This window comes from Ascaphus truei, chromosome 6 (genome assembly GCF_040206685.1).
Source record: "Ascaphus truei isolate aAscTru1 chromosome 6, aAscTru1.hap1, whole genome shotgun sequence".
Lineage (NCBI taxonomy): Eukaryota > Metazoa > Chordata > Amphibia > Anura > Ascaphidae > Ascaphus > Ascaphus truei.
In genome coordinates this window covers 25,866,904-26,005,516 of record NC_134488.1, presented here as the reverse complement: position 1 = coordinate 26,005,516, position 138,613 = coordinate 25,866,904, and the positions used below count along the sequence as shown (strand labels likewise).

Genomic DNA, 138,613 nt, shown 5'->3' with positions numbered 1-138,613 from the left:
TGAGACCTAGCATAGGGGAGTGACTGGCCATAACGCAGTCCTCACATCACTCTTAGGGAACGCCCATAAGGGAGTGCCCCAAAGGGAAGGATGGACAACGAAGGCTACATCCGCCCCCATCCCGCCTCCACGCGCATGCTAAGGATAATAAAGGGCAGAAAAATTAGAGCATGATATCTCAGATACATAACCACAAGGAAATTTTTAATTATTAACCCTACCGCAGCACATGTGTCCCCGCATGATATGGGGGGTTAACCATCCATATGTCAGCTCACTCATCATCCTTAATGGAAGCCCCACAGGAGAGAATTGAAAACCGAGACATGGTGCATATCCCTCATTCATGCGGTACACATGTATGCTGAAAAATAAAATATATGAACAAACAATAATAGACAGTTATATAAGTCTAATAGACAGTTATATAGAAGCTTTTCTCTCCTGTGGGGCTTCCATTAAGGATGATGAGTGAGCTGACATATGGGTGGTTAACCCCCCATATCATGCGGGGGACACATGTGCTGCGGTAGGGTTAATAATTAAAAATTTCTTGTGGTTATGTATCTGAGATATCATGCTCTAATTTTTCTGCCCTTTATTATCCTTAGCATGCGCGTGGAGGCGGGATGGGGGCGGATGTAGCCTTCGTTGTCCATCCTTCCCTTTGGGGCACTCCCTTATGGGCGTTCCCTAAGAGTGATGTGAGGACTGCGTTATGGCTGGTCACTCCCTATGCTAGGTCTCAGGGCGCATGCACCAGATGGGTATTTCTCATTGGCCACGGTTGAGCTGTGACGTCACAGATATCGCGAGATTTGGCAGCCATTGCTATTTAAATGTTCTGTATACCGTGTGGAAGCACTTCTTGATAAAGTGCTAGACACGAAACGCGTAGAAGGGCTGCATCCCTTGCTTTTATGATTCTTCATTAAAGATTACTTATTTTGGCCAGACCTGTTCTTCTTTTGGATCGCGGTGCGCTGCATTCTTCTCTACATTGCTGGTTCTTACCCATTTTAAACTGGAGCCCTATGCATATATATATACATACACACACACACACACACACACACACACACACACACACACACACACACACACACACACACACGACTGATTTTCCCTAAAAGACAGTATCGCACTTGATCACTTAGAGAAAGAATAAGAAGTTCTCTATTAGGCGGCTTTTCTGACATGCCCATCACATTGAGACAGAAGATAACATAGTGTCGATGAAAGGCTGGGATTTGCCCAAACACAATGTGCACTATCCCCCCCTCTCCCCGATCTGGCGGTACCTGCCATTGGCTTGAATAGTTTATTTATTTATATTATTTATTTATAAAAATGTTTTACCAAGAAGTAATACATTGAGAGGTACCTCTCGTTTTCACGTATGTCCTGGGCACAGAGTTATACAGGCGGTCCTCGGTTATCCGACACAATGCGTTACTCAAAATGGCGTTGGATAGCGAAACGTTGTAAAGCGAAACACGTTTTCCCATAGGAACACTGTTTAAATGAAAGGTTCCGTTCCTGAAGGCATTTTTAACACTAAAATACACCAAATATTTTATGCAGACAATAAGATATGCAGCACACACATAAATTATATAGTGTATATACTGTATTATATATATATAATATAACATAATAAATAATATATTATATAGTATAATATAATATTATATAGTATAATATTATATATATATATATACGCTCTTGCAACGCTTTGCAACGTTGTTTATGTGAATGTGTATATATATATACACACATACACAACGTTGCAAAGCGTCGTAAGAGCGTTGGATAAGCCATTTTGGCGTTGTAAAAATGAACATAGGTATGCATTGCATAGCGTTGGATAAGCCATTCGTTGTAAAGCGAAGCGTTGTAAAACGAGGACTGCCTGTAACAATACATGGTTACATTAAAGGAACAGGGTTACACAGTCAATTCACAGACATTTCATGGACAGATTGAGTTGGAAAATTGGGTACAGAGGATAAAAGGGGCTGGTGAGTTTCAGATTGAAATTGAGAAGCTTTAACCTCACCAAAACGGCAGCAAACGGCTCATACCCTTTGGCTGCCCTTCTGCTGTGCCAAAGGCTGCCAGCCTTGGGGTGACGCAGGTGTACACTGAAAGGGTTCAGATTGAATGCAGCTGCAAATACACAGTTCTTTTCTTCTTGGCTCATTAATATTCCAGTGGGTGGGGTTGACGTTCCACATTGTACAAGCAAATGTTAACCCTTACCACGCTGGTCCTGTGCAGAGGGGAGCAGCTCTTGGGGAGTTACCATACCCCACATCATCACAGCTTAGCGATTCCCTGCCAAAGAGAGCTTCAGTGTTCTTTACTGAAAAAAGAGCAGAAGAGATTTACATGGAAATTCAATTTTGACCCATAAAAGGGCTGAAGTAATAGCTCAACGGTAATGCTCGTTTATTATGATTATTATCTTTTATTTGTATGGCGCCAGCATATTGCATAGCGCAGTACAATGTGGGAGGGAAGATAATAACACGGTATGACAAAAGAGTACATGTATGTTAAGACAAACTGACAATAGAAAGGAGGCATCGCGCCCCAGGGAGCTTACAATCATTTCCATGTGACTCTGAGCCAGTCATTTTATCTCCGGCACCAAACTTAGAAGGTATCTTAGCAGGTTAGCTGCTTGGGGCAGTGACTCTGTGCCCGCAGCAGTATGTAGAATATGACTATATACACCAGGGGGGGGTGTAACAGGGACTTATCCCTGATTAAATAAAGCAGCCTCAGAGCTCTGAGAATCCAGCAGAGAGATTGATAATTGCAGCCACCCAATTAACTAGTCTCCACCTGGACCAATGAGAGCTCTGTAAAAAGCCCCATGTGAGACACAGGAGAGAGATGCCTTAGCTCACATTTGGGCTGACAGAAGGAGAGCAGAGAAGCCTGCACACAGAGGACCTATATTTCCTGCACACAGAGGACCCAGGAACCTGCCAGAGACTGGCATGGAGGGGCCTCTGTAACCCGCGATGGAATTCTTGGGGAGTGCAAATGCTCCCGTAACCCCCCCCCCCCCCATGGTTGTGCTACTAATATACAGAACAGTATTACTATTATTAAATACATTCAATATCCCATAACAGTAAATCTTCTTGCGGACGATAACATTTTGGGTCAGTCTCACGGATTTTTAGCAAAAGGGATCTTTAATCAAAATAATAATTTTATTTCATATAGCACTTTTCTCCGAATGGGACTCAAAGCGCTTCATAATGACAGCGCATGGCACACAGCACATGGGATTGTTACCGAGACGCCTTGAATGGAGTCTCAAGGATAAAAATCGGCAATTTTACATTCAAATGTCTTTCTTTTTTTCCCCCAGAATCCCCATATCCCACAGATTTCAGACCTTGGAGGTTGACATCTCTGCATTTACTCTAATATATCAGGCTTTAGGCTTGAGCTTAGGGACTTTCCAACTACTTCTATTAGATTTCTGTTCTATTTCCCTGTAAAAGTAAATATGCTGAAATGCAGGTTCGAGGGGTGTGGGGGGTGTGGTGTGAAAACCTGACCTGTTGGGGGGGTCTTGAGGGCTGGAGTTGAGAACCACCTGGATTAACACCTTCCAAGCAGCAAAGGCATCAACGAGCCTTAAAAAAAAAAAAAGTTGTGTTCCTAATTTGAAAGACATTCTAAACCGGATTTTAGAAAAGCTTATACAATATTTAAACACCTACAAAGGGATAGAATCTTATTTAAGTGTATGCTATTTTCTTTAAAAAGGAAGCGCAACTGTTCATTGGGAAATCAATAAAGCCATAGTCCTCTGGGTCTGTAAATTAAACAGTAGTGGTACTTGGCACCGATCTGCATCACATGTTCAAGGCGTGGTTAACTGGTTCTTTACATTCACCGCAGTTTAAGGGGAACACGGGAACAGTGCGTTACTGGACCCCTCGTGTAGCAAAAGGGTCAATTATGTACTTTTTAAGGGCTTTGTACGGCGAATTTCCCACTTGCCGTCACCTTACACATTGTGACTTAGTATCAGATGGTCACGTTAAGTGCTGAATAGTCACATAATAACAAGCTTCTTGTATAGCGCTGACAGTGTGCACAGAATTTTGCAGGAGCAAGGAGTCCCTGCCCCGTAGCACCAAAAACACTGAAATGTTGGTGCTTGAGTAACAGAGAGACATTGACGTGCCCAAGGTCACAAGGAGCAGGCACTGACATTCCAACTGGATTCACTAGCTTCAAAGACAGTGGCATTACCTCTGAGCTACTCCTACCTGCAGCACGACCACATGGCGGTTTGGCAAAATGATTAGGGCTAGGCTTATTGTACCTATGTGTATCCGAGTTGTAATCAACTCTCTGATAAACCTACCAACATGTATACAGCTTGTGTACCTTTCAACCTTTGTATTGTGGTTGACCCACACTGACCCTAATGAACAGGTCACTGACATTAGTTCCCTGTTGACCCTTTCCTACATGTTGCAAATGACTGATGTCGATGTCTTTTATTTCTTAACTAAATAGGACTTTGGAAAGAATCCAACCTTCCGGCCAATGAATCCAAGGATAGGAGCGAACAGTTCCCTCAATGACCTCTCAAATCTTGTGCATTTTACCCCAACATTGTCTGTTCGACCACGGGAACAGAACTTCAAGACACTTCCGGAACAATCGCAGAATCCTGGAGAAGCAGTTTACAAAACTCAATTCCAGCACCACCCTGGCACAAGGCAGGTGGATCCCACACTACACACCCCGTCCTCATACTGTCCTCAGGAGAAGGACGCAACCGCAAATAACAACAAGGGCACACCTGTCGTTTATGGGGTGTGTGAGAAAAGTACAGCCAGTGAAACTTCTTATCTGCCCAACCCCAACAGTAAAAAGATTTTGATGGGGAACGAAAGCAACCCATACCAAGCTCAAACGGGTGTTCCGTTAGGGATACGTAACCTAGTCGGGACTGTTTCGGATTACAATGGAGAACGTCCAGAGAAGATGGAAGAACTGAATGGTCCATTGATGTTGAATGTAAAGAGGCAGTATGGTCATCCTCGCCTGCTGTTCCCTTTCTGCAGTGAAGAACCAATGTGGATATCAGCCACAGGCATGAACTATGGGCTGCAGAGATTGTTATCAAGTGTCAAGGTGTGTGATGGAATGGGTTCAGGGGGGCAGATGGAGCGAGCTCAGGAACAGTCTGTAACCTTGCTGTCAGATTTGAGCGATCGTGATAGATTTCCTGATAACCAACCAGAAGAACAAGTGTTGGAAGATTCCTTATCGCGTTATGCAGGTAAACAGCACACCTTCCAGTGTCCTCTCAAAGACTTACCAGCGGACAGCTTGGAAAGGACTCAGAAATGCCAAGACTTTCCCCAAACGCAATATCTTCCTGCAGCTGTCGATGAGACTCCTAAAATGACAGTGTATCGGTAACAAGAATTAACAGAGGGACAGAAGTGACCGAATTCAGACTAGTCATTATTTTTTGTAAATAAGGAGACAAACATTTGGGATTCTTACTGTGTCCACTTTGTATGTTTTATTCAACCATTGTCATTGCCCCTGGCAGTAAAATGGGTAACAATGTTGTATTGCAGTACCAGTGAGATTTATATATACAATTTTATATAAGCAAAGTGTCTGTTTTTTTCTCAACACCCAACCTCTTGGCTAGAACGGATGGATTTCAACCACACATTAACGAAGTTATGTGGGTAAAAAAGTTACAAAAACCCTCCACCGTAGTGTACAACAAATAAAAATATCACTTGTGAGCACATTCACATGTCTCTGATGGGTCTGCAACCCTGCTTTTTCGAATAATGTCTTAGCATACAATGCTTCTACTGCAGCAAGGGATTCTGGGAAATTGTATGTCATTTCCCAGAATCCCTGGCTGCAGTAGAAGCATTATATGCAGAGATAATGGGGAAAGACAGGGTTGCAGACCCATCAGAGACATGTGAATGTGCTCACAAGTGATATTTTTGTTTGCTGGTTAGAAGGAAGAAACTATTACCTCCCTGGCAGGTTTGACACACAAAAGAATGAAGATTTGTGTGTTTAGATTTGGGTTTCCTTCTGCTCAAAATAACCACTGATTCCCTACTGCACAGAAAAGCATCTGGGGTGAGTTCAGAGCAAAATAAAAATTGCACCCAAACTATGCATATTGTAAGACAGTAACCCAATTATTATTATATAAGTATTTTTCAGAGCACTTTACAGATGGGCGGTGCTTTGTAAAAACTCTGTGTTTTATAGGAGCAGTTAGGGGAGGAGTTACAGGGAGCAGTTATAGGTAGCAATTAGGGGAGGAGTTAGGGGAGCAGTTACAGGGAGCAGTTAGGGGAGGCATTATAGGGAGCAGTTAGGGGAGGAGTTATAAGGAGAAGTTACAGGGAGCAGTTAGGGGAGGAGTTACAGGGAGCAGTTAGGGGAGGAGTTACAGGGAACAGTTAGGTGAGGAGTAATAGAGAGAAGTTAGGGGAGGAGTTATAGGGAGCAGTTAGGGGAGGAGTTATAGTGATGAGTAATAGGGAGAAGTTAGGGGAGGAGTTATAGGGAGCAGTTAGGGGAGGAGTTATAGGGAGCAGTTAGGGGAGGAGTTATAGGGAGCAGTTAGGGGAGGAGTTATAGGGAGCCATTAGAAGAGGAGTTCCAGGGCAGGGGTGTGCAAACTGGGGGTCGTGAAATTTATTTGGGGGGGGGGGGCGCAACGAGCAGTTGCAGAGGTCCCGCGCTTTTCCCCAAGGCATTTAAATTAAATGCTGGGGGACCACGCGAGGCCTCTGCAGCATCTACTTACCTAGCTTCAGCCGGCTTCAGGACGCTTGACCATGGCAACAGGCATCAAATGACAACGCGTGGTCATGGACGCCGCAGTTGCATGTTAACGTGACATCAAATGACGCTGCGGGTCACGTGACGTGTCATCACACGACCCCGCGGCGTCATTTGGGCGCCGCACCTAGGTAAAGGGTGGGGGGCGACAACGGAGGAGAGCAGGTAGCTGGGGGAGCAGCAAGAAAAGTGTGCGCACCGCTGTTCTAGGGAATTGTTATAGGGGTATTTAGGGGAGGAGTTATGTGGAGCAGTTGGAGAAGGATTTATACGGAGTAGTTAGGAAAGATGTTATAAGGTGCAGTTCCATAAGCTGTGGAAAGAGGTATTTTGGGAAATGGTTATTGGAGCAGTTATAGAGGAAATAATAGGGAGCAGTTATTGCAACAATTATAGGGAGCGGTTATTGGAAAACCTAGAAGAGGAGTTGTCTTTGTTATTAAAACGGCATTTTAATATGAGTAATGTCGGTATTTTAAGAGTGATAACACTTGGCATTGCTGAGCAGCAAGCCCCCCGCCCCTCCCCCGCCAGTTTTTTATGCTTTCCTAAACCAGGGGTCCCCCCCCCCAAGCTCAATCCTGGTCCCACCGTGTCCGGAGATCCCCTGGTTCAGGAGCGGCAATATTTATTTTATGTTTTCTTAAAAAAAATTTAAAAAAATGTAAAAAATTACAAACATGGCCGCCAGTATCACCACCAGAAAGCCATTCGCCGCCGCTGCAGCAAGTCCTGACCCTGCAGTGCCTGGGCGGGGGACGCACATATTTAGCGGGTGCCGGACCACAACCAGGGGGTCCCTGGATATCAGGGGACCACAGAGCAGCTCTGTAGTATTAGATAAAACCTACTGCATTTTTATTCAACTCAATGCCATTTTTAATGAGTTTTAATACACTGAGCATTCTTTGATTTCTATAGCAGGCTTTAGCCCACCTCCCCAGCAGTGCAAGATTTTTGTAACACTTTCCTGTTTGTGATAATATGTTGCCAATGTTCCCAGCAGTTTGAGCTGAAAACTGTAACAATAGATTATGTTACCTTAGTAATATAAGAACACATTGTAGCTGCTGAGTTACACTGACTGAAGGATTGATTGAAACTAAAAGGCCGCCATTTAGTGAACCCTGGGAAGCAGGATCTTTGCTGATCGATAACGGGAGAATGAATCAATTGGCATCTTAGGTAATTAGTTTTCAACAAAGGTAATCAAAGGTGATATATATATATATATATATTTTTTTTTTAAAGTGCCGCTTTGAATGCTTCTTTAATACCCCGGGTTAATGTTTGAGAGATGGGCAGTTGACTTAGTTTATTGATATTATAATAGGCGGCCTATCTCAGGACAATGCAGCATTGTCCTTCATTTTATTGCCTTACTATAAATTCTCATGATATGCTGGTTTAACATGATAGCAGCTAAGATAAATATTCTCCCAGACTGGACCTTTAATGTAGGTGCAGCCCAGTTAAAACGTGAACACTTGGCATAGACTTTAAATCAGGGGTGGCCAACTCCAGCCCTCAAAAGCTACCAACAGGCCAGGTTTTTTAGGATATCCCTGCTTCAGCACAGGTGAACTGAGCCACTGATAGAGCCACCTGTGCTGAAGCAGGGATATCCTGAAAACCTGACCTGTTGGTAACTCTTACGGACTGGAGTTGGCCACCCCTGCTTTAAATGATACAATTTAACCCTTTTGTTCCCAGAGAAAGCTGGGTATTTATTTGTTTTTAACCAGATTTACCTTTTTTTTTTGCTTTTTTTATCTTGCTTTCTGGGTTTTTTTCTCTGCTGTGCTTATTTTATTTAGGGTGAGGTTATTGCCAGAGACCGGTAGACATGGAAGGGGTGGATGGGAGACAGTTACGAGAGGAGACGGGCGAATGTGTCAGAATTGTGTTCGCAGTTATTTTTTATTTGTTTGTTTTTTTACATTTTCAGGGGGTGAACGACAATTCTTGAATATTTCAAATATTCTAATATTGTTCTGGAATATGCAAATATATAGTTTCATATTATTTGTTCCCCGAAACGTTGAATATACTCCCATTTTAAAACTCTCGTTTTTGTTTTTGTTTTTGGTGAATTTTCAAATATTCTCCTATTTCAAATTCTTGCCTATCCCAATGTAAAAAAAAAAAACAATGTCTTTTTATTAGCATGTTAAATACAGTATATGTAATATTTAATTACAGTTGACCTAAAGGTCAGGCTCGCCCTCTAGCACTTTAAAACATTGAATCACCCATTAACTGGTCTCTGTGCAAACCAGGGAGATACATGTTGGAACTCTGGAAGAAAAGCAGCTTGGCTCAAGGACTCTGCAGTGCCACCCAGGCGGGTGTTATCAGTGCTGTGCGGACCACAACAGATCACTTGGTCTGCTCTGTGCATGTTATGGAACAAGAGCCACATTTCTGACTCACCCCCCTCTCTCCTTTGCAGTTTCTGCCTGTCAGATTTTATTCCCAGCTGCATGGAGTCTGCAGACACATACTGTGCCTGCGTGGCTTGCAACAATGTTGCACTCCTTGCCTGCGAGCATGACATCAGTGAGCTGCTACAGCAGTCTCTGAGATCCTCACCAGAATGGGCTAGTCTGCCCCCCCTCCTGTTTGTTCAGACATGGTCTGCCCCTAGACTTTTCCTTTGCCCACACCGCACCTCACTTCCTTTTCAACCCTGGAGACAGTGAGTAAAGAACCTTTCTCTGTTTATAACCCTTGGTGAGGCCATCTCTTTTTACCGGTTTCTAACTAATAATCACCACTACACACCATCCACAAGTATCTGTATCCTCCTGCCTTTTCCCAATAAAGTGGAGGAAATATTACAGGACTTGGAGTGATTTAAAAGGGAACTGTGTTAATGCTATCGGGAGCCATTCATACCAACGTGCCCTGGCTTCAGAATAGTAAAAAGAGGACCGTGTGCCTTGGGAAATACACACAGAGGAGCTGCTACCCACAGCCTTTATGCTAAAGATACAAGCGAGCAGCTTACGTAGCAAATAAATAAACAGCAGTCTCTCACCACATTGCACAAGCACGTTGCTACACAGAGCCACAAGCCTCTACACAGCAAACTACCACAGCTTTATGCAAAGACAGTGAGCAGCCTTACTTTGCTAATACTACACAAAGGAATCACACAGCAGCTACTACTCAAAGACTTTATGCTATACAGAATAGTCTCTGCACCCCAGGACAAGCAGCAGCTTCACTCTGCCAGACAGGGCAGCAAGCTTTATACAGCAAACTGCACACAGCCTTGCAACTAACAGTGCTTCTCTCACAATACCTAATTGCCTTTCTCTCTGTCTGAGTCCACCCGCTGCTCAGCCCCACAGTGAGGAGCCAACGGACATCTGTAAGTACAGCTACCCCAACGCTGCACGCTGCAGGACACCGCTCGGCATCATCTGAGACAGACGCCCATCGCTGACAAGGTAAAAGACCGCACGCCACACGCACTGGCAAAGGCCTACACACACCTACAGCATGGCAGAACTCAGAGCCTCACCAGACATCACGCAGGAAAGCGATCTCTCAGACACAGAGACCGCTGCGCATCTGCAACAGGCGCAGGCAGGCGCAAGGCCCAAACGGACAGTCACACTGACACAAAAGGGCCGCGAAAAATATGAGAGCGACATTGAAGCGCACCGCGCTAAATTAGAGTTGGCCTGGGAAACAACCGCATTGGAGTTACGCAATGTCGTTAGTATTGGCGATAATGCACAACAGCTCGCGCAGGCAATTATTCAAATAAAGTCTGATCACTCGTGCTACCAAGGGCTGTCAGAAACATACATCACCTACTTGACCAGAACCAACACCGGCGAAAGCCTGCAAGAAAGAGACTTACAAAATAACATTGATCTTGCACGTGACAGCCGCGTGCGGGCCGCCATCACAGACGCTCAAAGCGTGAGAAAAGAGCTCCTCCTGGAGACTGCATCGCAGCGCTCAAGCATATCCAGGCACTCATCAAGGTCAGCAAGATCAGTGCAATCTAACGCGTCCAGCGCAAGCACAAACGCTACCAAGGCGCGAGCCGCCGCAGAGGCCGCACGTGCCAGGGCCGAATATAGTCGCAGAGAGGCAGCAGTAAGGGCAGAAAAAGCGCGTGTAGAAGAGGAGGAGCAGAATGCCACTGCTACCGCTGCCGCTGCAAATGCCGCCGCTGCTGCTACCGCCGCCGCCGCTGCCAATGCCGCCACTGCGCGTAGGAAAGCCGAATTTGATGCGGAACTAGAGGCGCTTAATCAAGAGAAGGAAGCCGCCGCCGCCATAGCCCAAGCTGAAGTCCTAGAAGCAGCCGCGCAACAGGATGGCGGGGAGCTACCGTACAGACGGATAGCCTCAGAGGATCCAGCCCAACGCACTGAAGACTACGTAAGGAGCCTCTTCAGTGTAAACACCAGCGCACCATCTCAACACGGAGGGAGCGACACCACAGACAACGAAAACTCGCTAGGACCACGAGGAGAAGACGCTGCTCCGTCAATGGCACACGCTGCCTGGGATAGCCACAGCCGCAACAGTGATCCACACGCCAGAGCGCACACGGATGCACCACAACAGGCTCGTAATCCAGGTACACCCACGCGGGAGAAAACAGCCCCTCACACTGGCCAGCAGCCATCACGCGTCCACGCCAAGGAAGAGGCGACCGCACAGACCGTCCCAGCAACTACCTCAGAACGGGGCAAACGCGCCGACGTCTCAGGTCTGACAGACATAGCCAAGTACATGATCCGGCGCGACTTGGTGCACGCAGGACTCATCAGCTTCGACGACCGCCCTGAGAACTACCGGACGTGGAAGTTCACGTTCAAAGACGCAATCGACAGCTTGGACTTCTCAGCAAGGGAAGAGCTCAACCTGTTAGTTAAGTTCTTGGGGAACGTATCCAGGGAGCAAGCGCAGAGACTTCGGACGGCAAACGCACATCAACCCCAAGTAGGTCTGGACCTAGTGTGGGAAAGGCTAGAAGAGACCTATGGCAGCCCTGAAGCAGTCGAGGATTCACTCTTCAAAAGAATCGAGAGCTTCCCCAAGATCACGAGTAAAGACTACTCGAAGTTACGAGATCTTGGAGACCTGCTGCAAGAACTGGAGTTCGCAAGGAAAGACCATTCCTTAATAGGTCTCAACGCCCTAGATTCAGCTCGTGGAGTGAGACCCATCCTGGAGAAGCTACCCTTCAACCTCCAAGAAAGGTGGCTTTCACAAGGTTCCAAATACAAAAGGGAGAAGCAGGTTGTCTTCCCCCCATTCTCATTCTTCGTGAGCTTCATCTGCGAAGCGGCAAAGACAAGAAACGACCCCAGCTTCGTCTTAGGGGCGCAAACCACATCCAGCGTTAGCCACCCGAGGAACGAAAGGTCAACAGCAAGGTGCAAGGACTCCAGAACACCCATCTCGGTCCACAGGACGGACGTGCCCCCTACGACCCACGCGAGTCCCAGCCAGACGGCCGACAGGGACAAAAAACCAAGGGACCTTAACAAAGAATGCCCTATCCACAAAAAGCCGCATCCACTTAACAAGTGCTTCGGATTCAGGATGAAACCCATAGAGGAGCGAAAGAACCTACTCAGGGAATGGGGAGCCTGTTTCAAATGTTGTGCTTCCACAACTCATTTATTCAAGGACTGCAAAGAAGCTATGAAATGCACAGAGTGCGATAGCGACAGGCACATAGCCGCTCTACACCCGGAAGCTATGAAGCCCAAAGCAAGCAAAGCCCCTAACCCTCCGACAAAGCAGGGCGGGGAGGAAGAAGTGGGAGACACACCCCCCCCGACGTCAGTAGCATCCAAATGCACAGAAGTATGCGGAGAAGGAGACGACGGTAGATCTTGCTCTAAAATATGTCTGGTAGCAGTGCACCCAGAGGGATAACCCCAAAGAGCCAAACTGATGTATGCAATCATCGACGACCAGAGCAACCGATCGCTGGTCAGGTCAGAATTCTTCGATATGTTCAGCATACAAGACAGTACTTCTCCTTACACTCTCAGAACGTGCGCAGGGCGAATGGAGACTACAGGGAGAAGAGTGAATGGCTACACCATATGCTCAATAGACGGCAAAGTGAGCATGCCCCTTCCCACACTCATCGAGTGCAATCACATGGCGGAAGATAGGACTGAGATCCCCACGCCAGACGTGGCGCGACACCATCCCCATCTAAAAACCATTGCCGATCATATCCCACCACTAGACGAAGATGCCCAGATCCTGCTGCTACTTGGCAGAGACATCATGAGAGCACACAAGATCCGCGAACAGCGAAATGGGGACCACAACGGCCTAAGCGCTCAAAGGCTCGATCTAGGATGGGTGGTAGTTGGAGAAGTATGCATAGACAGGATACGAGGACCCGACAACGTAGGCGCCCTACAGACAAACTTGTTGGAGAACGGTCGTATATCCCACTTCAAACCTTGTCCGAACCACTTTCAGGTCCACGAGAAGCTCGAGACCAAAAGGAACTACGGAGACGCGCCTGTGGCAAGAAAATACCCCAATGACCTAGGGAGTACAGTGTTCCAGACAACAAAGGACGACGACAAACAGGCGCCATCAATGGAAGACAAAGAATTCTTGAGGTTAATGGATAAGGAGCTCTTCAAGGACGAATTGGGCAGTTGGGTGGCCCCACTACCTTTCCGCTCGCCAAGAAGACGCCTCCCAAACAACAGAGACCACGCTATGTCTAGGCTCGCTTCGCTCCGCCGTAACCTACAAAGGAAACCGGAGACCAAGGAACACTTTGTGGCCTTCATGCAAAAAATCTTCCACAGTGGCCATGCAGAGTCGGCGCCCCCAATGAAAGAAGGCGAAGAATGCTGGTACCTCCCGTCGTTTGGCGTCTACCACCCCCAGAAACCTGGCCAAATCCGAGTGGTATTCGACTCCAGCGCTCAGCATCAGGGAGTCTCCCTAAACGATGTTCTCCTCACCGGGCCGGATCTGACGAACAGTCTTCTGGGAGTGCTGATCCGCTTCCGCAAGGAACCTATCGCCGTAACCGCAGACATTCAACAGATGTTCCACTGCTTCCTTGTGCGAGAAGACAACCGTAACTACCTAAGATTCCTGTGGTACCAAGATGACGACGTAGAAAAAGAAATCACGGAGTACCGCATGAAAGTACATGTCTTCGGGAACAGCCCATCACCTGCAGTGGCAGCCTACGGCCTCAGAAGAACGGCCCAAGACGGAGAAGCAGAGTTCGGGAAAGACGCCAGGAGCTTCGTCGAAAGAGACTTCTATGTGGACGACGGATTAAAATCAGTTCCCACCGAAGAAGAAGCCGTAGATCTACTCAAGAGGACACAAAAGATGTTAGCGAAGGCCAACCTAAGGTTGCACAAAATAGCTTCCAACAGTGCCACAGTGATGAAGGCGTTTCACGCAGATGATCAAGCACCAGATCTCAAGAATTTGGATCTGGGGACCGACACGCCTCCCATACAGCGGAGCCTGGGGATAAGCTGGAATCTTAAAACAGACACCTTTACGTTCCAGGTAGCCATCGAAGAAAAACCCTTCACACGTCGCGGAGTCCTGTCCACCGTTAACAGTCTCTACGACCCGCTAGGATTCGTGGCTCCTGTCACTATACAAGGGAAGTCCCTCCTCAGAGAAATGTCCTTCGAAAAACAGGAATGGGACACCCCACTACCTCCAGAAAAACGGAAAGAGTGGGAAACGTGGAAACACTCCCTGAAGGCCCTCGAGCAACTTCAAATCCCACGCCCCTATTCACCTATATCTCTCACCGCCGCACACAGCAAAGAGCTTTGCGTGTTCTCAGATGCCTCCACCAAAGCTATAGCAGCGGTGGCCTACCTAAAAACCACGGACGTGGATGGAAGTTGCCACATCAGGTTCATCCTTGGCAAAGCTTAGCTGGCGCCACAACCTGACCATACTATACCCAGACTCGAGCTGTGTGGTGCAGTGCTAGCAGTAGAACTGGCGGAGCTTATCGAGAATGAGATGGACAGCAAACCAGATGCCGTCAAACTCTACACAGATAGCAAGGTGGTACTGGGATACATCTACAATAAGAAAAGGAGATTCTACGTATACGTAGCTAACCGCGTAGAAAGAATCAGGAAGTCAACCCAACCAGAACAATGGCACCACGTGCCCACAGAGCAAAATCCCGCAGATCACGCCACCAGATCAGTACCCGCATCTCAACTGCAGAATACGTCGTGGCTCACAGGACCAATGTTTCTTGCGCAGCCTGCGGAAACTCTACCAACCCCAGTTGACGATTTTGAACTCGTGGATCCCGAAAAGGATACGGAGATAAGGCCCCTACAAGTATCCGTGGTACTCACCAATGTATCGCACAAAAACGCATTCGGATCACATCGATTCCAACGCTTCTCAAAGTGGACGGCCCTTCTGCGAACAGTAGCCCATCTTGGGCATATAGCCTCCTCCTTCCGCCAGACACCAGACGGTAAAACTACCGGTTGCCACGGCTGGCACATCTGCAAAGAGCTGCGCACCGTAGAGGAAATTACAAAGGCTAAGGAAACTGTTCTGAGTCATGTTCAAAGGGAAACATATGCGGAAGAGATCAATTGCATTCGCGGAAAGAAGAGTGTTAATAAAAACAGTCCACTTTGGAAGTTGAATCCCTTCATCGACAACGACGGCCTCATGAGAGTAGGAGGCCGCCTCAATAAGTCCCAACTGAGCAGGGAGGAAAGCAACCCTCTTATCATCCCTGGCCGGCATCACATCGCCACTTTGTTGGTGCGCCACTACCACGAACAAGTCATGCATCAGGGACGACACTTCACCGAAGGCGCCATTAGGGCGGCGGGCATTTGGGTCGTTGGCATGAAAAGGTGCGTGGCCAGTAATCTCCACAAATGTGTTAGGTGCCGAATGCTGCGAGGCAAAAGCCAAGACCAAAGGATGGCGGATCTACCTGTCGACAGACTTAACACAGAACCCCCCTTTACCTATGTAGGACTCGATGTATTTGGGCCCTGGATGGTCATCTCACGTAGAACTAGAGGCGGGCTAGCAAACAGCAAACGATGGGCGGTACTCTTCACCTGCATGAGTACACGAGCTATACACATCGAGGTTATAGAATCTATGGATGCTTCAAGCTTCATAAATGCCCTCAGAAGGTTCTTTGCAGTCAGAGGACCAGTTAAACAAATACGCTCCGATTGTGGTACCAATTTCGTTGGAGCATGCAAGGAATTACAAATAAACACTAAGGACAATAGAGACAATAGTATCCAAAGATACCTGCGCGACCAAGAGTGCACGTGGACATTCAACCCTCCTCACTCCTCTCACATGGGCGGAGCATGGGAGCGCATGATCGGAGTGGTTAGGCGTATCTTGGATTCTATAATGCTAAAAACCGACCTGACTCGACTCACTCACGAAGTGCTAACCACATTCATGGCCGAAATATCAGCAATAGTCAATGCTAGGCCCTTAATCCCAGTGTCAACAGATCCAGAATCGCCAAGCGTTTTGACACCAGCAATGCTGCTGACCCAGAAAGTAGGGAACGTCCCCACCCCAGTCGAAGGCTTCCACTCTAAGGATATGCACAAACGACAGTGGAGACAGGTGCAGTACTTGGCCAACACATTTTGGGATCGCTGGAGACGTGAGTATCTGGTGACACTCCAAGAACGCCACAAATGGCAAACAGTGAAACCAGATATCCAAGTGGGGGATGTGGTCTTGTTGAAAGATAAACAGGTGGCAAGAAATGAATGGCCCATGGGACTTATAATCAGAACTATCCCAAGCGAAGACGAAAAGGTTCGCAAAGTGGAAGTACGAGTGGCCCAGAATGGGATCGTTAAAACCTTCTTAAGACCCATTACAGAGACTATCCTTCTAATGCCCAAATCGGACTGTGATGGGGAAAAACTGGTTACCAGTGCCGTGGACTTTTAAGAGACATTGTGGTGCGTCAAGCTAACCAAGAGTTGCGCACCCACCTGGCTTCCCTTACTGGAAGGCCTGGTCAAAGGACTTTGATGCCAGTGGTACCAGCCGGTATCACATTGCTATGGAAATATGGACCTTTGCAGTATATTGTTATGTTGTATGTATTGCACATATGTTCCACATAGCTTGCCATATAGTGGTATCTACAGATACCAGACGGGGAGTGTTATGGAACAAGAGCCACATTTCTGACTCACCCCCCTCTCTCCTTTGCAGTTTCTGCCTGTCAGATTTTATTCCCAGCTGCATGGAGTCTGCAGACACATACTGTGCCTGCGTGGCTTGCAACAATGTTGCACTCCTTGCCTGCGAGCATGACATCAGTGAGCTGCTACAGCAGTCTCTGAGATCCTCACCAGAATGGGCTAGTCTGCCCCCCCTCCTGTTTGTTCAGACATGGTCTGCCCCTAGACTTTTCCTTTGCCCACACCGCACCTCACTTCCTTTTCAACCCTGGAGACAGTGAGTAAAGAACCTTTCTCTGTTTATAACCCTTGGTGAGGCCATCTCTTTTTACCGGTTTCTAACTAATAATCACCACTACACACCATCCACAAGTATCTGTACCCTGCTACCTTTTCCCAATAAAGTGGAGGAAATATTACAGGACTTGGAGTGATTTAAAAGGGAACTGTGTTAATGCTATCGGGAGCCATTCATACCAACGTGCCCTGGCTTCAGAATAGTGCACTTAAGCTACCAATCCCTGCACATCCCTACCAGCAATGTGTTCCTAAACCAGAGTGGAGGCAGAACCAGAGTCCCCCAGATCTGAACCACACTTTTCCTAGCTGTGCATCGCTTCTGAATTTATACCAGCAACTACATTGCCACAGTTTTGGATTCACAAATTGCATTTATTACACTGCAAGTAGGCACTGCATATGAGCCAAGACTCCTGCTGCACATAACTATGTGATTGCAACACCTTGTACACTTAGATGTTTTCTATTTTGCTGATTTATTTCCCATGCTCCCCCTGAAATTGGAAGAACATTGCGCCATTAACGGCAACAGGATTACTCTTTGGAAAGGGTAAAGTCCCACAGAGACCGCACAACACCTTCAGTTTTAAAGCCAAACATAAAGAGAAAGATCAGGCATTACCAAATAAGATTAGAAAGACATACTGCAGGACCTGGAGAAAATAGAAAAGTATTATTTACATTAATAACAAATATATATATATTTATTTATTTTTTAATAATAATCTTCTAAACACAAGAGATTACAACTAGTCGGCTCACAAAAGATTAGGTAAAGATTGTGAAATCCCGCCAAAGCATGTGATTACTATGGAGACACCTAAATGTTTTTTTTGTAAAATTTATGAAAATATTTGTTTTATTTTCATATTTCATGGTGCCAATCACGTACAGTACACTTAACCTATGAAACTATGCCTTTAGTTTACTTTGGTCCTAGAAGAGACCTGTTAAAAGTGAGGATTTACCTGCCTCTCCTGCTGAAATCCCTCTCCTGGCTTCCTGTTAAATCCTGAATCACTTACAAAATGACCCTCCTCACTTTTAAGGCTGTACCCTCCTCTGCTCCTCCTTACATCTCCGCTCTAATTTCTCGCTATATACCTGCCCGACTCTTGCATTCTTCACAAGGATGTCTTCTGTCTACCCCTTTTGTATCTATAGCCCTCTCCCACCTTAAACCTTTCCCACTCCTCTGGAATGCTCTTCCCCTCAATACCCGACTGGCACCCTCTCTCTCCACCTTTAAGACCCATCTTTAAAACACACCTCTTTAACGAAGCATATGAGTAGCTCCATGGCTGATACTATACATCTCATATGCATTTACCATGACCCCTTGAAAACCCACTTACCATGACTCCCCCTCCTACTGTCTATACGTTCTCCCTAACTACCACTTAGATTGTAAGCTCTTTGGGCAGGGACTTATTTTCCTAATGTTACTTTTATGTTGCTTTAAATGTCTCACTGTGTTAACCCTTTCACCGCCTAAGGAGTCTGCATCACAGGACACCGCAGTTGCCCCTGCCCCTGTATAAACATCAATTGGGGTTTTTCTGTTGCAATATGTGGCTTGTGAGTCACTAGGCAGGGATCTCAAGTAGTTCCAGCTGTCATTGTAATGAATAGGCTGGAATCACTGACCCAGGAGATGGCACAGATTGTGCGGTATGCTGGCACGCTGTGACAATCCCTTACACCTGCCACACTGCAGTGTCACCAGCCACTGTCTGTGCAACTGACAGCTCTTTGGCTGCGAATGGTCTGTGTTTACACAGAGGGTGGCACACCTTTTTCTATCTTGCAACATACCTGCCTCCTGCAGTCCCTCCTCGGACCAAGATGTGACATCATTTTTAACCCTTTGGGTGCCCAAGGAGGTAGCCACTACATCATGGAGTCTGGCACCCCGGGGACCCCAATAGCTACGTGGTAACCTCATTTTGGAGGGGAAATCGCGTTCTGCGCGCCTGTGGATGCAGGAACGCCACGCATCCGGGAGGTGGGACGGAGGACGCGAACTGCTCCCCTTTCCGTTCTGACACCAGTGACAGCGCGGCCACGTGACCGCGAGTGCCGGATAGGCTGTGGCACCCTCGTGCTGCATGTGGCACCCAATGGGTTAAGGGGTCACAACTGGGTAATTGGTGCCTTTTAACCCAAATCTGACACTTATACTGTAAGTATTTTTTCAATCATTTTTGCAATGTTTGTAAACACGCTGGGCTGACACTTGGGAGGGGGTTTGATTTCCTCGGGCTGCTCCCTTGGGTCTCATGTTCTACAAGAGTTTGCACCTCCCCTTATCTTTATTGGCTCCCTGATAAGGACAGTGTGGGACAAGGGGAAAGAAAACACTTGATTGACAGACACTCCCCCAAAAGGACCACTCCGAATATCCTCCAGAAACTACATTTGTAATTCATTTCCAAAAAATGAAAGCTGCCAAAATGTTTGCTATTAGCTCTGGTAGATTTGTTAAAGGGTAGCTAATCAGACGGCTCGTTTCTTTTCAAAAGGTTGTTTTCCGGTGGGCTACGTGGGATTGCACCTTTTTAAAATCCAGGTTACATCCTAAAAAATAAATCAAAGAACTCTCTTGTCATCTTAAAAAAAAATATATATATATAACATTTTGATAAAATAAATAGCGCTGAAGACACTGTATTGCCACTGACGATGTCGCACGTTACAGATGTCATAGACAGAAAATGTCAATTCACACATTGTCCAGCTCTCCACAAAGGACAGGGAAGCACAATGTAACTACTGGAGATGATCCAGCAGCATAGTTACCAACACTAGGAATACACCAGTGCTAAAGAAATTCAGTCTCCGATGAAAACGTTACAACACACACACACACACACACACACACACACACACACACACACACCATTCCTGCTGTCACCAAACGGTCCTTGTCCCAGGCGGAGCGGTAAATGACCTCACAGGAGGTGACAGCTGGACGGCGGAGAGACGCAGAACGCTCTGTTCCCAAGCACCCTAGTGTTCCAGAGATTCATTATATTATTTCTGGGCTTTTTATACTTCCCTGTCTGTCCTGAGTTTAATCCTTTGCTGAACCAGCTCCTCCCTGTGCCCTTTCCCAAATCCATCCTAATCTCCGGGATATTTATACGCCCGCGGTGGGCGCCACTGCCCAGTAAAACACCAGGAATGCTGTAGACGCCGAAGCCTTTGTTGAAATGGACCCAGGGATTGTCTCAGGTCCTGGATTCACGCGGCTCATCCACTTAACGAGAGGCTATTTTTACGACGCTGAGGCTCGCCCTCTCATTTTGGGACCCGTACGGATGTCAGCAGCTGCGGGGAGGCAGAGAGCCGATGCCCCTCTGAGCCGAAGGAAGCTTCTCGCTGACAGTCTCCTCCATTGTTGTGAGTACCTGTGTGAGCGTGTCACACGCGCGTGAGTGTTAACCCGTGTCCCGCATGCCGGTCGCACGCTCGCAGGGTGCCGTACGGGACAGAATGTAATTATGGTTGTTGATATTACAAGAGTGGCAGATCAAGATGGGTGAACATGTCCGACTTTGACGAAAAATGAGTCAAAGTCCAGCTGAAAACATTGGGACGAAGAGAGAGACCTAACGTAGAGAGATCTTTGTTGAGTATTCTTTGGTACTTAGAATATACCTAGGAAATGTAAATATGCCAGGGATCTCATTTGAATATGCATATAGCATTATTTCCCAGGTTCAGTATCTCAGGTGTGCTCACAGGTAGGAAGCTTGTGCCGTGGCAAACTCTTTGCAAACTGTTTAAAAAGTTCAAATTGTTTAAAGTTTGACAAAAATGGCAAAGTTTGTGGATTAGGCTAAGATTATAGTAGGCGCGCGTGATGGAGCGCCTGTCGCCCGAGCGATGGGTGCACTGCGATGGAGGCTTGCCGGAGGCATGGCGGATGCATCACCAGGCTGGTTCGTCCTCATTGGCTGAACCGCTCACGTGATGCGACGCCCGTGCGAAAAACCATATCAGCTGCTGCACTTTGTTCAAGCAGCCACGCGTAATCGCACGTGCCATTGCGCTCACTATAATCGCGGCCTTAGGCGAAGAGTTTCCAAATGTGTCATGGCACCTACAGGGGGAGTTACAGGGAGTGCTTATAGCAGCGGTTGGGGAGGGGGAAGAGTTATATAATGAGTGGTTATAGCAGTGGTTGGGGGGAGAGTTATATAATGAGTGGTTATAGCAGTGGTTGGGGGGAGAGTTATATAATGAGTGGTTATAGCAGTGGTTGGGGGGAGAGTTATATAATGAGTGGTTATAGCAGTGGTTGGGGGGAGAGTTATACAATGGTGGTTATAGCAGTGGTTGGGGGGAGAGTTATATAATGAGTGGTTATAGCAGTGGTTGGGGGGAGAGTTATACAATGGTGGTTATAGCAGTGGTTGGGGGGAGAGTTATATAATGAGTGGTTATAGCAGTGGTTGGGGGGAGAGTTATACAATGGTGGTTATAGCAGTGGTTGGGGGGAGAGTTATATAATGAGTGGTTATAGCAGTGGTTGAGGGGGAGAGTTATATAATGAGTGGACAGGTAAAAATTGTGTTTATAGGGTGCGGTTATTGAAGCCTATTTCATTGGCTGTCCCTGACCAATTAGACATCCCCTGACGAAGTTGCCTTTGTGTGACGTAACGCGTAGGATTGGTGACGTCATCGCGCTGTGGGTGTGTCTACACTGAGTCCTGGGCGTCCCTGCGATCTTACTAGCTGCATGTTCAAGCGCTGGCAACTATCCTATGCAGGAGCAGAGGACGTGGAGGCACTGACTGACTCAGTCTCCTTGCGCCAACTTGTGACAGGAGCTGGTGGTGGCTACAAGCTGTGCAGATATACCCTGCCCACCTGGTACCCTCTATCCAGCGCAGGTGACTACACACAGAGATTTCTCTCCCACGTATGGTTGCTTTTGTTAATCCTGTAAGTGCATTTCCTTTGGGCTGCAGTTTTTTAATAAATGTACTCTTTTGTTTAAACAGTTACGTGCTATGGAGCTTGCGCTTCTGTTTGTTTTTTGTTCTGAGATTCGTAGTGGTTGGCTATACCACTTTTATCTGAAGCTGCAAAGACGCTCCCTGGATCATCAATTGGGACCTTTATCTCTCTGGATTTTTTAAGTGGAACATTTATCTTGGACTTTGTTTTTTTCACTATCACTTTATGGTTTGAAGTTATATGTAGTTAAAAGTGTGTTGATTTTTATTAGGATTTTTATTGATTCATATAATTTGTTATCATTATTCTATATATATTGTCACTATTATCCACCTGAGCGCTACATAATTTTGTGTTGGTCTTTGATATATATATATATATATATATATAAAATGCAACAGCAAAAAATGGCGATCACCATGGAATTTAAAGTCAGAAGTAGCCACAAGGAGTGATGTTTGAATTTTTTTATTTTTAGACCCAGCATCCTTTGCTCACGATGGAAAAAAGGACGCAGGAAGAGGAGTCTGAGCAGGCGAAACGCCGACTTCAAATGACATCCACAACCCACAAGCGGAAATTTAAAACCAGGTCAGAGTTGTCATTTAACTCTTTGGGTGCCCTCTAGATCAGAGTGGCCAACTCCAGTCCTCAAGGGCCACCAACAGGTCAGGTTTTCAGGATATCCCTGCTTCAGCACAGGGGGCACAATCAATGGCTCAGTCACTTTATTTTTTATTTTTGTTACATGGGTGGGATGCAGGGGGTCCCTGGATCGGAACCATGGTAATTTCTGCCCTGGTTCCCGAGATACAAACCGGTGAAGCTGGCGCCGGTACTATCTGGTATGTACGTCCCCCCCCTTGTCACGAGGGCCAAAAGGAAGCCAAGACAGATCAGGTCAACCGCCATTTTGTTTCTCCTGGAGGGGGCTAGCCTTACATTAACCCCTTAACAGCCTGACGAGCACAAAACATGTGCCACTTGGGAGGCGAGAAGGGAGAGGGGGGATATGAATGAAACTTTCAAATATATATATAAATAAATATATTTTTTCAACAAGGTGCAGGAGGGAAGCGTATTTCTGGGACAGAGAACAAGAGGTCACGCTCTGAAACTGGAAGGTGGCAGACTTAGAAATACTTCATCACGGCAAGGGTGGTAGATCCATGGAACTGCTGCCCAACAGAGGTGGTAGGTGCTAATGCAGTACAGGAAATCAAAACTGTTTGGGACAGACATAAAGATATCCTAAATATAAAGGAAAGCTAAGAAGGAAACAGGGTCTGAGGCATCACAGCGGATAGGAAAGAGGGCAGGCACGGTGGTTCTTCAAAGTTTCAGTACCGTGCTCTGCTATGAAGGGTTAAAACTCCACGCCTGTATAGCCCCTGTCTGGCTCACTGGTTAGTTGTTGTTGTTTTTAAACTGCTTGTAGAATAGTCCAAGATGGCAGAAACGAGACATTCTGCCCTAACGTACTCACCGTGAACGCATTTACATTCTGCGCCTGAAAGATTCCTATTCCCACTCTCAGACCTGGAGAACGTGGAATCATTACCAGCTGGTGATGGATACCCTGTATTGGGCTGCATACTGCACGCACCATCCTGTTGGAAGATTACAAACGACGGACTCTAATTCGCACCTCAATCTCTACAGAGTAAAGAGCTTAATTTTAAAGGCTACAATCTATTGGCATTGAAGTTATAAAACCAGACCCAATATATGTAATAGACAAGCAACCACTTCTACACATATCTGCTACCTCTGCTCCCTTCTGTGCGCGTTTTCCAGCAGCTGTAATGTGAACAATTTAACAAGACTTCAATGTCATCTTTAAAAATACTTCTCAAATCACCCCATCTCTATGCCTGCAGAGAAAAACCTGTTTGCTTACCAAGATATTATTATACCGGCAGTTCCAAATAGCTAGCATGTCATCTCTCTCTGAGTGAAATGTGCATGTGCTGGCTACCTTTTGTTTGTATGTATGTATGTATGTATGTATGTATGTATGCATGTATGTATATATGATATATATATATATATATATATATATATATATATATATATATATATACCCAATGTTATATATATAATGTGTGTGTGTGTTTCTCTTTTCTTCTTTCTGTTTTGTTTCTACCATATCTGCTAATTATTGTTCTTTCCCTTTATCCTTTTGCGAATGATGGCAGCATAATTAGATAAACCCAAATAAGAAAGGGGTAAACACCTCCTCATCATTTATTTATGAAGTAAATACAGGCCTCCATTTAAGGGGGCATCGCAACACTTTCCAGTCCAGTTGAGAACAGCTACAATTAAATACAATTATTTTGTTAGACATGAGTCAGACAGGAAAAGCCAGAGTTATAATAACAAATGGTTGCATTAAATGAACAAAGGTTATGTGTTCAGTTTACAGACATTTCATGGGCAGTTAGAGAGATGATTATGGGCATAATTAACATGGATAGGCCTGCAATGTGCTGTGCTAGAAGAGGCCCGGCCTCACGGAGATTACAGTCTATAAGGCAGGGTCAGTTGAAACATTGGGTACAGGGGATAGGAGATTTGGTGAGTTTCAGATTGCAATAGAGCAGCTGTAACATTAACAAAGGCAGCAAACGGCGACACCCTTTGGCTGCCCTTCAGCTAATGCCTTTGGGGAGACTTAGGTGTTGTCTCCCAGTGGTTCTTTGGTAGAAATGTGCGTAGGCTCACCCTGCAAAAATGCCGGGGGGAAGGGGGGGATCGGGGAGGGTGGTTTGGAGAAGGTGACAAATTCCAGGTTTTTCAAGGTGGGTCCGTCCTTTCTTGGTGAATTTAACCCTGTCCATGCTGGTTTAGTGGACAGGAGCAGTGAAGGGGGAGTATGGCAGGGAGACCATCTTTGGGGAGACTCGTGGGGTCTCATATCAAAGAGATTATCTGCAAGATTGCAGATTAGTTTTTATCATGGAAGAGATTAGATAAAGATTTTAAAACTCTCCAATGCATTTGGTTACTATGGAGACATGAAAAATATTTTAAACTACTTATACTTGACTGATTACAAAAATGGTGCCAATCACTTATATTCAATTTGTTTAAAAAAATCAACTACTGTGAGGCAATTTTAGTCTATTCCAAATTGAGCTATCGTAAAAGTGTTCCGAGGATGTCTGAGGTCAAGTTCATTGTAAGGAACCCCAACCCTCTCTAATACCTCGTCTGAGATCAGATGCATTATAAGGAACCCCAACCCTCTCTAATACCGTGTCTGAGATCAGATGCAGTGTAAGGAACCCCAACCCTCTCTAATAGCGCGTCGGAGAGTAGATGCATTGCAAGGAACCCCAACCCTCTCTAATAGCGTGTCTGAGATCAGATGCATTGTAAGGAACCCCAACCCTCTCTAATACCTCGTCTGAGATCAGATGCATTATAAGGAACCCCAACCCTCTCTAATAGTGCGTTTGAGATCAGCTGTATTGTAAATTCTTCTGTATTTGGTAACTTTCTCAAATGAGCTGAAAATTAGCGATGTCTAGGGAACCCAAAGCTTCCTAGGAGCCCATGTTGCAAAACACTGGTGTATAGTATGGTGAAGAAATCTTTATAATATAAAAAATAAACATGCAATGGGGATGCGGGCAAATAGGAGATATGGTTCATATTTGGTGGAGTTGCCCAAAAATTCAGGTATTCTGGGTCATGATACAAACATTGATCAGAGAGTACTTGGGGGTGGAGGTTGAGGTGGAACCGCTGACCATGGTGCTGGCCAAACCAATAGATGAATTAGGAACGGCAGAAAGTAAGATGATCACTCATGTAATGACAGCTGCCCGCTGTGTTATTGCGGCTGCCTGGAAAAAGGTGAATGCGCCTTCTAGGCAGACTGTCTTACGGAGACTAAGGGAAAAAAAGATGATGGAGCTCCTCACAGCACAGTTGAATCAGAAAACTGACAAATTTCACAAAATTTGGGAAATATGGCCAGGAAACTAGGGACCCCATAGAAATAAATACAGAAAGACCAGACAAATGGGCTCGTCCTACCCCCCCCCCCCCCCCCCTTCCACCCCTCCCACCCTTCTTTTTCTTCTTTTCTACGTTCTTCTCTTTCCTTTGTTAAGCCCATGAGAGACGCTTACGGAAGCGGCTGCTTCCCTAACACAACCGGAAATAGGAAGACAGACCACACTTATTCAAAAACAGTGTTATAGCAGCTATTTTATTTCAGTAATGATGACGAACTGTTAATGCCCTTTGTTGTATGGACAAGTGACACTGTTAAAACATCACATGTATTCCAAGACTATATATGTGTTATGTCTCTCCAAAACAATAAAAAAAATTGAAACAAAAAAAAAAAAACATGCAATGGGAACTGCATCTTGAAAGGGCTAAATCCACATCGGGATTTAAGAGAATCTTATAGGTGGTATTAGGAACCAAGTCCTCTTGGTTCCAGCACCAGCCTCAGCAGACATTCCTTCCCCATACTGTATAATATTACATATAGATTATTCTCCGGTATTCATGCTGTATCTTGTTTTCTTTTATGTCTGCAGTGATGAAGAACTTGCCAGCATCGTGGTATCTCCCATAGATATAACTGTAGCGATGGCTGAACATGTTTTGAGGTCCACCTGGTAAGTCCATGGATAATATCTATCTACTCACACATAGGCCCCTATTCTGGGCGCTATGAGAAGAGTTCGGCCATTCAAAGAAATGGGAAAACACCCAACCCACTAGCACTATGTGTTGTATATATATATTGTACAGGTATCTGTTTTCTTTCTTGCTATTTGTTTCAATTAACCATATAAAGTACTTTGTAATGTAAACACTGTGCTTGTCCCTTTTAATAGCAATGGGGCAAGAAGGGATCCCGTTTGCCACCTGCAGTGCTAGCCAAAGGCAGAATGTCGGCACTGATCCCCTAGGTTCTGCGCACAGGATGCTGGGAGTTGTAGTTCAGCTCACGCTCACTCACACACTATTAGAGATGTGCGAATCTGCTGGGATTCGCGTCTCCGTAGTTTGGACGCGAACGTCACAAAAGTTCGCAAAACCAGCAAATAATTCGTTAGAGCTTTGAACCAAATCTTTGCCTTACATCTGGGTACATTTGGTTAAGGACCGTGTCAGCTCTAAGTTATTTTCAACATGCTATTTGGGGGGGGGGAGGGGCAGGCAAACGTATGGGGAATTGCACCTTAAACCCTTTCAGTGCCGGCGGACCGAGCCACCTCCGGGACCCTTCAACACTTCCGCACCATGTGACCGCTCTTCGGTACGTTCACGTGATAGAGTTTTCAGTTCCGTCCGTCGGGCTGGATGGGACAGGAAGATGGCCGTGCCCTCCGCCAGGTTACGCCATCGAACGCCGATCGTGTTCAGCCCCTACAAAATTAGCAGAGTGCAATTACGTACGTACGGTGTACGCCATTAGGACCCCTGAGATGCCACTTTTGTTGACGTGCACCATACATCATTAGGGCACTGAAGGGGTTAAGGGAGATTTGTTTGAGTTAATAATAGCAATCATTTTCTCATGTAGTGCTGACCATGTACACAGCACTGTACATACAATTTTGCACGAACTGCTCCAAAGAGCTTACAATCTAATTCTAGTTCCCGAGCACAGAGATATGGATTCGAACCGGCTCTCCCACATAAAGACCCATGGCATTACCAATGAGCAACGTCAGCCTTCACCTGGGGACGGACATCTCCTTGTGTTTATCCATGCTGTTGTAGGGTTACTGAAGTACCAGGCACAGAAGTTGGGGGACACTGTGTATACTGTATCTTACCGCAGGGAATCCAGGAAGAAATGGGAAGTCAGTGAGTTGGGCCTGGAGACCAGAGGGAAGAAGAGAGCTGCCTTTGGGAACGACATGGAGAAAATGGAGATAGAAGTGTTACACGCCTGCAGATCCCTGCGTGTGAGGGCCGATCGCAAGACCTTGCGTAGAAAAGTGAGACATTTTCACGCGTCCTTCGTCTTTGACGCTAAACTCAATGTGATGATCTTTATAGCGGATAACTAATATTTTTTTTTTATTTTCCTGTTTTTGATGGTTTTGTAATGTGGATTGAAGTAGGCCCGCAGCCTGCAGTAGAGTGTCCACATGGCAACTCACTCCAAGCTGTTTAATGTCACTGGCAGCTGGCAGCAGAGCTGTTTTCCATGGTGGCTTCAATGGGCCTTAGCCGAAACGCTGTCTACATTAAGGGTTTCAAACAAGGGGAAGGAGGGAAGCATATTTCAGAGAAAGGAATGGCTAAAACGAGGTCACGCTCTGAAGCTGGTACAGTAGGTGGTGGGCGTAGGGGATCTGTAAGGGAGTCCTTCTTCATGGTGGAGTCATGGAATAGCCTCCCAGCAGAAGTGGTACAAGCTAATACAGTATAATACAGTAAGGGAATTCAAAAGTACTCGGGATGAGCACATGGCCTCACATGTTAAGAAAAATAAGGATCCAATACGAAGTTTTGAAGTTTTACAACATAGGAGCAGATTAGGTTGGCCAATGGGGTTCTTACCTGCCATCAAATTCTATATCATAGTCTGAACTTCTTCAAAGTCCAATGATATCACTAATTGAGAGGGGCTTAACTAAGGTTTTGGGCTGATGTTTTAGGAAATGAAATGCACCATCTATAAACCCATAGTGAGCAGTAAACGAAACTGGAGAGGTCAAATCAGACACGATGTCGTACAGTAGGGCGAATAAAGGCCGATGGGAGTACAGCAGGTAATTACAATGAGGTTATTTGTTATACGCAGGCAGAGGAAAAATCCCGACAGATGAAGGAGTTCAGAGAACTTTGTGCTAACCGACCGCCCATGTTCTGGATCCCACTGAGAGCCCATTGCGTGTGGGAAAAGATGGCGGTCACATTAGCCTGCACTGTCTTGGGGTCGCCTCAGCCAGAAGTCCAGTGGTAAGAAACAATGTATTGAAGTCAATTCTACCAGCTACTCACAAGAGATCCGCTGTTTGGCAGGCTATAGAAGGGGACGCCAAGTAACAAATTACCAATGTGATTGGGTCCTTAAAAAATATTGAATCACCCATAAAGTAACATTGTGTATAAAAAGGTGTACGTTCCAGTTAATTAAAATCTCACCTAGTAATTAGTATTGTCCTTTTATTGTCTCTTTAAACGAATTAAATTCAGAAAAACATGGGAAATCATATATATACTTTTTAAAATTTTTTTTTAAAATAAATCAGTTCTGTAGTATTCGATAATACTTAATCTATTTAAAAAATATATGAATGCCAATTTTAATTTGTTTTAAAGCATCCTTTGATTTCTATAGCAGGTTTTAGCCCACCTCCCAAGCAGTGCAAGATCTTTGCAACACTTTCCTGTTTGTGATCATTTGTTGCCAATATTCCCAGCAGTTTAAGCTGCAAACTGTAACAATAGATAATGTTAACTTAGTATTATAAGGATACATTGTAGCTGCTGAGTTACACTGACTGAAGCAGCCATTATGTTAGGCACACAGTTGGGATTTGGACAGATTTATAACAGGAGCACCAAACGATTGCTAGCTTAGGTAAGCATGTAGAATGATACATTGTCACACGCTTTACATATTCAAATAATAAAAAATTAGAAAACAGAAGGGGGTGATGTAGTATTGCTGCTTTAAGCTAAAAGTAAAGATCTGGGTACAAATTGTATTTCTTAGGGGCCTCTGAATGGGGGAGTGTTTATCAATCAAGTGTTTTCTCTACCCTTCTCCCACCCTGAGCTTATCAGAGAGCCTATAAACATAAGGACGGGGAGAGAGGGAGGGTTGTGTTTGTACCCAACCTAGTGGTATACGGTTTAGCACAGACTAAGAAGGGCGGAAGTTCTAATATTTCAGGTGAATTACAACGGTGAATTCCAAGGAGCACTCGCATGAATACGGCTGTAAACGGCCACAGGTGCTCAGACCTCCATAATTAGCGGCACTCGGATGAAAAAAGGTTATATCCGGCACTCAAGAGGACTTGGCGTAAACGCAAGAGATTTATTCTTGTAGGATCAACGTTTCGGTCCCTATTGGGACCTTTTCCAAGAGAACAAAGGTCCAAACTGGGGCTGAAACATGGGCCCTACAATAAATCTCTTAGGTTTGTTACCCTTCCTGACCCAGCTCAAATGAAGGTGTATTATTTCTGTACCAGTGGTGCTCAGTGTCTCTGTTTATCTCTCTCCGGGTGCTGGCATCCGTGCTGGCTGGGCTGATGAGCAGTGATGGTAAAGGAGAGGCGCCAGGAACTTATCTCATCCAACAGCAGATTTATTGTTACATTTGATATCAGACACACTTTGTCTCTGGGTGTTCATGCGGCAGCCCAAGGAGGCACATTCTTGTCGCCATTTTATGTCTTGGGTATGGCAGTCCCTTGCCTAGCAGGTGGGGCTCAGGGAACCCCAACAGGTCAGGTCTTAAGGATATCCCTGCTCCAGCACAGGTGGCTCAGTTAAAATGACTGAGCCGCTGATTGAACCACCTGTGCTGGAGCAGTGATATCCTTAAGACCTGACCTGTTGGGGTTCCCTGAGGACTGGAGTTGGGAAACACTGGGTTAGATTATAGTTAGTATTCTGTGCCAGGTGACAGACTAAACACCTTCTAGAAGGTGTACGTGGATAGGTTTCTGTCCAGTCACCCTACACCATGTGATGGGAGAGTGGCGTTCCACTGCAGAAACCCATACAATTAACCCTCTAAAGCCACTCAATGCACACCTTGCCACATGTATGTGCACTTGGAGCAGCTGTTCCAAGGAGCATACCGCTGTGAGAGGTGTGAGCGGGTGGTCTCTTTAGAATCAGAGATTGCTGATTTGAAGAGGCAACTTGCAATATTGAGAGACATTGGCAATCTTGAAAGGGGTTTAGAGCTCACTGAGCAGGCCCTTGCTTCAACTAGTGGTGCAGATGGTGGCGCTGTTAGTGTGGAGCAGGTAGGTAGCTTGGTTGCTATTAGTGAGGAGCAGGTAGGTAGCTGGGTGACAGTTAGAAGGGGAAGCAGGGGCAATAGGGAGAGGCAGGTCATTTCTGAGCTGACACATCCCAATAGATTTGCCGTTTTGAGTGAAGATATTGGGAATGTCGGGGCAGAAATGGCAAGGCTGGGGAGACTAATTCCTCTAGCAGCCAGGGGAATAGTTCCTCCAGCACAGTGGGGACTCAGGATGCTCAAATGCAAAGAAAGATTGTGGTGGTAGGGGACTCCATTATTAGGAAGGTAGATAGGGCAATCTGTTGCCGGGACTGCATGAACCGAACAGTTTGTTGTCTCCCGGGTGACACGTTGGCACCAATGACAAAGTTAGAGAAAGATGGAGGGTCCTAAAAAAGGATTACAGGGATCTAGGCCAAATGCTTAAGGCAAGGACCTCCAAGGTAGTATTTTCTGAAATACTACCAGTGCCATGCGCTACCGCAGGGAGACAGTCAGAGATCAGGGAGGTTAATGCATGGCTAAGAAAGTGGTGCAGGAAGGAGGGGTTTGGATTTTTAGAGCACTGGGACTCCTTTTCTGAGAGGTGCCATCTATATTCTAGGGACGGATTGCACCTCAATGAAGAGGGATCTTCTGTGCTAGGGGGGAGAATGCTAAAAAGGTTGGAGGAGATTTTAAACTAGGATGGAGGGGGGAGGGGAATGAAACAGATAATGAACTAAATGGAATAGAGGATACAAGGTGGTATGGAGGTAGAATGGGGGCAAGTGCGAGTTTGACAAGCAGTGAGACACCCATAGTAAATACAGATAATACTAGAACACTTCTAAAGACTAAACCAAGTGGGCACAGAAAGGAAGAAGCAGATAAGATAATAGTACAGGCTGAAAAAAAACTTAGATGCATGCTTGCTAATGCAAGAAGCCTGACAGATAAAATGGGGGAGCTTGAATTAATAGCTGCAAGGGAGCAGTATGATATCATAGGCATTACTGAAACATGGTGGGATGAAACTCATGACTGGACAGTTAATGTAGAGGGTTATTCCCTTTTTCGGAAGGATCGAACAAATAGAAGGGGAGGTGGAGTATGTTTATATGTTAAACTGGATCTAAAACCTATTATAAGGGAAGATGTTTATGAAGGGAATGATGAAAATGTAGAGACTTTGTGGATAGAAATTAGCAGTGGAGGTAAAAGTTTAAGAAAATGTTTGTGGGAATATGCTATAAACCACCAAATATCTGTGAGATTAAGGAAGCTAAAATACTTTTGCAAATGGAGAAGGCATCAAAACTGGGTCATGTTTGCATAATGGGGGATTTTAATTATCCAGACATAGACTGGGACAATGAGATTAGCATTACGACAAAAGGAAACAGGTTTTTGGAGGTGCTTAAAGACAATTATTGAGGAACCAACCAGGAGAGGGGCAATACTGGATTTGGTCATATCAAACAATGTAGAAGTAATAACAAATATTCAAGTCCTGGAACATTTGGGTAACAGTGATCATAACATGGTCTCATTTCAAATAAATTATCAAAAAATAGATTTCTTGGGTTCAACAAAGACCTTAAACTTTAGAAAGACAGATTTTAATAAACTGAGGTATAATCTAGTAGTAATACAATGGGGTGATGTTTTTGCAGGGAAAATGTAGAAGATAAATGGGCAGTCTTTAAAACATTGTTAGAAAATTACACTTATCAGTGTATACCCTTTGGGTAATAAGTATAAAAGAAATAACTCAAAACCAATGTGGCTAAATAAACAGGTAGGGGAGGAAATGGACAAGAAGAGGAAGGCGTTTAGCGTCTTTAAATCAGAAGGGACGGAGACATCGTATCAGAATTATAAGGAATGTAACAAAAATTGCAAAAGGGCAATCAAATTAGCAAAAATGGATAATGAAAAAAGGATTGCAATAGAAAGTAAGGTCAACCCTAAAAAGTTCTTTAAGTACCTTAATAACAAAAAAATGAGAAAAGAAAATATAGGACCCTTTCAGTGTGAGATGGGTAGGCAGATTATTGGAGATAAGGAAAAATCTGAGGTATTAAACAAATTCTTTGCCTCTGTGTTTACCAGGGAAGAATCAAGTTCAATAGTAGTGCCGCAGGAGGAAGCTACAACCTCCATATTAATGAACAATTGGTTATCTGAGGAAGAAGTTCATAAGCGACTTGAAAAAATTAAAGTAAATAAGGCACCTGGCCCCGATGGCATACATCCAAGAGTTCTCAAGGAGTTAAGCTCAGTAATAGCAAAACCATTATATTTAATATTCAAGGACACCATTTCCACAGGCTCAGTACCACAAGATTGGCGTAAAGCAGATATGGTGCCTATATTTAAAAAGGGAGCTAGATCACAACCGGGAAATTACAGACCTGTAAGCCTGACTTCAATAGTGGGGAAACTACTTGAAGGTTTAATACGGGATAATATTCAGGAATACCTAATGGAAAACAAAATTATTAGTAATAGTCAGCATGGATTTATGAAGGATAGATCTTGCCAAACTAACCTTATTTGTTTCTTTGAGGAGGTAAGTAGGAATTTAGACCAGGGTAATGCAGTTGATGTGGTCTACTTAGATTTTGCAAAGGCTTTTGATACAGTTTCACACAAGAGGTTGGTGTACAAAATAAAGAAAATTGGACTCAGTAATAATATATGCACCTGGATTGAAAACTGGTTAAAGGACAGGCAACAGAGGGTTGTCATAAATTGAACTTTTTCAGGTTGGGCTAAAGTCGTGAGTGGAGTACCTCAGGGATCGGTACTGGGACCCCTGCTTTTTAACTTGTTTATTAATGACCTTGAGGTTGGGATCGAGAGCAAAGTCTCCATCTTTGCTGATGATACTAAATTGTGTAAAGTAATAGAATCAGAGCAGGATGTAATTTCTCTTCAGAAGGACTTTTAGAGACTGGAAACATGGGCAGGTAAATGGCAGATGAGGTTTAATACAGATAAATGTAAGGTTATGCATTTGGGATACAAGAATAAAAAGGCAACTTACAAATTAAATGGAGATATATTGGGGGAATCCTTGATGGAGAAGGATTTAGGAGTGCTTGTAGACAGCAGGCTTAGCAATAGTGCCCAATGTCATGCAGTAGCTGCAAAGGCAAACAAGATCTTATCTTGCATCAAATGGGCAATGGATGGAAGGGAAGTAAACACAATTATGCCCCTTTACAAAGCACTAGTAAGACCACACCTTGAATATGGAGTACAATTTTGGGCACCAATCCTAAGAAAAGACATTATGGAACTAGAGAGAGTGCAGAGAAGAGCCACCAAATTAATAAAGGGGATGGACAATCTAACTTATGAGGAGAGGCTAGCTAAATTAGATTTATTCACATTAGAAAAGAGGCATCTAAGAGGGGATATGATAACTAAATACAAATTTATTCAGGGCAAATACAAGGAGCTTTCAAAAGAACTATTCACCCCACTGGCAGTACTAAGGACTCAGGGCCACCCCTTAAGGTTGGAGGAAAGGAAATTTCACCAGCAACAAAGGAAAAGGTTCTTTACAGTAAGGGCAGTTAAAATGTGGAATTCATTACCCATGGAGACTGTGATGGTAGATTCAATAGATTTGTTCAAAAAAAAGGTTGGACATCTTTTTAGATGGGAAAGGTATACAGAGATATACCAAATAAGTATACATGGGAAGGATGTTGATCCAGGGATTAATCCGATTGCCAATTCTTGGAGTCAGGAAGGAATTAATTTTTCCCCTTAATGGTTTTTTTTAGTCTGGATCAATAAGTAAGTATAGATATAGGATATAAAGTATCTGTAGTCTAAATTTAGCATAGGTTGAACTTGATGGACCTACGGTTTTTTTCAACCTCATCTACTATGTAACTATGTAACATTATTCTTGCAGCAAACAGATTTTATCTTTCCTGGTACGCTCCCAATTGAACCAAGTATTTTTCTGTTCATATAAAAAGGTGTGCCCCCTTAATTAAAAGTGTTGCAATATTTTCCCAACCAGCCATAAGCTGTCTGTGAGTAATTTTGCTGGCCATGCACGCCATTAACCCCGGCTCTGCCTTACACGCGGTGTGAAACAGCAGGCATAAACTTACAGGGATCCATGTCCAAGTGGGTAAGAAGCAAAATCCAGCACACTGTGAGTGCTTATTTGCTTGTCATTACCCAGAATCCTTGGCTGCAGTGGAAGCATTGTCTGCTGTTTCAGTATGGGGTTAGTTAAGTTTTGGGCCGTGTATGTGCTCATAAGTGTTTATCGTTCCTGTACTCTATACGGTGGAGAGTTTGTGTCACTTTTTGTAGTCACTGTAACTTTACAAACAACCCTGATTTTTGTTACATTTATTTTACATGTTTTAAAACATTTTGATGTTATAAATATTTTTCTAAAAAGAAGGACAGATTGTGTTCTAATCAATGTATGGTGCATGTAAGAGGGGTCCCATTAAAAAGTATGGTGTGTGTTAAAGGGGAATCTCATTCAAATGTATGGTGTGTGTAATAGCGTGGCAGTATTGAAATGTAATGGTGTGTATGAGCCCCATTAAAATGCATAACATGTCTAAGTATGAGATCCCACTGAAGTGCATATAAGAGGTACCTTAACCAATATACCACACGCGTGTAGGGTTAAAGAGCTAAGAAAAGCCCCTGATCCGGCTCTCATAAAGAACCCCCAGTGAGGTAAAGATGTATGAGAATCAATGTTGGTAATAAATATCTCTTGTGATGTCAGCGGGGGTGCTGTATAAACTTCTACAAGATGTCCATATGATTGCGGTCACCGTGATCATAACAGTCCTAAAGTCGAGGTGAATGTAGGGTGCTCGAAGCCGCGCTGGAACACGACGGTGCACTCACTTCACCCGGCACCTTGAACTTAAATACACACAATGTCCAACTGGCTCAAACGTCAAAGCACTACCATGTTGATGGTGTTTGCTCACGGTACCGCTGGACGAAACTCCCGCTGTGCGTGCTCCCGAGCGCTGGTAACAGAGACTGAGAAGGATCCACAATGGGAAAAAATGCCGGTGCACAGCAGATTCAAAAGAGGGAACGTAGTGACCGAAAAAAGTATTTATTGATTAGTAAAAAAACATGAAGAGTAGAACCGGGGTAGTACCATTGTGGATCCTTCTCAGTCTCTTCTATACCGCACGCACCCCCTTACCAGCGTGAGAGCATCACAAAAAGTTGGACTAGATAATTGCCTTTGACCAGTGAGAACTCCTCTGGGGATTTAGGAGGGCGGGGTAGAGGTGTATGGTATAGCCCAGGGGGGGCGGGGCAACTCCAGTCCCCAAGGCCACCAACAGGCCAGGTATCAGAGAGATTCCTGCTTCAGTGGCTCTGCCGAAGATGGTTCTGAGGACTTAGAGATGACCTGCTTTGCTGGCCCCTAGTTACAAATGCTCAATATTATGAATAATGGTACGTAGATGTGAAGACACAGAATGTAAAGCTGTTATACACTATCGCATGATTGTATGATCTTTTCAATGTCAATTCATCATAACAGGTTTAATTAAGTGATGGGTGTAGAAAGGAGGGGGAGAGCAAAACGTAATGGTTAGCTAATATAAATGTGCATTGTAACTACTTTAATGATTTAGTGCTGTAATGTGTATGTATAGTATTGTGCTGATTTGGGGTTTACTTTTAGTTGCCTGAGGCACTGTGGGGGTTAAGGCTCAGGTTAACTAAACGGTGTTAACCCGGAATTCACCTTGTCGTTCAAAGTGCCTTACAGTTTAGCATTGTTTAGCAAATATTAGCCCAAGGGGACTTTGCCTCTGCTCACAACTATCAGATACTGCGATTTAATCCAGGTTGTTAGAAGCAGTGTTACTGCTCCTGCAGCATTGAGAAGCCAGTATTTCCCAATGTGTTGGGGCACTGGGGCACGCCCAGCTTTGCTCAGCAATCCTAAGGCTAGTGAAGCGGAATTCTTAGCAAAACAATGTCTAAACCTGTTCTACTTATGTTTGTTTTGTCCACGGTGTCTTGCCTTGCTATATATTTTTGAACTCTGATACTGCCCGTATTAAGAATGCTGTGACGTTGCATCCCAGCGCTGAAAAGATACATTTCCCTGGTGAAGGTCCTTTGAGGCCGAAACATTGGTCTTTTGATTACGTAAAACAAATGAAAATGTCACTTGTGAGCACGTTCAGACAGGTCTGCAACCCCTGCTTTCCCCCATTATCTCTTAGGATACAGTGCTTCCACTGCAGCCAGGGATTCTGGGAAATAACATGCAAATGAACATTCAGTGTCACCTTTTGCTTCATGTCCATTTTAACATGGACCCCTATAAACTTACCGTATAACTGCCGCATTACACTGCTTTGCTATATATTTTTGAACTCTGATACTGCCCGTATTAAGAATGCTGTGACGTTGCATCCCAGCGCTGAAAAGATACATTTCCCTGGTGAAGGTCCTTTGAGGCCGAAACATTGGTCTTTTGATTACGTAAAACAAATGAAAATGTCACTTGTGAGCACGTTCAGACAGGTCTGCAACCCCTGCTTTCCCCCATTATCTCTTAGGATACAGTGCTTCCACTGCAGCCAGGGATTCTGGGAAATAACATGCAAATGAACATTCAGTGTCACCTTTTGCTTCATGTCCATTTTAACATGGACCCCTATAAACTTACCGTATGACTGCCGCATTACACTGCTTTTCAGCACAGCCTGGGTTAAAGAAGTGCAGAGCCAGTAACCCTGCTCACAGACAGCTACTTCAACCGATTGGGTCTCTTCAGTGTGAGGCTGGTTATACCGGCTCTGCAATGTGAAGTGAACACTCAGTCACCTGGCGCTCTTTGTGCAAATATAAATGTATGAAATGGCACAGCACAATAACAACAACAACAATTGTGACGTGAAGGGACCAAAAAATATAAACTGACACAAATAAATATGTACTAAAAATACATAAATAATACATGAAAAAGAAAACCCGTCTGCAGCTCTGAAACCAGATCAACCGCCCTATTTAGTAATTTTTCGATGTTTTCTTATGAAGGTGAGGAGCGCTGATGTAACACGGAAATAAAAGACAGGATTATAGTGCCACATAGTTTGATCGGTTAGATATACATGGTGACCGACGACAATCTTCAAATTGCCCCCTCACATGGCCCCAGGGGGGGTTAACAGGAACTGTGATATATCCCCTGATGTATCTGATCTTCTCTGAGTCATCGATGGAGTCACTCGATGGGTTAATCTTTGTGTTTTCCTGTTGTGCCCCAAAACTGCAAAGATAGTGCAGAGTATCGCTAGAAAAAAAGTCATTTTGTCAGACATCCAATAGAACAAGACTCGCTCTCTAAAAACTCTTTAAAGCTGGGATAAAACAGAGGCAATGGAGACTCCGTCTCCCGGCTCGGGGACGACCTCTCACCGACCCGCCGCTAACCACACGATCCGACGCCGTCAGCTGACGTCCGTGTCTCATCAGGGGCACAACGGGAATACACAAAGATCAACCCCTCGAGTGACTCCGTCTATGGCACGGAGAAGATCAGATACATCAGGGGATATACAGTATCACAGTGCCTGTTAGCCCTCTGGGGCCATGTGAGGGGGCAATTTGAAGATTTTCGTCTGTCACCGTCTATATCTAACCAATCAAACAACTTGGCACTATAATTCTGTCTTTTATTTCCGGGTTACATCTGCGCTCCTCACCTTCGTAAGAAAGCTGCAATGTGAAGTTGAAATAGGTTTCAACCACACATTATATAACTTATGCTGAGGAAAAAAGTGACAAAAACCCTCCACCGTATCGCATACAGCAAATACAAATATCACTTGTGAGCACATTCACATGTCTCAGACAGGTCTGCAACCCCTGCCTGTCTCCATTATCTCCCAGCATGCAGTGCTTCCACTGCAGCCAGGGATTCTGGGTAATGACATGCAAATGAGGACACACAAATGATATTTGTATTTGTTGTACTCTATATGGTAGGGGTTTTTTTTGTCACTTTTGTACCCAGCATAACTTCTATAACGTGCGATTGTGTCAAATAAATTCTTCCATATTTGGAGTGCCTGGTCATTCTTCGAGTATCACCACTTTGGTGATGTCATTTGCCGTACAGGAGATGACAGTTATCATAGACATGTCATTTATCTACCACATGACAGGAAGATACAATGTAATGAAACAATCTAGCATCAGCACAGGCACTTATAACACTGGGGATACGTCACAGCCAAAGAAACTGAGTCGTCAATTAAAACTGCATGTTAAAATTAGACTCTTTTCATCCCCTCCCTCTCCTGTCACCACATGGCTGAGTCATAAATGACATCGATTAGATTGTAAGCTCTTCGGAGCAGGGACTCCTCTTCCTTAATGTCACTTTTATGTCTGAAGCACTTATTCCCATGACCTGATTTATATTATGTGTTATTTATATGATACGTAGTACTACTGTGAAGTGCTATGTACATTTATGGCGCTACATAAACAAAGACATACAATACAATACATCGCAGGAGGTGACGGTTGTAGAGCAGGGAGACGCAGGGCACTGACCAGGAAGTAATACATTCAGAGTTACCTCTTGTTTTCAAGTATGTCCTGAGCACATGGCAGCACACAGAGGGCATGATATAGAAAAGCATCACAGGGCACTGCGGATTTTTAAACTATTTATTTCGCCAAATATTGCTACGACGTTTCGACCTGCATAAGTCTATATCAAGTGTAAAAGTGGCATGAAACACACATCACATAATGTCTGTTAAGTAGTCCATATAACCCCCATAGTGCCCTCTGTTAATCATCAGCTAATCAGCTCCATCCTTGTGATTGCTCCTCCATCGGCTGGATCCCATTTGATTTCTCTGCCTTACGCTTTTTGGCCTTCCCGATTGGTCCTTGTCAGGTCACATGACGCGCCATGCAGACAGAGGGCAACTGTGGTGTCCGATACTTGGGATTATTTAACTTGATTATTTTATCAATGTTTACCTTTCTTGGGGCTGAAGGAGCGGCTCAGCGAGTAAAGACCCTCAGTGATAACAATGACACTGAGTGGGAATCAGGGGAGCCTGGCTCAATTCCCCGGTGTCAGCTCCTTGTGACCTTGGGCGAGTCACTTTATCTCCCTGTGCCTCAGGCACCAAACACATAGAGTGTCAGCTCATCTGGGCAGGGACCTGTGTCTGTAACATTCCTATGTGCTGCATACCGCGCTGTACTGTCCGTGTGACGCGCATTGTGTCCCATTGGTAGAAAAGCGCTGTGTGACATACATCTGTTATTATTAATAATATTATTAAACACACAACGTTATTGCTCAACAAAATAAAATGCCTGTAAGTACAGTATTATGTAAGGCAGGCACGTCAAAGAAGCTTTGCTTTGCGGCCCGGCGGTTGGCAGGGGGGGGGACTGAGGAAGGGCGTTCTTTGGCCGGGTGGGAGGAGGAGAGCGAGAAGGGGGGGGTGGGAGAGAGAGGTGAGTGAGGGGAAAAGAGGATGGTGAAGACAGTGGGTTATAGTCAGTGTTCGACAAACCTATACATTTGCTCGCCCCGGGCGAGTGGATTTAACCCCCGGGCGAGTAAATATTGGCCCAAGCAGCACACGTTTGGTACTAGGTGGCGAGTAGATTTTTTTGTGTGGCGAGTAGATTTTTTGGTGATTTGTCAACCACTGGTTATAGTGACTATGTGAGTCACAGGGCCGTAAGCTCCTTCCTTTCCCCTCCCGCCCCGCTGACGATGCGGCCCTAGTCTTGCAATCGGATTTAAGAATTGACCCCCCACCTATTCTGAGTTTGCCGGGCCTGATTTAAGGCATAGGAAAACCTGTATATGTTGCATCCAATTAAGTTGTGTCCAAGTAGACTCCCTGACAGTATTAATATGACATGAGTACTTCTTTCAGCAATGTGCCCTTTCCACAATGGGATTCTGTAGGATAGTATCATTGACATTGTTCAAATAGATCTGCTGAGCTGCGGGAATCCCACATCTGATTAAGAAGACGGTGGTTATGGTACTTTAACTCCGTAGTGCCCAACTCCAGTCCTCAACACCCCCCCCCCCCAACAGGTCTGGCTTTCGGGATATCCCTGCTTCAGCACATGTGGCTCAATCAGAGGCTCTGTTTGAGCCACTTGTGCTAAAGCTGGGACTGATTGAGTCAACTGTGCTGCAGCTGGGATATCCTGAAAACTTTTTGGGGGGGGGGGGTGTTGCTGAGCACCCCTGCTTTAACCAATCCTTGCGCCTGATACTTTTCTGTCTCATGTTGAAATCTCCAAGCCGGTTATATCGGTTCCTGTAAAGGTTGCCATTGATTTTGATCTGTACTCGGTAGCTGATAAAGGTGCAGGCCCGCCTGACTTTACATGGGTGCAGTGTCCGCATTGTGGCTGGAGGCCCTCGGGAGATGAGTCATGAATCAACATAGCACATCCCGCTTTTCTTACATGTGCTCAGATGTCCCCATGTCTGATAAATTACTGAAGAATATTATTATTATTAAGATGGATATCTGTGATTAAGAATCCCTTATGGACTCTAATTGATGCCATTTAAAATCCATTTTGAGTTCCATTTTGAGTTCCATTTTGAGTTCCATTTTGAGTTCCATTTTGAGTTCCATTTTGAGTTCCATTTTGAGTTCCATTGGCTCTATGGTGTCATGTCACTCAGGCTGAACCAAGAAAGATTGTGGGATGTTCAAGAAAATAAAACAGTTAAGGAAAACAACTGATAAGCAGGAAAGTTAGAACAAGTGCGCTGGCTCCCAGTGACCTTCCTGGTTTGGCTCAAGCCGGCCGTAATGGCCTTTCAAACTCTGCAAGGTAAAGGCCGGCCTATCTGCAGTCTCGTTTGGAGCCACGGAGGGATACTGACTATGATCTCAGGTCCTCAGGGGAGGGGTCCGCCTCTCCGTGGCAAGGTTACTGCACCCTACACTGGAGGGGCCTTCTCGTGTGCAGCTTCAGAGGTCTGAAACTCGCTACCACCAGAGCTCCGTGTATATCTACCTTCCCACTGCTTCAGCGTCGGTGTAAGACTCACCTCTTCTGGCTTACCTTGTCTAACAAGACAATTGTATATCATTTTAATTTGTTTATCTGTAAAGTATTACGATGCCTCTGTAAGTGGAGGCGCGATATTACTCCAAAAACAAATGACGATGATGAAGTGAATTGTTTATAGTTTGTTGTGGATACAAAATGGAGCCCATCAAGGATAAAGTCTTTGTGCCAAGACTTTTCCAAGGGTGAGAATAGGTTATTGTTTAATGGTATTATTCCTTCACACTAACAGAGCCATGCCTAGGTTACTTTTGAGGTAGGAAATAAGTATATGATGTCTGTATGTTTCTGCAGAGAAGATACACTTGGCCGCAACGCTTTGTTCTCTCGCTTTAACCTGCACTTTCCTGTACTGCCTGAAGCTTAGTGTTGTTGCCTCTATAAGAATAAAGAAAGGAACTGCGAGATATCTGTGTCAGACTAATCCATCTATAATTATATACAAGCAGTGGCAGATTTCCCATTAGGCCCGGGCCTAGGGCGGCAAAAATGTCCGCCCCCATATATATTTTACGTGCTCTCGGGCCTATCGGGCCTAATGGGAATGCGTTTACATGCGTCGACCGCCTCCTTTCTGCCTCCCTCCTGCTCATTTTGAATCCCGGCGTCAAGTGACGCCACGGACGTCACACGTCGTCTCGTTGCTTTGGCAATGTGACGAGGACGTCGCGTTTCCATGGCAATGCGTTGCCATACGACGTCATGTTCGTGACGTTCCAAAGGCGCAGGAGGGTGGCAGAAAGGAGGCGGTCGACACAAACAAATGCCTAAATCCGCCTATATCCCCATAGTATTATCCCTATTATGACTATTAGTATAGGCAGGTATCCCCACACTATTAACCCTATTATGCCTATTAGTATAGGCAGGTATCCCCATAGTATTATCCCTATTAGTATAGACAGGTATCCCCATAGTATTATCCCTATTAGTATAGGCAGGTATCCCCATAGTCTGTAACTGTTTCATACGCTCATAATATATATTTTCTTTAACTGTGCATGCAATGTCTTGTATATAATGTATACCTTGTTCATTTATGTAACTGTATTTGTAACCATGTATTATTTTGTTTTACTCTGTGCCCAGGACATACTTGAAAACGAGAGGTAACTCTCAATGTATTACTTCCTGGTAAAATATTTTATAAATAAATAAATATTAGTATAGGCAGGTATCCCCATGTATTATCCCTATTATGCCTATTAGTATAGGCAGGTATCCCCATAGTATTATCCCTATTAGTATAGGTAGGTATCCCCATAGTATTATCCCTATTAGTATAGGCAGGTATCCCCATAGTATTATCCCTATTAGTATAGGCAGGTATCACCATAGTATTATCCCTATTAGTATAGGGAGGTATCCCCATAGTATTATCCCTATTTGTATAGGCAGGTATCCCCATAGTATTATCCCTATTATGGCTATTAGTATAGGCAGGTATCAACATAGTATTATCCCTATTATGCCTATTAGTATAGGCAGGTATCACCATAGTATTATCCCTATTAGTATAGGCAGGTATCCCCATAGTATTATCCCTATTATGCCTATTAGTATAGGCAGGTATCCCCATGTATTATCCCTATTATGCCTATTAGTATAGGCAGGTATCCCCATGTATTATCCCTATTAGTATAGGCAGGTATCCCCATGTATTATCCCTATTAGTATAGGCAGGTATCGCCATAGTATTATCCCTATTAGTATAGGCAGGTATCCCCATAGTATTATCCCTATTAGTATAGGTAGGTATCCCCATAGTATTATCCCTATTAGTATAGGCAGGTATCCCCATAGTATTATCCCTATTAGTATAGGCAGGTATCCCCATAGTATTATCCCTATTAGTATAGGCAGGTATCCCCATAGTATTATCCCTATTAGTATAGGTAGGTATCCCCATAGTATTATCCCTATTAGTATAGGCAGGTATCCCCATAGTATTATCCCTATTAGTATAGGTAGGTATCCCCATAGTATTATCCCTATTAGTATAGGCAGGTATCCCCATAGTATTATCCCTATTAGTATAGGCAGGTATCCCCATAGTATTATCCCTATTAGTATAGGCAGGTATCCCCATAGTATTATCCCTATTAGTATAGGTAGGTATCCCCATAGTATTATCCCTATTAGTATAGGCAGGTATCCCCATAGTATTATCCCTATTAGTATAGGCAGGTATCCCCATAGTATTATCCCTATTAGTATAGGCAGGTATCCCCATAGTATTATCCCTATTATGGCTATTAGTATAGGCAGGTATCCCCATAGTATTATCCCTATTATGCCTATTAGTATAGGCAGGTATCACCATAGTATTATCCCTATTAGTATAGGCAGGTATCCCCATAGTATTATCCCTATTATGCCTATTAGTATAGGCAGGTATCCCCATGTATTATCCCTATTATCCCTATTAGTATAGGCAGGTATCCCCATAGTATTATCCCTATTATGCCTATTAGTATAGGCAGGTATCCCCATGTATTATCCCTATTAGTATAGGTAGGTATCCCCATGTATTATCCCTATTAGTATAGGTAGGTATCCCCATAGTATTATCCCTATTAGTATAGGCAGGTATCCCCATGTATTATCCCTATTAGTATAGGCAGGTATCCCCATAGTATTATCCCTATTAGTATAGGCAGGTATCGCCATAGTATTATCCCTATTAGTATAGGCAGGTATCCCCATAGTATTATCCCTATTAGTATAGGCAGGTATCCCCATGTATTATCCCTATTAGTATAGGCAGGTATCCCCATAGTACTATCCCTATTATGCCTATTGAGTATAAGCAGGTATCCCCATGTATTATCCCTATTATGCCTATTAGTATAGGCAGGTATCCCCATGTATTATCCCTATTAGTATAGGCAGGTATCCCCATAGTATTATCCCTATTAGTATAGGCAGGTATCCCCATAGTATTATCCCTATTAGTATAGGCAGGTATCCCCATAGTATTATCCCTATTAGTATAGGCAGGTATCCCCATAGTATTATCCCTATTAGTATAGGTAGGTATCCCCATAGTATTATCCCTATTAGTATAGGCAGGTATCCCCATAGTATTATCCCTATTAGTATAGGTAGGTATCCCCATAGTATTATCCCTATTAATATAGGCAGGTATCCCCATGTATTATCCCTATTAGTATAGGCAGGTATCCCCATAGTATTATCCCTATTAGTATAGGTAGGTATCCCCATGTATTATCCCTATTAGTATAGGCAGGTATCCCCATAGTATTATCCCTATTAGTATAGGTAGGTATCCCCATAGTATTATCCCTATTAGTATAGGCAGGTATCCCCATAGTATTATCCCTATTAGTATAGGTAGGTATCCCCATGTATTATCCCTATTAGTATAGGCAGGTATCCCCATGTATTATCCCTATTAGTATAGGCAGGTATCCCCATAGTATTATCCCTATTAGTATAGGCAGGTATCGCCATAGTATTATCCCTATTAGTATAGGCAGGTATCGCCATGTATTATCCCTATTAGTATAGGCAGGTATCGCCATAGTATTATCCCTATTAGTATAGGCAGGTATCCCCATAGTATTATCCCTATTAGTATAGGTAGGTATCCCCATAGTATTATCCCTATTAGTATAGGCAGGTATCCCCATAGTATTATCCCTATTAGTATAGGCAGGTATCCCCATAGTATTATCCCTATTAGTATAGGTAGGTATCCCCATAGTATTATCCCTATTAGTATAGGTAGGTATCCCCATAGTATTATCCCTATTAGTATAGGCAGGTATCCCCATAGTATTATCCCTATTAGTATAGGCAGGTATCACCATAGTATTATCCCTATTAATATAGGCAGGTATCCCCATAGTATTATCCCTATTTGTATAGGCAGGTATCCCCATAGTATTATCCCTATTATGCCTATTAGTATAGGCAGGTATCACCATAGTATTATCCCTATTAGTATAGGCAGGTATCAACATAGTATTATCCCTATTATGGCTATTAGTATAGGCAGGTATCCCCATAGTATTATCCCTATTATGCCTATTAGTATAGGCAGGTATCACCATAGTATTATCCCTATTAGTATAGGCAGGTATCCCCATAGTATTATCCCTATTAGTATAGGCAGGTATCCCATAGTATTATCCCTATTAGTATAGGTAGGTATCCCCATAGTATTATCCCTATTAGTATAGGCAGGTATCCCCATGTATTATCCCTATTAGTATAGGCAGGTATCCCCATAGTATTATCCATATTAGTATAGGTAGGTATCCCCATAGTATTATCCCTATTAGTATAGGCAGGTATCCCCATAGTATTATCCCTATTAGTATAGGTAGGTATCCCCATAGTATTATCCCTATTAGTATAGGCAGGTATCGCCATGTATTATCCCTATTAGTATAGGCAGGTATCCCCATAGTATTATCCCTATTAGTATAGGCAGGTATCCCCATAGTATTATCCCTATTAGTATAGGCAGGTATCGCCATGTATTATCCCTATTAGTATAGGCAGGTATCCCCATAGTATTATCCCTATTAGTATAGGCAGGTATCGCCATAGTATTATCCCTATTAGTATAGGCAGGTATCCCCATAGTATTATCCCTATTAATATAGGCAGGTATCCCCATAGTATTATCCCTATTAGTATAGGCAGGTATCCCCATAGTATTATCCCTATTAGTATAGGTAGGTATCCCCATGTATTATCCCTATTAGTATAGGCAGGTATCCCCATAGTATTATCCCTATTAGTATAGGCAGGTATCGCCATAGTATTATCCCTATTAGTATAGGCAGGTATCCCCATAGTATTATCCCTATTAGTATAGGCAGGTATCCCCATAGTATTATCCCTATTAGTATAGGCAGGTATCGCCATAGTATTATCCCTATTAGTATAGGCAGGTATCCCCATAGTATTATCCCTATTAGTATAGGCAGGTATCCCCATAGTATTATCCCTATTAGTATAGGCAGGTATCCCCATAGTATTATCCCTATTAGTATAGGCAGGTATCCCCATGTATTATCCCTATTAGTATAGGCAGGTATCCCCATAGTATTATCCCTATTAGTATAGGCAGGTATCCCCATAGTATTATCCCTATTAGTATAGGCAGGTATCCCCATAGTATTATCCCTATTAGTATAGGCAGGTATCCCCATGTATTATCCCTATTAGTATAGGCAGGTATCCCCATAGTATTATCCCTATTAGTATAGGCAGGTATCCCCATAGTATTATCCCTATTAGTATAGGCAGGTATCGCCATAGTATTATCCCTATTAGTATAGGCAGGTATCCCCATAGTATTATCCCTATTAGTATAGGTAGGTATCCCCATAGTATTATCCCTATTATCCCTATTAGTATAGGTAGGTATCCCCATGTATTATCCCTATTAGTATAGGCAGGTATCCCCATGTATTATCCCTATTAGTATAGGTAGGTATCCCCATAGTATTATCCCTATTATCCCTATTAGTATAGGTAGGTATCCCCATGTATTATCCCTATTAGTATAGGCAGGTATCCCCATGTATTATCCCTATTAGTATAGGCAGGTATCCCCATGTATTATCCCTATTAGTATAGGCAGGTATCCCCATGTATTATCCCTATTATGCCTATTAGTATAGGCAGGTATCCCCATAGGGATGATACTATTAGTATAGGCAGGTATCCCCATAGGGATGATACTATTAGTATAGGCAGGTATCACCATAGTATTATCCCTATTAGCAGTGGTTGACAAAACACCAAAAAATCTACTTGCCACACAAAAAAATCTACTCGCCACCTAGTACCAAACGTGTGCTGCTTGGGCCAATATTTACTCGCCCGGGGGTTAAATCCACTCGCCCGGGGCGAGCAAATGTATAGGTTTGTCGAACACTGCCTATTAGTATAGGCAGGTATCCCCATGTATTATCCCTATTAGTATAGGCAGGTACCCCCAAAGTATTATCCCTATTAGTATAGGCAGGTATCCCCATAGTATTATCCCTATTAGTATAGGCAGGTATCCCCATAGTATTATCCCTATTAGTATAGGCAGGTATCCCCATAGTATTATCCCTATTAGTATAGGCAGGTATCCCCATAGTATTATCCCTATTAGTATAGGCAGGTATCCCCATAGTATTATCCCTATTAGTATAGGCAGGTATCCCCATGTATTATCCCTATTAGTATAGGCAGGTATCCCCATAGTATTATCCCTATTAGTATAGGTAGGTATCCCCATGTATTATCCCTATTAGTATAGGCAGGTATCCCCATGTATTATCCCTATTAGTATAGGCAGGTATCCCCATAGTATTATCCCTATTATCCCTATTAGTATAGGCAGGTATCCCCATAGTATTATCACATTTTTCTAGCATTTGCTCACCAGTTATTTTCAACTGCAAACAATGACTAGACCACTTGATGGAGCTAGTTGTATAGTTTTCATGTATTCCTCTGTATGCAAAAGGGTATGATATTAGTAGCATCAAGTGAGCAGGTACTGTAATAAAGTAACAGAGTAACATGGAAGAAGTTGGCAGTGAAGGGACGTATAGATACTACAATGTCTTCTTTTTAGGCCGTGCTTATAATGGCGGTGCACCTCCACAGACCCGCCCATTGCAGACCTCGAGTAAAGAGGAAATGGTAACCGTGGTCACAGCACTCCACACAACCAACGCATTGGAAAAAAGTAAAAAACTTTATTAAACTAAACTGTGAGCATCAGTATAACCACTCTGACGCGTTTCGTCTATAGATAGACTTTATCAAAGAGTGACGACCCCTGCATCGTACTGGATCTTATATAGGACATGACGTGTCAATTGGCAACTCCCTAATTGAATTAGGGCCTCCCCCTCATTAAAACTAAATTAGACGTCATACCTAATAAAGGGACCGTATACTTGCGACCCAAATTCATAGATCATAAACTCTACACAAAAACACCTATAACCATTAAAAACATGGGATTAAAAACACAGACCCTGAAATGCTCACACACTAATGATAAGTCGAACAACAATGTGTAATACACTAAAATATGATGATGTGGACAATTCAGTTCCCTGATTTCCTTCAAAACAATGTTCTATTTGGGATGTATATATATCAAGAATACATAGAGGATGGTAAGGTGGGCCATTTTTTCATAACAATATGGAATTAATATATAACAATTGTATGACCCATTAAGAACTGATATTACATATACAATTTACATATACATATATTAATAACAAGGCTCAAAAAAAAAATGGATAACCAAAAAATGTGTATATAATACTCCTGAACGCTACATGTCAATATAATACAATATCAACACACACCCCGCATACTCCACCACCCATCACTCAACCAGGAAGTGTTTGAGTTCCCACTCCTGGTTGATACCAAATGGGTGGAGAGTACGCAAGGTGTATATCCAGTACATTTCACGTCGATTCAGCATGCCCTCCCTGTCCCCTCCCCTTCTATGTGGAGGGACATGTTCCAGAGCCATAAATGAAAAGTTATCGATACCACCCCTCCTGCACCCTGAAAAATGTCTTGGCACAGGGTGTGAAACATCATTTCTTTTAATTAAACGAACATGCTCTGCAATGCGTGTTTTTAAAGATCTTTTTGTTCGTCCAACGTACCGCTTAGTACAGCCGCATTGCAGCATGTAGATTGTAAAGGTGGTATTGCAATTTAAAAAAGTTTTTAAAGCATAGCTCTTTTTGTTATCATCATACCTTACTATTTTCGTGTTACAAACATATCTAAACATGGAACAATTTCCACATGAGAAAAAACCTTTAGGTATCCCTCTTATATTTATATATTCTGATCTCGTCTGAAATAAACTTGGTGACAAGTGTGACGCTAATGTTTTTCGCTTTGCGATACATAAATTTAGGACCATTTTTAACAAACTCTGATAAATCTTTATCTAGGGCTAACGTAGTCCAATGTTCCATAACAATATCTCGTATGCTTTGAGCTTGACGGCTATATGTAGTGATAAAAAATGGACAATTATCACCATACATAGAGGGTGAGTTATTCTTTGGCCTTCCTTGTTTTCTGAGTAATGATGATCTATCCATGGCCCTAGCCGACTCAAACGCTTCTTGGATATCCGTATGGGTATACCCTCTTACCAGGAATCTATTGGATAGTTCTCTTGATTGCGCAATAAAACTCTCATTATTTGCGCATAATCTCCGCAATCTAACAAATTGTGCTTTGGGAATACTTTTAACCAACGAACGGGGATGGCAGCTCTTGGCAGAAAGTAACGTGTTCCTTGAGTTCGGTTTTCGAAATATATCAGATTGAATTGTCATGATCGATGTAGAGGAGAAGATCTAGAAAGCTAATACAATTAATGTTTTGTTCATAAGTAAACCTAATATTTAAATCATTCTTGTTTAATATATTAACAAAAGAATCAAGTGATGATTCATCTCCGTCCCAGAGCATGTTCGTTTAATTAAAAGAAATGATGTTTCACACCCTATGCCAAGACATTTTTCAGGGTGCAGGAGGGGTGGTATCGATAACTTTTCATTTATGGCTCTGGAACATGTCCCCCCACATAGAAGGGGAGGGGACAGGGAGGGCATGCTGAATCGACGTGAAATGTACTGGATATACACCTTGCGCACTCTCCACCCATTTGGTATCAACCAGGAGTGGAAACTCAAACACTTCCTGGTTGAGTGATGGGTGGTGGAGTATGCGGGGTGTGTGTTGATATTGTATTATATTGACATGTTGCGTTCAGGAGTATTATATACACATTTTTTTGTTATCCATTTTTTTTTTTTGAGCCTTGTTATTAATATATGTAGATGTAAATTGTATATGTAATATCAGTTCTTAATGGGTCATACAATTGTTATATATTAATTCCATATTGTTATGAAAAAATGGCCCACCTTACCATCCTCTATGTATTCTTGATATATTATGGGTCTATATAGATAGATATACATCCCAAATAGAACATTGTTTTGAAGGAAATCAGGGAACTGAATTGTCCACATCATCATATTTTAGTGTATTACACATTGTTGTTCGACTTATCATTAGTGTGTGAGCATTTCAGGGTCTGTGTTTTTAATCCCATGTTTTTAATGGTTATAGGTGTTTTTGTGTAGAGTTTATGATCTATGAATTTGGGTCGCAAGTATACGGTCCCTTTATTAGGTATGACATCTAATTTAGTTTTAATGAGGGGGAGGCCCTAGTTCAATTAGGGAGTTGCCAATTGACACGTCATGTCCTATATAAGATCCAGTACGATGCAGGGGTCGTCACTCTTTGATAAAGTCTATCTATAGACGAAACGCGTCAGAGTGGTTATACTGATGCTCACAGTTTAGTTTAATAAAGTTTTTCACTTTTTTCCAATGCGTTGGTTGTGTGGAGTGCTGTGACCACGGTTACCATTTCCTCTTTACTCTACGTCATATCCGGAAGGAGCACACCGACACCACGAGCAGCAGTGATGGCGACCGGAGCTTTCTAAGCGGGACCGCAGCAAGGGTTTCGTGAGTAAACAAAGTCCATGAGTTATTCTCTTCATTTATTATAATATTTGGGCGGAGGTGAGGCATATTGACACTGGACTGTGACTTACCTTGGGGTTTCTTCTTTGGAGAGGCTCCGCTGTACTTCTACCGGATTAACCAGCCCACGGATCTGTGCTTTCACTGTTTTCGCTTTAACAGCTTTTATACTGCTAAGATAATATTGGTGTCTGCTCCAAGACTTATGGGACGGTTGCGGGTCCAACAAAACGGTGGTTAGTAGACTCGGTCATTAACGGGTTAATACCCAATTGCTGCATTGCAGACCTCGGTCTGTAGGAGGGAAAGGGGGTGTGTGTGCTTCCCACATCATCCCTCAACACCAGGGAGTGACTACGTGATGACGCGCTTTAGGGGCGTGGCTAGTCCCGCTCGTTTGGGGGATTTTCGGCATTACCCCCGCTTGGTGCCTGAGCGGCTGGGGGACTGACACCTCCCCAAACACAGCGACGAGGTCTCTGCATGTACCTGGAGGACAGGGGGATCTCCGTTGTGGGAGGAGGCGTGTCTGCCTCATCAGCTGCCTATGCTCTGAGCGGATTGGTGGTGATGTCACCAAGGGGCGGGATTAGCAAGGGATGGCCATGCATTTAGATGCACAGAGGTAAACATGGTCGCGTCCATGACGTCATATACAGGCGTTTTTGGCGCAAAATTCAATTAATTCATTACACATGTGTAACAGGGTATACAAAGATCCCCCTATGTACTGTACCTTGCTCCTTGATAAAGCACCTTGTTGTGTGAAACGCGTTGGAGGGTTTACCTCCCTGTTTGTTATGTCTGATTGACAATAAATTCATTTTTCATTTTTGATACACCTGTGTCCCTGGGCAGTGCGCTGCTTTGTGCATTTAATGCATTTTTTGGGTTGTCTGGAACTCACCTGCGGCTGGACACGCCCTCAGAAATTCAGTAGACTCTAGGAGTGGGTAAGAGCTTCACAATTTGTTTAATTGCAATGGATCATCATTACTACAACTTAGGGTGAGTGTTGGGCTTTATCATACACCCATTTCCAATGAGGTACAGCATTTTACATCATTTTTTCTGTTGCCTTCAGGAGATGTGTGTGTTCAGTGCATTGGTTCACTCCCCCAGTAGTTTACCCGCTCCCTCACTGAGTACTTACTGTTTTATCATTGATGATGAACATATAAGATTCCAGGACTGTTGGAGCACCCAACCCTTCTCCATATTTAACTGCTTGGGAGGTGGGCTAAAGCTTGCTATAGAAATCAAGGATGCTTTAAAACTCATTCAAATTGACGTTAAGAGTTGAATACAAATATAAAAAAACATAAAAACATCACTATTATCTAATCTAATACTACAAAACTGATATATTTAAGAAAAAAAAACACATAAGATTTCACATTTTTGGCTGCTTTAAATGTAAAAAGAGTGTTAGGTACAGGACATCTTTTTTTGATGTCCAGACAAAATAGGATTTAGTCAATTGTAGTATAACCAATTCTGCGTATACTTAGGTATAAGAACGGGGTGCCTATGGACCTAAGGTCGTCCCCACCCGGGAAATACAGAATCCTGAATGAATATGGCATGCTCACCTTGGAGATCCGCAGGTAAGCAGTCAAACTGGGCAAAGAGATTCGGGAACGGGTCACACTCCCCTGTTTCCATTGGGGTGGGACTTCTTTATATCAGATGAGACATTAAAGGTTTGAGTTCCTCTGGCTGCTCCCTTTTGCCTGATATTACCATGCGTTCAGCAAGAGTTGGATCAGGCAACGCCCCCCTCCCCCCCCCCCTCGCCTTATCTTTATTAGCTCCCGGATAAGGACAAGCGGGATGAAGAGTTAAAGAAAACCCTGGATTGACAATCACTCCCCCATTCAGAGGACCCCCAAAAAGGCAATATGTAATTAGTTTCCAAAGTAACAAAATCTTAGGAACTTTTTTTTTTTAGCACAGATAGGTTGGACGATAACTAGATTGTTAAAATATTTACAAACAGGTGGGATTTTTTGACTGGCTTGCTGAGATTGCACCTACAAGTTGGAATTCAGCTTTAAAATGTTACAGCGCCGAATATAAAATTCTGCCAGGGCAGGGGTGGGCCAACTCCCAGTCCTCAAAGGCCACCAAGAGGTCAGGTTTTCATGGTATCCCTGCTTCATCACAGTTGTGCTGAAGCAGGGATATCTTGAAAACCTTATCTGCTGGTGACCCTTGAGGACTGAAGTTGGCCGCCCCTGAACTAGGGCACTGTCTACTAAAATGTGAATACCGTCCGACCTTTTCCTGCCATGATTTCCTTATCCACAGATGCACCCTGGAGGATTCGGCTGATTACAGTGTTGTAGCCACGAATAAGTTTGGCCAGGCGACCTCATATGCTAACGTGCTGGTCAAAAGTAAGTACAAACAAAATAAACATAGGGACAATGTTACCAATGCCGTTCTGCAACTAAAAAGAGTCGCGCACACACCCCTCTTCTGCAGCAGGTGAGGCCCTCGGATTTTCGGTCACCCTCGGGAATTAAAAATGGTCGTTGGCAATGACCGCAAACATTCTTACCCCCAATGACACCCCCTCTTATACACTGTATGTCAGGGCTGGCGTTCATTTTTTGTGTGTAGGAAAATGTTGGGGTGATTGTGTGTGCCACAGTCGTTAAGTCAGGAGTCACACTTTACTTGAAAGTAAGGGTCCCCAGGAGCACAGCCCAAACCCCGCCGCCCTCCCCCCACCACCCATAGTAACTCATCTATTATGTTACTATAACGTATAATAGCAGATAAGATATACATGCATTGTCTTTTTCAGAATACCATGGGTTAAAATCTGGATGGGATTCGGTTACTTACCCCGGTGAGTATGGAAATAAGTAAAATAGATCATTCCAATTAATGGACACCATTGAACGTTTTTCTAGATAGTCTTATGTCGTTGGAGTCTGAAGGTTTTGTGATTCTATGTTTGACATGTTTCTAGATTGTCCAAAATGTATAAGGTATACATACACTTAAAAATTCAAGATAAGTGCGAGTGCCGAAACTCAATGGTGAAATCCATAGAAATTATGCGAAAAGAGTAGCCCTCCAAAATAGTGGTCAAAAGCTTAGTATTTATTTATCCAACGTTTCGGTCTGACATAGCTAACCTTTCTCAAGGTTCTCAAGATTGCCACGTCATTGAATGTTTCTAGATTGCAATGTGTTCTTGAATTCAAGGTACGTTTGTATGGTTCATGCTTCTAGAGCAGGGGTGGGCAACTCCAGTCCTCGAGGTTTTAAGGATATCCCTGCTTCAGCACAGGTGGCTGAATCTATGGCTCAGCTGAAGACTGAGCCACCAGTGCTGAAGCAGGGATATCCTTAAAACCTGACCTGTGAGGTGGCCCTTGAGGACTTGAGCTGCCCACCCCTGCTCTAGAGAGCATGATCCGCCCCATTTAAACTATTTAACCATTCGCGTGCTGAAGGAGCGTGCCACAACACCTCCGGTGCTTTGTGACTGCTCCTTTGAATTGATCACGTGAGCAGTCCACAGGAGCGAAGAACGTGGTCTCCCACAGACAACAAGCAAATCTCAGATGACGTGGCTACTACATCATGAGGGCACCGGAGGGCCAGACCTCGTGGAGTGATAGCACTCAAAGGGTTAACATGCCACTGCCATTATTCACTTCTGACCTTTTAATCTCTGACTTTATTTCACAGCCTTATTGCCTGACTATGGAGGGGAATTCACCAGCGTATTAAAACCTGTGTTTGCCAGAGAGAAGGAACCCTTTGCCCTCTCCTGCACCCTCTCCTCCAGCCTCGATAGGCACAGGCAGAATGTGCACTGGTATAATAATGGTACGTGCATTGCCAAATGTTTTAATGTGTTTAATACACACACACACACACACACACACACACACACACTTACTGGTTATGGGCTTCTTGAACCCCAGATGTGCTGAAAACGGTGTAATGGGGCAGGCATCAGCTTATAGGGGTCCACCGTCCATATTAAAATGGAGTTGAAGCCAAAAATGTCACTGTGTGCTCATTTTCATGTCATTTCCCAGACTCCTTAGCTGCAGTGGAAGATAATGGGGAAAGCCAGTGGGATTTGTATTTGCTGCATGCTGAACGGTGGAGTGTTTATGTCACTTTGTTATCCACCATCACTTATTTAATGTGTGTATATACTTACATTATATACTTACATGCTTGTGTAAGTATATGAGTGTGTACACATGAATGCACATACATGTACACTCTTTAACTGTGTATATCCTGTATACTCTCTCACGCCCTTCTGTACAGGAGTTCTGCTGAAGGAGTCAGAGCGCCGGAAGATAAAGAGTGTGAATTGTGACGCTTCTCTCGCTGTGTCTGCTGCTTTCAAAGAGGATGAAGGATTCTATACCGTCTGTGTCCCTGCGCAGTCTGGTTATAAGGAGCAAAGCACCTACGTGTTTGTGAGAGGTGAGCCAGTGCCCGCCAACTCACTCCAGGTCCCACGGTGTAAATGATCTGGTCCTGGCGTTTGTGTTTCCAGGAGCGGGGTGAGACCGCACATACTGAGCTGTTTATCAGTCTCCTGGCTGCAAAGGTGAATGGGAAAACAGCGCCAGATCTGTCGGGGAAAACCCCACAGCGCCAATAGGATTTTTGTATTTGTTATATCTGCTGCTGATTCTTGCACCAGAATTAACACAAGAAGACTTAAAAAAATAAATAAAATCAGAGCACTCTTAAAAGCGTGTGTGTATGTGTGTGCATGTGTGTTGCCATTTATAGATGCTGACCCCAAATGATCCTTAACCACTGCACAACTTTACTAACATACAGTATATATATATATATATATATATATATATATATATATATATATATATATATATATATATATATATATATATATATATATATATATATATACATACACACACACACACACACACACACACACACACACACACAGTGTGTGTACAGTGTACATTGTACATCTATATATATATTTTTGAAAACGTATGTTGGCTGTTCTTATGGGCAATCTGATTGGTCCGTCGGTCTGTCACTCAGCCTCTGGCCAATCAGATTGGTCCATGTCCGTGCCCCTCCCCCCCACGGCTCTCATTGGCCGGTCGGCTCTACCAGTCTAACACACTCTTACACACACACACTACCACGTGCACCAGCCGACGCCATCCGCCCAGGTAAGTAACTAAACCGCCGCCTCCTCACTCCCTTGCACCTCCCGTCTCGCCTCTCTTCCCGCCTCGCAGCTCACACCCCTGTGCCTCCCGCCGCCTCACACCCCTGTGCCTCCCGCCGTCTCACACCCCTGTGCCTCCCGCCGCCTCACACCCCTGTGCCTCTCGCCGCCTCACACCCCTGTGCCTCCCGCCGCCTCACACCCCTGTGCCTCCCGCCGCCTCCCAACCCTGTGCCTCCCACTCATGTGCCTCCCGCCGCCTCACACCCCTGTGCCTCCCTCTGCCTCAAAACCCCTGTGCCTCCCGCCGCCTCACACCCCTGTGCCTCCCTCTGCCTCAAAACCCCTGTGCCTCCCTCTGCCTCAAAACCCCTGTGCCTCCCGCCGCCTCACACCCCTGTGCCTCCCTCTGCCTCAAACCCCCGTGCCTCCCGCCGCCTCCCAACCCTGTGCCTCCCACTCATGTGCCTCCCGCCGCCTCACACCCCTGTGCCTCCCTCTGCCTCAAAACCCCTGTGCCTCCCGCCACCTCACACCCCTGTGCCTCCCTCTGCCTCAAAACCCCTGTGCCTCCCACCGCCTTCCACCCCTGTGCCTCCCGCCGGCTCACACCCCGGCGCCTCCTGCCTCAACCAGCCGGGAGCAAGCGGGGGAGCGGCCGAACGGAGGAGTCAGCGGGGAAGCGGCCGGCCGGGAGCGAGCGGCCGGGACCAAGCGGGGGAGCGGATGGGCGGGGTACCACACCACATTCACACACGCTGCCTCCCGCCTCACCTGCTGCCTCGGAACATCCCCACCTGCACACGGAATCAACCACGGGGGAGCAAGCGGCCACCGGATACATAAATTATCTAGGGTTGTCAGGTGTCCAATATTGAACTTGACTGTCCTGTATTTGGACACTGAGTCCAGTAAGAAATGAGAGATAATACTGGACACGTATGTGACCGGTATTACTTCTCTGGATGTAGTGACCTGTCCGGCTTGGGGGCACGCGGGATTTCCCCGAGCAGGGAGAGAACAGGGCTGTTACAAGGGGGCTGGGCAGCTTCCTCCATCCTGATTGGCTGCAGCTGGGTAATGCAGCCAATCAGGAGGTGGTGTCAGGAGCCTGGGGGTGGGGCCAAGGAGAGGAGGAAACAGCATGGAGGGGAGGTGTGTGTGTGTGTGTCTCGAGCACGTCGCACCTTTCACCATTGTGTCCAGTATTTTTGGAGAAGCCGCCTGGGAACCCTACCTGCAACACATTGCTCTTTGGCAGCAAAGGGGTTAAGTCTCATCATGCATCCTGCCCTCTGGTTTGCAAGGGATAGCACATGGTGTCTCTGGCCATGCAGTGGCTTTGCTTTACCCTCTGACCTCGCTGCCTAGTAGTTTGTGACTCTTAAAACCTATTCAGTTATCTCCTTTAGCAAGAAGTGAAACAGGTGAATACAAATCTCGGGTTGGGATGAGCGTCTTGTTGCTGAGTGCTTTCCTTTGATTGCCTCCTCAGTCTGTCTTGCAAAGTGAGTCTGGGGCTTGATTGTTAACGCATGCCCTTTTGTGTTCTTGTGTTGCGGGTAGATGCTGAAGCAGAAGTGGCTGGGGTGCCCGGCTCCCCTCTCTGTGTCCGCTGTCACGATGTCCACAGAGATAGCCTGCTAGTGTCATGGACCCCTCCCAGCGATGACAGAGGGAGCCCCGTCTGTGGTTATTATGTTGAAAGGTGGGTGTACGTTACAGCATCCCGCAGCAGTTCCTGGATCTTCTCCTATGTGGGAGCGAACACGAATAATATACATAGAAAGATGCCCTACCGAATGCACTCGTGGTGCGAGAATGTGAAATGGGTATAGTGCAAGTAAAACTCTTTTATTATTAACTAGCTGAGAGCCCCGGCGTTGCCCGGGATGTTTGTGGTGTGGGTGTGGCATTTGGGTGGGGAGTGGTCCACGCGGCCCATGTGCGGTGGTAGTGCTGCTGTGGCTGTACTGATGGTGATTGTATTGGTGTGCTGATTTGGGAGGGTTTGGTGCTGATGTGGGGGTGCGGATGTGGGTGTGCCGATGGGGGAGGTGCAAAGGTAGCGATGTGTGGGTGCTGATGGTGTTGATGGGGGCTGGGAATGGTGGGGAGCCGAGAATGCCAGTGTGCTGGGGGGGCATGGGATACCGGTGTGCTGATGTGGTGGTGCTGGGGTGTGTGTGTGTATACATGTTTGTGTGTATACATTGTATGTGTGTGTGTGTGTGTATGTGTACGTGTGTGTGTATACACGTGTGTGTGTATGTGTATACACGTGTGTGTGTATACACGTATGTGTGTGTATACACGTGTATGTGTATACACGTGTGTGTATACACGTGTGTGTGTGTATACACGTGTGTGTGTATACACGTGTGTGTGTATACACATGTGTGTGTGTATACATTGTGTGTATGTATATATTGTGTGTGTGTATACGTGTGTGTGTGTATACACATGTGTGTATACACGTGTATACATGTTTGTGTGTGTGTATACATGTTTGTGTGTATACATTGTATGTGTGTGTGTGTGTGTGTGTACATTTGTGTGTGTGTACACATGTTTGTGTGTGTATACACATGTGTGTGTATACACATGTGTGTGTGTGTGTATACGTGTGTGTGTGTGTATACATGTGTGTGTGTGTATACATGTGTGTGTGTGTGTGTGTGTATACATGTGTGTGTGTATACATGTGTGTGTGTATACATGTGTGTGTATATACATGTGTGTGTATACACATGTGTGTGTACACATGTGTGTGTGTGTACACATGTGTGTGTGTGTACACATGTGTGTGTGTATACACATGTGTGTGTGTATACACATGTGTGTGTGTATACACATGTGTGTGTGTATACACATGTGTGTGTGTATACATGTGTGTGTGTATACATGTGTGTGTGTATACATGTGTGTGTGTGTACATGTGTGTGTGTGTGTATACATGTGTGTGTGTGTATACATGTGTGTGTGTATACATGTGTGTGTATACATGTGTGTGTGTGTGTATACATTATGTGTATGTATACCTGTGTGTATACGTGTGTGAGTGTATACGTGTGTGTGTGTGTACATGTGTGTGTGTGTATGTCTCCATGTGTGTGTGTGTATGTCTCCATGTGTGTGTGTTTATGTCTCCATGTGTGTGTGTACGTGTACATGTGTGTGTGTGTACGTGTCTACGTGTACATATGTGTGTGTGTGTGTACGTGTACATGTGTGTGTGTGTGTCTACGTGTCTACGTGTACATGTGTGTGTGTGTCTACGTGTACATGTGTGTGTGTGTACGTGTGTGTGTCTATGTGCGTGTGTGTACGTGTGTGTGTGTGTACGTGTGTGTCTACGTGTGTGTATGTGTGTGTGTGTCTACGTGTGTGTGTTTGTGTATACGTGTGTGTGTTTGTGTATACGTGTGTGTATACGTGTGTGTGTATACACATGTGTGTGTATACACGTGTGTGTGTGTACACGTGTGTGTGTGTACACATGTGTGTGTGTGTACACGTGTGTGTGTATACACATGTGTGTGTGTATACACGTGTGTGTGTGTATACATGTGTGTGTGTATACATGTGTGTGTGTGTATACATGTGTGTGTGTGTGTATACATGTGTGTGTATACATGTGTGTGTGTATACATTATGTGTATGTATACCTGTGTGTATACGTGTGTGAGTGTATACGTGTGTGTGTATGTGTACATGTGTGTGTGTGTATGTCTCCATGTGTGTGTGTATGTCTCCATGTGTGTGTGTACGTGTACATGTGTGTGAGTATACGTGTACATGTGTGTGTGTGTACGTGTCTACGTGTACATGTGTGTGTGTGTGTGTGTGTACGTGTACATGTGTGTGTGTGTGTGTGTGTACGTGTCTACGTGTACATGTGTGTGTGTGTCTACGTGTACATGTGTGTGTGTCTACGTGTACGTGTGTGTGTGTCTACGTGCGTGTGTGTACGTGTACGTGTGTGTGTGTACGTGTGTGTGTACGTGTGTGTCTATGTGTGTGTGTGTCTACGTGTGTGTGTTTGTGTATACGTGTGTGTGTTTGTGTCTACGTGTGTGTGTTTGTGTATACGTGTGTGTGTGTATACGTGTGTGTGTGTGTATACGTGTGTGTGTGTGTGTGTGTCTGTGTCCCTGTGTGTCCTTTGGCCCGTGACTCCGCCTCAGGGAAGGGGGGGGGTGGGGGGGGAGGTGGTGGGAAGGGGGTGGGGGGGAGGTGGTGGGAAGGAGGGGGGTGGGGGGGAAGGGGAGGTGGGGGGGAGGTGGTGGGAAGGGGGGGGGTGGGGGGGAGGTGGTGGGAAGGGGGGGGAGGTGGTGGGGAGTTGGGAAGGGGGGTGGGGGAGGTGGGAAGGGGGGTGGAGGTGGTGAGGAGGTGGTGGGAGGTTGTAAGGGGGGAGTGAAGGGAAGGTGAAGGGGGGGTGAAGGGTGGGGGTGGAGGGGAGGTGAAGGGGGGGGTGGAGGGGAGGTGAAGGGTGGGGGTGGAGGGGAGGTGAAGGGTGGGGTGGAGGGGAGGTGAAGGGGAGGTGAAGGGGGGGGGTGGAGGGGAGGTGAAGGGGAGGTGAAGGGGGGGGGGGTGGAGGGGAGGTGAAGGGGGGGGGGGGGTGGAGGGGAGGTGAAGGGGGGGGGGGTGGAGGGGAGGTGAAGGGGGGGGTGAAGGGGAGGGGTGAAGGGGAGGTGGGGGGGGTGAAGGGGAGGTGGGGGGGGGGGGTGAAGGGGAGGTGGGGGGGGTGAAGGGGAGGTGGGGGGGGGTGAAGGGGAGGTGAAGGGGGGTGGAGGGGAGGTGAAGGGGGGGTGGAGGGGAGGTGAAGGGGGGGTGGAGGGAGGTGGAAGGGAAGGGAAGTGGAGTGAGGGGAGGTGAGGGGTGTGTGAGGGGAGGTGAGGTGAAGGGGGGTGAGGGGAGGTGAAGGGGGGTGAGGGGAGGTGAAGGGGGGTGAGGGGAGGTGAAGGCCGCTCCCTCACCCGTCCGGCCGCTCACTCACCCGTCCGGCAGCTCCCTCACCCGTCCGGCCGCTCCCACGTGGATCTGAGGCGGGAGGCAGCTTGTTGTTGCCGCTCCCCCGCTGTGTCCCGGGCACTCGCTCCTCCGCTGACTGTAGCGGCGCCGGGGGGGGGGGGGGGGGGGGGGTTGAAAGCGCGGGAGACACAGGGAGAGGAGGAGGTGCGCGCAGGTGTGGAGGCTGATTTCGGGGAGGAAGAGGCGGAGGCTCCGGCGGGTATGTGAGCCCCCCCCCCCGGGTTATACATGCTGCTAATGTACACCCCCACCCTACTGTGTGTGTGTGTGTGTGTCCCTGTGTGTGTGTGTGTGTGTGTGTGTGTGTGTGTGTGTGTGTGTGTGTGTGTGTGTGTGTGTGTGTGTCCCTGTGTGTGTGTGTGTGTGTCCGTGTGTGTGTGTGTGTGTGTGTGTGTGTGTGTGTGTGTGTGTGTGTGTGTGTGTGTGTGTGTGTGTGTGTGTGTGTGTGTGTGTGTGTCCCTGTGTGTGTGTTTGTGTCCCTGTGTGTCCTTTGGCCCGTCACTCCGCCTCAGGCCAATGAGAGGTGTGCGGGGGCGGCCCAAGGGACCAATGAGATTTCCCCTAGGGACACCGGACATCCAGCAGGCAGGCAGGCATACAGTGCTTTCACTAATATAGTATAAGATGAAAAATATTTATATAAGGGATCAGGTGTATCCATGTGTCCATGACCTGCCCCAAAGAAATAAACCACCCCCTGTTAAAGCTTCTGATTTAAATCTGCATTAGCGGAGAATATACCTCCTGAGTCTATCCAAGTATCCCCTGTAGTGTTATGGGGGTAGATCCCCTCTAGTACCTACTCATCGCATAATTATTTACCCACGGTTGAGTTGGTGTAATGGTATAATAATCCAAATGATTATAACTAAAAAATCAGAGCCTGCTCATATATAGTAATGACCAGTCTGATGCACTAGATACACCAAAATGTTACCACTGTATTGGGGAGGGGTGTGTAGAAACAGCCATACCTCATTGTGTACAGGTCAATGGTTATCTACTGACCTATTAATCCGCTTATGCAATCAGTAGAGACGAACATCACGGGCATTAGTTCATAATCATTGGGATATCATGAAGTGTGATACCCACCTGTATGAACATTTGGCATACAACATATATATGCACAACACAAATCCGTGGAGATAAATATACTCTTGACCATATCAAAAAATATACTGTGGAGTCGAGGAACACTCTAAGGGGCCTATGCAGAGAGCAGCGCTATTTCGAAATTCGCCATTTTTTGGAGAAAATCGCGCAGAAAGCAGCAGAAAATGGCGAGTTCCGAAAAACGCGCCAATTTTTCTTTTCTATTTGTAAAACTCGCCTCGCGGCTGGCGAGAACCTCAATCTCGCCAGTTTTAAAAATATCCGTATGCAGAGAGGCGCGAACGGCATCTAGCGGCTGTTCGCGCCAATAAAATGGCGCGATTGTCTCCGTTTTGCCTCGCAAAAAAAAACTGCCGCTCGCGGCCATTGCAAAGGGAATAAAAAAGGCGCGAATTTGTTTTAACACATTTCTGAAGCGCGCATCTCGCCAATTTAAACTCGCCACACGCATCCATGTTAAACATAGCAGAATTCGCACTTTTCTGCATATGGAGATTAAAACTCTCCAAAAAAGCTACTTTTTAATAAATTCGCCAATTTTAAAATTCGCTGCTCTCTTCATAGGCCCCTAAATGTGTTTTTACCCTCGAGGCGTGGTTCAAATGACCACATCAATGTATAGCCTCAGAGTGGATGTACAATGATATACTACTGGTCAATGTATAGTTGGTAATCTCACTTAAGCTCCTAATGTTGATATACTGTATCCCACTTAAGATCCACAGTATACAAATATACTGTTATTTGAGGAACACTCTAAGTGTATTTATTCCTCGAGGCGCGGTTCTACTGACCACATCAGTTTATAGCCTCAGAGTTAATATGGATCTGTTACATACTAATAGGGACCACGGTGCACATCGTCCCTGCTAGTCAAAGTATGTGGGAATGGTAGCAAGATAACATAGATATCACTGCAGTGCTTAATAAAGCCGTGTTGTCGCTTATTGTCCACTTTGTGTGTATGTGGATATCAAAAGGAAATCAACCCGCCTTATGAATAGATAGATAGTATGTCGCAAAGATCTCCCTAACGTATGGTTGTAACAAAACTATCAGCAGCTAGTTGAACATAAATAGTCCAGTTGTATGTTGCAGATATACTGTGTGCAATTACTGCAGGCACCTATGCGATTGTGTCACATTTCAAAATGAGCCCTATGTGGGAGCGCCCAGGAGGGTAAAGAAATGGGCCTCGTCCATAGTGATCGCGACCAAGAGACAACTCCTCTGTGAGGCCGCCCATCGTGCGCATGATGAAGCGCGGCGGCGTCTCCAGCAGACAATAAATTTGTGTTTTCACATGCCTGTCGCATCACATGACTTCATTTTAAACCAATCAGAGCGAAGCTAAACGAATCGACACTTTTTTGCCTTGTTACTGCTCATTCATAACTTCTGGTAGTTTGAACTCTGCTGTAGTACTTTGTGCTGTACGAAAATGGATTAGTAGGCTAAGCGCATACACTCCGCTTGCTTGCGAGAGTGCGAGCTCCATCCGTGCCGCGCTGCTGTAGCACAGGCGTAATTGTGCTTCAGCACATAGTGCTGCAGGCGATGTGGGGGCGTGGCGGGGGCGTCACGGAGTTGGTTCGCCCTCATTGGCTGAACGTCAGCGTCACGCGGCAGCCACCTGAGACGACAAAATGTATTGTCTCCTCATAACACTGCCGCGTCAACGCGCCTCTTTGCTGGCAGGCACGCAAGCACTTGGCTAACAGATATAGCCAATTACAGAAGTGTGCCTGGCGCGCATGCACCACCTCTGGGACTATAAGCTTGGCCTTAGGGGGCATATTTACTTTGTGGTGGAAGTTGTCTTATGGTTATGGTGCAGCATAGCTTAGTAAATATGGTCCTGAATGGTTGTATCTATAGAATACAGCAAGGCCCCGCTTCTCAGCGCCCCGCTTTTCAGCGATCCGCTGAATGGGGCCGCCATGTCTGCTCAGGAGGTCGCGCATGCGCAGAACGTAGGTTGCGCGCGCCGTACGGAGGTCACGCATGCGCACAAGTGGGGAAATGCCGGGCTGCGCTAGCGCACTGTTGAAAATCGCCGGGTTGCGCATGCGCACCGCTGAAAATCGCCGGTTCCGCTTTCCGTCGATTTTCACTATACGGCGGGCCCTTAGAACGGAACCTGCCGTATACTCGGGGCCCTCCTGTATATGATTATTTATTGAGCATTATAAAGTATTGCTTTACCAGTGTGGATATTGCTGTTGCCTACCTCACAGACTTGGCTTTAGAGTCATTTGTTTGTTCAGTTTGCTTCTCACTCACAGCATATTATGAATTTAATGATGTAGGAACCACAACAGAAGTATAAATTATGGTTTCTGTATTGTCATTCCAAAATAATACATACAATAGTAGTCAATGCCCGACAAAATAATAAACTCATAAAGAAAGAATCATAGTAAGTATTGTCAGAGAAATGTAAAAAACAAAATACAGCTGACTATGTCTAGTGAACAAGAACAAAATTGAGCTAAAATCACATTGAGTTGATCCAGAGAATCCTCCGAAAGTATTGTTTGAAATGTACATCTTAGTTTTTGTAAATTACTACAATCCCAGGTTTAGGACAATATGAGTTAAAAAAAACACTACGCTGTGTTTAGAAAAACACTGAAAATATGTCCCACACAAGTTCCAAAGCAGCTCATGTCATAGCCACGCCCCCCGCGCATCATCGCAAACAGAATTCCACGAACCGCTCCAGAGACAGGCGCGCGCCGGCACTATGAACTTGGCCACAGAAGGGTCAAAAGCCGCATCTCCTGTTGGTGAGAGAAAGTCCGACACACTCCATGAAAAGCAACCGGACTCCCAACAGTTCCATAAGGTCATCCCATATACACGTAATGTGCCGCCCCTCCTAGGACCAAAGTGTACTTATGCAAGTGAACTATATATGGGGTCATATCTGGGGGACTGATGCCTTGTTACCCAAATCTGACACTTGGAGGCCCTGAACAAAAGTAATTTGTAAATAATATCAAAAGAAGCCAAGAAATAATGAATAGATATGCATGGGGAACTGCACCTTTAACCTTTGGCAGCATAAGGGTACGTGCCCTAGACTTCTCCAGGACCGATGCAGATGCTAGATATTCTGATGTAAGGGCTCCCACCTGGGCAGTGTGTAATAAGGTTCTGTGGGTCTTTTATTAGGTGTGACGTGGCAACGGGTCAGTGGATACAGTGCAATGAACTCCCTACTAAGATCTGCAGGTTTCCAGTGTCCGGGCTCACTGAAGGGAAGACCTATCGGTTCAGAGTAAAGGCGGTCAACAAGGCCGGCATCAGCCATCCGTCCAAGGCCAGTCAGCCAGTGACCATGAGTGACCCTGCTGAGAAAGACAGAGCAATAGGTTTGCACTGGTGGCCGTGTTATGATGATACCTGGTGGTACCCCTTCTCCCACTTAACTGCCCCCTCTCCTAGCCCCCCATTCAAATGTTTAATCTCTTATTGGTCCCCTCTCGTACCATTTCCCCACATACCTACGCTTTCTCCTATCCTCTTCCCCTTCACCCAGTTGACTGTGCCCTCTCCTACCCACCCCACTTAAGTCTCCGCATTTCTGCCCTCCGCCACCCCCACCCCCCACTCATCTGTTCCATCTCACACACTTCCCCCACATAACTCCTTTTACCTACAACTCATTGTTGTACACCTGAAAATCCAGACAAACGTCAATATTCCCCCAACACACACACACTCCGCCACGCATACACACAGCTTGTGGTCTTGTCCCTGTAGCATTGTATATGAGTGACAGAACTCCCAGAATCCCTTGCTTCTAAAGATGACCAATAATAAAGAAGCATTCAGCACTGACCATGGCTGATTCCACCGCTCATTGGTTAAGATCAAAAGTACTGTTGTATCCTTTCATAGATACATAGGAACGGTCAGATGATAAGGATTACTTGACAAATTATTACTGTAACTTGATTTCCATGAATTTTACAATGACTTGCTCACACTGCCAATTCTCTGTTATCACTAGTGATCCCTTATGACGAAGGAAGGCAGATCATCGTTACCAAAGATGAACTGGAGGGTAAGTGTGTGTTTCTCCTATATTGTCAATATATGATGGTTAGATCCATATCATTTTTGAATAGACCATGATGTGTATTAGGTCTTTGGCAAATTGAGGTGACTCACAGTGTTAACCAATATTACTTATTTAATAACTTATTTAATGTGTGGCTGAAACCTATCCCAGGTTCACATTGCAAAGTCAGTATAAGCAGCCTCTAACTGAGACCCAAAAGTTCAAAACAGCTGTCTGTGAAGTAGGGTTACTGGCTATACACTTTTTTTTAACCCAGGCTGTGCTGAAAAGCTGTGTAATAGGGCAGGCATAAATTTATAGGGTTTAAAACCAGAGACAGAACATGAAACACAGACAGAGCTCAGTGCTACATCCAATGAAACGTATACACGGTACAGTGCCTAATGTTTCATGTTCTGTCTCTGGTTTTAAATATATATTGCCATGCTCAGTAGCACTCCTCTGTGACACATACACTTATATATGTTGTGGTTATTTTGGGGGTTCAATATCAGCTTGTAGGTGTCCTGTATGTTTTACAATAAATTTATAGGGGTCCATGTTAAAATGGATTAGAAGCAAAAGGTGACACTGTATTTGCTCATTTGCATGTCATTACCCAGAATCCCTGGCTGCAGTGGAAACACTGTATGGGGAAAGACAGGGTTACAGACTTGTCTGAGACACGTGAATGTGGTATTTTTATTTGCTGTTAACCAATAGGAATACAGTTTGTCAGCAGGAAATCAGAAAGTTACTGGGTGATGATAATTCTTGAAAGATTATAGGTTCACTCCCTGACAAAAATCAGCTTATTGTAAAGAACGTAACAATCTAATTTACTTCCTTCAACAAAAAGAACTGTGCTAACAGCAAAGACTTGCCTAGGTGTTTTGTTTTTTTTGGGCATGTCATTACCCAGAATGTGTTTGCCGTTAAACCACTGTATGATGTGATGATGGGCATAGAGCAGGTTTAGGGGAACACAGTGTGACCTGACAATAAGGAGAATGAAGCTAGTTAGTTGAACTATGGAAGACATGCAGATTAATGTTGAGGATCTGTATCTTGTCTGTCCTCTAATTATAACAGAAGGTATCAAAATCCCCTCACCACCAACCAACGTCCATGCAAGCGAGGTTAGCGAGGATTATGTTGTGCTTTGCTGGGAAGAACCAGACCCCCGTGGGAAGGAGCCTGTGACCTACTATATAGAAAAGGTAAGTCCACCCGTCTATCCCCATAACCAAAGCTGCAGAAGGGGGACTTTACCACCCAATGGCCAACCATAAATTATATTATGTATGCTGTGTACCCCAGGAGCTGCCAACTCCAGTTCTCAAGGGCCACCAGCAGGCAAGGTATTGAGAGATCTCTGCGTCAGCACAGGTGGCTCAGTCGAAGACTGAGCCACTGATTGAGCCACTTGTGCTGATGCAGCGATATCCCTAATACCTGACCTGTTGGTGGCCCTTGAGAACTGGAGTTGGCCTCCACTGGTGTATACTGTCCACACAACATTGTGCGTATCGATTTATCTCTATTGTATTTACATATTTATCTCATCTAGTCCATTGCAGGTAGCAACAGCTGGCAACAGATGCATCTGGACGCAGCCGTGAATTCGCCAAGATTATCCGTGTTTGATCTCGTCAAAGGCGAATCGTACTGTTTCCGAGTGCGGTCTGTGAACAAGTATGGAGCAAGCACTCCATCCGAACCGAGTGAGCCCATCACTCTTGGAGCAACACTAGGTAACTGGGTGTCATGAATGTGGGGGGAGGGGTTGGAGGGGGGGTGTTGGCATGGGGGATATGTTGACCTCAGCATGAAGATGATCAAGATACTTTGTGAAGATCATGATGGTTCTTCTAAGGCTACGGCCCCAGTGTCGGCTGCTGCACGCGCGCCTGGCAGGCTGGCGTCGCAAGCAGCTGTGTAAACCGCGATCTCTGGTCTGTGGTTGAACTGCATGAGATTGCGATGGGGGGGTGTGGTGGGGACGCTGCCATGACATCACTCAGCTGGTTCACCCTCATTGGCTGAACCGCCGGGGGCGTGGCCTAGCGCTCCATCACCAGTTCAAAAGATTAATTTTCTTGTCTTCAGAAAATCTAGTCCAGCCACGCGGCGGCAAATTGCGCGCCAAGGCAGCGAGTGGCCCGGTCCTATTGACGGGCGGTTCTTGTTCCTGTAGCGCAAGCCATAGCGCGCGCTGCAGCATGTACTGGGGACCTCGCCTAACCTCGCACAAAGCCTGCTGCTTAGAGGAAATAGATGCTAACTCTTGAGGGCACGAAATGTTGGTTTTGGGTTTCACGCTGTCTCGGGTTTAATATAGGATTTTTTTATTTTATGATCAATTCTCTGTGATTGGATCTCTGATGCTGTAACCATTAAATAAGCAGTCCCTGCAGGACCTAAATAAACCAATGTCGGTGACATCTTTACGCGGTTCAATCTGGGTGATTGACACATTTTTTTCCCTCCATCTATACATATTGTTAAATACGTTTTAAGTTGGTTTGTAAACACGACGAGCTGAGACACGGGAGGGGGATTGAGTTTCTCTGGCTGCTCCTTACTGTCTGAGGTCACCGTGTGTTAAACAGAAGTTTGCGCGGGAAAGCCCCCCTTCTCATATTGAGCTAACAGGGGTGGGGGCTGGAGACCCTGATGGACACACATTTTGTCTTCATTTTTTTTTTGTATAAACAGTTTTTGTACAGTAAAATAAAACATACAAGTTATACAGTAGGGAACCGAAGGACCCATAAAAGCCTTTCTAATTATGCATCACATTTTATTTTATATATATATATATATATATATATATATATATATATATATATATATATATATATATACACAGTGTTCGACAAACCTATACATTTACACACCCCGGGCGAGTGGATTTAACATCGTGGCGAGCTCCTATTGGCCCAAGCAGCACACGTGTGGTACTAAGTGGCGAATAGATTTTTTTGTTCGACGAGTAGATTTTTTGGTGATTTGTCGACCACTGTGTGTGTGTGTATATATATATATATGTGTGTGTGTATATATATATATATATATATATATATATATATATATATATATATATATATATATATATATATATATATTACACACAGTGGTCAACAAATCACCCAAACATCTACTCGCCGAACAAAAAAATCTACTATTATTCATGTGAGGGCCCTTGGGCTCCCATTCCTGATGACGTCACTGGAAGTCTCCCTTGTCTTCATTTTTAAAGAATCCAAAACGGCTAAATCTAAATACATTTGGTTAAGGTAGACAGTAACATTGTTACGTTTTTTTATAATGTTGTTTCTTGCAAACTAGCAGGGATTGCACCTTTTAAATCCCTTAACATGTTGAATGTTTTGTTCCCACAGCTGTCCCTCCTGCTCCTGGCCATATCTTGGCTCTCAGAGACACAAAAACATCCGCAGTGGTTCAGTGGGAGAAGGTTGAAGACGATCCAGAGATTCTTGGTTATTATATCTACAGCCGGGAGTCCGGGGAGACAGACTGGCAAACCGTGAATAATAAGCCACTGACGTGTACAAGGTGAGCATGGGAGAGGTGTGCACCAGTACGCAGAATGCAGCAAACACCAAGGATATAGAAGTGCATCCATGTATCTCGCACAGCTTAGAACAGATCATTCCAAGCTCTTGAGTGTCACAATTCATTTAAAGTGAGAAGAGGTGGCTCGGTGAGTAAAGACACTGACTGATAACAACGACACTGAGTTTGAAACAGGGAAAACTGGTTCAATTCCCGGAGGCTGGCCATGACATCACTCAGCTGGTTCACCCTCATTGGCTGAATCGCCGGGGGGCGTGAAGTCCTTGTGACCTTGGGCGAGTCACTTTATCTCCCTGTGCCTCAGGCACCACAACCATAGATTGCAATCTCACCTGGGCAGGGACTGTGCCTGTAACATTCCTACGTGCTGCGTACCGCGCGCTGTACTGTCATTGTGGCGGCTTTGAGTCCCATTGGGAGAAAAGCGCTATATGAAATAAAGTTAGTATTATTATTAATAAGATGCAGTCCCTGATAGTAGACAGTGGCATATTGATAGGTTATATGTAGCCAGTTGACAACTAAAATAAAAGAAATGATAAGAATGTCTTTTTATACATTATTTTGACCTTTTAACATTTCCATGTTAAGTAATCTGTAATGTACAACCTTTATGTAGTGTCTTGTGATAAGACTGTTTCACAGTCCTCAAGTCTGAAGGTAAATGATTATTTTTGTTTTGTTCTTTGTTTGTAAAGTGATGATGATGATGATGATGATGATGATGATGATGATATCACTAGTCAAACAGATACACATAATTAGCTGATATGCTTGAATTCAGTGCACCTGTAGAAAAGGAAAAACAGTATTTGTTTCTTATATATTGCTGGTATTGTACGCAACGCTGTAACTATCATTTTGCAGGCACCTTGAGCCCCTGCCCCAAGGAACTTACAATCTAACGTTAATGCCGGAGACACAGGTAGAGTGGGTGACTTGCCCAAAGTCACAGGGAGAGCTGATAATAGCATTTAAACCAGGGCTCAGCCACTTCAAAGGCAGTACCACTAGGCCACTGCTTCAGTCCATTCATTCTGCGCAGAATACAAATTATTTATTTATTTATAAAATGTGTTACCAGGAAGTAATACATTGAGAGTTACCTCTCGTTTTCCCATATGTCCTGGACATAGTTAATGACAAATAATACATGGTTCCAAATACAGTTACATAAATGAACAGGGTATACATTATATACAAGACATTGCATGCACAGCTAGAGAACATGTATATTATAGGCGTATGTAACAGTTACAGACCAGATTAAAATGTGAGACACCGTTAGATTTGAAAGAACTTAAACTGGTGTTGGATGTGAGAGTCTCTGGTAGGTTGTTCCAGTTTTGGGGTGCACGTAAGAGAAGGAGGAACGGCCGGATACTTTGTTGAGCCTTGGGACCATGAACAGTCTTTTGGAGTCTGATCTCAGGTGATAAGTGCTGCAAGTGGTAGGGGCGAGGAGCTTGTTCAGATAGGTGGGTAGCTTGCCCAGAAAGTATTTGAAGGCAAGACAGGAAAGGTGAACTTTGCGCCTAGACTCAAGTGATGACCAATCTAGTTCTTTGAGCATTTCGCAGTGATGTGTGTTGTATTTGCATTGGAGAACAAAACGACAAATTGAATTGTAGAGGGTGTCAAGTTTGCTAAGGTGGGTTTGAGGTGCCGCGCCATATACTATGTCTCCATAGTCAATAATTGGCATTAGCATCTGCTGTGCGATACGCTTTCTGACCAGCAGGCTTAGGGAGGATTTGTTCCTGTAAAGTACACCTAGTTTGGCATAGGTTTTGGATGTCAGGGTATCAATGTGCATTCCGAATGTTAAGTGGGAGTCAAACCATATGCCCAGGTATTTAAAACTAGTAACAGGAGTTAGGGTGGTGTTAGCGATGGTTCTGATCTAGAGCTCAGTCACTGGAAGCTCAGAGAGGCTATGGCTGTGTGCATATAGGATTGTGTCATCTGCATACATGTGTATTGAAGCTTCCTTACAAGCTGTGGGAAGATCATTGATGAACACTGAGAAGAGTAGGGGCCCCAGAACAGAGCCTTGCGGGACACCACAGGTTATATCCAGGGAGTTGGAGTTAGAGCCTGAGATGGACACATGTTGGAATCTACCTGATAGGTAGGACTGAAACCAGTTTAAAGCATGCTTCCCTATTCCAGAGCTCTGGAGTTTGTTAAGCTGGATAGCATGATCAACAGTATCAAAAGCCTTTGCAAAATCTAGGAATATTGCACCAGTGAGTTGTCCCCGTTCCATTCCACACTGGATTTCATTGCAAACTTTTAGCAGGGTAGTTACGGTGGAGTGTTTGGGGCGAAACCCAGATTGGAATTGGCTAGGGAAATTTGTCTTGGTATAGTAATCGCTTAATTGGGAGTGGACACATTTTTCCATGACTTTGGATAGAATTGGGAGAAGTGAGATTGGCCTGTAGTTTGAGACAGTGTTTTTGTCCCCACTTTTAAAGATTGGGACAACTCTGGCAGTTTTCCATGTCTTAGGGATATGGCCTGCAGACAGGATAGAGTTGACTATGGAAGCAATTGGTTTGGCAATTGCTGGAGCACCAAGTCTTAGGAACCTAGATTGTAGTAAATCAGGTCCACATTGGCTGCTTAGTTTTAGTTTGAGGAGCGCTTGTGTAATCTCCTTTTCAGATACTGGGCCAAATTGAAAATTGAAAAGTGTAACAAACCCCTCCTGTTTCAGCTTTCCATGTTTACAAACTAACTTTAACAAATGATTCCTAGGGAGAAGCAGTGGCTCAGTGAATAAAGACACAGACTGGCATTGAGTTTGGTGCAGGGGAACCTGGTTCAATTCCCAATGTCGGCTCCTTGTGACCTTGGGCAAGTTGCTTTATCTCCCTGTGGCTCAGGCACCAAAACAAAACCCCATAGATTGTAAGCTCCATGGGGCAAGGACTGTGTCTGCAAAATGTCTCTGTAAAGCGCTACGTAAAACTAGCAGCGCTATACAAGAACAAACAATTATTAATTATTATAGTTGTCTGACTTTCATTTAAAAAAAACAAAAAAGGCCTGAAGGTAAGATCGCTGCTTAAGGAGGTGGCTCTAACTGCATGTAGGAGAAAAAGCTACAAATAGTACAGAATATTTTGAATCCCTTTATGTTAACCCCCTTTAATGCGATTTACTCAAACACATTTTCATAAATAAGTGTTAAAAGCACACCTTACAGTTATGCCCAAACCATGTAAAGACCATCAAATAAATGCTAATCATAGGCCCGTTTTACTTTTCAACATAGATCTAAAAACATCCTCTAAAATACTAGACTACAGATTTAAATTTTCATTTACTGAATTTAATCTATCTCGATCAGGTAGGATTCGGGCCAAGAAGAGAAGCAAGAGACAAAACAAGAAAATTAATAAACCCTACACATTTTCTTAATTTACAAAAGACACAATGCCTCTCTCTGTGGACAGTAAAAAAAGTGTTCGGCGGGGTTAGATGGGAATTTTTGTGTTCTCATTATGTTGGATTAGGACATTTAAAATATATATATATTAAAGCATTCTATGATAAACCCACAGCTTGGGTCAAAATAAATGGCTCCCTATTGGAACCATTTGATATTACTAACAGAACAAGGCAGGGTGGCCCATTTTGCCCACTTTTATTTGCATTAGTTATCGAACCGTACCTGAAATCATTAGATCTAATATAGATACAATTTCTGGTGTAGAGATTGGAACACACAACCCATAATTTAGCTCTTTTTGCAGATGGCATCTTGCTTATCATGACAAATCCACTCATCTTTATGCCAAATGTCATGAAAGAAATTGAAATCTTCAGCGATTGTTCTAATTTTAAAATGAACTTCTCAAAATTCAAAGCATTAATTATCTCCATGTTGGAAAAATTGGAAAAACAGTGTGAAAGTGTATTCCCATTTAAGTGGGACACTTTCTCTGTTAAATGCTTAGTTTTTCATATAACTCCCGAAGAAAAAGATCCCTTTCAAGTGTCTTTTCTTCCTCTCCTTAATTACATTTATAAACTTGGGTTAATAATTGTATGTGGCAGATGTTAACCTATTTGGCAGTGAAGTGGTTAAGTCCGATATTTACTAAGCAGTCCTCTGCCCGAGACATCTTCTGATGCTGAAGACACCTTAAAGCCTATTGACTTTCATAAACTGTGAAGTGTCTTGTGGCAGAATACTGCTTAGTAAATATGGATCTAAATCGTTTCAGGTTTACAGTTCCCGAGCTGCAGACTGGCAAGGATTATGAGTTCTGCGTGAGAGCAGTAAATGAAGCCGGATTAAGTGAGCGCTCCCCTGCATCAGACCCTCTGAACATCAACGAGGCCATCTGTGAGTATTCATTTACTATATCCATGTAAGACTATAGCACACACAGCGAGCACTGTATAAGGGTCAGTCCCTCCTAGGACCAAAGTGAACTAATAACAGTGACCTGTTCTGTAGGTAAATGTATGGGATTTTTATATAAATCAACAATTGGGTAAAATATTATAACCCTGTTGTCAATTATGGCCCTGTAGTGGGCCTCTACAACCTGTTCCCCCTTGCGATCTCTTGGTGCTGCCATCCAAGCTTCCTTGAACAGCATACAAGCTACTTTGCGGTGCAGTGGGAGATACTGGCTCACCAGAGATCGCAGTGGTTCCAGATTGAGACCTTTCTCCTGCCTGTGTTGCAGACTGTCCATCAGCTCCTTATGACTTTGCCCTGCTGAGTTGTGGGAAGGAGGAAATGATCATAGGCTGGAAGGCTCCAAAGTTTGTGGCCGGTAGAGACGTTTTGGGCTACTTCCTGGACAAGCACGACTCCTCTGAGGTCTCGTGGCGTGATGTCAGCAGCGAGCCCATCCCGAAGAGAGTTTGCACGGTACCGCTCTATATCGCAACTCCTCTTAATCCCCACATCATTCTCTGAAGGGGATGTCACTTTCTACTGAATTGACACAAATCCAAACTATACCCTTTGCCGGGATGTACTTAAGATCTCCCTATGTACACAATACCTACACAATATACACAATCATAAGGAGCAATGCAAGCAATATCCTACATGTGTTTGTTTGTTTTTAAATAAATCAGTTCTGTAGTATTTGATAAAATCAACTCTTAATTACATTTGTAATGATTTTTAATATACTGAATGTCCTTTGATTTCTATAGCAGGTTTTAACACACTTCCGCAGCAGTGCAAGTTTACAACACTTTGCTGTTTGTGATAATTTGTTGCCACTATTCCCAGCATTTTGAACTACACACTGTAACAATAGACAATGGTACCTTAGTAATAGAAGAGTACATTGTAGCTGCTGAGTTACATTGACTGAAGGATTGATTGAAACAGAAAGGCAGCCATTTAGTGAACCCTGGGAAGCAGGATCTTTGCTGATCGATCACGGGAGAACGAATCGATCAGCAGCTTAGGTCATTCGTTTTCAATAAAGGCAATGAAAGACTGCATAGATTTATTTGCAGATATAGAGAATAATGTATAGGCATAAAAAAAGGAGCCCACAAAGAAGTGACAATAAAAAGGTTATTTTACTGTAGTAATATCAAGCTACTGTGAAAACAAGCTTCATCACTGAAAATAGCGCAGTAAAACAATATATAGGAATAAAATGTATACAGATAATAACTAGACATAGAAAAACAATATATAGAGGATTTTCGTTATGGTATCAATCTTTTTATTGGTAACGTTCACATACAGGTATACATACAGTAATGTCATGAGCCCATGGCATTATATCACGACGCGACCATACTGTGTCATTTTTTTTTTAAGCATGGCTGTGAGCTTCTCCATGGTCATGATCCTTCTAATTACTGTGTTTCTCGAAGGGGTGTTGATCTGTTTCCATGCTGCCGCGATCGAGCATCTGGCCGCTGTCAGCATGGCCGAAATCAGCCTGGATAATGGCAGTGGCAGGTCTTCAATGGGTTTGCTCAGCACAAAGGTCAGGGGATGTAGGGGAAGGGAGAGCCCCGAGGTCTTGCAGATTAGTGTCTGGATCATGGTCCAGTACCTCTGAATCTCTGGACATGACCACCAAATGTGGGCCATGTCCCCCTTTTGACCACATCCCCTCCAGCACAGGTCTGGCGTGCCGGGGTAGACCTGGCTCAGCCTAGCCAGGGTCAGATACCACTGGAATATAATTTTGTAAATGTTTTCTTTTATTGTAGTGCAAATTGATGTTTTGGCAGCTTGCTCCCAGACATCCTCCCAGTCTACTGGAAGGCCGAGTTCCTGGGACCATTTTTGCATGTAACGGTGGGCTGGTGGGTCAGATGTCGGCTCCATCCCCTTATATATCTCAGAAATTAGACCCCTCTGGTAGGTGTTTGTAGTGCATAAGGACTCAAACCTTGTTAGTAGGGGGGATTTGGAGTTTTGGGAAAGTGAAAGGAGGAAGTGTCTGATTTGCAGGTACTTAAACAGATGCAGGTCTTGGCTGTTTGTCCTTTAGTTCCTGAAAGGATAAGATCTCTCCCTTCTGCAGCAGATCCTCAACCATCCTAATATTAAGACCTTGGAACTGGTCAAATTGTCTTTGAGAGCACCCTGGCGGGAAGTTAGGGTTCCCAAAGATAGGGGTGAGCTGAGAGGGTGGGAGGCTAGCAGACCATACTTCCCTTTACTTTTAAGCCAAGCGTCCCACGTGCATCTCATTGCCCCAAGGTCGAACCTCTGTGGTCCTCCAACCCTTCCTCCTGGGGACCTTAATGACACTTGAAGAGAATAGGGGCGTGCGTAGTGTGACTCAATTGCGAGCCAACAGGCTGAGGCCGGGTCGCAATTCCAAACTACAGCTTGCTTCAGTTGTGCCGCGAGATAGTACCTGACCATATCGGGACCCCCACCCCCCCCCCCCTCGCTCTTGAAGAGAGCATCACTGATCTTGGGACCCTAGATCTCTTGTCGTTCCATATGAATTGGAGTAGAAGGGATTGGATATTCTTCAGGGCCGGCGGCGGCACCGCTATGGGGAGGGTTTGTGAATTATACAGTAACCTTGGGAGAACGTTCATTTTACCAGAGAATATTCTCCCAAACATGGAAATTTGATGTTTTTTCCAAGCTCCCAAGTCTTTTTAGATCTGATCAAATAATGGGGGGTAATTATCTATATTCTATATCTCTATATCCATGCGCAGTTGCGGCACCGAAGGACAACGCTGCAGGGGTTCCCACTCAGAAGCTCCGTCATGGAGGACCTGGTTTGATCATTTTATATAGGTGTAGGCTTTTTCCCTATAGATTTAAAAAAAAAAAAAAAAAAAATCTTCCTCTATATATTGTTTTTCTTTGTCTGGTTATTATCTGTATACGTGATATATAATATATATATATATAAAAAACACCAGCCTCGTATTTTTAAAGAAGTAAGTTTTCAGGTCATATTTTAATGTATGGATGGTGGGGAGAGTCTGACATTGCGTGGAAAGGTTTCCCTTTGTGTTTTACCCCACAGCAGTGAGGAGTAAGTGGGACTATGCCCTTCCCAGAAGCAGGAGACCGAGAGATCACAGTGATAGATCTCACCCTGCAGTCACCACTGCAGCGGATCGTTTAATAAAATGGTAATATTTTTATTTTATTTTCTCTGACCAGGTCACAGATCTGACTGAAGGTCATTATTATGAGTTCCGCGCCCGCGCGTTGAATTCAGCGGGCGTTGGAAAGATGTCGGAGCCAAGTGACTTATTTAAATGTGAGCAGTGGACAATGGCCCAGCCAGGTAATGTAATGACACAGAATGTGCTGATTTCTTTGCGCTATTGCTGAGCCTCAATCCATGTTTAATTCATTTGAGCAGTGGTTATAGTATAGGATCAGTTAGGGGAGGTGTTCTAGGGAATGGTTATAGGAGCAGTTATAGGGAGCAGTTAGGGGAGGAGTTATAGGAGCAGTTAGGGGAGGAGTTATATGGAGCTGTTAGGGGAGGAGTTCTAGGGAATGGTTATAGGAGCAGTTAGGGGAGGAGTTATAGGAGCAGTTAGGGGAGGAGTTACAGGGAGCGGTTATAGAAGCAGTTAGGGGAGGATTATAGGGAGCGGTTATAGGAGCAGTTAGGGGAGGAGTTATAGGGAGCGGTTATAGGAGCAGTTAGGGGAGGAGTTATAGGAGCAGTTATAGGAGCGGTTAGGGGAGGAGTTATAGGGAGAGGTTATAAGAGCAGTTAGGGGAGGAGTTACAGGGAGCGGTTATAGGAGCAGTTAGGGGAGGAGTTATAGGGAGCGGTTATAGGAGCAGTTAGGGGAGGAGTTATAGGGAGCGGTTATAGGAGCAGTTAGGGGAGGAGTTATAGGAGCAGTTAGGGGAGGAGTTATAGGGAGCGGTTATAGGAGCAGTTAGGGGAGGAGTTATAGGAGCAGTTAGGGGAGGAGTTATAGGGAGCGGTTATAGGAGCCGTTAGGGGAGGAGTTATAGGAGCCATTATGGGAGGAGTTATAGGAGCCGTTATGGGAGGAGTTATAGCAGCAGTTAGGGGAAGAGTTATAGGAGCAGTTCGGGGAGGAGTTATAGGGAGCAGTTAGGGGAGGAGTTATAGGAGCCGTTATGGGAGGAGTTATAGGAGGAGTTATAGGAGCCGTTATGGGAGGAGTTATAGGAGCCGTTATGGGAGGAGTTATAGGAGCAGTTAGGGGAGGAGTTATAGGGAGCGGTTATAGCAGCAGATAGGGGAAGAGTTATAGGAGCAGTTTGGGGAGGAGTTATAGGGAGCAGTTAGGGGAGGAGTTATAGGAGCCATTCTAGGAGCAGTTAGGGGAGGAGCTATAGGAGCAGTTAGGGGAGGAGATATAGGGAGCGGTTATAGCAGCAGTTCAGGGAGGAGTTATAGGGAGCAGTTAGGGGAGGAGTTATAGGGAGCAGTTAGGGGAGGAGTTATAGGGAGCAGTTAGGGATTGGGCTATTTAACACAGTATTGTGATGGGATGTATACATTTGACCTCCAATCTCCCCTGTTTTTGCCTCTATTTGCATCGGAGTAACATCTACATATTTATGTCTATTAGCAACATAATAGTTTTTGATGCCGGTGCAAAGTGACAATAGTTAAATGCTACAAGCCACCGTAGTTTCACCCATACTCCCCAGGATTTTACTTTGATCCATATCTACTACGCAATGCTAAGAAATAAGGCCTTTTAAATGGGCTGTAAGGGGCTATACGGCTCAGCACCACTTAGTAAATAAGGCCCTTTGTATTTCAACGTGAAACGGTCATCATGTTACTTTATGAACCATTTGTATGCTCGCAGGTCCCTCTTACGATGTCCGATGCACAGAAGTACGTGACACCTCCCTGATGCTTCACTGGGAGTCCCCTTTATACACAGGGAGCAGCCCCATTACCGGTTATTTCATAGAGATACGCGAGGACGGATCAGAGATGTGGAAGAAGATTAATGAAGCCCCAACGTCCGACACCCATCTGAGGGTAGGGGGTAGACACAGGTCGGGCACGACTTCTGAGTGGTGTTCCCTACAGTTTGACCTTGGCTGACCTTCGTCAGCATTTTAACATTTCATCTGACTATGAATTCCAAGTCCACATCCTATGGACATAAAAACCAGACTGCAGTGCCAATGGCGTAGGAGTTACCTTCTAAACGGGTCCAGTCCCACCGAGGATTAACGGGAACTAAGGACAGTAGCATGTTTAACAGGTTAAATGGAGCTGACTGATACCTTTGTCTAGTATACAATCTGTATCTGATGTCTTTTGACTCAGCGCCACACATAAATTGTTCTTTGTTTTAAACAAAGCCGTCATCTAGTCAAATACAGTAGATAAACATAAGTAGCTGCTGTGTTTGAATTCAGTGTTCCCGGAGAAAGGCAAAACATGAGTTTATCACACGATGTAAAGCAGTAAGAATGAATCTTTTTAATGAAGGACTGATACAAGACTTGGCAGGTAAAATATTACATAGTTACACAGTTACATAGTAGATGAGGTTGAAAAAAGACGTATGTCCATCACGTTCAACCTACAGTATGCTACATTTAGACTGCAGATACTTTATCCTATATCTATACTTACAGTATATTGATCCAGAGGAAGGCAAACAAAAAACCCCAGTGACACATCATCCAATGATATCTCATAAGGGGAAAAATAAATTCCTTCCCGACTCCAATAATTGGCAATCAGGTTACTCCCTGGATCAACATCCTTCCCATGTTTACTTATTTGGTATATCCCTGCATACCTTTCCTTTCACAACACGCATGTCATTTATATTTGTATATTGCTTGCAAGTGTGCGCCACCGACCCCCTCCAAACTTTGCCTGGAACGCCATGTTCCCTACAACACATCAATAAGAACCACTTATCCCACCTTACAATGTCAGACCCTATGGGAGGGAACAGTGAATAAACACCGCACACCAGATAGTGATTATATGATCGGTGATAAAAATCAGAAAGTTACATCTGATACTAATAGTGCATATAATATGAACTAGTAGAAAAAATGTGAACACATAACACATTGAATGATAAAACCTGTGTGGTAGGAGAGACGCTGCTGCTGTTATAATATATTGGCTCAGCAAAATATACCTAGTACAAGAAAAAAGAAACAGCGCAAAGTCTCATAGTATAGTATATTGTTGAATAAAACGAAAATGCAGCCCACAGATAGGTAATGCATGTACATCAAGGTTATAGTTAAAACAGCATTAACATGTTAGGGACATGTTACCACAAACTGCATGTCCCGCACTGATCGCCTGGAGTCAGATACAGCATCCGGGATCCCCCTCCACGAGGATATCAGCTCCTGTAAGGCGCTCTTTCCGTCCTGGTAGACCCGGTCTGTGCAGTGTATTTCGGCAACATGGAGTCCCTCCACACTATAGGGAAATACTGTCTCCACTCGGCGATGTTCCGGCGAGTAATGATGACGTCCGAGAACTCTCAACATACAGTACTGCCGCTCACATGAACGGAGGGTCCCAGCAGCACAATAGTATGAGTGCAAGGGGTATCACAGTCTTGGTATAGGAAATGTGGACCAAATAATGATGTACACAGCGGATTGCCTCACTTCCAACTAGTTTTGTAAGCGTTAACCAACTTCATCAGGGAATACAGGGTCTCTTCTGTTAGATCAGATGTTCCCCCAGCCCCTAAGGACTGGGGGTGGGCACGCTCATCCCTGATGGGAGAGACTCATAGTCCTACTGCTCTCTTCCTCTTCCAGAGCAGGACTGATTAAATTGGGCACTCCTCTCATGAGGAACCAGAAGGGGCGGGCTCGTGGTCTGTACCTCTACCAGATAGGCTGCACACAGGCCATGAGTCACCACCACACTTCTGTCACTCATAAGAGGAGCATGAGAGCGGGGGTCAAAAGCCCACAGATTAACCTGTCACTGCCCAGACTGCTTAGGACTGACGTGACAGGTAGGAGAGACAGGTAGAAGGGACTTACCATGTTACATATAGACATTATGAAGAAGAAATAGTAGCAGTAATAGTTGCAGCTTGCAAGAGAGAAGGAATATGCTAGAAACCTCCAAACACATCTATGGTTTTTCAGCAAGGAGCAGGAGGGAAGCATATTTCGGAGAGAGCGAGCAGTGCTAGAAGAAGAGGTCACTCTCTGACACTGGAGGGTGGGAGGCTCCGGGGAAATGTGAGGCTGTAATTCTTCATGCAAAGGGTGGTAGAATTCATGGAATGGCCTCCCAGCAGAGCAGGGGGGAGGCTAATACGGTAAGGGCATTTAAAACTGCTTGGGATAGATATAAGGCGATCCAAAATATGAAAGAAACCAAAGGATCTAACTGTAATACGGTCTGAGGTTTTAGAACAGATTCTAGATGATGATGATGATGATGATGATGATGATGACAATAATAATAATTTATGATAGTAAATATTACCGACTTATCTTATGTAACGGGTTTTCCCGCACCCTCTGGGAGATCACGCTATTACACGGTGTCATGTGCTGGTTACCTGCGGGTTCCCAGAAGCTCTGAGGTTCCGCCGGTGGTAGAGGGGAAGACTGGACAGGCTTTTGCGGTGATGGTTGGTTCTATCTCACTGGCGCTGTGCCTCCATCTCTTGCAGGTTCCAGGAGTGTGGGGGCAATCCCTGCAGGAGAACTCACTTCTGCTACACCCCCTGATAAATTGCAGTCTCAGGCAGGAGTATATTATAAAACGGGAACTCTTTGTTCTTCAACTCACAGAATACAGCCTTTAACGGATTTAAACTCTATTTGGTGTCCAGGATGGTCCCTGGGTCAACCCCCAGGCAAGGGCCCAAGAGTCTATCCTAGCTCTTCCCCTAGTCCCTGGTGGAATAGGAGGCATCAGTCCCACTCCCCTAAGGGAGGGGATGAAGGTGGTAAGAGACCGGAGTTCACGCTCCCTGGATCACACTCTCTCATGGGGGGAGAACAACCTGACTAAATTTGCTGTGCAGCCCCTTAAGTAGCCCGGGGGAGGGTCTTAGGTCTGAGCCCCTGATAGGGCAGAACACAGGCCTAGTCCCGCCCCCTGTCACTCAAGGGAGCTGCTTACTGCAGGGGAAAACACGGATTGTTCCTAACACTGCCTGCGCTGGTACCAGGGCTTACATGTTAGGCAGGGCAGATTATTAGCCAAGAAAAATATATGGCTACACTTAGTTGATTTGACGTCTCTTTTCTCAGGTCTCGGGTTTGGAGACAGGGAGATGCTATGAGCTCCGTGTCCTAGCCGTGAACTCCGCAGGAACTGGGACCCCGTCTCTCCCCTGTGACCCTGTGGTTGCTGAAACCAAACCAGGTGCATAGTGTACATGTGCTGTATCTGTGAGTAAGGCCATTAGACTGGTCACACAAGGTGGTTTTGTGTCCGGCTCCATGGGATTGCACCTTGAAAGATTTGGGTGTAATAGCCTGCACTGGTTTCCCCCGCAGGCACTAATGAGATTGAGGTCGGTGTGGATGAGGAAGGGTTGATTTTCCTGGCCTTTGAGAACCCGGAGATGATAGATTGTCCGCGGTTCATCTGGTCGAAGGATTACAAAGGCGCCCCCGATCCCGAGAGAGCGGAGATCGCAACAGAAGGAAACAAGTAAGCACGATAACCAATTAATTACACATATTCGCTCTGATCTCTCACCTCCTGCTCTCTGCCCAGGGACGTCTCCTTTCTGCATCATTTGTTACTACCGCTCTCAGTCATCAGGGGCATCAGGCAGGGCAAATATTTGTCGGGTACAAATTTTAACCCCTTTGTTGCCAAGGGGGCTAGCAATGCAATTAATGCCAGCACCTGATGCTCTTTAACCACTGAACTCTAATTCACAAACGCACACTGATACACAATACAGATACACACTAACACAGATCCCCACGCTGCCACACACAGTCTAAACACAGACACACCAATATATACAATGATACACACACTCATGCTTATATACTGTTATACAGATACACAGACACACACATGCTTATATACTGTTATACAGATACACACAGACACACTCCTGCATATATACTGTTATATAGATACACACAGACCCACACGTTATATACTGTTATATAGATACACACAGACCCACACTAGCTTATATACTGTTATATAGACACACACAGAACCACACATGCTTATATACTGTTATATAGATACACACAGACCCACACATGCTTATATACTGTTATATAGATACACACAGACCCACACGTTATATACTGTTATATAGATACACACAGACCCACACACGCTTATATACTGTTATATAGATACACACAGACCCACACACGCTTATATACTGTTATATAGATACACACAGACACGCTCCTGCTTATATACTGTTATATAGATACACACAAACCCACACATGCTTATATACTGTTATATTGATACACACAGACCCACACATGCTTATATACTGTTATATAGATACACACAGACCCACACATGCTTATATACTGTTATATAGATACACACAGACACACACATGCTTTTATACTGTTATATATACACTATGTCCCCCGCCACTGGAACTCCCATCCAATCGTATTCTGCTAAACTAACATTGTCTCCCCCCACCCCTTTGAAGACCCCTTTGATGACTGACACTTTTAATGACGCATTGTAGCACAGTAGCGCTGTATTTCTGTAACTCTGCATCTCCATCTATTCCTGCTGCACCAGCTTCATCAAAAAGTCATCCCACTCTTTAAATGCAAATTGTTTTTGGGGGGCTTTAATACACCTGGGGATGTTTTTGCTGCTTTAGCTAGTAACTCAATGTTTTACCTGCACTGTGCTCAATCCCAATAAATATTTTCCATCCCGCTGATCACTGGGGACAGACCTTATTGTAGCCAAATCTCCACAATACAAAATATTCTGAAACAAATATATTTTTTCTTTAATAATGAAAGTAAAACTGCGTACTTAATTTCAAAAGAATAAAATAGTGGTACCACCCCAGCGGCAGCCACTCAATCCAAGTGACGGTATGTTGATTTCTCTTTTTATTACTTTTGAAGCGTGGGGGTCTCCGGAGCTGAACCGTGAGATCCTTACCTCTGTAGGTGCGGCCAATAGGGAGCCCTGGCTGGATTCACAATATGGCGGTTTCAAAGTCCTGCATCCTGCGGGCCAATAGGAAGACACAAGGAATGATGTGGCGGCTTCCTATTGGCCCGTGGAGCTTTAAACTGCACAGGGATACCGGCAGCACCTACACAGGTACGTACCTTGGGAAGCAGGGGGTCCCCAGAGCTGAAATCAATGCGGTTAAGCTCAGGAGACGCCCTACTTCAAATCTATGTAAAAAATAAATAAAGAAACATGGTGTCACGTAGTCCTGGGACATAGTGGTGTGAGCAAGGCTGAGCCGTGCTGAGGCGCGCTCACACTCGGCACTGAGCCCCTGCAGCCGCAATGAGAGCAGCTTTAGCAGGGGCTCGCGCACGCGTCCGCACGCTTGGGGAAGCGTGTGTCTCACCAAGATTTAAAATTTGGCGCTCGCCGGAGCGCAGGGCTGGTCACGTGAGCGTCACTGGCCCGCCCGCCGACACGCCCCCGACATGCCCACGGACGGCGCGCTGTGTAAGGCCAGGGAAAGCACCGCTTTCCCTGAGCCTCAGCGCGCCTCCGCACTGATTAAATAACTATGTCCCAGGCCTTAGAGTGCGCCACCAAGACACGTAAAATAATAATAATAAATAAATCTAAGGGCATCAGTTTATGCTGCCTTTTATAGGAAGCGTTTCTTTCCTCTGTTTAAAGTGCTGCAGTGCTATGTAATAATAAAGGTTACTGTTAGCATTGCTGAACAGGGCTGGTTTTTGCTCCTTTTATAAAGGTCCAAGCTGATCCTAACGAACCCGTCTGAAGAGGATCTGGGTGTATATTCCGTGGAAGTCCCTAACACCGATGGCATTTCTGCAAGTCACACACTCACGGAGGAGGGTATGAAGCTTGTATTAAAGAAGCAGCTCCCGTCCTCTGCCAAACCGAACCTGATCGCTCATTTTAACCTATTTCTAACTTTTCATTGTTTTTTTCAAAATCTTCATTTTTTTAAAATAATTTATAAGAATATATAATAATTATTTTTTGCTAAACTTTTCACGTTTATGTTTTTCCCTGGCACTGGCTGTTACCGTGGCAACCTCTTAATGAGCGTAAATGGTGGCGGCCCTTTTAACCTCCCAGGGTGTCACAATTTACAAATGACCAGACACGCAAAACCGTGCCGCTCCTTCCAGGGAACACAAAATGGCGTTTGAAATATCCCACGTCACGCGAACCAATAGGAAGCTGTGACATAGTCAGTTGTGGCTTCCTATTGGCCCGCACGATGCAGGGATTTAAATAAAAGGGAGGAGCTGCAGTACGTTCCCCGCGAAATATTTGGGAATCATGTGATCCCCGGAGCTGAATTTAACGCGGGGATTTCTTGCTCCCCATCCTTGGGGACAAGGTGGCAACCCCAGAGACGTAACTTCTCCTTTAAAAGGGCATTACAAGTTAAATGCCCCTCCTTTTTTTCAGCATGGGTGGGAGATGTGGGGGGGGTCTCCGGAGCTCAATCGCGGTAATTTCAGCTCCAGGGACCCCCTGCTTTCTGTGATACTTCCCTGAGAAGCGGCCTCCGGTACATCATGGAGGTTTAAATCCTCGCGTCACACGGACCAATAGGAAGCCACGACGGATGATGTCCTTGCTTCCTATTGGCCCGCGTGATGCGGGACATTTAAACCTCCATTTTGTTTCCCCAGAAGGAGAGGACCTGGCGGATATTTCCCTGATGAGTATCTCAGGAACCAGGAGGTCCGTGGGGCTGAAATCTATTTTTAATGATTAAAAAAAATATCTATAAGCTATACTTCACCTAATAAATATGCCACTGCGATTAGCCGCTGTTCTCCTCTGACCCTCCCAAATGTACCAGCTGATGCACACAGATCAAAATGCGTCGCTGGCATGTTGATACATTGACACAAGGTTAAAACGCTGCAGTTTGCTTTCACAATTACCTACAGGCAGTTCTCGTTTTACAACGCTTCGTTTTACGACGAACGGCTTATCCGACGCTGTCCAATGCATCCCTATGGCCGGTTTTACGACGCCAAAATGGCTTATCCGACGCTCTTACGACGCTTTGCAAACTTGCAGCATTATGTCAATCAGAAAGCTGCAGTCAGGGAAATCGTCCAGTTCAGTCTGTGTGAAGGTTTAGTGGTGTATTTATGCCTTTAAACATGTCTAACCGTTTTATTATACAGTTCTGGATTCAATAAATAGAATCTTTACATCATAATGTATGTGTGTGCAGCATAACCTTATTGTTTGAGTAAAATATTTTGTGTTTTTTAGCATTAAAAAAGCCTTCAGGAACGGAACGTTTGATTTAAACAGTGTTCCTATGGGAAAACGTGATTCGCTTTACAGCGCTTCGCTATCCGACGCCATTTTGAGTAACACATTGTGTCGGATAACCGAGGACATCCACTCGCCCCATTGTACTGTGCAAATCACAGTGAGAGATAGAATCGCGTGTATCCAGGATGGAGGTATATGCAGCTGTAGTAGGCTACACTGCCCCCATCTGGTGGGATACGGTGGTGTAGTCTTCACCAACACTGCTACTGAATGCTATGGACACTTTGTGGTGTCCTGCGCTATACCGGGATGTGTTGTAGTAGGGGCGGCCAACTCCAGTCCTCAAGGGCCGCCAACAGGTCAGGATAAGGATATCCCTGCTTCAGCACAGGTGACTCAGTCAACGACTGCACCACCTGTGCTGAAGCAGGGATATCCTTAAAACCTGACCTGTTGGTGGCCCTTGAGGACTGGAGTTGGCCGCGCCTGTGTTATAGTGTCACACACGTCTTTACTAAGTTTATAGTGTGCGTGTTTTTTTTGCTGTTTTTGCAGAATTAGCTGATTTGCTCCGGCGAAGCCACGATGTGCAACATCCGTGTGAGTGGATATAATGAGGAGACGTCACGTAGCCAGTGTCCTGGGACACGCAGGGGGCACAGTGGTCACTAGGTCACAGTGCCCTTCAATGAACATCCCCTGGGCATCCAAAGGGTTAATGCCAACATTGACCTCCATGGGGATTAAACTAGCTGCCCCTCTGTGAAGATGGGAACCCCTGCTTGTCGCAGAGCTTACAATCTAAACAGCGTAATGGAAGGCAGACAGAGAGAAGTGTATATGGCCAATGATAGTTCATGCCTGTGGGGGGAGGGGTAGTGGGAAATGAGCGACTGTAGATGCATTACATAAAGGAGAAACAATTGCGAGGTTAAGAAGGAGAGGAAGGGAGTTGGCACTAATGTATGTTTGTATATCTTTATTTATATAGCGCCACCCAGGTGCACGTGACATAATATTATAACCCATAATGGGAATAAGCACTTCAGACATAAAAAAAAATAGGAAAAGGTGTCCCTGCCCAGAAGAGCTTACAATCTAAGTGGGAATTTAGATCTTCCTCTCGGTCTTCAGTAGAGAAATAAAAGGCTATTATCACAGGGGCCAGCGACTCATTGCTCTGCTGTCTCTATTCGTGTTGGTGCGCCATTCCTGCACTATAGTTAGGGTTGATAACCTATAGCAAGACAAGTAACAGTGTAGCGAGCTCGGAGATTGTACGAGGTTAGAGCAACTCCTATATAGATACAATACCAGTGTAGCGAGCTCGGAGATTGTACGAGGTTAGAGCAACTCCTATATAGATACAATACCAGTGTAGCGAGCTCGGAGATTGTACGAGGTTAGAGCAACTCCTATATAGATACAATACCAGTGTAGTGAGCTGGGGGATTGTACGTTCAGTGTATCGTATCTATAATTAGGGTTGCCAGGTGTCCAGTATTGAACAGGGCTGTCCTGTATATTTGGGCACTGTCCAGTAAAAAATGAGAGGTAATACTGGACATGTGTTACCTCTCTGGACATAATGACCTGACCGGCTTGGGGGGGCCGCAGGATTTTCCCAAGCAGGGCTGTTGGGGACTTTCATATAAAGGGGTTCGAACAAGGTGCGGGAGGGAAGCATATGTCACAGCATAAGAAGCGCCACAGCAAGAGGTCATTCTCTGAGGTTGGAGAGTGGGAGGCTCAGGGGAAACGGGACAAAGTACATCACGGAAAGGGTGGGGGATTCCATGAGAGGCCCCCCAGCACAGGTGGTGGACGCTTATACAGTAAGGGAATTCAAAAGTGTTTGGGATAGACCTGCTGCTATCTTGATTATGATCAAAGTCAAAGATCTAATGCGGTCGGAGGTTTTAGAACAGAGAGGAGAATGGGCAGATAGGGTGAGAAAAGTGCTTCTTATCTGCTGCCGAATTGTATGTTCCCAGTGCTTCACCTGGTATCCGACTGGAACATTGAAGTGTTGGAGGCTGGGGAGGTGCGTCTCTGGTTACAGGTCGAAAAACTGTCCCCCGCGGCTGAATTAGAGATGGTTCTTAATGACAAAGTAATTGAAAGTACTCCGGTATGTATTACATCCGTCAAACTGCTCTGCGGGTATGCATCTGGATCTATGCATTACGGGAAGTATGAGCCCGATGTGGTGCGCTGCGTGTGTCATTTCCACTTTCTGCTGCAGGCGTCAGAAGATCCTTCTGTGTATTTAATGTGTTCTCATTTTCCTGGTTAATACCACCGTAGACACACAGTAACATTATGCACAATACTACATCCCATTAGATCAGGGGGGAGGGGCGCAACATCCTTAAGGGCCATCAACAAGTCAGGTTTTCAGAATATCTCTGCTTCAGCATAGGTGGTTCAATCAGTGGCTCAGTTGAAGATTGAGCCCCCTGTGCTGAAGCAGGGACTGGTTGAGCCACCTGCGCTAAAGCAGGGACTGATTGAGCCACCTGTGCTGAAGCAGGAATATCCCTAATACCTGGCCTGTTGGTGGTCCTTGAGGACTGGAGTAGGCCACCCCTGCATTAGATGAATGTCCTGTAACTCCTTCAGAAGGGCCGTTCTATAGTGGCGGTTCGTGCTACGCCGTACGCGCGCACGGCAGTTATAGATGGCTGAGGTCAGCCAGCCCTTCTATACAAGGGCCACGCGCGCACACGGCAGCAGGGAGAGGGCAGCAGGGAGAGGGGAGCAGGGAGAGGGGAGCAGGGAGAGGGCAGCAGGGAGAGGGCAGCAGGGAGAGGGCAGCAGGGAGAGGGCAGCAGGGAGAGGGGAGCCGACAAGAAAGCGGCGAAGACGGGGAAAATCATCTTTTCGCGCCGCTACCGGCGCTGAATGTATGTGTGTGTGTGTGTGTGTGTGTGTGTGTGTGTGTGTGTGTGTGTGTGTGTGTATATATATGTGTGTGCGTGTGCGTGTGTGTATTTGTGTGTTTGCACAAATTTAATAAATATTTTATTTTTACCAATGTTTTTTTTTTAATAATTAATAAATTACACACACACACACACACACACACACACACACACACACACACACACACACACACACACACACACACACACACACACACACACACATATACATATACACACACACACACACTGTGCCTTCACAGCTCTCACAGTATACTTACAAAAAGCATGCGGCACGTGCACGCGCCTTCGAACAGGCACGCGGGCGCCCGCATGCAGTATACAACGGGCCGAACTCTACTTATTGATGCTCCTCAGATCAGATTTCATTCTTTGCCCTGATACATAGATCCAGAGTTTCTAAACTTTTACTGGAGCGAGGTCCATAACCCCCTCCTCGCCCCCGCCCCGCCCTCCCCCCTGGAAAAAAAGGAGACGCAGATAGAATTGCTGCTATATAACCTTAAATAAAATTAAATGGTTAAATCAAGCATACTTTACAGGCCAACGCTCTGGGAAATATGCAACATGCAAATACTGCTCCCCTCTCTTGAAGTAAAAAAGGTAGAATAACTCCAGCTGACGTGTATGTCATGTGTCGGTGCTAAAGAGTTCTGCGTACCAACACTTTTTAAATGTCCCGCCCAGAATACCATTACTTTTTATTGACATTCTTACCATTCCTATGTTTTTTTCATAATAACATTATTTCATGTAGCGCTTATCTCCCAATGGGGCTCAAAGCGCTTCACAATTGCAGGTTAGTGCGTGTCACGCCGCCCGTAGGATTGTTATAGACAGTCCCGTAGAGCAGCCGTGTGCAAACGGGGGAGACTGACTGCAGGGGGGCGCGGGGTTTACAGAGGCTTCCCGAAGGCACTTAAATTAAATGCCGGGGGAGCAGCGAAGATCTCTGTTAACTTGGCTTCGGCGGCTTCTTAGACGCGTCGCCATGGCAACGCCGTGAGGTCATGTGCCGTCACGTTGCTATGCCAACGTGTAATCATGATGTCGGAGCTGAGGTAAGCGAGGGTGGAGGGGGGGGGCGTGGAGAGAGGGGTACTGCCGGCAGGGGGACACAGGGAAAAATGTTTGCGCCCCCCTGCCTCAGAGCTTCCAAAGAGATTTGCCCCCATGTGAACTAAATAAATATAGATCTTTTTTTTTAAAATCAGAATCAGGACCACTTCTTTGAAGCGCACCTGGACCGCTGCTTAGCGCGCCGTGACGAGAGCTCACTTTTTATATATTGTGTCCCTCGCAGAAACGGAAGATAAACTTTGACAAGCCGAGCGGTCTCATTGAGATCATAAAGCCGGACTTTGGTGAGGAAGACAGAGGAACGTACACAGCCAAGGTGGAAGATGGGAAAGCCGCCAACCAGTTCAGCCTGATTCTTACCGGGGAAAGTACGTCGGTGCTGTGTCTATGTCTCTGACCCGAACCAAGGGAGGGGAAGGGTGTGGGGACAGGGGCGGGAACCCTCGCAACTGCTAATCTAATTCTCGGTGTAGCTGCTACGATCTTACGATCTGGGGTAATAAACAATATTTAGGACTAGAGGTCTATGTCTCAGAACCACATGGTACCTGTGTTTCCAGGCCAAGAGACGTGCTGATTTGCTTTCTGCTTGTGGCAGCATGAAATATACGAGTCTTGTTAATCAGATTTCTTAGGCCGCACTTATAGTCCTTGCTACGGCGACGGCGATGCTGACGTCACGCTGCGGCCGCTGAAAAATCAAGTGTAATTTACTTCTAGCAATTGCGACCAAGCCATCGCTCTGTCGCGCCGTCATGTCGCTCCTACTATAAGCGCACGCGCCGGATTCACTACATTTGTTTTGACGCGACGTCGCCGGGACTATAAACGCGGCTTTAGGCTGAGATTATAGTTGGCGTGTGACGGAGCACATGGCGTCGTGCACGCCTATTGCTCGAGCGATCCCTGCACTGATGGCTGCGGCGATGGAGAGGCGTGGTGGACGCGTCACCAGGCTGGTTCGCCCTCGTTGGCTGAACCACTCCCGTGACGCAGCCATGAAGTGAACGCGAAAAGACAAAATAATTGGTCTTTTAAAAAAATCTGCCCTGCGGTCGCTCTGCATCACTAGCGTGGTCGCGCGCACTATGGGCGGCCCCATAGGGAAGAGGTCTGTTGTCCTCGCCGTGCTCCGTCGCGAGCACTATAATCTCAGCCTTGGATGTAGTGCAGTCCAGGATGGGCCTGGCCCACTGGGTACCGGGAGAAATCCTCGATGGGTCACGGCATTGGGTGCACGGCAAGACGCTCCTTGGCCGGAATAACAGGGAGACACAAATCCTTGGATAGACTCGAGAGACTGGCCGAATCTTTCATGTGAGCCTCGGTGTGAGTGCGGCTGTAAGGAAAGTCAGTCTAGTGGTGTATGTGTGTGCGTAGCTGATCAGTCTGTTCTGTGTGTGTATCAATCTGATTCGGTCTGCTCTGTGTGTATCAGTGTATATATGTATCTGAGTCAGTTTCCTCTGTGTGTATCAGTGTATGTACAGTATGTGTGTATCTGAGTCAGTCCATTCTGGGTGTATCTATGTATGTGTGTATCTGTGATAGTCTGCTTTGAGTGTATCATTGTGTGTATCAATCAGGCTGTTATGTGTGTATGTATCTGTGTATCTGATTCGGTCTGCTCTGTGTGTGTCAGTGTATGTATTTATGTATGTATGTGCGTGCATCTGTACAGCCTGCTCTGTGTGTGTCAGTGTATGTATTTATGTATGTATGTGCGTGCATCTGTACAGCCTGCTCTGCGTGTGTCAGTGTATGTATTTATGTATGTATGTGCGTGCATCTGTACAGCCTGCTCTGTGTGTGTCAGTGTATGTATTTATGTATGTATGTGCGTGCATCTGTACAGCCTGCTCTGCGTGTGTCAGTGTATGTATTTATGTATGTATGTGCGTGCATCTGTACAGCCTGCTCTGTGTGTGTCAGTGTATGTATTTATGTATGTATGTGCGTGCATCTGTACAGCCTGCTCTGCGTGTGTCAGTGTATGTATTTATGTATGTATGTGCGTGCATCTGTACAGCCTGCTCTGCGTGTGTCAGTGTATGTATTTATGTATGTACTGTATGTGCGTGCATCTGTACAGCCTGCTCTGCGTGTGTCAGTGTATGTATTTATGTATGTATGTGCGTGCATCTGTACAGCCTGCTCTGCGTGTGTCAGTGTATGTATTTATGTATGTATGTGCGTGCATCTGTACAGCCTGCTCTGCGTGTGTCAGTGTATGTATTTATGTATTTATGTATGTATGTGCATGCATCTGTATAGCCTGCTCTGTGTGTGTCAGTGTATGTATTTATGTGTGTTTGTGTGTTTGTATCTGTACAGCCTGCTCTGCGTGTATTGTATTGCAATTCTCCTCTATGTAGATCACAATCTGCAGTTCTGTGTAAGAATATTCAAATTGTTAAAATATTTACAGAATATTGTAATTGACTTATTTACAGAATTTGATGAAATTCTGTCGGAGTCTAACTTGAAGAAAAAACAGTATAAAAAGAAACAAGGTAGGATATTCAGAGTTGTGGTGCAATATTTTTAACTATAATTCATTTTTGCCTATAGTTGTGCTAAAAATGTTATGTTTTATTGACCGTTATTGTAACATTCTACATAGGCAGAGAAAAGCTTGTTATTATTTTATTTTGAGCTGATAGGCAGAATTGTTTATGCAATCTTAAAGGCCAATGTACAGTATACCTTTTTTATATGCAGCTCATAACGCCTCCTTAACTCCTCCAATTGCTCCCTATAATCCTCCCATTGCCCCATATAACCTCTCTCTATAATCCTCTCATTGCCCCATATAGCCGCTCCCTATAATCCTCTCATTGCCCCATATAGCCGCTCCCTATAATCCTCCCATTGCCCCATATAGCCGCTCCCTATAATCCTCCCATTGCCCCATATAGCCGCTCCCTATAATCCTCCCATTGCCCCATATAATCGCTCCCCATAATCCTCCTATTGCTCCCTATAACTCCTCCCATCTCTCCATATAACCGCTCCCTATAACTCCTCCTATCTCTCCATATAACCGCTCCCTATAACTCCTCCTATCTCTCCATATAACGTCTCCCTATAACTCCTCCTATTGCTCCCTATAACTCCTCCTATCTCTCCATATAACCGCTCCCTATAACTCCTCCTATCTCTCCATATAACCGCTCCCTATAACTCCCCCCATCTCTCCATATAACCGCTCCCTATAACTCCTCCTATCTCTCCATATAACCGCTCCCTATAACTCCCCCCATCTCTCCATATAACCGCTCCCTATAACTCCTCCTATCTCTCCATATAACCGCTCCCTATAACTCCTCCTATCTCTCCATATAACCGCTCCCTATAACTCCTCCTATCTCTCCATATAACCTCTCCCTATAACTCCTCCTATCTCTCCATATAACCTCTCCCTATAACTCCTCCTATCTCTCCATATAACCTCTCCCTATAACTCCTCCTATCTCTCCATATAACCTCTCCCTATAACTCCTCCTATCTCTCCATATAACCTCTCCCCATAACTCCTCCTATCTCTCCATATAACCTCTCCCTATAACTCCCCCCATCTCTCCATATAACCGCTCCCTATAACTCCTCCTATCTCTCCATATAACCTCTCCCTATAACTCCTCCTATCTCTCCATATAACCTCTCCCTATAACTCCCCCCATCTCTCCATATAACCGCTCCCTATAACTCCTCCTATCTCTCCATATAACCTCTCCCTATAACTCCTCCTATCTCTCCATATAACCTCTCCCCATAACTCCTCCTATCTCTCCATATAACCTCTCCCCATAACTCCTCCTATCTCTCCATATAACCTCTCCCCATAACTCCTCCTATCTCTCCATATAACCGCTCCCCATAACTCCTCCTATCTCTCCATATAACCTCTCCCTATAACTCCCCCCACCTCTCCATATAACCACTCCCTATAACTCCTCCTATCCCTCCATATAACCTCTCCTTATAACTCCTCCTATCCCTCCATACTGTATAACCGCTCCCTATAACTCCTCCTATCTCTCCATATAGCCTCTCCCTATAACTCCTCCTATCTCTCCATATAACCTCTCCCTATAACTCCTCCTATCTCTCCATATAACCTCTCCCTATAACTCCTCCTATCTCTCCATATAACCGCTCCCTATAACTCCTCCTATCTCTCTATAACTCCTCCTATCTCTCCCTATAACTCCTCCTATCTCTCCATATAACCTCTCCCTATAACTCCTCCTATCTCTCCATATAACCTCTCACTATAACTCCTCCTATCTCTCCATATAACCTCTCCCTATAACTCCTCCTATCTCTCCATATAACCTCTCACTATAACTCCTCCTATCTCTCTCTATAACTCCTCCTATCTCTCCCTATAACTCCTCCTATCTCTCCATATAACCTCTCCCTATAACTCCTCCTATCTCTCCATATAACCTCTCACTATAACTCCTCCTATCTCTCCATATAACCTCTCCCCATAACTCCTCCTATCTCTCCATATAACCGCTCCCCATAACTCCTCCTATCTCTCCATATAACCTCTCCCTATAACTCCCCCCATCTCTCCATATAACCACTCCCTATAACTCCTCCTATCCCTCCATATAACCTCTCCCTATAACTCCTCCTATCCCTCCATATAACCGCTCCCTATAACTCCTCCTATCTCTCCATATAGCCTCTCCCTATAACTCCTCCTATCTCTCCATATAACCTCTCCCTATAACTCCTCCTATCTCTCCATATAACCGCTCCCTATAACTCCTCCTATCTCTCTATAACTCCTCCTATCTCTCCCTATAACTCCTCCTATCTCTCCATATAACCTCTCCCTATAACTCCTCCTATCTCTCCATATAACCTCTCACTATAACTCCTCCTATCTCTCCATATAACCTCTCCCTAACGCTCTCCTCTGTAGCATTAAGCAGATTATGTAGCCCAGTCTACTGTAGGTTAGGAAGCTATAGAGCCAGCAACCCATTCAGAGAAACATCTCAAAGTAAATTTACACTAACCGCCACAAATGTGTCCACGGCAGGGCCACATTTTCTGGAACAGCTGCAGTGGAAGGTCACAGAAGACTGTGAAATTATTATAACATGTAAGGTACGTCGTTTTAAACATCTGCGGAAAGGTACAATCACTGTTGGTTTGTTGGGAGGGGGGGGGGCACATTCACATCTCAAACAGGTTCACAACCCTGCCTTTCCCCATTATCTCCCAACATGCAGTGCTTCCACTGCAGCCAGGGATTCTGGTTAATGAGCACTCACAGGTCATCAATTTCCTGAGGAAAAAGAACATTTTTATATCCCTTCAGTAGCAACGTCTTTGTCTTCAGTAAGTCATCTGTAAATCAGACATTAAAGAAGATTTGTCCGGGAATTAAGAAGAATGTTCTTTTTATCTGGGCCTTTGATTGGGTGGTGAGGGAAGTGGTTGTCACTCACGTGTTTATTGAACCTCTAGCGCAGGGGCGGCCAACTCCAGTCCTCAAGGGCCACCAACAGGTCAGGTTTTCAGCATATCCCTGCTTCAGCACAGGTGGCTCAATCAGAGGCTCAGTCTTCGACCTGTGCTGAAGCGGGGATATCCTGAAAACCTGACATGTTGGTGGCCCTTGAGGACCGGAGTTGGCCACCCCTGTTCTAGCTCACCCTGTCACTGTAAGAAACAATAAAAAACAAGGAGGGAGGGGAGATGGGGGCTTTGTCTGCGCAATCTCCTGTTCAGCACACAAAAGGGAGCAGCCAGAGGACATGTACACCCCTCCCATGTCAGAACACCATGTGTACACGCTACCCGGGAATAAATGCATTGCTCTGGCACTGCCGGGGTGACAGATCGGCGTTTTACAGAACGGTTCAGCACCGGGGCCTTGAACAGCGCATTTCTCCCCAGGTGACGAATACGAAGAAAGAGACGATTTTCAAGTGGTCGCTGGACAACAAGCCCCTTTCAAAGGGGAAATACGATGGCCAGAGCGGGAGTGGACGTCTGGTGATTGAGAAGGTGCGTGCACAGCGCACGATGTCGCTGAACTATGGGAGCAAAGGGTCAGTCCCAAAAAAGCGGGTGAACACCCTTATCTTAAAACAACTTGTCTTTGGTAATTGGCTCCCATCGCCCCTCAGGACAATCCCTCCTGGGACGAAAGTGAACGAAGAACTAGTGATACCTTTAATACAGCTGGTTGGCGCCGTTATATTAATAATATTTGGGCAAGTAAAAGTATTTTTAAATAATTTTGAAGCTTTTAACATATCCACGGCAAACAGAAAGCTTTGGAGGGGTCTTGCCCATTGTTATCTAAAGTCTTTTGGTGATAAGACTGTTTGTCAGTCCTCAACGCAGCAGGTAAATTGTTACCTTAGCTCTGTCTACGGTTAGTACAGTAATTATGAATGTATGTACAGTATATCTTTAAATATATAGCGCCCACAGTGTACTCCGCACATTACAAAAGAGATATAAAATCAGACCATAGCAAAGGAAATCCCTATCCCGGAGAGCTTACAATCTAAGTCAAACACATAAGCGCAGGTAGCTTGAATCCAGTGTCCCTAACAAAAAGCAAAACATGTCTGGTGTAAACATGACAAATTACTCTTCTCGGATATGTATCAATTGTAATCTTCTCTGGCGATTGTTGTTCTTCCCCTTTATCTCTTTGGTTAGTTATGGCAGCATATTTAGTTTAAACAAAACAGAAAGTTCAACAGTTTGACGGAATATACACAAGTTAACAAAAAGTTTTATAAAAAAAAGAGATTAAGAAAAGATCGTAAAGACACACCACAGCATTTGGCTACTATGGAGACAGTAACGGTTTAGAAAATTATAATAATAACAACGTTATTTCATATAGCGCTTTTCTCCAAATTTTGACTCCAACCCCATCACAATGACAGTACAGAGCGCGGTTCGCAGCACATAGGAATGTTACAGTACAGCGCGCGGTACGCAGCACATAGGAATGTTACAGTACAGCGCGGGTACGCAGCACATAGGAATGTTACAGTATAGCGCGGGTACACAGCACATAGGAATGTTACAGTACAGCGCGCGGTACGCAGCACATAGGAATGTTACAGTATAGCGCGGGTACGCAGCACATAGGAATGTTACAGTATAGCGCACGGTACGCAGCACATAGGAATGTTACAGTACAGCGCGCGGTACGCAGCACATAGGAATGTTACAGTACAGCGCGCGGTACGCAGCACATAGGAATGTTACAGTACAGCGCGCGGTACCCAGCACATAGGAATGTTACAGTACAGTGCGGGTACCCAGCACATAGGAATGTTACAGTACAGCGCGCGGTGCGCAGAACATAGGAATGTTACAGTACAGCGCGGGTACGCAGCACATAGGAATGTTACAGTACAGCGCGGGTACGCAGCACATAGGAATGTTACAGTATAGCGCGCGGTACGCAGCACATAGAAATGTTACAGTATAGCGCGCGGTACGCAGCACATAGGAATGTTACAGTACAGCGCGGGTACTCAGCACATAGGAATGTTACAGTACAGCGCGGGGTACGCAGCACATAGGAATGTTACAGTACAGCGCGCGGTACGCAGCACATAGAAATGTTACAGTATAGCGCGCGGTACGCAGCACATAGGAATGTTACAGTACAGCGCGGGTACGCAGCACATAGGAATGTTACAGTACAGCGCGGGGTACGCAGCACATAGGAATGTTACAGTACAGCGCGGGTACGCAGCACATAGGAATGTTACAGTACAGCGCGCGGTACGCAGCACATAGGAATGTTACAGTATAGCGCGCGGGTACGCAGCACATAGGAATGTTACAGTATAGCGCGGGTACGCAGCACATAGGAATGTTACAGTATAGCGCGGGTACGCAGCACATAGGAATGTTACAGTACAGCGCGCGGTACGCAGCACATAGGAATGTTACAGTATAGCGCGGGTACGCAGCACATAGGAATGTTACAGTACAGCGCGCGGTACGCAGCACATAGGAATGTTACAGTACAGCGCGCGGTACGCAGCACATAGGAATGTTACAGTATAGCGCGGGTACGCAGCACATAGGAATGTTACAGTATAGCGCGGTACGCAGCACATAGGAATGTTACAGTACAGCGCGGGTACGCAGCACATAGGAATGTTACAGTATAGCGCGGGTACGCAGCACATAGGAATGTTACAGTACAGCGCGGGTACGCAGCACATAGGAATGTTACAGTATAGCGCGGGTACGCAGCACATAGGAATGTTACAGTATAGCGCGGGTACGCAGCACATAGGAATGTTACAGTATAGCGCGGGTACGCAGCACATAGGAATGTTACAGTACAGCGCGCGGTACGCAGCACATAGGAATGTTACAGTACAGCGCGCGGTACGCAGCACATAGGAATGTTACAGTACAGCGCGGGTACGCAGCACACAGGAATGTTACAGTACAGCGCGCGGTACGCAGCACATAGGAATGTTACAGTATAGCGCGGGTACGCAGCACATAGGAAAGTTACAGTACAGCGCGCGGAACGCAGCACATAGGAATGTTACAGTACAGCGCACGGTACGCAGCACATAGGAATGTTACAGTATAGCGCGCGGTACGCAGCACATAGGAATGTTACAGTACAGCGCGGGTACGCAGCACATAGGAATGTTACAGTACAGCGCGGGTACGCAGCACATAGGAATGTTACAGTACAGCGCGGGTACGCAGCACATAGGAATGTTACAGTACAGCGCGGGGTACGCAGCACATAGGAATGTTACAGTACAGCGCGCGGTACGCAGCACATAGGAATGTTACAGTACAGCGCGCGGTACGCAGCACATAGGAATGTTACAGTACAGCGCGGGTACGCAGCACATAGGAATGTTACAGTACAGCGCGCGGTACGCAGCACATAGGAATGTTACAGTACAGCGCGGGTACGCAGCACATAGGAATGTTACAGTACAGCGCGGGGTACGCAGCACATAGGAATGTTACAGTACAGCGCGCGGTACGCAGCACATAGGAATGTTACAGTACAGCGCGGGTACGCAGCACATAGGAATGTTACAGTACAGCGCGGGTACGCAGCACATAGGAATGTTACAGTACAGCGCACGGTACGCAGCACATAGGAATGTTACAGTACAGCGCGGGTACGCAGCACATAGGAATGTTACAGTACAGCGCGGGTACGCAGCACATAGGAATGTTACAGTACAGCGCGGGTACGCAGCACATAGGAATGTTACAGTACAGCGCGGGTACGCAGCACATAGGAATGTTACAGTATAGCGCGGGTACGCAGCACATAGGAATGTTACAGTACAGCGCGGGTACGCAGCACATAGGAATGTTACAGTACAGCGCGGGTACGCAGCACATAGGAATGTTACAGTATAGCGCGAGTACGCAGCACATAGGACTGTTACAGTATAGCGCGGGTACGCAGCACATAGGAATGTTACAGTACAGCGCGCGGTACGCAGCACATAGGAATGTTACAGTACAGCGCGCGGTACGCAGCACATAGGAATGTTACAGTATAGCGCGGGTACGCAGCACATAGGAATGTTACAGTACAGCGCGCGGTACGCAGCACATAGGAATGTTACAGTACAGCGCGGGTACGCAGCACATAGGAATGTTACAGTACAGCGCGGGTACGCAGCACATAGGAATGTTACAGTACAGCGCGGGTACGCAGCACATAGGAATGTTACAGTACAGCGCGGGTACGCAGCACATAGGAATGTTACAGTACAGCGTGCGGTACGCAGCACACAGGAATGTTACAGTACAGCGCGCGGTACGCAGCACACAGGAATGTCACAGTATAGCGCGGGTACGCAGCACATAGGAATGTTACAGACACAGTCCCTGCCCAGGTGATTTTACAATCTATGTTGTTGTTGCTGAGGCACAGGGAGATAAAGTGACTCACCTAAGGTCACAAGGAGCTGACACCGGGAATTGAACCAGGTTCCCCTGATTGAAACTCAGATGTCATTGTTTACAGAGTCAGTGTCTTTTACTCACTGAGTCACGTACTGATGTGTCCTCTGACTGCCTCCGCACTACAAGTAGGGCTAATATCAATGAATACAAGTTGAAGTCCATTCCACATGCATACTGTAGCTTAATCCTCATGCAGTACATTCACGCATTTATACATACACTACTGACTCGGATACACACACAGATCCATACACATCTCCCGAGTCTACCCAATATTTCAAAAGTCCCAGTGATTCTTTGGTCAGTTTGGACCTTTTGAAGGTCCACCTATTGCCGTGTCCAATGAAGATCTCCTTGGACGCCCTGTTAGGTCAGTCCAAGACCGTTTTTAGGGGGGTGGGAGGGGCAGCATGGGACAACTGTTCTGGTGGCTGAAGGGAGGCTGCCCACTCAAACCTGGAAGTTGTCCTAGACCACAGGTGGGTCTCCATATCCAGGATCGGCCAATGGCAAGCCCCTTCCTCTGCCTGGAGAAATGGAATATTGATGAAGATCCTACAAGACAAAAGTAATGGAGATAAATGCTCAGTATCGGTGTTCTTGCCATTACAGTGACAATAAGGAAGACTTACTCAACAACTGCAGATCTTCACTGTCTTCATTGCTTTCTATTATTGTCTCAATAGTTCAGTAATGAGGATAAGGGACATTACAAGGCTGTGGTTAAGGATAACAGAGGAGAGGACACCAGTGTTCTTGACCTAAGCAAAGAAGGTAGGAAAACATGTCTCAAGAAAATGTCTGAAGGACAGAATTATGCTATGTTTTACTATGCAAATTAACCATCCCGGCCACCCACCCCCACCGCCACCCCCACCACGCACACGTTCACCCCTCTCTCACTCTCTCTTTCTGGATCTGTGCCCTTTTCCATCCTTTTCTCTCTCCAGCCCTGTAATTTATTTCTATGTCCCAATTTGTTTTGGTCTCCCTCTCCCCCCACATCTCCCTCCCCCCATCTTTCTCCCCCGACCCTTCTTTATCCTCCTCTTCCTCCCCCAACTGTGTTTCTCTCTCCCACCCCTCGTTCTCTCTCCGACTCTCTCCCCCTCTCTCCCTCCCTCTCCCCCTACCATCACTCTCACCCTCCGTATCTCCCCCTTCCCCTCCCTCTCTCTCCCCCTTCCTCCCTCTCTCCCCTCCCTCCCTCCCCCCCCCCCTCTTTCTCACCCTGCTCTTTCTTTCCCCCACCTCTTTTTCTCTTCCTCTCTTTCTTTCTCCCCATCTCGCTTCCCTCTCTCCCTCTATCACCCCCATCTTTCTCTCTCTCCCTCTCTTTCTGTCTCCCTCTCTGCCCCCCTCTTTATGTCTCCCTCTCCCTCTTTCCCCCCCTCTTTCTTTCTCTCTTACCTCTCTCTTTCTCTCTCTCTCCCCCTTCCTCCCCACGTCTGCCTCTTCCCCCCTCCCTCACCCCCCTTTCTCCCCCTCCCTCCACCCCTCTCTCTCTCCCTTCTCTCATCCCCCTCTCGCTCTCTCTCCCTCTCACCCCCTCTTTCTCTCTCCCCCTCTTTCTCTCTCCCTCCCTCTTTCACTCTCCCCCACTCTCCCTCTATCACCCCATCTCTCTCTCTCCCTCTCTGGCCCTCCCCTCCTTTTCCCCGGCCACTCTTTCTCCCTCCTTTACCCTCCTTTCTCTCCCCCCCCCCTCATCCCCCTTTATCCTGACCTGTTAAGCCCTTGCAATCCCTTGCCTCTTAAAACAGACCCCCACTGGTAAACATGTATCTTTTATTTTAGGGTTTGATGACATTATGAAAGAGCTTTGCAGAATCAGCGGTAAGTCATTCACATGAGACATTGATCAATCCAAAGATTCAACACCTGTATTGGTCCGGGAGAAATGTAGATTCATTGAAGGTTGTCATAACTTTTTATGGGGCCACATTAGGGTCCTACATAGCTGAAATTATAGCGCAGCAGTACAGATCTCCAGATCAGCGCAGGTACCAAATTAAAGGCCCATCAACTTCTTTGCTCAGACAAACAAAGGCGTTAAATAGAGTAAAAGCTAATGAGTTTGTTAGGATAGTGGTCTAAAGAGTCAAGTTTACTCAGGAAAAACATTCCGATTCTTCTGTGATAAATCCGGTGAGATATTTATGGCTCGGCTTTGCCGCCCCGGTTGTGATAAATGATCCCGCTATGTAAGCATAGTGTATATTTCTGTTTACTTGGATCCACAAGGAGCTGGATATCTTCTTGCTGCACTGTTCTAATAAAGTCTTATGCTGAACATTATAGCAGAATAAAGTGGTTTATTTGCAGGTTGCAAACGCACAACGTTTGGGGATCTCCCTTCCACAGGTGCAATAATTACATGGATCCAATGACATTGGGAGCTCTGTAGAAATAGGATACGGAGATAATACAGATGTTTATGCATTACAAAGATAATAACTAGATAAGTGTACTTCATAGACAAAGTGCACAAAAAGATCCCTATTAGTGGAGCACTGCAAACCTATACAAATAAATAACAAGGTCAGATACCAACTAAATGTGTAACAGTCAAAAATACATTTTATTTATATCCTAATGCTAATACTAAAAATAGATATAAATCCAGAGAAAGAGGGTGTATATCTATACACTAAGTCCCTCTCTGTCTAAGTTCATACATGATAGATACTAGATACCACTGGTCTAAACAGAACTGTGTTTGTGGAAGTAGACCATAGATTAGAGAATAATATCACCAGTAGTGGGCTCTATATTTTCTATCCAGGTATGCACTAGCCTAAGTGATAGTTCAGCACACAGCATATTCCCCCTTTCCCTCTTCAAACGATATCAGGGAATCAACAAACAGCTGCATAAGATATTGCACACGAAATATCATGCGCATGCGCAGTAAACTACATAGCACTCGATTTGCAGTAGGCAATAAAATATTGCCTCTTTCATGTGCACGATCTCATTAAAACAGGGGACATGCTCTATACTGTTGTATACACTGCCAAATCACTTTTTTTCATGCTACTATGCAATAGCCTTGACTTGGAAAATTAAAACCACTTACCCTTGTAGCAACTATTGGGGTCCAATAAAGGAAATCAACAAACAGCTGCATAAGATATTGCACACGAAATATCATGCGCATGCGCCTTAAACTACATAGCACTTAACTTGCAGTAGGCAATAATATATTGCTTTTTTTAAGTGCACGACCTCGTTATAAACAGAGGATATGCTCCATACTGTTATATAAACTGCCAAGTCACTCCTCTTCATGCTACTATGCAGTAGCTTTGACTTTGAAAATTTAAATCACTTACCCTTGTAGGAGGTATTGGGGTCCAATAAAGGAACCAATCTCACTGTGAGCCACACTGTGTGCTGAACTATCACTTAGGCTAGTGCATACCTGGATAGAAGATATAGAGCCGACTACTGGTGATATTATTCTCTAATCTATGGTATCTACTTCCACAAACACAGCTCTGTTTAGACCACTGGTATCTATTATCTACCATGTATGAACTTAGACAGAGAGGGACTTAGTGTATAGATATACACCCTGTTTCTCTGGATTTATATCTATTTTTAGTATTAGCATTAGGATATAAATAAAATGTATTTTTGACTGTTACACATTTAGTTGGTATCTGACCTTGTTATTTATTTGTATAGGTTTGCAGTGCGCCACTAATAGGGATCCTTCTGTGCACTTTGTCTATGAAGTACACTTATCTAGCTATTACTTTACGTTTTCCCAGGCGGCACGCACATACCTCTATGTGGGGCTATGAGCGAGGTGTTCAACTATTTTCTACATTACAAAGATGACACGGTTTCAGATGTTTGTGATGGTACTGCTTGTTTGTCTACATACTCGCAGTACCACTACTTTTTGAAGTGAAACTTCTATGCTGGCACCTACCATATGACAATTTCTTTTGGAGTAATTTGCCTTGTTGGTGACAGAAGTGCACTCCCGGAAGTGATGTCACTGCTGACAGAAGAGGCCGTCGGCTCTGCTGGCAGCTCGGCGCAAATGCGCAGTGGCCTCCCGCGCATGGGGCGCATCCGCAGACTCCTTCAGCGGGCATGGCGCATGCACAGAGTCCTCCGGCGCGCATGGCCCGCATACGCCAGAGGTCTCCTGCGCATGGCGCACACGACGCGCGTGCACAGAGGCCTCCTACACACGGCGCGCACGCGCGAGGTCTCCAGCACATGGCGCAGAGGACCACAGCAGCAGCATAGGGTGACACACACACACACAGAGACACACACATACAGATACACACACACACACACACAGAGACACACAAGGAATTCAGTTAGTATAAATATAGAAATGCAAATAGCTAAAACAGGGTGTGTGGGCCGAGCACACACGTTCTAGGTCAAACTTCTTTGCGTTTTGTCACTGAAATTGTGTTTTGATTTTTCACTGAAAACATCACCATCCTAAGCACAATTTCTGTGACAAAACAGTGACAAAAGACAAAGAAGTTTCACTTAAAATGCGCGTGTTCGGCACACACACCCTTTTTTTTATTTACAACACAAAGTACCACCACTATTTTATTTAAAGGCCCTGAGCATCACTGCTGTTTGCTTTCTCACTTAAAGTTCATTTCCTTTGTATGGAAAGTGGAATTCATTTTAAAGAAGGTTATGGTCCATATTTACTGAGTGGTGTTATTCCATAAAACTCCTTCCCATGCCAGAAGACATTTAACAGCCTACTCATCTCAATAGAAAGAAAACAACCCACGCTGTGTGATCAGAGAAAACTCTTGTGGCTATTAGAATCACAGTTAATGGTGTTAAAATCAAAAGTATACCAATAAAAAAGATTAAAATGTATAGGTAAAGTAATATAAGGAAAAATATCGTAATTCAGCAGGTTGATTATTCACTCATAACAGACCTTACAGCTCTGAAGAAGCTAGCGAAACGCATAGGAGGAAAGGAGAAGGACAAGTCATTCTTGGCTAACATGCACTGTGTGCGTGGATTTTAATAATTATTTTATCCTTTCAAATCCCACATTTATTTCATCATTGAGGCACTTTCTTCTAGGCATTCCTTACTTACTCATTTCAATAAGCCATAAAGTGCCCCATGGATCAGCCCCATCTAAATGTATGGTTTGTGTTTTCCCCCCCGGCCTTGTTGCGGTTAACGTGTTATTTCCATGCTTCCTTCCCACCAGCCCTTTCTGCCTCCCCATTGAAAATCCAAGGCACTGCGGAAGGAATCAAGATATACAGCGATGTGAAATATTTCACTGACCTTATGAACCCAACCTGGCACCACAAGTATGTTACTCTTACTCTATGTACATCTGCAATTCTTCTATAGTTCTTGATTAAAGGAGCAATCCAAGCAAGCATATTTAAAAAAAAAAAAAAACTTTTTTAACATAGGCTGGAAGCAGGGGGGTCTCCGGAACTGTACGCCATTTAATTTCAGCTCTGGGGACCCCCTGCTTCCAGAGATACAGACTTCCAAAGCGGGTGTTCGGTATCTCCGTGCTTTTAAAGAACCTGCATCCCGTGGGCCAATAGGAAGCCGCAATGGATGACGTCACGCCTTCCTATTGGTCCACAGAAAAGAGCCCATTACGTTGAACCCTTCTAGCCCTGCGGAGGGTCTGTATCTCCAGAAGCAGGGGGTCCCCGGAGCTGAGATTAGCGGGGTTCAGCTCCGGAGACCCCCTGGCTTCAATCCTATGTTAAAAGATTGCCCGCTTAGATTGCCATTTTAATGCAGAATGACAGGTGGGTCACAGACACTGGGAAGGTGCAGGACGTGACAAAGAAAAAGCAGGACGAGGGATAAATAGAAGCAGAATTTGATGGCAGAACAGAACCCCTTGGCTCACCTAGGCTGCCCATTTTTCCATTTGTTGTGAGACTACTGACTCGATTTGATCCTTGGCTTTCTTTCATATACTGTATGTATAGGATGCCATTATATATTTGCAAAGCAGTATTGACTTCCCTTGTTGTATTAGCCTCTACCACCTCTGCTGGGGTCTATTCCACAAATCCACCACCCTTTTTGTGAAGCAGTAATCCCTCACATTTCCCATGAGCCTCCAGCGTCAGAGCGTGACCTCTTGTTCTAGCCCTTCTCTCTCTCTCTCTGAAATATACTTCCCTCCTGCACCTTGCTAAAACCCTTGAAATATGTGAATATTTTTTGTCATACCCTCCCTCACCCTTCTTTCCTTTAAGTTGTAATGTTCAGGTCTGTTAGTCTGATCTTGATGCATTCTATGATGTAGACCAGTGATTCCCAATAGGGGGGTTTGGGAACTCCTAGGGGTACGTGAGGTGTGTCCGAGGGGTTTGACCCCAAAAATCTGTAATGGCGTCTCCAAGGCAGTTTAGTGGGTTCCTGAGCCCGTATGGGAATGGCACACTTAGTAAGGCCCCAAACTGCACCGTAGTGTATAACTATATAACTGCCAATTACAACAGGAGCTTCCAGAGTCGCTCCCCACAATGCTTTGCATCCACAGTAGTAAGTCATTGTGGGGGGTGAGTTTGGAAGCTCCCACAGTGACAGCTCTACCCTCCCCCCCCCCTCTCCCCCATGCTGCCTGCACACACTGAGGTGTAGTTTGGGGCTTTAATAAGCGTGTGTTCCCCCCCACAGGCTCAGTACACTCTACTACCTGGGATCGGTCACACAGTTTTGTTAGCGATAGTCTGATGAGTCGGCAATAAGATTTATTCATTAGGGAGTCGCTGAACAAATATTCTCTAGCAGGGGGAGGACAGTGTAATAAAGGTTGGAAACCAATGATGTAGACAGAGGCAGAGCGTCATAAATATATTCCACCATGTGGAATATTTATTCTGTTACATTGGGGGTTTTTTTGTTCCATCCCTCAAATCTTGGACATCTTTCTTTGCACACTGAATAAAGAACAAGGGTGTACATGCAAAATGAATGGTTGTGTGGGACCCAGATTAAAAAGATTGGTAACCACTGGGTTCATGCTCATTTTTCTAGAAGCAAGAAGCTGGCCAGTACGGAGAGAGTGAAATCAGGAAGCACAATGAACCAGGTCTGGCTTCATATAATCAGCCCTACAGAGGCTGACAAAGGCCAATATACCCTGGAATTGTTTGACGGCAAAGACATTCACAGACGGTCTGTTGACCTGAGCGGGAAAGGTAAAACAAGTGCTTATGTTCCCTCTAACTTGTCAGTACAATAATTAGGTGGATGTATAGATTAAATAGGAAGAATTAGTCTTCCCAGAGTAAATGTATCATCTTCAACATACAGTGAAGCCACTTCCCAGTGCTGGAGAACACAGCTCCATTCAAATGAGTCTTCTCTAGCACGGGCAAGCATCTTCCCAGCGTATTGGATAAGGGTAGGGTAACCAGATGTCTCAGTTTAGCCGGGACAGTCCCAGTCTTTTTGAGCTCTGTCCTGACTTTTTCGGCGGGAGCTGTCTCTGTTTGGTATCCCCCTGGCGAGCACTCTCCAGCTGCTCGTGCACAAGCACGATCGGCACTTGCCGATTGTGCATGCGGGACAAAAACCGGGACAAATATGATCAACCTAAATAAGGGTCTTTGTAATATGGATAGGGCGACCATATGTCCTGGATTTTAGGCCTCTATCCCGACTTTTTGGGGTGCTGTCCCGGTTTTCTATCCCACTGACCGCGCATGTGCAGCCGGCAAGTGCCAATTGGCACTTGGCGGCTGCTCGGGCGCATGTGCGATCAGCACTTGCCGCTCGCTCATGCATGACTGCAAACACCATGGGCAAATTCCGATCACCATATCTGTCCCGGCACAAAACGGGACAAATGTCACGCAGGAGCAGTTGGCGAACGCATGCACGAAGAGTGCTTGCCAACTGCGCATGCACGATCGGCACTCTTTGCACATGCGCTCGCCTACCGCGCATGCGTGACATTTGTCACGGTGTTTGCCAGGACAATTATGGGCCCCCTAAATAGGGGTGCTACAAGAAGTGTAAGTTCTACTTTTCGGCACACAAGCACACACACTGCAATATATATATATATATATGCATTTATTAACAACCAGTGAGTGGTAATTACACCATTACCATAGACACAGATTTAGAGCTTGGGTGACGTGAGATAGATTTATCTAAGCACCAGAAAGTTTAGTCTCCCTTTAATGTTTCTTATCCTAAGCATCTCTGCCTCTTCATCTTACATTATACCTGTGGCTTCTCTCTTGATCTACACCCAGAACAGTGTTTGACTTGGACTTTTAATAAACTCTATCTTTGCAAAATGTTCAACCCCCCTATACCTCGTCTCCAAAAACGGTCTTAGTCTTCTTCTCTCTCTTGAAACTGTTAGCTTACAAATATGGTTGTCAAGATATTAGTCTTGGAAGGTTCCTCTCCCATCGTTATATCCCAGACAGTTATTTTTCTTTCCGTACTTCGCTATTTCAAGATACCTGCAGTATATCAGCATCTTGGATATAGTTTTACATGGCATTGTTTTAAAATAGAAAATGGCTCTTTTTTTGGGGGGGCTGTAAGGTTTGGAAATAGAGAAGACCTACTTCAAAAAATTCAACAGGGCTCCACCTTGCTTTTCATATTCTGCAATATCACAAACCTGTTAAAGATCCCACATTGAATGAGAAAGGGGTTCATTCCATTACAAATTAAAAACACATTGTAATACCAATGATGTTGTATTTTAAAGCTGAGGAAGCCATCCATCTGACGTCACCCATAATCCTTTGCAACACTTTAACCCATGTGTGGATATTGGCCCATAAGCAGTGCTTTGATGCCTTATTAATCTATTACCATCAGCAAATCAGCAAATGTCATATTTCTCCTTTCTATTGAATTGCAGCTTTTGATGATGCAATGGCTGACCATCACAAACTTAAGTACGTTTTAATGTGTGTTTATTTTTCCTTTCTGTTGAGGTTTAATTCTGGTAGTTTTGACTTTGTGGTGTGTGAATACTGTATAACATGCACTCAGCATTTTTGTAAGGCATTATATCAGTGGTTTAAAAAAAAATGTGGTTAAGGCACCCAATAATTATATTGTAGCATTTTGAGGAACTCCAACCCTCTCTAATAGCGCGTCTGAGATCAGATGCATTGTAAGGATCCCCAACCCTCTCTAATAGCGCGTCTGAGATCAGATGCATTGTAATGAACCCCAACACTCTCTAATAGCGCGTCTGAGATCAGATGCATTATAAGGAACCCCAACCCTCTCTAATAGCGCGTCTGAGATCAGATGCATTGTAAGGAACCCCAACCCTCTCTAATAGCGCGTGTAAGATCAGATGCATTATAAGGAACCCCAACCCTCTCTAATAGCGCGTCTGAGATCAGATGCAGTGTAAGGAACCCCAACCCTCTCCAATAGCGCGTCTGAGATCAGATGCATTGTAAGGAACCCCAACCCTCTCTAATAGCGCGTGTGAGATCAGATGCATTATAAGGAACCCCAACTATCTCTAATAGTGTGTCTGAGATCAGATGCATTGTAAGGAACCCCAACCCTCTCCAATAGCGCGTCTGAGATCAGATGCATTGTAAGGAACCCCAACCCTCTCTAATAGCGCGTGTGAGATCAGATGCATTATAAGGAACCCCAACTATCTCTAATAGCGTGTCTGAGATCAGATACATTGTAAGGAACCCCAACCCTCTCTAATAGCGCGTGTGAGATCAGATGCATTATAAGGAACCCCAACTATCTCTAATAGCGTGTCTGAGATCAGATACATTGTAAGGAACCCCAACCTAACTCTATATATATTTTTAAACCGTTCTATGGTATGTTACATGTTTTTCTCACAATGACTTGGTATTTTGTCTGCTTTAATTTTTCAGAGAAGCGGCAATAACAGAGAAATGTGAGTGAAATCCTCTATGTGCAATATATTGATGGACATATTGTTCTTTGTCTTTTCATGTTTGAAAAAATCGTTAGTGTCCAGGTGATAGATATTATTGCTAACATATTTTTTATAAAATACAAACAAAGAGGGATCCTCAGTTGGGACGAAACTCTTTTTGTTTTGACCTTAGTTTACAAAGGTTTGTACAGTATTTCGACTGTAAAAATAGAGAGAGGTTTATGAAAATACAAAAAAGTAGGGGTACCCTTTCCCTTCAATTACAGGAGTGGCCAACTCCAGTCCTCAAGGGCCACCAAGAGGTCAGGTTTTCAGAATATCCCTGCTTCAGCACAGGTGGCTCAGACTGAGCCACTGATTGAGTCACCTGTGCTGAAGCAGGGATATCTTGAAAACCTGACTTGTTGGTGGCCCTTGAGGACTGGAGTTGGCCGCCCCTGGCACAGGCTATTTTCAGCAGAATGATGCACTCCATCAGCGCAGGAAGAACAATGGCTGCAGTGTATTGGTATTAGGGGGTAAGGTGTGCCCCTGCTTTCTAACTTAGGCCGCGCTTATAGTGCCGGCGTCGCTGACGTCACGCTGCGGTCGCTGGAAAAATCAAATTGAAGTGACTTCCAGCGATCGCGACCAATCCGTCGTGCCGTCGCTCCTACTATAAGCGCACGCGACGGCTTCAATACACTTCTTTTGAAGCGACGTCGCTGTCGCCGGCACTATAAGCGCGGCCTTTGGCCGCGTTTATAGTGCTAGCGACGAGACCAATGATGTCACCCGTTGCCACTGGCGAAAGTTGCACTTTAGTTTTGAGCGATGTCGCTGGCGACAAGGCCAGTGACATCACGAAGGGGGCGGGCAGTAGGCACTCTGTGATTGGTGTAGAGACAGTCACATGTGGCGACTGTCTCTCCCAAAATCAAATTTCACTGGCTTCCAAATTTTGTCGCTACGACGCTCCGTAGAGTTTAGGAGATTATAATAGACTACAGGCATACCCCGCTTTAAGGACACTCACTTTAAGTACACTCGCGAGTAAGGACATATCGCCCAATAGGCAAACGGCAGCTCACGCAGCATGCTTCTGTAAGCACGTCCTGAACAGCAATACCGGCTCCCTACCTGTACCGAAGCTGTGCGCAAGCGAGGAGACTATAGAGCCGGTTACATATGTGTTATTTACATCAGTTATGCACGTATATAATGATTGTAGTACAGTACATGCATCGATAAGTGGAAAAAAGATAGTGCTTCACTTTAAGTACATTTTCGCTTTACATACATGCTCCGGTCCCATTGTGTATGTTAATGTCGGGTATGCCTGTACTCACTCTCTCTCACACACTCTCTCTCTCTCTCTCTCTCTCTCTCTCTCTCTCTCTCTCTCTCTCTCTCTCTCTCTCTCTCTCTCTCTCTCTCTCTCTCTCTCTTTGTATCAATCTTTCTGCATAGATAATTATTCATAAATAAGTTTTTGTTTTTAAACTCCCCATTTTGCACGGCATCAAATTGCATTCTGTTATTGTCCCGTTTTACCAGGTAACATTCGCAGTATAATAAAAAGTCTGCGTGCGGTCTGACTCTCCCTTTTAAAAGAAAAGGGGTATTTATTTGAGGGGGAAAAAGTGTCTCCCATTCAGTGTTTTTATTGCATAGATATCATATATAAATCTTTCTGAAATGCAGACACAAAGCTTTGGCCCAGTATTAGCTGTAGCACTTTTGGAAATCGGACAGTACCACTACATTTCTGTGTAAGCCACTTCCTGCTCCGAGTAAGCGAAACGCGTGTTTGGAATTACCAAACTCTTTCAAACGTATGTCCTGTACCAAACCATGTGTGGAAAAGTCCGGCACACACAGGATTGCGGCCTTTAGAAAAGTCTGTCTTGTAACTGTTGCGTGTGTTACTTCCAGACCGTGCTAAAGTGGTCCGAGGTCTCCCTGATCTTGCAACAATCATGGAAGACAAGGTAATTCTGAACGCTGGACTGGCCACATTAGGTTTGTGGGATATGAATGCAGCCTCTGGATGAACTTCAGATCGTGGGGTGGGGTATCAAGTCGCCTGTGTTGACTCCTTTAGTGGCAAAGGGGCTTGTAACAAATTCCAACACAAAGGGTCGTGTGTTTCAAGGTCATTTTTAACTTCAATCACAGATGGAAACTAAGCCTCGAGTACATTAGCTTATGAGTTAAAGAGAATCTGTAGGAGGAAGTGGGGAGCAGTTACATGACACACATACAGGCCGTCCTCGTTTTACAACGCTTCGCTTTACCACGAATGGCTTATTCAACGCTATGCAATGCATACCTATGTTCATTTTTACAACGCCAAAACGGCTTATCCAACGCTCTTACGGCGCTTTGCAAAGTTGTTTGTGTATATAATATATATATTATACTATATAATATATTTATATTATATGATATATTATGTTATATTATATATATATATAATACAGTATATTCACTATATAATTTATGTGTGTGCTGCATATCTTATTGTCTGCGTAAAATATTTTGCATTAAAAATGCCTTCAGGAACGGAACTTTTCATTTAAACAGTGTTCCGATGGGAAAACGTGTTTCGCTTTACAACGTTTCGCTATCCAACGCCATTTTGAGTAACGCATTGTGTCGGATAACCGAGGACTGCCTGTATTGCCATGGAATGTATACAGTTCTGCTAGAACAGGGATGTGCAAACTGGGGGCGTGAGAGTTTTTTTTGAGGGGTGCAGCGTTTACAGAGACCCCGTGCTCTTCCTCACAACATTTTAATGAAATGCCGGCGGACGCGTGAGGCCTCCGTAACTCCCTCCGACCTGTTCTCAGCCGGCTCTTCTGCAAAGCGTCAAATGGCAAATGCGTCGCAAGACGTTGTGGCGATGCCGATACCAGAGAGCTGGTAAGGATGGGGGGAGGAGAGCAGACAGTGGGGCGCAAACAGAAAAGTCTGTGCACCCCTGTGCTAGAAGACCGGTTAGGGGACAGGGCAGTACAGTGGTATTGTCACTGCCTTAGAAGTAGCTTCACCTGTTTCAAATCCCAGGGTTGGCTCCTTGAGCCAGGCACTTTATCTCAAAGACTGAGCCACCTGTGCTGAAGCAGGGAGACCCTGAAAACATGACTTGTTAGGTGGGTCTTGAGGCCTGGAGTTGAGAACCTCTGCTTTAAGGTAGGATAAATGGACGAAAACTCATTAACAAGTCTCTTAGTGGCTAATACTATACACACGATACATAAAGCTTGGCCCCCTGCAGACGCACTGACCAGAACTCCCTCCTACTGTCTCTGTACGTTCCTCCTACCAATTACATTGTAAGCTCTTCGGAGCAGGGCCTCTTCTTCCACAATGTTACATTTATGTCTGAAGTGTGCAGACACAATGCACTTGTTGAAGGTGTATTGTAGCCCTGCACCATGTGGAGATGGGCTAATATAATTGCAGAGAGATCCAAACACAAAAAGGTAGTTGGTGCTCCCAGGGAAGTATTATAACGTGATAACTAAAGAAAGAAAGAATCCCTATTGTGTGGCACTAGAGAACACCCTGATCAGTTTACTTAAAATCATTTTTATTTGTTATTAATTAAAATATTGCTTGGAGGTGATAACACAAAATAGACAAAACAAACTAATAAAAACAATTAAAAGTGAAGGAGGGCGTTTAGGCGTAAATGTGCTACTGATCCAGTCTAATGGCAGTGTGAATAAATCTTTATAGTATAATAGCACCTACAGTCATGTGAAAAAGAAAGTACACCCTCTTTGAATTCTATGGTTTTACATATCAGGGCATAATAACAATCATCTGTTCCTTAGCAGGTCTTAAAATTAGGTAAATACAACCTCAGATGAACAACAACACATGACATATTACACTGTGTCATGATTTATTTAACAAAAGCCAAAATGGAGAAGCCATGTGTGAAAAACTAAGTACACCTTATGATTCAATAGCTTGTAGAACCACCTTTAGCAGCAATAACTTGAAGTAATCGTTTTCTGTATGACTTTATCAGTCTCTCACATCGCTGTGGAGGAATTTTGTCCCACTCTTCTTTACAACGTTGCTTCAGTTCATTGAGGTTTGTGGGCATTTGTTTATGCACAGCTCCCTTAAGGTCCAGCCACAGCATTTCAATCGGGTTGAGGTCTGGCCTTTGACTGGGCCATTGCAACACCTTGATTCTTTTTTTTTTTTTTTTAGCCATTGTGTTGTAGATTTGCTGGTGTGCTTGGGATCATTGTCCTGTTGAATGACCCAATTTTAAAAAAGCTTTAGCTATCGGACAGATCGCCTCACATTTGACTCTAGAATACTTTGGTATACAGAGGAGTTCATGGTCGACTCAATGACTGCAAGGTTCCCAGGTCCTGTGGCTGCAAAAACAAGCCCAAATCATCACCCCTCCACCACCGTGCTTGACAGTTGGTATGAGGTGTTTGTGCTGGTATGCTGTGTTTGGTTTTTGCCAAATGTGCCGCTGTGCATTATAGCCAAACATCTCCACTTTGGTCTCGTCTGTCCAAAGGACATTGTTCCAGAAGTCTTGTGGTTTGTTCAGATGCAACTTTGCAAACATAAACTGTGCTGCCATGTTCTTTTTAGAGAGAAGAGGCTTTCTCCTGGCAACCCTTCCAAACAAACCATACTTGTTCAGTCTTTTTCTAATTGTACTGTCATGAACTTTAACATTTAACATGTTAACTCAGGCCTATAGCGTCTAAGATGTAACTCTTGGTTTTTTTGCAATTTCTCTGAGCATTGTACGGTCTGACCTTGGGGTGAATTTGCTGGGACGTCCACTCCTGAGAAGATTGGCAACTGTCTTGAATGTTTTCCACTTTTGAATAATCTTTCTCACTGTAGAATGATGGACTTTAAATTGTTCGGAAATGGCCATATAACACTTCCCAGATTGATGGGCAGTAACAATTGCTTCTCTAAGATCATTGCTGATGTCTTTCCTCCTTGGCATTGTGTTAACACACACCTGAATGCTCCAGACCAGCAAACTGCTAAAACTTCGGCTTTTATAGAGGTGGTCACACGTGCTGATGATCAATTAATCAAGGGCATTTGATTCGCAGCACCTGTCTGCTACTTAGCATCGTAATTCTTATGGAAGCAGTAATTAACTTAGTTTTTCACACAAGGCTTCTCCATTTTGGCTTTTGTTAAATAAATCCTGACACAGTGTATTATGTCATGTGTTGTTGTTCGTCTGAGGTTGTATTTACCTAATTTTTAGACCTGCTAAGGAACAGATGATTGTTATTATGTCCTGATATGTAAAACCATAGAATTCAAAGAGGGTGTACTTTCTTTTTCACATGACTGTACAACTGAATAATCTGCACAGCTAAATACCCCTGAATGTAGTTAGATTGACTAACTATTCTGTATCTTATCACTAATTGATGATAGTAAAGTGTACACTTCAGCTAGATAAGTATATATGTTGTTCTAATTAGTGGCTTAGATGACACAAGTGGCAACCCAGATCTGTGAGTAGGAATTGTATAATTAAATCCTCTCACCACTAAACAGATACTTTGGAACTGTTTAGTTGGGTTATGCCGGCGGTGCGCAAACTGGAGGGTGCGCCCCCCCAGGGGGGCGGGAGAATTTCTAGGGGGGGCGCGGGCGGTTACAGAGGCCCCGTGCTCTTCCCCACGGCATTTAAATTAAATGCCGGGGGAGGCGCGAGGCCTCTGTAACTCACTTACCTCCTCTCTGTCGGGTCTTCGGCGACGGGTCGCCATGGCAACACGGGGTTGTGACGTCACGCGTCGCCATGGCAACACACGTCAAATGACGCGGCGGGGTTATGTGACGTTACATGACCCGTGACGTCATTTGACGCCGATTCATGAGAATCATCAATTAGTGATAAGATACAGAATAGATAGACTTAACCTAACTACATTCAGGGGTATTTACCTGTGCAGATTATTCAGTTGTAGGTGCTATTAAACTATAAAGATTTATTCACACTGCCATTAGACTGGATCAGTAGCACATTTACACCTAAACGCCCTCCTTCACTTTTAATTGTTTTTATTAGTGTGTTTTGTCTATTTTGTGTTATCACCTCCAAGCAATATTTTAATTAATAACAAATAAAAATTATTTATGTCTGAACCAAGACCTGTTATTTGTATTATGTGTTATTTATATGATTACCACGTGTATTACTGCTGTGAAGCGCTATGTACATTAATAGCGCTATATAAATAAAGACGCACATACAATTGATGAATCCACAACCAGAAAATGTTGATATGTAGAATCCTAAGAGTTATTTTAAGAATAGCTCATTTCTTTTTTCATAGAGTGAGCGGCCTCCTTATTAATCAGCAATACAAAAAACTAAAATAGGAGCGCATGAAAATGAAAGCAAAAGAAACCAGAATTAATACATATATTTTTATCATGAAAAATCATTCATCATACAAAAAATACACATAATACCATAATATATTAATAACCTTGTCCAAATGTCACAAATAAATTATATAAGAGCCCTAGCCACACAAGAATGAGGGATGTAAACACCCAGATGCACAACCCTCGTCACGGCCGTGCGTCAGGGCTGATGAAGTGTCATGTGACACGAAACACGTTGGTGACGTCATTACGCAGCGACGCACGACCGTGACGACGGTCAGTTTGTGTAGCTGGTGGAGCTCTGCCTGCCACGAGGAGCACAAAGGGGAATTGTAGTGCTTAAGGTCTGTTTTTTCATAACATCTTGCTTTCCTAGCACCTCTCCTTCCCTGTTACAACTAGGGTTGTGTATCTGGGTGTTTACATCCCTCATTCTTGTGTGGCTAGGGCTCTTATATAATTTATTTGTGACATTTGGACAAGGTTATTAATATATTATGGTATTATGTGTATTTTTTGTATGATGAATGATTTTTCATGATAAGAATATATGTATTAATTCTGGTTTCTTCTGGTTTCATTTTCATGCGCTCCTATTTTAGTTTTTTGTGTTGCTGACTATGCCCCGCTGATCACGGGAGATTGGGAGCTGCGGGGTGACACCGGGTAGCCGTGAGAGGGGGGTCGTTTGGAGAGACAGCGCGCTCAATACAAATTTTCTCCTTATAAATCAGAATTCTCTTACCATGTCTTCTATGGTATCGCTACTTTTTTCATGGTTAAAGGAGGTTAAATATCACGTTCAATGATTTCATGTCTGCTAATTGACTGGCCCACTGAACTTTACTTACATAATGTTGTGTAAAGCCAATATGTTAATGTTTTATGGGTGGGGGGGGGGGGTGGGGAGAGGCGCTCTTTACATGCACAGCACATTTCTGAATGTATTCCCCCTTACACTCCTCTATATGATTGTTTAACCCAAGGGGTTTCTCAACTCCAGTCCTCAAAACCCCACAAAAGGTCAGGTTTTCAGGATAGCCCTGCTTCAGCACAGGTGGCTCAATCAGTCCCTGATTCAGTGCAGGTGGCTCATGCTGTGGCTTCGACAGGGGGGGGGGGGGGAGGGGGCAATGTCCACAAGGGCAACCAACAGGTCAGATTTCCAGGTGGCTTAATCAGTGGATCAATCGAAGATTTAGCCACCTGTGCTGAAGTAGGGACTGATTAAGCCACCTGTGCTGAAGCAGGGATATCCTTAAAACCTGACATATTGGGGGGGTGAGCACCCCTGGTTTAACCGCTTGCCACTGATATTCTATGTGAAGTTATGATATATTTATTATGCCTGCAGGCATAGTAATGGGACTACCTACAATTTTCATTAAATCCATCATTTTTAAGAGGTACTGTATATATTTTTCCGCTCGCACATACCCTTTTAAGGTTAGCATTTTTGGTTTACCATAAATGTGCCAAAGTTCGTGAGAATGAGAATTTAACAGCGAACGCTGTAAAACAGCTACTTCCTGATAAATTGGGGATGGTTTTACTTTTCTTTACAGAAGCAAAAACAGGTCAACTGAAATACCCCGAAATGTAGGATTATTTATAAAAGTTCAAAAGTAAATCCCTCTAGGTCCCCAACTTTCTTACACTTAATTCTGCTTTTAGGCCTGCGATACAACTATAATTACTGGAATGGGATTTGCATACAAGTAGACTGTTGAGTGCTGTGTCCTGAGGTTCCAAGGATAGGTTTAAAAACCACTGCTTAAAGCTGCAGACCAAGCAATAGCCTACATGTGTGTTTTTTTTTAAAATACATCAGTTCTGTACTATGAGCCAGAGCCAATTCTTCCTCCCCTGCTTGTTTCACCACCCGCATACAATGCATTAGCTTCCCCTGGTCACATTCTTACAGGGAGAAAGTGTTTGTGAAATTTTGTATCTGTGATTGTATGGAATTTTGTGTGTGTGTGTGTGTGTGTGTGTGTGTCTGTGTGTGTTTTAGGGGGAAATTGAGTGTGCGTGGGGTTGTGAGGGAGAGAGGATGAAAGAATAAGAAAGGGAGTGAGATAATCTAATTGGTAGGTAGGTAGAACGTGCAGAGACAGTAGGAGGGAATTCTGGTAAGTGCGTCTGCAGGGGGCCAAGCTTTATGTATCATCTGTATAGTATTAGCCACGGTGCTACTCATATGCTTCTTTAATCAAGTGTGTGTATGTATGTCTTTATTTATATAACGCCATTAATGTACAAAGCGCTTCACAGCAGTAATACACGTGACAATCATATAAGTAACAAATAACTACAAATAACAGATAATGGGAATAAGTGCTTCAGACATAAATGTAACATTGTAGAAGAGGAGGCCCTGCTCCGAAGAGCTTACAATCTAATTGGTGGGGAGAACGTACAGAGACAGTAGGAGGGCATTCAGGTAAGTTTGTCTGCAGGGGGCCAAGCTTTATGTATCGAGTAGCCACAGTGCTACTCATATGATTCTTTAAGCAAGTGTGTCTTAAAGGTGCTAGTCGGGTATTGAGGGGAAAGGCATTCCAGAGGTGTGGGGCAGTCAGTGAGAAAGGTTTAAGGCGGGACAGATTCAAAGGGGGTAGAGAGAAGACATCCTTGAGCAGAACGCAAGAGTCTGATGGTGCACAGCGAGAAATTAGGTCTGAGATGTAAGGAGGGGCAGAAGAGTGTAAAGCTTTAAAAGTGAGAAGGAGAATTGAGTGTGAGATGCAGGATTTGATAGGAAGCCAGGAGAGGGATTTCAGCAGGGGAGACGCTGAGACAGATCTAGGAAAGAGGAGAGTGATTCTGGCAGCAGCGTTTAGGATAGATTGTAGGGGAGACAGGTGAGAGGCAGGAAGGCCGGACAGCAGGAGGTTACAGTAATCAAGACGGGAGAGAATGAGGGCCTGAGTCAGCGTTTTAGCAGTCGAGCAACAGAGGAAAGGGCGTATCTTTGTTATATTGCGGAGGAAATAGCGACAGGTTTTAGATACGTTTTGAATGTGAGAGGAGAATGTGAGAGAGGAGTCGATTGTGACCGCTAGGCAGGTGTAAGGTCAGGGGTTGAAAAGTAAATGTGTGTGTCGTCAGCATAGAGGTGATATTTAAACCCAAGAGATTTAAACCCATTAGATCACCTAGAGAAAGTGTGTAGTAATATCTCTCTGGCCAGAACCGGCTTGCAAAATCACAGGGCTTGGTGCAGAGGTTGTGTGCGGGGCCCTCTTCTCTTACCCGAACCCCTACCTGTGGAGTGGTGGCGGCGCTGGAGTGATCCCACCCGGGGGGTCCTAACATGGAAGTTGGGCCCCACTGGAAGTCGGACCCCAGATTCTGTGATCACCTCCTGGGTGGGCTCCCTCTGTTGCCGCTACCGCAACCTTTTCACAGATGGGGTCCCGGAGGAGAGCGCGGGGCATCGGTGAGTGCAGGGCCCGGTTCAGTCACTCCGATCTCACCGCCATCAAGGCCGCCCTGCACATAGCGTCCAAATTCTGAGAACCTGCATGAGACGTGTGGATGTATTTGCGTGTGTATCTTTAGTTCGATGGGTCCCTGCCTTAAAATGAAGTCAAAATATCTAGCATTCTGTGCTAATGTCTATGTAATTTATGTTTTTAACAGACCCTGTGTTTGACATGTGTCATATCTGGGGACCCTGCTCCTGAGGTGTCCTGGGTGAAGAACGACAAGAAGGTGGTGTTCAAAGACCGCTACAAACTGGACGTGAAGGGGACGGTGGTCACCATAACCATTGAGAAGATCTGCGGTGGTGACTCTGGGAGGTACAGCGTCAATGTGAAGAACAAGTACGGCTCGGAGACTGGGCAGGTGACCGTGAGCGTGTTCAAACATGGGGACGAACCAGAGGAGCTCAAGAAAACCTGGGAGAAAACTGAGAAACCTTAGAGTCGGGCTGCACCTTAATTAGGACAACCTTTAATCTGAATGTTTTTATGCAAGATCATAACTGTGTGTTTAATATATCAAGAAAAGGCTAAATATCAACAATATAAGCAAGCTAAATTATCCCAAGGTCGTCATGGTTGCCCTCTGTTTGGTGCCATGTTCAGTGTTCTGCGTCTCTGCTGTCCTTTGGTCAACTCCTGTGATGTCATTGATGGCTCTATCTATTGCCATTTGGTGACAGCAAGGAAGAGATGGGGGGGGGGGAGTTGCAGTGGCATAACCACTGAGACGCTAAACCCCGCTATGCAGGGAGGGGGAGCCAGAGAGCACAGGGGGCACTGCCGGCCGGCACTGGAAATTGGGCAAGAGTTCAGGTGTAAGTTCTGCTGCTGCTGTGTCTGTGTGCTGTGGCAGCGGTGCTGTCACTCCAGAGCCAATTCCACCTCCCTCTGCCTGTTTCCTCGCCCGCATGGCTGGGTACACAATGCAGCCGGCAGCTTCCCCTGGTCAAATTCTTACAGGGAGAAAGTTTGTGAAATTGTATGTGTGTGATTGTGTGTCTGTGATTGTATGGAAGTGTGTGTGTGTGTGTGTGTGTGTGTGTTTGTGTGTGTGTGTGTGTCATTGTATGGAAGTGTGTGTGTGTGTGTGTGTGTGTGTGTGTGTTTTAGGGGGAAATTGAGTGTGTTGTGAGGGAAGAGGGTGGAAGAATAAGAAAGGGAGTGAGATAAGGAGGGCAGTGATGGTGGGGGAGGGGGCAGTGATGGGGGAGGGTGCAGTGACGGGGGGAGGGAAATACATGGGAATGTGATGGAGTGAGAGCAAGGTGGTGTGTGAGACGGGAGGAGAGCATGGGGAGGTGTGAGAGCAAGGTGGTGGGTGAGAGCAAGATTGTGTGAGAGGGGTGAGAGGAGGGGTGACAGCAAGGTGGTGTGTGAGAGGGGGAGTGAGAGCACGGGGTGTGTGAAGGGGTGAGAAGAAGGTGGTGTGTAAGGGCGAGAGCACGGGGTGTGTGAGAAGTGTGGAGTGAGAGCATGGGGGTTGTGAGGGGTGGGTAAGAGCACTGGGGTGAGAGGTGGGGTATGAGCAAGGCGGTGTGAGGGGGGAGTGAGAGCAAGGTGGCGTGAGAGCAAGGGGGTGTGTGAGGTGGAGTGAGGAAGGTAATGTGTGAGTGTGAAAGCATGGGGGGTTGAGAGTGGTGGGGTGAGAGCAAGGTGGTGTGTGAGAGGGGTGGGGTGAGGGGTGGGGTGAGAGCACAGGGGGGTGTGAGAGGGGTGGTGTGTGAGCAAGGTGGTGTGAGAGGGGGAGTGAGAGCTAGGTGCTGTGTGAGAGGGTGAGAGCACGGGGTGTGTGAGAAGGGTGGGGTGGGAGCACGGGGTGTGCGAGAGGGGTTGTGTGAGAGCACGGGGTGTGTGAGGGGTGGGGTGAGAGCACAGGGTGTGTGAGAGGGGTGGGGTGAGAGCACAGGGTGTGTGAGAGGGGTGGGGTGAGAGCATGGGGGGTGTGAGAGGGGAGGGGTGAGGGCAAGATGGTGTGTGAGAGTGGGAGTGAGAGCAAGATGGTGTGCGAGGTGGAGTGAGAGGAAGGTGGTGTGTGAGGGTGAGCACAGGGGTGTGAGAGATGTGTGTAGAGGGGTGGGGTGAGAGCACGGGGTGTGAGGGGTGAGAGCAAGGTGGTGTGTGAGAGGGGTGGGTGAGAGCACGGGGTGTGTGAGGGGTGGGGTGAGAGCACAGAGGTTTGGGGGGAGAGCACTGGGTGGGGTGTGAGTGGTGGGGTGAGAGAAAGATGGTGTGTGAGAGGGGTGGGGTGAGAGAGGTGGGGTGAGAGAAAGATGGTGTGTGAGAGGGGTGGGGTGAGAGAGGTGGGGTGAGAGAAAGATGGTGTGTGAGAGGGGTGGAGTGTGAGAAGGGTGGGGTGAGAGAAGTGGGGTGAGAGCAAGTCTGCGGACACGGGAAGCCCGGTGGAAATTTTGCAGGTGGGGCTTAAAAATTTACTTCCGCCACCGAGGGGTGGATAAGAATGTGATTTTAATTAAACGTGATCATCTAACACCGAGTTTCATTTGCACTGATGTCGCTTCAGCGTTAGAAGTATCTACACTAATCATTGAGTTACATTGTATCTTCCTGTAATCTGGGGAGCGCTGAACTGTTTGTGACATGACATTGATGTGCGTGTTACCTGAAACTTTCCGTACCACAAATAACTTCACCGAAAAGCAACATGGCAGCTCTAGTTTTTAACTTATTTTTCGTTAAAAAAATAAAAAAGAAACTATTAATAATTTTACAAGAACAAGAACATTTAACATTGTTTCGGTGTACCCTACCTTTCAAATCTGCAGTTAATGGTGGAAAGGTGCATGACTAGTTTAAAACCCCCTAATCTTGAAAGTGGCTTATAAAGCAGTATTGAGTATGACTATGCAATTTCCAAACTAGCTAAGGCCTCGGCCAAGCTTCCTGCTGGCGTGCTGAGGCTCGCTGAGACTCAGGGAAAGCGGGTGCTTTCCCTGGCCTTGCGGGTGCTTTCCGTGCGCGCCGTCAGGGGGCGTCACGGAGGTGGTTCGCCCTCATTGGGCGAACCGCTCACGTGACCGGCCCTGCGCTCCGGCATGCGCTTGAATTTTAAAATTACTTAAGACCTACGCTTCCGCGCGCTTGCGTAGGCGAGCCTCTACTAAAGCCGCTCTCATTGCGGCTGTAGGGGCTCACAGGTAAGTGCAAGCGCGCCTCAGCACGGCTCAGCGCGTAAGCGCTGACCATGGCCGAGGCCTTAAGACGTCTCCTACTTAGCGCAAGGAGACCCAATGTTTTTTCCGTTATAATCATTAACCTGGCATGGTCTACTCCAGCCCTCAACCCCCGCACTCCCATCCCTGCCCCCCCCCCCCTCAACAGGTCAGGTTCTTGTGGTATCCCAGCCTCTGATTGAACCACCTGTGCTGAAGCAGGAATATCCTGAAGACATGGCCAGTTGGGGGGCTTGAGGACTGGAGTTGAGCCCCCATGGTCTACTTCTAATGCCCTGAAAAGCGGCAAACCCCCCCTACCCCCCACCCCCTCTTTTTCTTACATTACCTGAAGCAGGGGGTCTCCCTTGGACCGGAATTATAATACTTTCCCCTCCGGGGACTCCCCCGGGTTTCCAAAATATCAGAAGGGGGATTTCCCATTATAGTTGGAGAACGACCTATGTACAATATAGCCGGTATGCATGTGATTTTCTGGGGCATGTGCAAATAAAATGATTTTATGTGATTTGTACTAAATAAAGATTTGGAATGATTGCTTCTTGTTGATACCTTTGTGAATCCCGAAGTGGTCTAACAAGTCTACATTACCCCCAGGACCATTCCATGTTCATGAATTATGAAAATGTGCCGGTCCCAACTTGCAGCGTTGGACAGCTCCCCCCCTCCCCCAGCCACTTTCCGGACATTTGTCCGGGCCCCCCCCCCCCTCTTCTCCCACCCTCCCCCACCCCACCCCGTCGGCAGTCCTGCTTGCATAAACCGGGGTATGGATGGAAGGGAGGAAAGCATACATTTGCCACTGTATAAATCCTTAGTAAGACCACGCTTTGTATATGGTGTACAGTTTGGGTACCACTCCCTAAAAAAGACGTTCTGTAACTAGAAAAAGTGCCGAGGAGGGTCGCGATCAGGGATAATGGTGCTCCGTGCTGGGGGCGTCTTTACATGCTCGTGCACAGTGCTGCTAGATCCCTTGCTGCTGTCTGCCTGGGAGGACTCCACAACCTCCTATAGAAAAGTGAGTAGAGAGACTCACAAAAACAAGAAGAAGAGATGGCAGAAAGGAGCACCAAGTAGCCAGAATATTTATTAAATAAAAACCCACCCGGGGTTAACCATCACACTAAAACCAATATCGTTGTTAAAGTAAATAAAAAACGCACAATGCAAAATATAATATAATTCAATCTAGTAAACAATTGTCCTAAACGGGGAGTGGTGCCGGAGAGGTCCGTTAACGGCTTGGCGCAGTAGAGAGCCTGGGTCCGGACACCTGGAAATGCTCACTTGCGCTGAAAGAAGCCTTCACTCTCCCAGTAACCCTCTCACCAACTGGAAGCTCTCGTAGCAACCTCCCGTGACCTCTACGCGTTTCGCACAGCGAGCTTCGTCAGGAGTACTCCATAGAGCCACCATATTAATAAAGGGGGTGGAAGGCCTGACTTATGAGCAGAGGTAGCAAACTTAGATTGGAAAAGATAAATTAAATAGGGGTATTGTAGCTATATACATATTGTGGGTCAATACAAGTAACATTCAAAGAACTATTCATCCGAAAGGCCGACCAAACGACACGCGGTTATCCCTTAATGTTGTAGGAAAGGAGATATCACCATCAACAAAGGAAAGGGTTCTTTTCTAAGTACTAAAACTCAACCTGCTACCTAATTTACGACAGGGGTCGGTTTATGGTGTTGCTAATGAAGGAAAGTCAGAATAAAAAGCCCTACTTTTTAATTATAAGTTAGAATTTAACAAGAGGTGTGTTTTGGGATCAAACACGTGAATTTTCATCTTTTTACACCAGTGACCTCTGTGGGGGAAAACCTATGACATACAGTATGGTAACGTAATGTATAGGGATTTCTGTTTTCTGTTTTATCATTTTATTTTAAGAAACTGTTCTGCATTTATTATAATTGTATGTTCATGTAATCCTTTTTCTGTAATCTAAGCACTATTTTTTGGACACATTTTGCTACAACAGAGTTTTGTGTGTTTAAGTGCATAGTTTTTTTCTATAATAAACAGGGACTTGAGACCCTGGCAGATATATTAATTTACATATTTTGCATATTTCTTGGGTGGTGGAAGTGGATAGATATGATAACAATTGAATAAGGGGTTAATATTAACTCATTGAAGGTACCTTGCACAGGAGAAAGGTGAGTTAGCTAGAGTAGCCGTGTGTATTAACCCCAGTTGCATATCTAAGTCACGTGCTCACTTGTGTGCTGTTCGTGGCAGATGGTATATGGGGACGGATTGAGGGCAGACATTGTTCATTTGAGGAACCTTTGCCAAGGTGAAAAGTGGGACAGCTTTGCGAGCTGCGTATTAACCCTTGTCCCGTATGCAGGTCACGTACTCACAGGTGTGCCATACGTGACCTACACAGTGAAATGTTTGACAATCACTAGGATGGATTCAGAAAACAATAACCACGTAATTATGTAACTATTTACGTTGGCTTCAGGTTATGATTTGAATATAATATTTTTCCTTACATAGCACTCCCCGTGCACACAGCTTTGTACATAGACTTTTTGCAGACACAATGAGTGCCCTGTAGAGCTTACCATCTAATTAGGTGCCCGAATCACAGGCAGATAAAGTGACTTGCCCAAGATCACAAGGTCACAAACTCTCCAGCTTCAAAGTCAGCGTCATTGTTTTCAGAGTCAATGCCTTTACTCACCGAGCCGCTCCTTTAGCGAATATAAGTAAATAGAAGAATACTGCCAGCTCTTGTTACAATGCTTGAACGCTTGAGTAAATAAGATACTTTGTTTGGCTTGAAAGAGTATTTGTGTTTAATGAACAAGCCATTGATTAAGGATATGTGTGTAGCTTTTCTCTAGGTTATCTAAATAGACACCATTATCACAAATATCAAATTGCAACAGTACTAGGGGGCAGGGAATACCCCTACTGTTTTATTTGTAAAACCTGACACTGCTTTATTATATACAAAGCTACAGATCAACTTCCTTAACGTATTATTATTATTTTAAAGGTTATATTCCATTCTGATGTCTAAATGCTTTATATCAACTCCAACATATCGGAGTGGGACAGGTCCTTTTACAGGGCCGGTCCTACAAAGAGGGTACAAAAATGTTTTCTTTAAACAAGTTACAATGTGACTGGCTTCCTTAGTAAAAATGTTTAAGGATAGTTCAATCTTTTTAAGTTGCTTAGAAACATACAATTTCACAGCAAAGAAGAACCACTTAGCCCCCCTAGTCTGCCCTTTCTCCCGTCCTCTGCACAACATCAGCCCCTTTGAGATCATTTCATTTTTCATACTTGGGGTAGCCTTGAGTCCATCCCCAGCAGTTTTGAATCCCCTTATTGTAACAGCCTCTGCCACCTCCGTCCATGTAAATATGTGTATATATATTTGTATGTACACATGAATGCCTGTCTGTGCCTGTGTGCATGAGTGCAGGTCCTTTTATAAATGCGCTGTCCTGTATAATCAGTTTTCCCCTGTGTGCTCTTCGTACCCCAGTCCGAGGCTGAATAACACCGTACCAGCCCTTGTAACATCCCGCAGTTGCCATTTGGACACAGTTAGATCAGACACAGGTATGCTGCAAAAAGTGATGCAACACACATTTAATGTCGATGAGCTTTTTTTTTATCATTCTACTTTTGTTCACAAAATAATCTATAGAAGAATCAATGATTCTCTAGATTTTTTATTTATAGCAGTAAGATTTTCTCTCAAACCACATACAGTACAAATAATAGGGGAGATTGCACCTTCAAAGTCAATAAAACCTTTATGTATGGGTGCAGGCTTATAACTATCTATTAAAGACATCTGTAGGCTTATTATAATATTTATTATATAATACCTTTAAGCAGTTATCCCCCTTAAAAACAAAAAGGAAGACGTGAGCTGATTTGTGTTGTGCTAATCTGTTTCTAACTGTTCATTTTTCTTCATCTTCATTCTTTGCTGAGGTGCCCCCTTTTTTATTATTTCACTGGCATCTGCTGTTGTCTTAATGAGTGTGAATCGCAGCGGCCATTTTTATCTCCCAGGGAAACACGTTCTCCGCAAAAGAATGCGACAAAAATACTTTTCCGTGGCAGAAGGAAAGGAGGCCTGTATTTTTATGGCGAGTAGAGCAGATTGCTGCTTTAACATACTGTACAACTGATCTAAAATTCAAGAATGTTGCAAGACATGTGAAATAAATGTGACGTGAAGCAAAAAAAATGACCCCTTTCAAATTCGGCATGCTGCATTGTTGGCTTAATTTTTAGCTAGACCGGTTGTGGCCTTGTGAAGGTAATGGAGAGAGGTCAGTGCACTGGGCATTTCACAAGCTAGCACTGTGAGGTTAGTAACCTGCACCCAATTCAAAGGACTCCAATCAGATACTGTACATATGTTACCATGTCCAAAGAATCTGATGATGCAGCCTATATTGGAACATCATTTAACATGGAAAACACTATGTAACATTGTAGCGATTGATGACAGAAGCATTGCAAAGCAAGCAGTACAAATAACCTATTTTTATCACGTGCTGGTAGTTTACTTGGATTTTTATTTTTATTTTTTTTCAACGTTATTAAATAGAAAAATATGTATATATGACAATCAGGAACAAAAAACAATAGGCAGATATATATAGATAGATCTATATCATTTTGTTACATTAAACAATGAATGTAGACTAAGAATTCCCAGGTACAGTGAATTCCTGTTCTAAAGTGCTTGCAATCTATTTTTGTTGTTAAGGTTCATAGGAGTATATGTGTCAAGTGCACAGAAGAATATTTTGACGTTATATTGATGCCGAGAGCTGCATTTGGCTCGTATGTCTCTTAGCATCAATGCCAAGTGTTGATTTAGATTCTGCTCAGGTCAGCATTTCTGGGAGTGTCCGTAGAAGAAGTTGGGTAGGAGTTTGTTGTCATAAATGATCCTATATGACATGTTATAATTATACATGTATATAACAAAAGGCAAAAAAAACAATGCTACATCTAATATGATAAATAATATAGTTAAATACTTCTGTTTTTCTTCTCATAAGTAAGGGTAATTTAGTTAAATTTTTGGCCAATGCATTATAAGTCTACAGCCACATCACGGTCTGGCCCGTCTGTCGGTCCTAACACTATCTGCCAACGTTCTCTTCCCCTCTCTGATGGAGGGAGAAGTGTCTCAGTAGACTGGTCATTCGACATATAGTATTTAACTATATAATTTGTCATATTGGATGTAGCACTGGGGTTTTTTGTCTTTGGTTGTACTGTATACACGAGGTCACAATCCCAGTCGCACTTGTTTTGATGCAAATATATATGGTGTGATGGGTTTGGGTTCTGAGATGGAGGGACAATGTGTGGTTATACATCCTTACTGGTATATACCAGTTTTTAACTGCACTAGGTTATATAAGCATATGCTTGGATATATTAACCCCCTCTGGGGCCATTTCACATAACACTAGTATGCATTTAGCATAGGGACCTGCTATTGAGACTTACCTTGACGTGGTTAGCAGGCTTGGCATTATTTGATCAAAGGATGTAACCAAAAGTCTCCTTTATCTTATAGATTTCTACACCATATATATTTATTCCCCATTTGTTGCTATCCCAAGGGGAGAAGCGCAGGGATTCACTTTCTGTTTTTCACATTTGTGTGGCCCATCCCTTCGCCAGCTGCATGCTCCTTACATGGAGAAGCATGCAGTAAACTGAATAAATGGATGCCATACGCGGACCTCTGGAAATCCTATGTTAAGATCATCTATACATCATAATGAAAAAGGCAGCAGCAGGACACTCCAATATTTGAAATGATTTATTAATTCAATGCTCGATTTGCATTATTTCGCGCGTTGATGACTTTTTTAAGCTTGTGAAGTGAGATGTCAACATAGTTTTTATCCAAACCTTAAGGGGCATATGTACCAGCGCAGAGAAAAGTCTATTTTTCTGTATTTTTCATATGTAGCAAAAATGTAAAATAATAATGCAGGGTTTAACACTTCCCATTATAATATGATCCATCACATAAAACTCCTACTGACTTCTCAAGTCAAAAACAAAAACACACGCTGCAAAATTGGAACCAAGTGCCTTGATACATTGATGCAGAATGAAAATGACACATTTTTGCTCCAAATGATCACAACCAAATGTCTCCCAGATGCAAAACTATGTTTCATTTTAAATTTATGTGCATTGGAAATCATCTAATACACAATAAATAATTCGGCTATAAAAACATTAGCATCCATCTTCTACAATCTTTTAAAGGTACTGTACAAGCAGATATTTCAGAATGCTAGACCAGGGGAGCGCAAACGTTTTGTGCTGCGCCCTCTGTCTTCCCTGCTGCATCGCCCGCGCCCCCCCCCCCCCTCCCTACCTTAGAGCTACGTCAAATGAAGCTGTGGAGTCATGTCACCCGTGGCGTCATTTGACGCATGTGACGTCACATCACATGACCCCGTTGCCATGGCGACGCGTCACACAGCAGCTGAATCTGGGTCAGTAAAGTGTTGCATGGGGCCTCACGCGATCCCCCGGGAATTAAATTGCATTAAATTGAAATGCTGTGGGGGAAGAGCGCGGGGCGTCTGCAACGGCCCACGCCTCCCCAGCAAAATCTCCTGCCCCCTGAGGGGTGCACCCCCCAGTTTGCGCACCCCTGTGCTAGACAACGGAACAGAAGACAGCATAGAATCAGTGTAGGTTGTGATACCTTATAGTGATTCAACATAACAGTTCTTTATAGCTTAAATGATTGAGTAGTTTACAGAGCTCTTGCACAAGAGGAACGGGAGATGCACGGTAGTTTCATCTATAAAGAATTTCCATGTTGGTCCGACCTGCAAAGAGTCTACACCAGTGTTTTTTAACTGGGGTTTCTTGGAACATTTCGGTTCCCCGGGCATCCCTATAATTTATCAATATAATTTAAAAATTGTACCAAATACAGAACAATTTACAATGCATCTGATCTCAGGCGCGCTATTAGAGAGGTTTGGGGTTCCTTACAATGCATCTGATCTCAGACGCGCTATTAGAGAGGGTTGGGGTTCCTTACAATGCATCTGATCTCAGACGCGCTATTAGAGAGGTTTGGGGTTCCTTACAATGCATCTGATCTCAGACGCGCTATTAGAGAGGTTTGGGGTTCCTTACAATGCATCTGATCTCAGACACGCTATTAGAGATGGTTGGGGTTCCTTACAATGCATCTGATCTCAGACGCGCTATTAGAGAGGGTTGGGGTTCCTTACAATGCATCTGATCTCAGACACGCTATTAGAGAGGGTTGGGTTTCTTACAATGCATCTGATCTCAGACGCGCTATTAGAGAGGGTTGGGGTTCCTTACAATGCATCTGATCTCAGACGCTCTATTAGAGAGGGTTGGGGTTCCTTACAATGCATCTGATCTCAGACGCGCTATTAGAGAGGGTTGGGGATCCTTACAATGCATCTGATCTCAAACGCACTATTAGAGAGGGTTAGGGCTCCTTACAATGCATCTGATCTCAGACGCGCTATTAGAGAGGGTTGGGGATCCTTACAATGCATCTGATCTCAGACGCGCTATTAGAGAGGGCTGAGGTTCCGCAGAATATCACAATATAATTATAAGGTTCCTTAACCAAAAAAAGGTTGGAAACCACTGGTCTACACATCTCCAGGACCAATACTGCAAGTAGATCTTTGAAATGCATGCAGCACAGAAGATGCAACATCATAATATGCTTATTACAATGTACATTGGTGCAATCATATACAATGGTGATGGTCTTATGTGACCCACCGCCCCATAATGTTCGTAGAATTACACGAGACAGAATCTCAAATCTTACATCATATTCACCGGTGGCTGCAGGGGCCGTCGGACACTGAACTCTGGGGCATGTCCACCCCCATTAAACAAAGGATTAATGATTGATCTCTGCGGTTAATAATTATGACATATGCTTGACCCAGGGCGTAAATCAGTGCGCCTGGCTCGATATAAACCCCCTCCGTGTGAGTACTGCACTTCTGCTCTCCTATCCCCTTCCTGCGAGCTGTACCCTGCTCAGCACCATCAGCACCATCAACATGTCCTTCAGTGGAACCTGGCAGGTGTATGCTCAGGAGAACTATGAGAATTTCCTGAGGGCTGTGGGTAAGTCTCTTCTTCATTGGATCAGAGGGGGGTTTAAGCTGCAGGCTCTAAAGATCTGCCAAACCGGCCCTTTAATGTCAGAAGCCAGCAGTGCACAGGAGGTGTAAAACTGTGGCACCGAGCCATGTATCTCTCAGCCACAAATAACCCCTTCACTGCCAGAAGGGTCAGCAATTCACTGCTCTGGTAGCAAAAGGGGTTAGTCACTGATATGAACAGGGTTGGATGAGGGTAGAGGAAACATTTGGTGGACAAACACTGCCCCCCCCCCCTTTCAAATGCCCCCAAGAAATGCAATTTGTAATTCATTTCCAAAGTAACCAAATATTTGCTTTGTGTTTTAATTAATTATTTACAAAAATGTTGTTTTTAGGTAAGGGATTGCACTTTTTAATATCGCTAAAGGGCACTTGCTTTAACTTATACACGGTTAATTCAGTAGTGAAGATCCCCGACTCCTGCTTCCCATCACATATAAATAGTAACTATTTTAGGCCCAGATCCACAGAAGCGTGCTAAACTTTCATTCATTTGATAGGGCCTAAAGGTGTGTGAAAGCATGGCATCCTTTTGTGGATCCGGTACTTAGCAGGGTAGTTGAAACTGCATTTAATGTAAGAAGTGCTTGTTGCACTGTGCTCTTGCTTAGCCTGTCTTCGCCACCTTCTCTTTCTTGACTATTGTGTGTGGAACACAATTTCATTGAACGCATGCTTCTTACTGTTATATCTGTGACACGTAGCAGTAGGTGTAGTGTAATGGTTAAGATGGGGGTCCAGTTCCTGCTTGGCCCATGAAGATTTGCTTAATTAGATGGGTGCAAATAAATGTCCCGCCTTTCAATATATATCAAGTAGTGAATGTCCGGTTCTTTCCTCCGTTTATTCAGAGACAGAACACGTCTTGTAGAGCATCACTTCAGTCACTTACATCAGGTTTTCAGGCGTGTAGAATTTAGTTCTAGAGTGGAAAATCGTCAGCTTAGTTGATGTTAAATGATTCTGAATTCTATACATCCAAATATAATCTTCAAGGCCGCAGACAGATTTTCCGGGCCCAGGACTAGAGTAACGATCGGGCCCCACCCCGTGTCGTCGGTCTTGAGATCCCCCTCTTTTCACACCTCGCAATCCCCCTTCTCTATTTCCCCCCTTCTTCCCATGTATTTCTGTCCCCTCCATCTCACTCTTACCCCTTCTCTTTTCCGTTCACTCCCCCCTCCCTCTCTTACACCCCCTCTCCTCTCACTCTCCCCCCTCCATCAATTACTCCACTCTCACTCAATCCCGCTTCCTCAATCCCCCTTCCTCACACTCATTCCCTCCCCCGCCACCCCCAGCCACCCACACAATCCCAGCGAAGATAATTACCCACCAAAATACATACAAACCCCCCACCCCCAAATACATAAACACCCCCCATATAGATACAACCCCCTCCAAATAAAAAAAAACTTAAATACATACACCCCCCAAATACACACAAAAAGCCCTCACCCCCAAATACATACAACCCCCAAATACATACATAAAAACCCCACCCCCAAATACATACAACCCCCAAATACATACATAAAAACCCCACCCCCAAATACATTTTTTTAAAACACCGCCCCCAAAATACATACAAAAAACCTCACCCCAAAATACATACAAAAAACCTCACCCCAAAATACATACAAAAAACCTCACCCCAAAATACATACAAAAAACCTCACCCCAAAATACATACAAAAAACCTCACCCCCCAAATACAGTACATACAACCCCCCAACCCCCAAATACATACAACCCCCCAACCCCCAAATACATAAAAAAAACCCTCACCCCCAAATGAATACAACGCCCACCCCCCCCCTAAATACATACAACCCCCCCGCAAATACATTAATGAAAAGACCTACAGACTAAGGCCCAGGACACAGTGAACTCAGCGTCCTGGGCCTGCATCTGTAATGAACGCGGCTATAGTTTCTCCCTCCGCATGCGCGCTGATGCGTGCGGAGGCTGAGAAACTTCCCCGAGACAGGCAAGTTTGAAATTTGCAGCTCGGGGAAGCGGAGGCTGCAGCCGGTCCGGCACTGTAACTACAGAGCCACCAGACCAGACAGAGGTGTGTGTATGTGTGTTTGTGTGTTTGTGTGTTTATATATATGTGTGTGTGTGTATATATATATATATGTGTGTGTGTGTGTGTGTGTGTGTGTGTGTGTGTGTGTGTGTATATATGTGTGTGTGGTGTGTGTGTGTGATGTATGTGTGTGAATATATTTATCAAAGTTGCACAATGTTAATAAATAATTTATTCTCACATGTCTTTTTTTAATTTTTAAAATATTATATAATATACACACACACACACATATATACACACACACAGGTTCCCCAGTGACACACAAACACACAGACCACTTCAAAGTGACACACACACAGTGATACCCGCCTCCCAAGCGCGCTTGCTGTCTCCTCTGCTAGGACAGCAAAAAGCTCCTGGTAGAGCGAGCGGCAGCAAGGAGCAGCAGCACAAAAGTACTTACTATGTCCCAGGCCTTACTTACCTTGGGGATGGTCTCAGGCTTCTGGTGCTCCGGCTCTCCCCAGCCGTGTGGGCCTCAGAGAGACGCCCTGTGCGGGACAGTGTTGGGAGCCCGCAGCTGGGGAAGGCCGGTGCCCAGCGGCCGGACAAAGCACTTCTTTGCCCGGCTGCCGGTCCTCTCGTTGCTGCCACGCCCCAGCTCTCCCCAGCTGCGGGTCCTCCCTCAATGACACCAACACACTGTCCCGCTCCGTACCTCGCACGTCGGTGTGCGTAGGGCCTCTCTCTCATACTGGCGCATGCCGGAAGCTGCGCCCGGCGAACGCCGATGTCAGAGGCTCAGCGTGGAACAGTCTTGCTGTCAATGAGGGAGGCCCACAGCTGGGGAAAGCCGGGGCCCGGCGGTAACGAGAGGACCGGCAGCTGGGCAAAGAAGAGCTGCGGTTTTCTCACTGTCAGCCCAATGTTCTTAGTCAGCCATCACCATTAGAACATTGTTTCTGCATTCAGCAATATTTACTTTGATTTACAAAAACCCTCTTTGTTCTGTCACTAAGTAACTATAGAATTAACTGTGTACTAATCTTTTAAGACCGATCTCTATTGTATAGTTTTACTAAGTGACTATTTCTAACTAACCCAGTATACTTTCTAACTTATTACTATATTCCTTATTTTAACCAGTTACATGCTGAATGTATATAGACAATATAGCATCTTTATTATTCAGACTTGAAATTGTCCTATCTTCAGCTCACTTACACTCCATGTCAGTAGTGAACCTACTTTAGCTCTCTGTGCCTTCCTAAAGTTACGTCTTCACTATAGGCTGAAGGAGTGGCTCAGGGGAGCCTGGTTCAATTCCCCGGTGTCGGCTCCTTGTGACCTTGGGCGAGTCACTTTATCTCCCTGTGCCTCAGGCACCAAAATCATAGATTGTAAGCTCATCTGGACAGGGACGGTGTCTGTAACATTCCTGTGTGCTGCGTACCGCGCGCTGTACTGTCACTGTGAAGGGGTTTGCGTCCCATTGGGAGAAAAGCGCTACATGAAATTATTATTATTAATACCCCCCTAATTGGCAGGAATCCTGTGATACTCTTCTCCCATTACATAAGAGGTAGACGCCGGTGACATATGTATGTTATTTCCAGGTTTGCCAGACGACATTATCAAGATTGCAAAAGATGTGAACCCAGTGATTGAAATTCAACAAAACGGAGACACGTTTGTTGTTACATCCAAGACACCCAAACAGTCTACGGCCAATACTTTCACTGTTGGGAAAGAATCTGAAATCACCACGGTGGATGGGAAGAAAATTAAGGTAACATTCCCAGGGATGCATGTTGCAGTATTGCCTACAATGTGACGCCTTATCACCATGGGATGCCCCAGTGCATTCTGGTTCACAACGGTACTGCGTTTCTGAGACTTGGTGAATCTCACGGTGACGCGGTTGAGAAGTTAGCAGTACTGTGAAATTACCAGCTTGGTATATAGAGCGGAGCCCACCAAAATGGGTTTAAACCGCTGATTTGCGCCTTAATCGCTTTGCTGCTGTAAAGGACAGCAATGCATAGCTTTGCTGGGCCCTCTGGGGGGAAAGGGACAATCCTGCTCACTGTTGGAAAATATATTGAGTGGCTGAAGGAGCGGTTCAGTGCGTAACGAGTCCGACTCTCAAAATAATGACACTGGTTTTGAAGCAGGCGAGCCTGGCTAAAATCCTGGAGTCTGCTCCTTTCTGACCTTGGGCAAGTCACGCCCTCCCCTGACTGCACTTCAAGTAATGCACTTTAACCCCTAATGTGTCTCTAAGCCTCCCAACATACCACTTACATTGTAAGCTCTTTGGGACAGGGTTACGCTGTCATTTACCTGCTGCACGTATTCCTATTGTTTGTCATGTATTTACCTCCTACTGCAATGTTGTAAAGAGCTGCACACATGGTTGTCGCAATATAGATACAATTATACATACACACACACAATGCAGGGACTATGGCTATACAATTCTATGTACCACACACTATATTGTAATTGTGAATGGCTCTAAGTCCCATTGAGAGAAAAGCAAAATATGAAATAGAAAAGAAACTATACAAATGGTGCAATCGGATAGTGCCCCGATAAGTATGAATAACCCCCCAAGAGAGAGAGAGAAGGAGAACAAGGGAATAGGTGTCACTTTGTGTGTTTTACAGATGCAACCTTGCCTACTAAGGCTGAGTCCATGGTATCGGAGACCGCGCGATCAGATTGCCTTAAGGCATTGACCACGCGGGTGGAGGCAGGAGTGGGCGCGCGTTGCGCAAGAAATCAGTTGAAACTGATTTCTTGGCGCGACACGCAGCTCCGTGACTCCCCTATTCACGCCCCCCCATGGCGCGTCTACCTTGGACAGGAAAATCACCCGCTTCACGCGGGTGACGTCGCAGGCACCGCACGCCTCCGCGCAGGCGAAAGCACCATGGCTCGGGCCTAAATGTTACAATGGAATACTAACTGTATTGATGTTGGAGATGAAGAAGCGGTGTGTGTATTTGTGTTGGAGATGAAGAAGCGGTGTGTGTATTGGTGTTGGAGATGAAGAAGCGGTGTGTGTATTTGTGTTGGAGATGAAGCAGCGGTGTGTGTATTTGTGTTGGAGATGAAGCAGCGGTGTGTGTATTTGTGTTGGAGATGAAGCAGCGGTGTGTGTATTTGTGTTGGAGATGAAGCAGCGGTGTGTGTATTTTTGTTGGAGATGAAGAAGCGGTGTGTGTATTTGTGTTGGAGATGAAGCAGCGGTGTGTGTATTTGTGTTGGAGATGAAGAAGCGGTGTGTGTATTGGTGTTGGAGATGAAGAAGCGGTGTGTGTATTTGTGTTGGAGATGAAGAAGCGGTGTGTGTATTGGTGTTGGAGATGAAGAAGTGGTGTGTGTATTTGTGTTGGAGATGAAGAAGCGGTGTGTGTATTTGTGTTGG

At 45.0% G+C, this 138,613-nt stretch overlaps 3 protein-coding genes across 6 annotated transcripts in view; all 3 read left to right on the top strand.

The window, feature by feature from the left end:
• The window catches only part of IL22RA1 (interleukin 22 receptor subunit alpha 1), a 17,214-nt gene extending 11,542 nt beyond the window's left edge, over window positions 1–5,672 (top strand). The window contains exon 7 of the mRNA XM_075603703.1: window positions 4,555–5,672. Coding sequence (XP_075459818.1) covers window positions 4,555–5,469 — 915 coding nt within the window. The 3' untranslated portion in view covers window positions 5,470–5,672. The remainder of the gene's footprint in view (window positions 1–4,554) is intronic.
• Window positions 5,673–20,554: 14,882 nt separating this feature from the next.
• MYOM3 (myomesin 3) lies at window positions 20,555–122,914 on the top strand. 4 transcript variants are annotated; one of them, XM_075603701.1, is made up of 38 exons: window positions 20,555–20,795; window positions 22,068–22,293; window positions 22,839–22,951; window positions 26,923–27,003; window positions 28,179–28,338; window positions 29,151–29,308; window positions 53,545–53,640; window positions 54,344–54,432; window positions 54,846–54,890; window positions 55,742–55,882; window positions 56,339–56,500; window positions 58,800–58,941; window positions 66,561–66,760; window positions 67,402–67,455; window positions 68,545–68,672; window positions 69,023–69,206; window positions 70,857–71,031; window positions 75,291–75,412; window positions 75,762–75,949; window positions 78,698–78,824; window positions 80,350–80,528; window positions 83,762–83,876; window positions 84,011–84,167; window positions 86,419–86,525; window positions 88,497–88,541; window positions 89,936–90,072; window positions 92,190–92,334; window positions 94,420–94,479; window positions 97,026–97,093; window positions 97,889–97,999; window positions 102,625–102,712; window positions 103,736–103,774; window positions 107,163–107,268; window positions 108,974–109,137; window positions 110,829–110,865; window positions 111,829–111,851; window positions 113,769–113,824; window positions 121,896–122,914. In XM_075603701.1, exons 3-38 carry the CDS (start codon window positions 22,860–22,862, stop codon window positions 122,178–122,180), a joined length of 4,266 nt encoding a protein of 1,421 aa, XP_075459816.1. In that variant the 5' UTR covers window positions 20,555–20,795; window positions 22,068–22,293; window positions 22,839–22,859; the 3' UTR covers window positions 122,181–122,914. The 4 variants fall into 4 exon arrangements, with proteins under 4 accessions (XP_075459816.1, XP_075459815.1, XP_075459814.1 ...); XM_075603700.1 differs by having other exon boundaries at window positions 22,026–22,293; XM_075603699.1 differs by lacking the exon at window positions 22,068–22,293.
• Window positions 122,915–132,949: 10,035 nt separating this feature from the next.
• LOC142496776 (fatty acid-binding protein, liver-like) overlaps window positions 132,950–138,613 on the top strand; it is a 9,451-nt gene continuing 3,787 nt past the window's right edge. The window contains exons 1-2 of the mRNA XM_075603698.1: window positions 132,950–133,107; window positions 136,797–136,969. Coding sequence (XP_075459813.1) covers window positions 133,041–133,107; window positions 136,797–136,969 — 240 coding nt within the window. The 5' untranslated portion in view covers window positions 132,950–133,040. The remainder of the gene's footprint in view (window positions 133,108–136,796; window positions 136,970–138,613) is intronic.

Coding starts and splice junctions, on each gene's coding strand:
- MYOM3 (XM_075603699.1), top strand. CDS start 22,860: ATGGAAAAAAGGACGCAGGAAGAGGAGTCTGAGCAGGCGAAACGCCGA. Junction 68,673..69,022: donor TGACCTACTATATAGAAAAG/GTAAGTCCACCC, acceptor TATCTCATCTAG/TCCATTGCAGGTAGCAACAG. Junction 69,207..70,856: donor CACTCTTGGAGCAACACTAG/GTAACTGGGTGT, acceptor TTGTTCCCACAG/CTGTCCCTCCTGCTCCTGGC.